Source organism: Mixophyes fleayi, chromosome 7 (assembly GCF_038048845.1).
Source record: "Mixophyes fleayi isolate aMixFle1 chromosome 7, aMixFle1.hap1, whole genome shotgun sequence".
Lineage (NCBI taxonomy): Eukaryota > Metazoa > Chordata > Amphibia > Anura > Limnodynastidae > Mixophyes > Mixophyes fleayi.
The window spans coordinates 122,719,065-122,863,243 of NC_134408.1; the positions used below are offsets into that span (position 1 = coordinate 122,719,065).

The 144,179-nt window shown below is 39.7% G+C and overlaps 2 protein-coding genes and 1 pseudogene across 4 annotated transcripts; 2 read left to right on the forward strand and 1 right to left on the reverse strand.

The window, feature by feature from the left end:
• Positions 1–13,466: 13,466 nt before the first annotated feature.
• ATP5MC3 (ATP synthase membrane subunit c locus 3) lies at positions 13,467–18,658 on the forward strand. The gene is made up of 5 exons (XM_075180582.1): positions 13,467–13,571; positions 13,787–13,887; positions 14,706–14,783; positions 15,249–15,442; positions 18,240–18,658. The coding sequence occupies exons 2-5, from the start codon at positions 13,849–13,851 to the stop codon at positions 18,352–18,354; spliced, it is 426 nt and encodes a 141-aa protein (XP_075036683.1). The 5' UTR covers positions 13,467–13,571; positions 13,787–13,848; the 3' UTR covers positions 18,355–18,658.
• Positions 18,659–44,660: 26,002 nt separating this feature from the next.
• On the forward strand, positions 44,661–112,871 carry ATF2 (activating transcription factor 2). Of its 3 annotated transcripts, none has more exons than XM_075180577.1 (12): positions 44,661–45,092; positions 52,768–52,838; positions 54,651–54,747; positions 54,956–55,074; positions 60,437–60,565; positions 60,769–60,944; positions 62,073–62,187; positions 63,717–63,803; positions 84,598–84,747; positions 89,525–89,731; positions 102,012–102,117; positions 110,901–112,871. In XM_075180577.1, the coding sequence occupies exons 2-12, from the start codon at positions 52,791–52,793 to the stop codon at positions 111,122–111,124; spliced, it is 1,458 nt and encodes a 485-aa protein (XP_075036678.1). In that variant the 5' UTR covers positions 44,661–45,092; positions 52,768–52,790; the 3' UTR covers positions 111,125–112,871. The 3 variants fall into 3 exon arrangements, with proteins under 3 accessions (XP_075036678.1, XP_075036679.1, XP_075036680.1); XM_075180578.1 differs by having other exon boundaries at positions 44,661–44,855; XM_075180579.1 differs by lacking the exon at positions 110,901–112,871 and having other exon boundaries at positions 44,662–45,092; positions 102,012–102,125.
• Positions 112,872–116,659: 3,788 nt separating this feature from the next.
• On the reverse strand, positions 116,660–116,770 carry LOC142098726 (U2 spliceosomal RNA; annotated as a pseudogene).
• Positions 116,771–144,179: the final 27,409 nt, after the last annotated feature.

Here is a 144,179-nt window from a genome sequence, read left to right on the forward strand (position 1 = left end):
CAAATAAAAGTCCACTATCCAAATCCATACCAGTAAACTCCACTATAGACTCCTAACCAACTTCAAGTGTGCATGGACCAGTCTTTTATAGTGGCTTGTAATGAGACAAGTATATGCAAGTGTATGGCCAACTGTGGTATCAGATGACGAGATCTGACGCTGTTTATCTGTTGTTTAATTATACACTGATTAAAATATGTTTGCATTTGTATTGCAATTTATTCTGGGATGCATTTGCATAGACATTATTATTTTAAATTAAAAAAAAAAAAAAACATAATCCTTTATGTCGATTACTAAGGTGTGTGCAATTGTTCATTTAATTATGCTCCTTAACACTTTAGATTGCCTTGCCACTAGTGCCTGTGTTGTGTTGTGTTGTATATTTGTTTCCATTTGAACTATGACTTAGAGTTTACAAAAACCATCTGCCAAAAATAGGGTAATGAGTGCCATTCCTGACCCATTTTGTGGAATATGCCTAAATTGCATGTTGAAATTTGTGTTGAACTACAACAGAGACAAGTCGATAGTAGTCACTTCTGCGACTATAGTAAATCCGACAGCAGTTTGAGCGATATTTTCAGGTGTCCGGTGCCTGCAAATCACATCAGGTTAAAGTGCAACCTAGACATTCTCGCTATTAAGGTGGTCAGTTAAGGAACCGCCGCCTCGACAATGTAGACTAAACATTGTAGAGGCGGCGCTTCCTTAACTGACCACCTTAGTAGAGAGAATGTCTAGGTCGCACTTTAACCTGACGTGATTTGCAGCTGCCGGGATGTTCATTCTGTGGAATTGTTTGTAACAGTCATTTCAAGCAGTTGTTCTCCCCTCCAGGTCAGACACCTGAAAATCGCGTTTCTCCGATCACTCAAACTGCTGTCGGATTTACTACAGCTGATAATTGGTACCCAACCCAGACAAGCAGCTGTTCAAAATAAAGTGAATCCAAATAAATAGAAAATATCCCACTATTATTATATTATACATCAATTAAATTATATTGCAACTTATTAAAACTGTGTACTGTACCATGGATTTAGGGGTAAAATAGTTGATTGTATAATTATTGACATAAAAAAAAAATGTTTTGAGAGAAGTGTATGCAGGTGTATGTTGTGCATATTTCTTTGTGACTATGGATCTTTAAAGGAAACATTGGTATTACAACAGTTTAGTGTTGTAGCTGGTGTGTGCAATTGTTAATTTTTGTCAGTAACACTTTAGCTTGCCATTAGTACTTGACTTTCATGCAATGGTGTATTGTGGAGCTTTTCGTTATAGTCTATATAATGCACATATTGTTTCTATTTGGATGTTGGCTTAGTGGTTAGACAATCCACCTTCCAACAGTAGGGTCATGAGTTAGAATCCTGAGTCACGGCCTTATCTCGGTGGAGTTTAAATATCCTCCCCTTGAATGTGTTGGTTTCCTATGTGTCCCTTATAGAAGAGTACACATGGTTTATGTGTGCACATGTTAGCTACATAGCTTAAATAAATTAAGCTGTTATGCCTTTTATTTATACTAGCGTATTATTAGCTGGTTACAAAAAAATCAAACAAGGTATAGGCTAAATTAGATATAACACATCAACCACTTCACATTGCAATTTATTACAACTGTGCATCCACCATGGTTGTTTTTTTAAAAATAGTACATTGTTTAATGTTTGACATTAATATTAAATTTAAAAAAAAATAATCTGAGTGAAGATGTTAAGATGTATGCTGTGCATATTTAGTTGTGTTTTAAATGAACAATGCTTTTTGAACAGCTTAGTGTTGTTATTCAGCGCTGCTGCTATAACTTTTTCAGACTTAAACATGACCCCGAGCTTCCTTAAAAAAGAAGTTAAGAAAAATGCTAAGCATTTCTTCTTATCTATCCGACGGATTCGGAAGTAAACACCTACTCTTCTTAAATCAGTACGATCTCCACCCGATCTTCGAACATTCCCTGTCCTTTTCCAACCCTTTTTTTTAAGTGGTCGGAGAAATTCTTAAGTGCAGTTAAGAAGGATTTTCAGCTTCTCTGTACATCTAACGGAGTTATCATTGTCTTCTTATCCTAAGGAGTCCTGTATCATCCTCAATATATATTTGGAGACCTAATATTAAGGGAGCTTATTTTCATATTTCTTTCCACAATATCTTTCTAAGAGACGTGCTATTTAAAGGAGAATTACCTATTTTAGGTTATTATGGTTGTTTAGGTATTATCTGAAGTATTGATGTGAAATTTGATATATGTTAGGAACCCCTCCAGCCAGTACATCAACACCCGGAGTCTGCTCTGAAGTCTGGTGTTCGCTGGAGCCCCTAGTGGTGGGGACAGACTTGGCCGCAGACAACAGAGGGTCGTGAGTTGTGCACTGACTGGGGAGAACCCAGCGATAGAGTATAGGAGTAACCAACAGAGTGAAGTCCAAGCAAGGGTCGAGGGCCGGCAGCAGAGTATCCAGTAGACTAGCCGAGGTCAGAGGTCACAGGCGAAATGGCAGCGTCAGAGTCCAGGCAATAAATCAAGGGGCACAGGCAGACAAGCGAAGTCAAATATTCAAGCAAGGGTCAGCAACGGTAAACAGGATCAAGGATAAGCAGGTACAGAGAGGGAGCAGGCTACAGCACTGGAGCAGGAACTATAACCGGCAAGGAGGGCTTGTCCCTTCCTGCCTTATAAACAGGTGAAAACCAATGAAAAACCTGCCCTGCACAGCAGGTACAATTTAGCCCAGCTGGGCTATAACTATGTATAATGTGCGCACACTCCCGGCTGCCCTAGATGCCGGGAAGCGGCGCTAAAGGCAAAGAGCGTCCCGACCATTGCCTAGGCAACGGCCGGGACCAGGAGGAAATGACGTCCCGGTCGTCATGACGACGGCCGGGACGCTGAGCTGGACCCGGAAGCGAGTCGCAGCGGTGCCTAGAGCCGCCGCGGCTCGTAACAATATGACCATGTGATCATTCAAGTTTGGTAATTTTTTATTTTACTACATTAGTCATTATAGCTATTATAGCTTATTATTATTACATTTTTAATGTATTAAAATGTATATGTATTTTTAATATATCTGGTTCAAGAGCTCTTCTTGTTCTTCCAGAAATAAAATAAAAGTTTGTTTTTTACTAATAATTTTGTATTACCTTTTTCAACAATTATACAAATATCAGATATAAAATAAAAAAAACAATATACACAAAACAAAACAATCAAGAAAAAAAGAGAAAGGGGGAGTGTGACGCGATGGGTCTGACAGCCATCATTTTCCCCATCTGTCATTTTAAACACTTAGAATGAAAGTTGCTTGTGCTTAGGTGAACATTGGGTTGCATTAATTTATTAACCTCATTTGTTACATAATCTAAGTGTGTATAAAAACCTATGAGATGGACTTAAGTTGACCATATTATTCTTAAATAAAGCCAGGTGGGTTACATGTATTCATCTGAACATTATATCGGATTACAACATGGTGGATGTACTGTTTCCTGACTAAGGCATCCCCCCCCCTCTTACAGACAGGAAGCTGAGATTAGCTGGAGCCCCTCTGACATCACAAATGACTGGAAGGGGTTAAAACAGGGAGGCTCTCTTACTTAACCAGGAATAAGTCAATCAGCAACTGGTTGGAGCAGCTATTGTTTCCCCTGGATCTGTTTCAGACTCCTAGTCTCCAAAACAGCAGGAGGGAAAGCCATGAGGGAAGGACAGCTCTCCACTCCCATCTCCACCCCCCTAATACCTGCCAGCCAATCCCAGTATCTGTGACCTGTGGATAACCCTGCAGGGAGGGATTCCACACATGGGAAATGTTGTCCCTTTAAGAAGGCCTGCAGGAGAGATTTCTGTGTGTGGGATTTTTGCTTCTAGAAGCTACTGGCGTTGGAGTTTTGACTGCTGCCCGTGTGCTGAGGAGGAATTTACCTGGAAGTATTGTGGCTATTGGATTACAAGCTTTTCCTGGACTTGCAGACTTGTCTGCTCTGCCTGGCTTATTCTATTAATCACGGACATCATCCTTCCCCTATAACTTGGACTGGTAAAGAAAACCTATTTTCGTTATAAACAATTTGGGGTTATTGAACACTGGGGTGTTACTGGGTGATGGTTGAAGTTTGGTGAACACTGGGTGTTGTTTGAATTATGGTTTGATATATATATAAGCTATTGTTTGCAGTTAGCTGTAATAAAGATACCGTTGTATCCACACCTTTTCTTTGCCTGTGTGATCCTGAACCCCTTGATACCAGGACTTTCTTCTGGGTTCCTACCCTAACATCCTGGTATCATCACAAATGGTGGCAAGCAGTGGGATCACACAGTCCTGATGTTCAGGTAGAGTGCAGGGGGTTGTATCGTGATACACCCAAGGCTCTGCAAAGTAAAGGTGCAATAGCTTACCAACACCACCTTCAATTTATAACTCAGTAGTTAACCAGTTGCTATAATGTCCAGATTGCCAAAGACAGTTGCAAGTGCCAAAAGCAAGAGGCAAGGGAAGATGCTGCCTAAGTGCCAATTTGATAAGGGGAGGCAAACCCCGCCAGTGGAGAACGGAAGATGGAACCGTGTCTCAAGGAGGGGAAATCACAGTGAGGTGACCCCTGGAAGTAAAATGGATGTGAGCTCTGGAAAGAGGAGAGCAGATCACAGCCCATTGTTGCAAAAGTTCCCAAAGGAAGGGATGATACAGTCCAGTACAACCAGGAGAAAGGTGTACTGGGATGAAGGACTGTGGGAGTGTCTGCAGGATGGGGATATGGATGTGTTGCACCACCCCACCACAATGCAGCACATTTTTGATTATTGGGATGAGGAGTGCCCAAAGATTATTACATGGAAAGGAGCCAGTCTACAGGAGAAATTGGAGAACCTGTTGGATTTGTTCCTAATGTTGAAAGAGGAAGCAAGTGCTTGGAAATTTCGGGATGAACCAGGATGGGATGATTTTACAAATGAAGTTATTTGTACTATGCAGGATCTGGCCAGGGGAAAACCTAGTTACAACCATAATCAGCAGTACCTGTATGATATGTGCTTGGCAACCAAGATAGATGGAAGCAAGGACCAAAATAGGCTGCTGGAACCTAGAGAGATGTTTGAGGAGCCCCCCACAAATTTAATCCTTGAATCATCCCCATTAGAGGATTACACAGACCCACTGGAAACAATGAGCATGGAGGAATTGATTGTAGAATGTCAGATTAGAGGTGTACCGTACCTGTACTGCACGCATAAGGATATCCTCCAACGTCTTTTAAAGGATCAGGAGAATCCCAGCAATGCCTTTAGTGTCTATAGGAAATGGATACTGACTTTAGGTCCGCACATACCCCTTTGGGAACAAATGCAATGTCTGCAACAGAGTTTTGAAGAAGCAGAGGACCAGGTATTGCTACAAGGACTCACTGACACTGAAATGTGGCAGGATCAGTGTTATCGAATAAATACTGAGAAACGCCAATTACAGTCTCTTTTGTCACATACTAAAAAAGGTGTTTCTCAGTCTGGTAATCAGGGGGAGGCCAACCAAAGAACAGAAACATTGAGGGGTATTAGTCCAAAGCCACACGAGAATTTGTGCTACCTGTTTCCTTTTGCTGATTTAGAGGACAGTGATTTTATGCTGCGTGATCAATGGTACTCCCAAGACAGCACCCTTGGGACAAGCACTTATCGAGAAATGTTTTTGCCCTCCAGTTTAAGGAAGAGTATCATAACCTACAACTGCTCTTCTGCTCCCGCTGACCACCGTAACCAACAGGGGGAGGTCAATCCCACCGGATTATACACAGCTGCCCAAGCTACCATCTTGGGGGAGGCTGGAGAAGAACTGTTTGGTGAGGATGTTGTACCTCTGAGTAATCAGAAAGGACTAGGAGAGATCCTCCTATTTGGTGACTTGGATGGAAAAGAACTACCATGTAAGTACCAGTACCATGTAGCATCTTGTGATAATCTGCCAGAGCTACTGGCACCTGAGACTGTGTATGAGTCAGCCCAGAATTGCAGAAAAGGCCAGTTATTCACCCCTGTTGTGTCTGAAAACGTGTTACCCATTGAAGTAATGCAGGATAGCACATGTGTGCTCTCCAATGCAAATGATGTGCAGCTGTACCCGTGTCTGACAGAAAAGAAAGATAAGCCTGCTCAACAGATGATCTCAGCAGAAATCATTATTACAGATTATATGACAGAATTAAAAGGAGAGGAAAAAGGAATTGTTATGCCAGGGGTCAAAAGGGAGAACACAAAGAGTGACAATCAGTTAGTCCCTACAACAAAGGACAATGGGAAGGAAATAGAAGTGATAATTGGAAGTGGCCCTGTTAAGGATTCTGGAGAGTCACATTCCTCTCCTTTAGAAGACCTCACAGTTCTGAAAATTACCCTGAGTGGAACAGAATGGGGTGTCCTTACAGGAACTGTGCAAAAGGTGTCTGAACATGATCAGGGAACTGGACTCCTGGATTACCACCCAGGAGATTTTCCTTCTCCAGGAAAGCACATTAACAGAACTGTAAGTACTTCTTCAAAGATAATTAACACTGCTGACATACAAGGGAAGGCTGAAGAGGTAAATGGAGAAAACAGTAATATGCTTGGCTTAGTACTTCTGAAACATCAATTGAGCCCTATTAATCTCCAAACTACAGACTCGCAGGAGATCAGAATGTCACAGGCTAAAAATAAAAGTGGCAAAAAGCCACCCAGGAAAAGTTCTGTTAAAACCTGCTTATCCTGTCCTTTGTCCAGTAAACAGAAAGGAAGCAGGAAAAAGAAGTGGGGATCCCAGCTGTTACAAGTCAATTTAGCTGGACACTCCAGGTTATTACCCCTGTGCAACCCAATCATGGAAAATGACTCCAGTGACCCAATACAGGAGTTTGCTGGAAGTACCTGGGATAACAAGGATGCAGTTACAGATCCAACATCTTCATTGGATATCGTGGATCCTCAAACTGAACCTACTCTTTTGCAGCTTTCACTTATGGAAGTGGGGGAGGAGGGAGATACTCACTACCCTGATGCGCCAGAGGCGAAGGTGTTAGTGCCCACTGTGGAGATTGATGTGGGGGAGGGGGGAACTTTGCAAAAAGATGGATACATGCAGCTGGATGGGAATAAAGCGGTAAACTCCAAGTGGTATTATCAAACTTATTTGGATGCTTTAATATTCTGCCTATTCTATGTGGGTGGGAGATTGCATCACCCAGGGAGGAAGACTGAACTAAAATTATGGGAGAGTGCGAGAACTTTGAGAGATTGTGGATTGTTAAATAAACGCCCACCAGATCCAGGGATATGTCCACCCCAGGAGATTGGTCAAAATGGACAATGGACAGAGGCACCCCAAAACCCACCTGGCCGAGGCATCCCTCCTGGTCCCGCTAAAGAGACCAGTCCCTCTGCCCCGATTTAAGAAGGGGGAGGTATATGTGACGCGATGGGTCTGACAGCCATCATTTTCCCCATCTGTCATTTTAAACACTTAGAATGAAAGTTGCTTGTGCTTAGGTGAACATTGGGTTGCATTAATTTATTAACCTCATTTGTTACATAATCTAAGTGTGTATAAAAACCTATGAGATGGACTTAAGTTGACCATATTATTCTTAAATAAAGCCAGGTGGGTTACATGTATTCATCTGAACATTATATCGGATTACAACATGGTGGATGTACTGTTTCCTGACTAAGGCATCCCCCCCCCTCTTACAGACAGGAAGCTGAGATTAGCTGGAGCCCCTCTGACATCACAAATGACTGGAAGGGGTTAAAACAGGGAGGCTCTCTTACTTAACCAGGAATAAGTCAATCAGCAACTGGTTGGAGCAGCTATTGTTTCCCCTGGATCTGTTTCAGACTCCTAGTCTCCAAAACAGCAGGAGGGAAAGCCATGAGGGAAGGACAGCTCTCCACTCCCATCTCCACCCCCCTAATACCTGCCAGCCAATCCCAGTATCTGTGACCTGTGGATAACCCTGCAGGGAGGGATTCCACACATGGGAAATGTTGTCCCTTTAAGAAGGCCTGCAGGAGAGATTTCTGTGTGTGGGATTTTTGCTTCTAGAAGCTACTGGCGTTGGAGTTTTGACTGCTGCCCGTGTGCTGAGGAGGAATTTACCTGGAAGTATTGTGGCTATTGGATTACAAGCTTTTCCTGGACTTGCAGACTTGTCTGCTCTGCCTGGCTTATTCTATTAATCACGGACATCATCCTTCCCCTATAACTTGGACTGGTAAAGAAAACCTATTTTCGTTATAAACAATTTGGGGTTATTGAACACTGGGGTGTTACTGGGTGATGGTTGAAGTTTGGTGAACACTGGGTGTTGTTTGAATTATGGTTTGATATATATATAAGCTATTGTTTGCAGTTAGCTGTAATAAAGATACCGTTGTATCCACACCTTTTCTTTGCCTGTGTGATCCTGAACCCCTTGATACCAGGACTTTCTTCTGGGTTCCTACCCTAACATCCTGGTATCATCACAGGGAGTATTGGTAATTAGAAGAAATATATGAATAGCACGATCACATGTATACATACTATCATTCCTTACAATGCCCATTATATTAAGGAACCCATATCGGGAAAAAACCTAGTGCTACACCAAAACATTAGTAGTTTACCAAAATAAATACGATTCTAGGCAGTTCCGAGATTGCAAAAATCTACTCAAATTAGAGATAAAAACTATCCAGCTACGCCACTGCACGTTCAACACAGTTTAATGCAGATGTTCTTTCAGTCAGGAACAATGGATACTAAGAAGACATAATAAACCTTCCTACCTGGGACCTAAACTAACCATAAATATGTGTCTCGTGTCTCAGAGATATCTTTATTAGAGAGGTCCAAATTACCCTATGCTTTGTTTTTGTATTTTACCCAAAAATATTAATTGGATGAAGTACGGTAACAGAAAGAAACTCTCATACAATCATGTACTATTGTGCTGATTTTTGTTCCTACATTAGTATTTATATTTATTTATATATATTTACATTAATTTTATAATGACGATCTCAGAATTATCAATTTTGTGACACTGACCAACATTGCCACCCTTAATTCATTCTCTCCATTAACTGAAGAAGTCTATGCACTCCTCTCTTCATCTTACCCTACAACCTGTTCCCTCAACCCTATTCCCTACCAACTTCTCCGTTCCCTCTACTCCACTGCATGCCCACCTCTATCTCACCTCTTCAACTTGTCTCTCTGCACTGGCACATTTCCATCCTCCTTTAAACATGTGCCAATCTCACCAATTCTTAAGAAACCATCTCTTGATCCAGCCTCTCTCTCCAACTACCGCCTTATTTCTCTCCTCCCAGTTGCCTCCAAACTTGATTGATTAGTGTACAAACACCTGTCTCACTTTTTCTCCTCTCATTCCATTCTCAACTCTCTGCAGTCAGGCTTCCGCCGCCAACATTCCACTGAAACTGCTCTTACAAAAGTGATCAATGATCTACTTCCAGCAAAGTCTAAGGGTCATTCCTCCATACTCTTTCTCCTGGACCTCTCTGCTGCTTTTCACATTGTTGATCAGTATCTTCTCCTACACACCCTTCACTCCATTGGCCTTCGTGACATATTTCTTTCCTGGTTCACTTCCTACCTATTGAAACGCTCCTTTAGTGTTTCTACCTCTGCAACATCCTCCCCTCCACTCCCACTATCTGTTGGGGTCCTAAAGGCTCTGTTCTTGGTCCTTTACTTATTACATTATACACCTTTTCACTTGGGGCACTAATTCGCTCATTCGGCCTCCAATACCACATCTACGCTGATAACACCCAATTCTATATCTCTTCCCCTGAGCTCTCTTCTTCTGTACTATCTCATGTAACCAACTGTCTTTCTGCTATTGCTATCTCGACATGGATCTCCCAACGCTACCTAAAGCTCAACATGTCCAAAACAGAGCTTATTATCTTCCCTCCTGCCAGAGCTACCACCTGACCTCAAATCTCCCTGTTAATAACACCACAAATTTTTCAGTCTCCCAAGCCTGCTACCTTGGTGTCACACTTGACTCCACCCTATTATTCCTCACATCCAGACTCTACTCCACCTTAGAAACAGAATACGCCCTTTTCTAACTCAACATGCTATCAAAACTCTTATCCATTCTCTTATCATCTCCTGTCTTGACTGTTGCAACCGCCTTAGATCTACCTCTGACCTTCGCCTTGTCTCTTCTCTGGTAACCACCTCTCACTCCCACCTACAAGACTTCTCCCGTGTGCTTCCCACTTATGGAATTCCCTACCACACTCAGACTTTCCCACAGCCTACAAATATTTAGACGCTCTTTGAAAACCCATCTCTTTTTAGAGGTGACCTTATCCCCGATAACACTATTCACACTAATGCCCCCTCACAACTGTCCCAATCTCCACTCTGAGACGCTCCTCTTGTTTCAGCTGTGCCCTCTTCTATTTAGAATGTAAGCTCCTAATGATCAGGGACCTTCATAACCTTTGTTTTCATATTTGCATTTTTTTTATCTAGCTTGTATGTCACTATTTTATCTAAGTACTGTTTTCTCTACTGAACGGCTATGCGGAGCACTGTGGCGTCTGTTATGTTCATATTATCGCTACCGATAAATATTGTGCAATGTGATTATTGTGGTTCCAACGCACAAAGAGATTTAATAGCAAAATACAGCAGAATTACAATAAACCATGATGATGTATAAGAAGGTATAACAAAATACAAGAAGGTATAACCTAATACATTACGCATGGATCCAGGTACAGCTTCAGTCTTGAAGTCTGCAGTCAAAGAGATTTAATACTGGGCCAGGGCTTGCTTACATACAGTTTGAGTTAACAAAAGAGTGATACTGTCACAAATATAAACAGATAACACTAAGAAAGTTCTTCATTGGTCCAGGATTTACAATGTTCCAGTAGACTGCTGGTCATAGGTCAGATAATTTGGTCTCTCTCCAAAGGTGGGGACAACTCACTCCAACTGTTGCATATGTGTCTTCCCGCTGACAAAACAGTTTAAACCGGCCCATAAACAAAGTGCTTTAGAGTATTAATATTATACCACTCATACCTTGCTATGTGCGATCGCTAGTCTGTTGACACCAGATTTCAGCTTGTAAAATATAGATTAATATGAGACCAAACTCCACACATTTCTGAGGACCTGAACCATAATTACCTTTACTGTAGTTTTATCTATATATAAATCATCTCTAATACATTTACTAATAAATGAATGGGGATTGGAACTTTAATAAATGTGTACTATTTACAAATGTAAGTATGAATGTAATTGTGTGTTGCTTACCTGTGCGATTGCATTATTAACCGTAGCGCACTAATCACAATGGCACGGTAAACCAATATTAATCAATTTAGCCGACTTCATCCAATTATTTGACTTCAACACGCCTTAAAAATCTACAATAATAATAAGATACCTGGCCCCACTTAAGTTCAGAAATCACAGAGGTAAGGAGGAGAATGAAAGATACTAAAATTGTGCCCGGCAGACAGGAGGAGAACTTATTGCGGACACATGGGGGAGTAAGAAGTAAGGAACAGGAAGTGAGGGGCAGCTGGAAGCCCTCACATGAAACACAAGCGTAGAAGGTTAATTTCAGGAGGGACTGTTTGCTATCCTAGAGGTAGGGAAAGATATAACCCATTGTCTTCCACAGTACTGGCCCTGATAGTGTGGTAGGGACACAGCAGGGGAGCCACTGTGGAAGCCAGGTCATGTTCACTCCGACTCCAACCCCCTGGCCCAGCTCCCACCAATGTTTAAGCAGGAGAGTCCCAGGGGCTTGCCCGGGGAGGGGAAAACACTTGGTAATTTGTCCTTGGATATAAGAAGCCACCCCAAGGGGGAGGTGGTATTCATTCTGAGGATTGGTTCCTGGAAGGTGTGGGACTGACTAGTGTTCAGTTTCTGTTCTCTACCAGCAGACCCAGGAATCATTGCTGACCTGTACCTGGGGAAGCAGACTGTTGCTCCATCTTGGGACCTGTCATCACCTCATTCCATCGGGAGATACTCGCCAGGTTCTTGGTAAATTGGTGGGCCCACAGGAGTGGGGAAACTGATACCCAGATGCCCCACCACGCTGATGGAGAGTTGGCCAAACGGCCAGATACAGCAAGATACCAAGACTCCATGGACCTTCTGTTGACAGACTCTTTTGTCTGTGGAATTTTTGTGTGGCTAAGGTAGGTGGAGATAGGTGGGGAACCTTGCCAGGATTCCTATTGATACTGGTGATCTGTTGACCTTTTGTTTAAAGTGTGCAGTTTTATATTCTGTTGTTTTTTTATAAGTAAAGATAGCAATGTATCTGTTGTTCTTTTCTTGCCTGTGTGATTTCTGAACCTAAGGAGGCCGGGTAACCTAATGAACTTCGGTTTTAAAAAACTGACATCCTTACATTTGGTGGCAGACAGTGGGATCACACAGACCCGACGTTAGGTAGAGGTATTCTGATACGGTCTGTCTCTGCAAGGAGGAGAGGCAACAGAGGGTCAGAACCCGTATAAATAAGAGAACTAGTAGGGGATCCCGCAGAGATGGCCACAGAGGCAGACATGAGCAAGGCTGCTAAGAGAGTCTGCAGGGATTTTGCATGAGTTACGGGATCACCTATAAGCACTCTAAAATCCAATAGATGCTGGTGACCTGATTAATGGAGAGGGAGAGCGCCCACCCAAAGGAGATGGAAGAGCCGGGAGAGCAGGATAAATCACTGACATCCCACAGGGACAAACCCCAGTCACTACTATATTAAATGGGTAATTTCAGTATCCTGCTTTATTAGATATGGTACTTTATTGAGCGCCATACTTGTGGATGAAAGAATTTGCCAAGAAATATAAAGAAATACAAGCATTAGTTACTTATATACCCATTAGCATCAGATGGTCAACATCAAAGTGATCTGTTGGGCTATACATGGGCTCACTAGGGTATGCATTGTCTAGATTATGTAGATAAAGAAATTATATAAATTTTGCACTATAAATTATATTTACATTTTTGTCAAACCTGGGACTGTTCATTTAAACAAGTGACAGTTGTAAACTATAATGTTCTATACGGGTAGCTTAGATCAGTGTAAAAAAAAAAGTTACTGTTCTTTTAATGCTACTGTATATGTAATATACTGTACTATAATGTACTGTATAAATTACTACTGTTGAATTAAGCTATTTTAAATGAATTTGTTCCACTAAAGGAAAATCCTGCATTAAATCACTGCAAGGATATGATACAAATCACTGACTGAATGACAATAGCCCTGCACAGAGCAGGAAATGGAGATCCCTGTGTTTGACAGGAGTAGCCGAAGCGTATTCATGTGACAGTAAGGTCGTTAATACTTCCCTACACTCCCTCTGACATTAGCCAGGACAAGCTGTTTGTGGTACAAACTGTCTTAATAAAGCTGTTACAAAGTGACCTTGAGTGGGTTCTCCTCCCTCCATCCGGGTTCTCTTTATAAAGAGCGTAGTGCGCTTGCGTATTGCTCTCCGTTCAGTTCGACCTCTGGTGCCGGTAAGAGGAGGGGAACGCTCTGGGCCTGGGGGTGCTGGGTAATCCGTAGTAATCCTTCCCGGTAACGTACAGACGTGCACCCCGCTTGCGGGTTTCTATCCGAGCTGCCTTCTGGATACAATTTGCATGCTGTATTTCTGTCCGTCTCGCCCTATTTCCTTGACACTTCCGTCTGTTCAGCCTGTAACCCTATTCTCCCCGTTCTCTCCCTCCAGAGGGACTGATACAGACGCCTGACCCGATCTCCAACCGAAGAACACCAAAGCTTCATTCAAACATGTATGCCTGCGCGAAATTCGTTTCTACTACATCTCTGGTGAGTGTTCCCGGGCGGGGTGCTGCAGAGGGGCCTAGTTCTCCGGCTCTTGTAGGTCAAAGTCAATGTCTTCCTGCAGGTGTTCCGCCCTGTATCTCTCCTGTGCAGTCCTAGGTCTGTCTTCATTGTGCTTCACTGTCCGCTGGCCTTTCACTTGCAAATAGCATTTTTACAATCACGGGCCTGCTGCATATCCATGACCTTAAGGCACTTCCACTCCAAGGACACAGGCCGCCATTCAGGCTTTTGTAATGCTTATTAGATTGCTTTGGGATTAGCAGCAGTACTAGTAAAGCTTCTCTTCATTCTGTATTTATAACTATATAGTGACCTTTTTCTGCTTTTAAGGAACTACTTGATATGGAAGGGGTGGTGTCTGTCTAATTACATATTTGCAAGTTTGTGGTTTAGTTCTGTTGAATTTGTGTAATACATTGATTCTGATTATTGAGGTTGTATATGATTTGTGTGGCACTGAAGGAATTTAATTTAGGGGCATATTCAATTAGGTTTCTGCGGTAATGCGTCTTACTGCAGAAAGTGTGCTGTATTGATGGTAATATGGTGTTGCAATAATGTGGATATGCGCCTTTGTATTTAGACTTTAAGGGACATATTCAATTGTTAGAATATCCTGCTGCGTAAAAACTACTACCGTTACGGTACAAGCTGAAATCCAGCGAAAAAACTACCATAATAACACTAATAGTGCGCGGAGCGCAAGATTTTCAGCGTTTCTGCCGACAATTGAATATGCCCCTAAGTGTTGTAATTGTCACAAGTGGCAGTTGTAAATGATACTTGTATTTTCCTATCAGGTTCGTGCTGGGTCCAGAGCTTTGTACAGACCAATCTCTGCATCAGTTTTGTCTCGGCCAGAGGTCCGAACTGAAGAGGTAATTATCAATCTTGTGTTTGACATTGGCCTTCATTCTGTAATGTCAAATTATAATGGTTACTTTATAACAATCCAGTCTCACACTTGAATGTGTTTGCTCTTTACCTTAAACTAAAGTGTTGGATTATAAGTGTTTCATGTCCTATCGAGGGAAGTCATTTTTTAAATGATAACTTTAAACAGACTTTAATGTTACATGAAATCTTTGTAACTCATCTTGCACGATCTGTAGCATTTCACTAGTAATGCTGACGAAAACAAATGCCTGCAGTTATATTGTAGGCCAGTACCTTGAAGGACACCCTCATTGCAGGTCATTGGGTTAATTCAAGGGCAATACTTTTGTTTAACAATTTACAACAGTTCTGATCAATACAGATGCTAGGCTCATTAAAGAAATGTATAATTAATAATGCTGAAAGTATATTTGTTTTATTTTGCTTTTTTTTACCTGTTTTCTTAGGGAAATGCACTCCTCAGTGGGACACAAAACCCATGCACCCAGTTGGTACTGAGGGGATTCCAGACCAGTGCTGTTAGCAGGGACATTGACACTGCTGCTAAATTCATTGGTGCTGGTGCTGCCACAGTTGGTGTGGCTGGCTCTGGTGCTGGTATCGGAACAGTTTTCGGCAGTCTCATCATTGGTTATGCCAGGTAACTTCTCTGTATGATTTGTTTCGGGTTGCATGACCCAATCATTCTGGAATCTTGCTAATGCAAAATCTGAATACAAAGCTTATGTTATACTTTGGCATGTATTTAAAGTGTATACCTAAATGACTCAGACATATTCTCTATAAATTATAGACTTTCTTTATAGGGCCAGACACAAGGATAGGACTCAAATATTCATTAACTTTGAATGTACTAATTGATTATATTAAGGAACAAAATGTGAGACGGGCCTTCAGTGTTAAGCTGAGCAGCCAGATCACTCTTGGCATTACACTGGGAGCTGTGAGCATCTTCCACCAAGAAATGAAAAACTGGTTCTGTAGAATATTGGCTAAAGTCCATATTGCACTATAAATTGATGAGATGTTTTATAATCTTGCATTTATGGGATGTTGAAGGATTAAGATGCTGGTACTTAGACAGTGTTTTATGGATACACTGAGGTATTTAGCCTGATTTTTCGACCCTCTTTGGCCTGGATAGAGAAAAACGCTACTAAAACATGACTGCTAGAGGCATCTTTACTTTGTGCTATTACAAATGTTTGAAGATTGATCTCAAACCATTTGCAATATATTGGGTATGTGAGCAAGACAGTACCAGCTTTAAATAAATTACAAGCAATAATGGTTTCCTGTCATAATTTTCACTGGCAGACCAGGTCCAGTAAAGAATTCATAGCAGAGAATATTGACTTGAGGGTAATCACTGAAGTGGTGTAAGGGAGACTGATGCTTTTAGTATTGATGGAAGTAGAATACACCAATCTGCCTACTATAAGAACAGTGATGGTTGGCTTTCATTGTATGTAACTGCATCAGTCCTTAAGTAAATGCATATTTAGTATCCCAATACTAAGAGTGTTGAAGTTTGTAAGTTACTGGAGTTGCTCTTATTGCATGAAACTAACCTTTGAAAGAATATTCCTCAACTGAGAATTTGCTTTTCCTGGTGAAACTGCATGCATGAAGTTTAAACTGTATTGAATAGTTGTGGTTCCAATACATGAAGAGTTAATTCTACTTAATCTAAATTATGAGCAAGAGGGGTTTTTCTTTCAATTGGGTCAGTTTTTTTTAACATTTATGTATAAAATTTCAGATACTGTGACAGAATATGATTAACATTGTAGAGTACAAGCTGTTATGTTAAAAGAAGAAAAAAATTAGACTCCAGTGTCCTTTAGTATTCTTGGATGAGAATTGTCTGCTAGGAAAAAGTTTATATACTAGATGTGAAAACAGGTGCTACAATCTCTATGGTCATTGATATCAATTGTTATGAAGAATTCACCCAACTCTTCACATTTAACTTCCCTCCACCATGGAATCAAAATTAACTTGTGATTCTTGCAATTAACAATATTTGTCAAAACACTATACTTTCTTACAAATAGCAACTAGTTTATTTCCTACATATTTGCACCCTTTGACCTACACCTAACAAATGGTGGAGCAGTTAGTGGTCATATTTGGTCAATGGTCCACTGGGTACAATCAAACCTTTTATAAAGAACTGAAGAGCAGATTATGCAACTGAATTTGTCAAGAATTTACCTGCCATATGTTTGAGATGGGTGCTTATTGGAAGGCCAACAAGAGGCCTATGGCAACTCTTGCATTCCATGTCTGAGATGGGAGCAACTGTCCACGGGACAATTTTCCTGGCACATCAGAAATCTACATGTCCACAGTGGCAGGAAGAACCTTATGAAAAATCACCTAGTTTCCCAGTAATAATTGAGACTCCCCTCAGTGGAGGAAGAGCCTGAATGCTAAGTGTTTGCATGACTAACATTGTACTTCATAGCAAGAACACTATTCCTACTATAAATCATAGAGGTTGGCGCACAATACTATGTAGATGCTTTTGTTCATGGACTAGGCCAGGGTTTCCCAAACCCAGTCCTCAGGGCTCCCCAACAGTGCAGGTTTTCTGGATCACATGTGACATAATTAGGACCACCTGTGGATCTGTTACAATGTGTCAGTCAGTAATGAATACACCTGTGCTCCAGCAAGGAGATATGGAAAACATGCACTGTTAGGGAGCCCTGAGGACTGGGTTTGGGAAACCCTGGACTAGGCTAAAGGCAAATTGAATGGCATAAAATAAGAAAACCTGTCAGTTTGCAGAGACCCATGACTTGGACTTGATTTTCAGCCAGTCAATGGGCCAAATATACAGCAAGTCACATTGGACAGGCTTAAATGCAAAAATATCTCGAACAGCCCTCTAAATATGGCTGTCCCCTTCTAACATGCTTGAGCAGTGTTGCTAGAATAATGGGCAGATTGCAGTGCCCAGATGTACAAAGCTGGTAGACATGCAGCAACTACAGGAAAATGTGCCCCTGCCAAGTATTAAAACAAGGGGTGGATACTTGCCAAATGCCTGAACTTTGCTTCAATGTTGTATGGGGATATGGCAAATATAAGGGAATACTTGCCCACTGTATAACCAATGGATTTAGTGAACATCAGGAAAGATTCTAAAGGAGCATTTAACACCAAATCTAAACTTATAGTGGATGTCTATTCCGATCTGTAACCTGTATGTACTTAGTAATATAAAAGCAGGATGCTTTAGACAACTCTACATTCTAATGTCGGTGAATTAAGCATTGACTGTTAACTCTTGGAATAACTGGGTTGTCACATTTGAATCCCAATCATGGTTATTGCTAGTATGGAATGATAGAGAAACCATAGTCCAATGCATGTTTTGTATAGGATGGTGTGAGCCATGTGCACTTATTTGTATTTTCTCTCCACAGAAACCCATCCTTGAAACAGCAGCTGTTCTCATACGCCATCTTGGGATTTGCCCTGTCTGAAGCTATGGGTCTGTTTTGTTTGATGGTTGCTTTCCTGATCTTATTTGCCATGTAAATGATTCTGGACATGCCGATACTAAACAGAACAGCTGTAAACAATATTTTACTTTGGCTCCCAAGAAATGTCGTGTTGTCATGGAAATGTACTCTATTTCCAAAGTCTGTTTCATTAAAAATGGTAAAACTTGGATTTAAAAAAACTTTGTACTGTATGATTTGCATGTCATACTCTAGTCACTGTACACCTTAATCTATGAAGTCCTAAATATCTGAAGCCTCCAGTAGGGTTTTGAAAGCACTAATTTTTAAAATGTACCTTGCCATTTACAAACAATGCATTAAAAACATACAGATAGTAATGACTTGTGTAATTGCTCTATTGTGAGTAAGCTTGTGTGGGGTTATTTATGCCAGATACCACAAGACAGCTTCAGAGGTCTTGTTGAGCCCATGCCTCGATGGGTCAGCTCAGGGACGGATCTAGAAAACTACTGTACCTGGGGCAATTTAGGTCCCGCCCCCTTCTAACAGTTTAGGCTGCCAACGGCTGCACAGTATGTGCAGGTCCGTCCAGCCGTGACAGGCAGGGACAGTGTGCTGAAAACACAATCAGAGCAGCCGGGCAGGACACTGTCCCTGCCTGTCACAGCTGGACGGACCTGCACATACTGTGCAGCCGTCGGCAGCAAGTGTCTGCTAGGGGGGCGATCGCCCCCCCCCCCCCCCTTGGATCCGCCACTGGGTCAGCTGTTGTGGCAGCATGAGAACTACACAATATTAGGCAGGTGGCTTTAATGTTGCAGCTGATCAGTGTATGTAAACAGTGAGTCAGACCAAAATGCTGGAGAAAATGTGCTTGTGCTGTTGCCCCACATCTTGGTATCTGACTCTGCTTCCTGTGTACCGAACAGACTTGTGGAAGTATCCAAATTGTTAAGTGTGATCAGAAATAGAAGACAAAGTTGCCTGAGACAGCTTGAAATTGATTCCTGTAATTTGTAGATGCTTGGCAGTTTACATGTGACCACTTTATCAATGACTGCTACAATAGTTAACAAATAAGTCATTTTTGTTGCATTTTCAACAATCTCCCAAACTAGTGGATCTGTTTTTTAAATATATGATCGTTAGTCCCTAAAGTTTTCAGAGTTCTTGCACTGTTCCTCCTTACACATCTATACAGCAGCTGGACTATCTCAGATTTGCTCAACCATTGAAAGTCGATCTTAAACACCCTTCTAGATCAGCTAAAATGGAGAACTAATGCAATAAGAAAAGGAGATGTATACATTTGAATAAGTTCATTCAACTATATGCAGTCAATCTAAAACTATTGGATGGGGTGATCCTTGGCAGTTACATTATTACATGATTAAGTTCTAGCTGCACTGCAACATCTGTACAATAAAACTTGTGTGGAGGACTGCCACATCTATCTGATGCTATAATATGTAGCACCTTATAAGACAAACCAGAGGACAAGTGGTGCAGTTGTATTTCCCTTCAACCCTCATAAATGGACCAATGTAACCTGCTGCCTAGTGATCTTTGAATCACATGTCTGTAAACATTTATCGCAGTAAAAATACTTCTGCTCCAGGCTGTCATTAAATGATCACATAGTTGTACTATACAACTGTAAGCCCCCCCCCCCCCCCCCCCCCCCATTCCTTTATACTCCTAGGAGGAAATTCAATTGGCCACATTACTGTCAAAAGTAACACAGTATTGCAGTAATAGTGCACATAATTACTGATAACAGTAATTTCAAGCTCTGTTCTATTTCTTGCGGCTCTGGGAGAAATCTGTTAACATGGTCATTTTAATGGTAATGGGTTTAGCACAGTGGTGATCTGGGGGGGTTTAATCCCTCCTCCCCCTTAAAATCTGAAAATGGTCACACAAGGTGTATATTCATACCCAAAATACAGTAAATTGGGTTATGGGAGTTATTTTATGAACAGGCATTGTACCTGCTGTTGTGGCAGATTTGCAATTTGTAAGCTGTCTTAATACACAAAATTGCGTGTCAACATACTCTACCTAAAAAGTTAATTAATTGCCAAGAAACAGCCTTTGATGAACTGCAACATGTATATGAAAATAGGCATCCAGATGGTCTATGGATGGAAGAATGTCTCCTTTCCCAATGTCCATGAGGATAGAAATCAGACTCCATGTGGAAATGTCAGGTATGGATGAACTTGTGGATTTGAAGAGACTCAACAACTATATTTAAAAAAATAAAAATAAAAGCCCTTGATGATTTTCTGACAAGGAAGTGCCTGGAATAGAAGCCTGTGCATTCATTTGCAGGAACAAGAGAAATTGCATAAGTCTCAATGTTTGCAGACTTTTATAAGGCTACTCATTCTTCCATGGTTAATGGAGCTTTGCACTGAATAATGAAGCTCCATTTGGGATACTGATGAACTATGTAGTACCCATTTCTGACAATGTCCCAACACCCACTGATGTGTGATCGAGTGGGTCGATATGAGCCTTATCTTGGACCTCTGTATAAAGTGTTTCTCCCCATAATCTAAGTGCTCCACTGAAGCCATAGTTGAGCCTTATTTCAAAGTAATTCTAGAAGAAATATGGAGTTTCTTAAAGAAATTGTCCATCTTCATATCTCTGGGATTTCAAAAGCAAACCCCATCTTTAAATAGTTTTGGATGATATATTCACTACATGTGCATCTACTTTAGGGAGCATATTCCATTTGAGTTTCTTCATTATTAAAATCCCCAACATATTTAAGTTAGAGTAACACTTAAACACTTGTGCCCAATTCTTAAAAATCAGTTCCTTCACTACTTGAGGTACAGGAGGGAACACAACCCCCCCCTAACTATTGTCTTATGGTTTTCAAAAGGGGGCTTTGTTTCTGTGGAAGACTGTTCCTGATATAATTCCATAGATTTGTAAATATGCTCAAGTAAGCTTTACACAGGTTAAACATCCTAGGCGACTACTGCTCTGATGGCTGATTTCATGCCTTGAATTTTTAACTGCTTATTGTGCGAAAATCTCCTTCCACTGGTTCCATGAAAGGTTTGTCATGGGCTCCACAAGCTTTATGGATATTTCTTTCATTTATGAGTATTGAATAGACCTAAATGCTTCTAAAATTACTAACCTAGATAATGCAGCACCTCTATCTTAAGGGCTTACCTAGTGCAAGTGCCCCTTGGATGTTTTCAGGGTCTGTTTTGGACTCGGTTTCTATTTCAGGTCCATAAAACTAACTGGAGATCAATGCAAAACATTTCCTAGAGGCAGGGACCTGTAGAGCAGCTGAGTGCCTGCCATCAGCCTGGTTTTCCATCTGCAATGCGACCTATGAAGCTGTGCATGTGCAATGACACGCTGCCTAGTTCCAGAACACCTGAGCAAAATGTAAAAATGACTACACCAGCGGGTAAATGTATCAAGCTGAGAGTTTTCCGGCGGGTTTGAAAAACCAATCAGATTGTAGCTATCATTTATTTAGTACATTCTACAAAATGATAGCTAGAATCTGATTGGTTGCTCTAGGCAACATCTCCACTTTTCAAACCCGCCGGAAAACTCTCAGCTTGATACATTTACCCCCAGATCCGCTCCTGGAGGTAGCAGACAGGTGTTCCCAGATAGCCAGCCCAATGCTTGGTTTGCAGCAGAGACTGGTGTGTCAGGACCTTTAGAGAAGGTAATCACCTACCTACAGGGAAAAAAAAGACTACCTGCAACAGCTATTACTAGATACAGTAATAGATGGGAGGAGGCACTACCTTAAATACCATCTGAGGAATGTTTTTGTAACCTGTCTGTACTTAAACTGGAATAGGAATATCATTTAGTTATGTCTGCCATGGAGGATTAAAGAGGAAAACTAATTTAAATCGAATGATGTAATTTTGACAAATGCAGTAGTGTACAATATTTTTTTCAATTATTTGTGCCACACATAAAAATGCCATACTCCCTAGGTTTCTAGGGTGTTCACCAAAATTCGTGCACAGAGCAGCACAGGATGGAACAGGCACTCTTCAGCAGCCATAAACGGATACATTTTTGCAAATAAAGATACTCTGTGCTGTGCAATTTACATATTAATTAACTTATACCCCAGCATCTGTTTTCATTATATCCCACACACAATCTTTTGCATCAATTCCTGTCTGCTGCACAACTTTTTCACATAACACATATTATGCATTATTTGTTTCTCTCCAAATCTGCTTTGATCTCAGGAGCCTGTGGGTCAAGCTATGGTGATACAGCAGTCACCTCACATACCTCATTTTAGCTGTCAGACATGTCCTGCACTCTTACACTTTCCTACCAGCTCTATGTTCAAGCCAGGACTAGTGTTGCTTATTTTTCCCCTATATACAGCATTTGATAACATTAAAAGTGTACCTGAGCTTATCTGAGCTTGACTCCATTCAGAAATACTTAGTAAAACTCATCTGGAATAACAAGTCTCACAGGATCAAAGAAACCTACAGTAAAGAAACCTACTAAATGTGGGAGAGAAGCTTCCCAGATCTAAAGATTTATATTGGGCTGCCCATCTGAGAAAATTGTAGTCTCTTTGCCCCTACATCCTCTCTGTTCTGGGTTGATATTAAGTCTAAATATCTAATGCTGACATCCCTATCGTGTATCATGAGGTTGCCTCTATTTAAAAACTCTCCAACCCTAAATTTTTCAGCAAAGATCTGAGAGACATACAAACCCCACCTGGATATACAGCCTTCCTCCCGCTGTATCTTGGGTTTGCCCCTCTTTGGGGGCAAACCTGATTTCCCCATGGGTTTCTCTATTACCTTCACTTGATTAAGGTGGGAGCACAGTTTGTTGGTGACCTCTTACATCAGGGTAATGGTTCTATCTTTGGCTGATATATGAACCAAATTTCCTGACCTCTACCCAAAATTTTTCTAATACTTTCATCTATGTCATGTTGTGGGGTCTCCAAATGGGCAGGGCCCCTGCACATCACTCCATTAGAAAACTTGTGCATTTCCTCATCTCTTCAAAGTGGTATGGTCTCTTCTATATATAGTATAGTGCTCAATGCTGTATTATCCCCCGAGCGCAGGCACGAGGAAGTGGGAGAAGGACCATATATGGTCCAATAGTCCTCTCCCGGAGGAATATTGGGAGACTATCAGAGAACAAGTAGCCACCAGTTCGATTTTCACTCTAGTCAAAGAGAACGTATACAAAGTTTATTATAGATGGTACCTCACTCCTAATAAACTTGCCAAAATGTATCCCTCTACCACCTAAGTCTGCTGGCGAGGAACCTGCCACCAAGTCATATTCATACTTATCTGGTGGTCATGCCCGAAAATACCCATCGTTTTACAGTTGCTCCTGATTGCAAATACATGTTACAACATGCATACAAGACTGCCATAACTACTGATCAGAACTAGCCCTGTAGCAAGAGAAACTTTGAGACGCTCAGAGCTTGAATCGGAAGTGACTGCGTGTGCCTGAGTTTGGCACGTCCCTATTGTACAGCAAAACGCCCCTTCCTCACCTCGTTCCCTCCCAGAATTGTAGGTTGAAGTAAATGTACTTTGCGTTCCAAGACAGAGCAAACATTGCTGCATTTATAGACGTATCTTCCCATTTCTGGCCATGCGTAGAGTGATTTTGCATACGATACGCTAAAAATCGGCAAATACGTGCCTTGATGTTGGAGCAGAGTTGTCCAACCCGCGGCCCAGCACGCCTGTAAATGTGGCCCAGAAGGAGTTTTGGTTGTGGAAAGGGGGCAGCACTGTTAATGGAAAAAAAAAATCCTGCATAAAAAAGAAAAGAAAATACTTACCTTGCGGTCACACGGTCATGTCAGTTGGTACTCCGGCTCCCTCCCTTGTCTCCTCCTCCGTGAGGTGCTCGCAGTGAATGTCGGGGGTGATGTCATCACGCCCAACATCCATTGCGGAGCGCAGCACAGAGGAGTCACCCGCGCGAGAAGAACAATCAGCAGCACAGAATTGGAGAGAAGAGGACAGGAGAACAAGCCGATTAAAAGGTAAGTTAAGGGGGATTTTTTTTATTATTTCAAGGGACGCTGACCAGTGAATAAAAGTCACCTGGTCCTGGAGCATCATGGACCTTGTTCCCTGCTACATACTTCTACTTGTATTACTAATGGGGCATTATATATTTTTCTCTTTGGCCCATTATAAGTTGTTATCCCTTAACTAACATAGTGGTGTAATTAGCAAAACAGGTCACAATTTGGGGTCACAGTGATGTATATGTCAGGTACCGCAGGCCTGGTCAGGGCACCCTGATATACAATGCCTGGCTTAAATGCACTTTGTTGATATTGCATCAAAACAATACAAAAAGTGATTATAGTATAATAACTGGAGAGGATTTTTTGAACAGGGCGATTGAATAGGGGGATTTGAAAAAAAAGTGATATATATATATATATATATATATATATATATATATATATATATATATATATAGATATATATCACTTTTTTTCTCATATATATATATATATATATATATATGTTAACTAAGTTTTCTATGGTTTTTTGGATGATCAGCTATCGTTATTGTTAGTGTATCTTATGTGCGGCCCAAACCAACTCGTCGTCCTCCAATGTGGCCCAGGGAAGCTAAAAGGTTGGACACCCCTGTGTTAGAGTATAAAATATTGATTTCTCACTTTCAAATGTATGAAGAGATTTTGCTTTTTACCATTTGGAGTGCAGTCCCACTGTAGATAAGAATTTAATTTCTTCAATATAATACCACATAACATTTTTTCAGAAAATACTAGGATCGTTTAGGATGTTGTGTTTTACAATATTGCTATAACAATGTAAAAACTTTGTAATTAACTTGTGTTAGTACTTTTAAACAGGGTGCAGTGTAAGGTTAAGCAAAAGGTCTGGTTTATAGCATATTTGCTGGGGAAACATGCAAATTCCATTTACGGTCAGAGCAAGCGGAGTGCCCATGATGTGCAGTAAATGATGCAAGTGACCTGGATATCACAGAGCATTTATCTGAATCCAAGAGGAACCCACAGGACTTGTTATCACAGTGACTCTGCTCATTGCTCCAGGGTTACTGTATTAATGGGTGAAATCTTATTGAGGTAAATGAGTAGCCAGCAGGGCATCTCAACAGAGTACTGTGAAAATTAAATTAGAGTCACATGTACTAGTACAAAACAGCAATCAAAACTTTTAGAAAAGTGAAAGCCTATAAAACTTACTATTCTCCAAATGTTTACAGAGGACTACATTTTGTGGACCTATAAGGGAGATGATTTAGAGTTAGAAGCAAATCCAGCTACTGGGTGCAAAAATTGCACCTGGAAAAACATTTTGGAAAATGTAAAATCCACAACCTCATTCAGAGCTTGCACAATTTTAATATGTACTGTAAAAATAGTATATGTGTGCAGCATGCAAGAGCAGAACAACATTTGCATTTGTACCCGTTACAGTGCAAATTCTGCACACGGGTGAAGTTTGCACCTAATTCAAAAGCAGCTCCATGATGAGGTTCAGATAGTATAATGCCCTATCCCGTGTACCATATAACTACCATATTCACAAGTAGCCTTGTGTGCAACAGCTTTATGACCACCATTTAGCGCATGTGCCCAAAACAACAGTCACATAGTCAGCATATTCTCACAATACCCTACCCTTGGTCCAACATATGCTGACTTGTGCAAAGCATAACCGCCTCATGTCAACCAGTCCTGTGCCAAGCACAGCTGCCCAAGGTTCATAACAATTCTCATGCCCACCATAACTTCCCACCACATCCCTATGCTGATTATATAATTTGTGTCAAACAACAACTCATGCCCACGACTTGCTGCTTGTACCTAGCATATAATCATGTCTACCACCATGCTTTACCATGTACCCAACATAACCGCCCTTATGTACATCACAGTCCTTAACTCCGCTCTCTTCATTTGTGGTTAGTGTTAGCTCCAGATTAGCAGAGATTACACCCCTCTACTAGTGTAGCAAGCCATTTAATACTAACGATGACCACTACAAATATTTAGTAATGACAATCGGTTTATTCAGAGCTCCAGCAGTTTTTCAGAACTTTATCTGCAAAATGTTTCTTCTTTATCAATTTTATATTCTTCATTCTTAGTCTACTTGGATGATAGCCTGATTTGCTTACTTGATCTTGTATCTCATCGCCTGCAAGTCAACTCAGTCTCACAGCGCCTACGTGAAAATGGTCCCAGCGGGCCCTGGGTGCCAGGGCATGCTGCCATTTGTGGTTCCCCACTTGCATATGTACTATATACTAATATATACTATATACTAATACTACAAGCACCAGCATACCCTTGCAGCCATGGTTATCCTGGTGCTTCTAGTATTACAAAAGCCAGCATGCCCAGACATTAATGGCACCTAGGCATGCTGGAACCTGTAATGCACCAGGGACAAAATTATTTTTTACTATCAAAACATTATTATTACCCCACATCCATCACCCAAGGGTGTGGGAAGAGCCCTAGTGCTATCAGCATGGGGCTGGGTACACCTAGTGGGGGTGGTCTGCAAATGCGGACCCGTTCTCCCAAGGGAATTTCTCACATATATTTTCCCTTTATTGTACAGCCTGTGTGCTAAATCTTTATATTACATATCAGCCAGTGCAATTAGATTTGTATGTGTCTAGTTGTACTATGTATAAATGTTTATTATGTAAAGCGTTTTTATGCCATGTTTGTTATTTTTATTTTTTTTATAAAAACATTTGTAAACATACAGTGTATGAAATATTAAACTCTATGGGGCATATTCAATTGACGGCGGGATCGCTGAAAATCCCGCGCTCAAAAAATATTACCGTTATTACGGTAATCCTGCGCGGGAAAACCGTTAATACGGTAATTTACTCACTGGATTTCAGCTCGCTCAGGGAGCTGCGAGCTGAAATCCAGCGAGATATTACCGTATTAACGGTAATATATTTTGAGCGCGGGATTTTCGGCGATCCCGCCGTCAATTGAATATGCCCCTATAAGGGGTAACGGTAGTAGTAAATTGATTGCATGTGTATTAGTGGAAGTGGGGTCCCAACCTAGTATTTTACCTAAGGCCCTAGGAGGTCATATTCCAGCTACCCTTTTAACCAGTATTACCATACTTTACAGCACATTTTTAACACCCAAACTGATAGAAAGCATCACAGAAATCATAGCTATTAATAACAGAACAAAATAGCTGGCATTTTCCCTGTGACTATCATGACAAGGACTTTATTACATTTCCTTTTAGTCCAGCTTTGATAGAAAACACCTGAGAGTATCTCAGCCCATCGACGTTTGAGGAAAATAGGACACCTTTTGTTAAAAAGATGGAACACTCATCTATCAAATTAGTTATTGCTGGACCAATATGATACTAAGATCTTTTAGGTCAAGTAAAATGGATATTAAAAAAATATCCAAAATTAGCTGTAATTTAATATCCTTAATGCAAATTTCCCTATAATTAGTAAATTAAGCTAATAACTATTATACAAAGTTAATGATGAAAACTGATTAAGCACAAAAATGCTTGATATTCGGGTCAGTCTCCCGGGCTCCCGCGAGAGTTGGCATTTCTACCACATCCCGGAATTCCCTTGTTAAAATGGCGCGATCCACCGTGAATCGCTCCATTTTGGACCCGCTCCCCCCCGCTCGAAAACGTAATTTCCGTCGCAGGGGGTGGGGCCAAAATGACGCGTTTGGCTGCGACCCGCTCCCTCCCGCCCTCCAGTCACGCCCCTCTCCCGGAAACAAGTTTCCGAGAGTAGGTAAGTATGGTTTTCACACTTCCCACCATGTATATTTCCAGTTGGTCACACAATCCCGACTGATATTTCAGAGACAGTTACTTGTTACAGAACCAGATGTAAAGCACAGGTATACTGTAATGCGAAAATTCCTGTCGGGAGAATCAGGTAGACATTAACTGTGTTAGGGAAAGGGACAACTAATAGTAATGGAAAATACTTAGGATACTTACGGATAAAGCTTGGGTACTTTGTGACACAGCTAAGGACACAAGGACAGGCTATTGCCAAGAAAGGGAAATAGATTCAAGGGTGTATCCGAAGAAGAACGTTGTATAGATTATGTTGCAGGGATTCATTTTGTGACAGAATAAGGAGGAAAACAAGCCGGGAGATGTTTAAAACAAGGGGGAAATGGAGTATGCACTATTAGAGATCATAATGATGGAGCCTGAATAGGAGAGACCATAAAGGAATTACAATGCCACTCCCAGATGTCAAGGGATCTCTTGTTTCAAAGAAGGGAGCTAAATGTTTTAAGTGTTGTTATTTGACCAAGATAATCAATAGATCTCAGGGATGAAATTAAATTAAAATACAATACAATGTAATAAATTACTAACCATAGCCTTAACACACTTTTGAGGACATATATTTTTTAATGACATCTGTTTAGTGCCTAGTCACTGGTTTTTTTCTGGAAAAGTCCCATTACAACCTTTATGTATTTATGTATGTATGTCATACACACCATTTTATGTAAGTATATATTACTGTTATTAATTAGCCAATGTCTGTAGGAGTGGGATTACCCGTAGTGTGACCAAGAGGCTGAGAAATCACCTATCACCATTACATTATTTTACACTACCGCTATGAGATCTATTATCCAAAATAGATGGGACTATGCTGTCTGAAGAAGGGATTTTTTCTATATTTTGAAGCACTTTGCCTTAAAATATACTAAATTATAAATAGATCCCCAGTCTTTCCAGTTTCTACCCCTGGCATTCCTCTCCTCCTGACAGTTGTGAAGCAGAGCTCCTCATAGTAACTGAAGGAGACACTTTCTGATCATGTCTGTGTGCATGACATGATCACCAAATAGCAGCAATTATTTAGTCTTCCTTTATGATTTTATCTATTATCTAGTTAATGGTTTCCAAATAAAATAACCCTTAACTGTACCTATATTCATAATGATTAACTCATAGTCACGTGACCCTTCCTTCCATTCTTATTACCATCTGGTGTTTTTGCAAAATAAACCACTTTCCCAGAATTCCTAACATGAGATAGCACCAAAGAGTATTGCGGCATGGGGACGGCTCATGTCCTGCTGAACCACTGATTGGTTATAAACAAACGTCCTCCGTATATCAGCTGGCAGTCTGTATCCGTGGTACTCAGGGCCTCCAATAGGACTCCAGGGCCCCTGTGCGTGTGCTTCTTATGGGCACCCCCTAGTCTTGGCTAGGGGGATATCAGCTGGCAGTCTGTATCCGTGGTACTCAGGGCCTCCAATAGGACTCCAAGGCCCCAGTGCGTGTGCTTCTTATGGGCACCCCCTAGTCTTGGCTTATGGGGGGTGACCATGCAGACCAGCAGGAAGCTATTTGTTCTCCCAGTCACTCTCCCCAAAATCAGGCTCTGATGGGACCGGAGCCCTATCCGTCCTCTCAGTCATCACCTCCCCATTCTCCCCGAATTCCATTGATAACCAACCAGTTACCTAGTTATACCTAATTTGATAATTGTGTTTGAGTGTATGCAGATTAATTTAAACAAGAATCACAGAGTTTATTTTCAAATTTTTTTTTTTATTTAACAATTTTCAGAAATGCAATTGAAATATTGCTAATGTTTTATTTCAAATTAAAACATACATTTGTTATTCTGCATAAAATAGGAACATATGTTTTAACACTGTCCTATGTCTTTTACACACTTGTTCTATAAGAGAACCATGATAACGGATACCCCTGGACTCACGAAGAGTCATCCTTCAGCGCTCAGGAGAGGAAAAACCCCCCTGTGGAGGAAACCTCTGGGGAACCATGGCTGCGAGGACTGCCCTTCCCTCTGGGCATTAAGGGGCTGCAGAGATAACGTGTAAAGTTGGAATGTTTGTTGATCCATACAGGTGAAATTCACCAGTATTTCTGGTAATAATGTCCATTGTTCCGGTCTCTCCTGTTTCAGCTCTCGGTGATCTGGCTTCAGTTATTCTTCTTATAGATCCAGAGGAAGACAAAAAACCCCTCAGAGACATTTCATTTTTCTCAAAGAGGGAAAAAAAATTCTTCCTGACTCCACGTATGGCAATCAATATTCATCCTGGATCATATATAGCTCTGTAGAGAAATAAAAGGGAGGGTGCCCTGCTCCTAGGAGCTTACAATCTAATGAGATGAATCTCACCCATAGGGCTTACAATTTGATTCATTTACACAGAACAGGGGAGGGAGCCCTGCTCAAAGGAGCTTACAATCTAATGAGATGAATCCTGCCCACTGGGGCTTACAATTTGATTCATTTACACAGAACAGGGGAGGGAGCCCTGCTCAATGGAGCTTACAATCTAATGAGATGAATCCCGCCCATAGGGCTTACAATTTGATTCATTTACACAGAACAAGGGAGGGAGCACTGCTCAAAGGAGCTTACAATCTAATGAGATGAATCCCGCCCATAGGGCTTACAATTTGATTCATTTACACAGAACAGGGGAGGGAGCCCTGCTCAAAGGAGCTTACAATCTAATGAGATGAATCCTGCCCACTGGGGCTTACAATTTGATTCATTTACACAGAACAGGGGAGGGAGCCCTGCTCAAAGGAGCTTACAATCTAATGAGATGAATCCTGCCCACTGGGGCTTACAATTTGATTCATTTACACAGAACAGGGGAGGGAGCCCTGCTCAATGGAGCTTACAATCTAATGAGATAATTCCTGCCCACTAGGGCTTACAATTTGATTAATTTAAACAGAACAGGGGAGGGAGCCCTGCTCAAAGGAGCTTACAATCTAATGAGATGAATCCTGCCCACTAGGGCTTACAATTTGATTCATTTACACAGAACAGGGGAGAGAGCCCTGCTCAATGGAGCTTACAATCTAATGAGATGAATCCCGCCCATAGGGCTTACAATTTGATTCATTTACACAGAACAGGGGAGGGAGCCCTGCTCAAAGGAGCTTGCAATCTAATGAGATGAATCCTGCCCACTGGGGCTTACAGTTTGATTCATTTACACAGAACAGGGGAGGGAGCCCTGCTCAATGGAGCTTACAATCTAATGAGATGAATCCTGCCCACTAGGGCTTACAATTTGATTCATTTACACAGAAGAGGGAAGGGAGCCTATACAAGATACAAAATGCTTCTCACTTACCTCTACAGAATAACATCCATATATTAGAACTGGAATGAGATTGGATCTTGCCTATAGGGCTCACACAATCCTGCAACATTCGAAGAGAGCAGGGGATCCCACGCAGTAACTGTTAAAAGAACAAGTTACTTGAGCAACCCTGAATCTATCTCTTCGCTGGTATCAGTGATCATCAGCGTCACCCTCCCAACTGACATCCTGATTGACTGACTGTAGCAGTTTCTGGTCCTTTATATACTGATCATTTCATCATAATGGTCTCCATGGGAACTATGTCACCTGATCTGATGTCATAATAGGCTCTGACCTCATGTTACTGATAAGTGATAAAAGTATAACCAGAGGTGGTGGAGGGTGTAAGCCTAAAATATAAAAACAGAAATCCCATTCATGTCATGTCTACATCAGTTTGATTCACGATTCACGTCTCCCTTCTGAAACTGGTGGCGAAGGATCCATTTGCCCAATGAAAGATGGTTCTTCCTCCTGCAGTAGAGCTAGAAGGGCCAGAAGGAATATATTATTCAACCAATCACTGCAGATCCAGGAGAGATCTGCAGTATCTGGTCCACTGGAAGGGCTGTGGTCCCGATGATCTTAGTATATTATTCTCCCTGCCTAACTTACAAATAGCTAGGGTCAGTTTTAATACCTCGATTGTAGAAATTCAAGTTCAGCCGTAGGGGATGTTCTTTTGCCAGAGTATTTGTCTGTCAAAATTGCCATTATTCTTTGTAAATATAACTAAAGATTTGTTAATAAAAAAAAAAGTTAAATTGTGTGGAAAATATGCCAAAAGTCGTATTTTGCTCCCACACCCATAACGTATTTTGCTTACGCTTACAGGCGGCCTCCTTTCCACTTCCTCCTTTTCAATCAAAATGAGCCTCGAGGGGTCTTAAGGGCAAGATGCGGTTCAGTCTTCATATTGCCACAACCGTAACACGTGCACATGCGCAGGAGTAAAAAGCGTATTATACACAGGAAACCGCACTTTGTGTCCAAATCTACATGACCCATTAAATCTGGATTAGCAACAATTAAAGATAGAGATCTTTAGAGATAAGAGTTAAGATGACATCTCTGAGCAATTTATTTGTGTACTTAAGAGGCATCAACAAAATATACCCTTATAAGTTACCCCAACCAGCACTCTTTCCGTGTCCCCGACCAAGCGAGGATGGCGGAAGCCACCTTCTGTGGCGTATTTGCTGGACGAGCATCTATTTGCCATATTTCATCCCCTGCCCAGTTTCAGACTCAACAAGTGCAGTTCTCTATATTTTACTATATACTAAGAATCGAGTTTGGTGGCGGTTTGTTTGAAACTGCCACACATCGCCCACGGTTTAGTGGTCCAAACCGCCATCAAAACTGCCATCCAACAGACAGGACAATTTTAATACCTGCTTCAGAATAGCTTGCTTGCTCAAATGTGCTGATTGCACTATTGTGCCATTGAGAATATAATAGGAAGCACCATTGACATTTAGGGGCATATTCTGAAGGAGGGGGACAGAGAGCGACGCTCAAGGAGGGGGACAGAGAGATGCTGAAGGAGGGGAACAGAGAGACGCTCAAGGAGGGGGACAGAGAGACGCTGAAGGAGGGGAACAGAGAGATGCTGAAGGAGGGGGACAGAGAGAGACGGTGAAGGAGGGGGACAGAGAGAGATGCTGAAGAAGGGGGACAGAGAAACGCTGAATGAGGGGGACAAAGAGAGACACTGAAGGAGGGGGGCAGAGAGAGACGCTGAAGGAGGGGGGGGCAGAGAGACGCTGAAGGAGGGGGGAGCAGAGAGACGCTGAAGGGGGGGACAGAGAGATGCTGAAGGAGGGGGACAGAGAGACGGTGAATGAGGGGGACAAAGAGAGACACTGAAGGAGGGGGGCAGAGAGAGACGCTGAAGGAGGGGGTGGCAGAGAGACGCTAAAGGAGGTGGGAGCAGAGAGACGCTGAAGGGGGGGACAGAGAGATGCTGAAGGAGGGGGACAGAGAGACGGTGAAAGAGGGGGACAGAGAGACGCTGAAGGAGGGGGACAGAGAGAGACGGTGAAGGAGGGGGACAGAGAGAGATGCTGAAGGAGGGGGACAGAGAGACGGTGAATGAGGGGGACAAAGAGAGACGCTGAAGGAGGGGGGCAGAGACGCTGAAGGAGGGGGGGGCAGAGAGACGCTGAAGGAGGGGGGGCAGAGGGACGCTGAAGGGGGGGACAGATAGATGCTGAAGGGGGGACAGAGAGAGATGCTGAAGGAGGGACATAGTGAGAGCTGATGAAGAGGGGGACAGAGTGAGAGCTGATGAAGAGGGGGACATAGTGAGAGCTGATGAAGAGGGGGACAGAGTGAGAGCTGATGAAGAGGGGGACATAGTGAGAGCTGATGAAGAGGGTGAGAGCTGATGAAGAGGGGACACAGGGTGAGAGATGGCGAAGAGGGGCAGTGATATGATGAAGGGGCACAATGTAATGGTGAAGGTGTCTAAATACATCTTACATCATTTTGACCCAACTATTTAAAAAACGGGACTACTGGGTAATTATTTTGGCTTAGGGGTGCCTTGGAAAAATTATGGGGATCCTAAGAGTGCCTTGAACTGAGAAAGTTTGGGAACCACTGGCCTAGTGTATTATGTAAGTTAGAGCTGGACAAATACTGGTCACCAATGCGACTTAAAACTATGGGTTGGGTATGAAATTCATAATGTCGACAAAATGTTTACATCATAATGTCAACAGTCATAATGTTGACAGTCATAATGACTAAATGTTCATAATTTATACACAGTTAAAATGTCGACACACTGTCATAATATCTACAGGATTGTAATGTTGACATTCAAAATGTAATGCTTGCCCCTCCCCCACAAACAGCTTAACCAACACTAGTGCTGCGAGCCCCCCCCCCCCCCCCCTTTTTTTACTATTATAAGCACTAGGTTTTGCCAGCATGGGCTGCTGGCACTATAGCAGGGAAACCCGCAGCGTAGGGTCCCCCTGCCATAATAAACACATAGGCATTATGACTGTCGACATTATAACAGTGTCGACATTGTGCTGTAGACATTATGAATGTAGACATTTCTACTACATCCCAAAACTATAGCCTGGCAACCAGAACAGACTATATTCATGCCTTGCTGAAACACAGCTCTATTTGTTTATTACATATACAATTTGCAGGCATTGTTAAGACACTCTGCTATCGTCACCCAGGTCATGATATCAGTTTGGTTTCCAGTAAATACATTAGGGCTTTGACCAGTGTAATGGTAGTGTATTAGAACATTGTGTATGTGAGTTATGATTGACAATTAGTACTAGAGGCAGACTGATTAATGTAGAGGGGCTAGGACAGGAAAGGAATGATGTTACTGTTTTTGTGGGGGGGGGGGGGGAGGGCAGAAGCTACTATACTCTGTGTGTAGGGGATATAGGTTTACATAGTGTATGTGTGGAGGGTCAGAGGATGGCATGCAGTGTGTGTGCTTGTGGAGGCACAGGCTTGGTACTGTCTTTGCAATGGTGCAGGTGGTTCATTGCATGCTGGGCAGTGGACAGTATACATGTTACTTATTGTTTACTAGAATTCTATGTAAGTGTGCTGTATAAGATAAATTATATATTCTTGTAAAAATAATGCAAGCCCCCACTACTGCATAATCTTATACATATATCGGCATAGTGCCCCTCTGTAAAAATGTTTGTGTTATTACACAATTTTAACTTAACCTGATTGTTTTTTCTTTACCATAGTCCTATTTTTTGAGAAATGTGCTCCCTCCACAGAGAGCACACACAACCAGTGTCCTACATGCAAATGCAGTGACTCAGCTTCACAGTTATTATCAGATTTAACTTATAAAGCACAGACATACTACTCATGGCTGTACATTGAGGGAATCCTGATACAAACAACTAGAGATGGGCGGGTCCGGTTCTCCGAGAACCGAACCCACCCGAACTTTGGGTATCCGAGTACCGAGCTGAGCAGCTCGGTACTCTCCCGCCAATTCCGAATCCAAATCGAGGCCGAACGTCATTGTGACGTCGTCGGATCTCGGGACTCGGTTCTCGCGATACTTCAACTTTATAAATACACGCCTCCACAGCAATCCATCGCCATTTGACAGAGGGAGAGAGCAGGGTGTAGTCATAGGCTAATTAGAGCAGGGACAGAGAAAGAATACAATATTGTTCTTGCAATTGCTCTAACCAAAATCGCTAGTGCAGAGAGGAGGATAGAGGTTTATTATTTTTTCTTCATATTTGGCACTCCCCAGCGCTTTTGGGTTGTCCCCCATAATTGTGCATTAATATTTCTGGCTGTCAAAAGTCATATCTGTCAGCAGTATCTACTCAATAAATGTTAGCACTCCTCAGTGTTTTTGGGGTGTCCTCCCTAATTGTGCATTAATATTTCTGGCTGTCAAAAGTCATATCTGTCAGCAGTATCTACTCAATAAATGTTAGCACTCCTCAGTGTTTTTGGGGTGTCCTCTCTAATTGTGCATTAATATTTCTGGCTGTCAAAAGTCATATCTGTCAGCAGTATCTACTCAATAAATGTTAGCACTCCTCAGTGTTTTTGGGGTGTCCTCTCTAATTGTGCATTAATATTTCTGGCTGTCAAAAGTCATATCTGTCAGCAGTATCTACTCAATAAATTTTAGCACTCCTCAGTGTTTTTGGGGTGTCCTCCCTAATTGTGCATTAATATTTCTGGCTGTCAAAAGTCATATCTGTCAGCAGTATCTACTCAATAAATGTTAGCACTCCTCAGTGTTTTTGGGGTGTCCTCTCTAATTGTGCATTAATATTTCTGGCTGTCAAAAGTCATATCTGTCAGCAGTATCTACTCAATAATTTTAAGCACTCCTCAGTGTTTTTGGGGTGTCCTCTCTAATTGTGCATTAATATTTCTGGCTGTCAAAAGTCATATCTGTCAGCAGTATCTACTCAATAATTTTAAGCACTCCTCAGTGTTTTTGGGGTGTCCTCCCTAATTGTGCATTAATATTTCTGGCTGTCAAAAGTCATATCTGTCAGCAGTATCTACTCAATAAATGTTAGCACTCCTCAGTGTTTTTGGGGTGTCCTCTCTAATTGTGCATTAATATTTCTGGCTGTCAAAAGTCATATCTGTCAGCAGTATCTACTCAATAATTTTAAGCACTCCTCAGTGTTTTTGGGGTGTCCTCTCTAATTGTGCATTAATATTTCTGGCTGTCAAAAGTCATATCTGTCAGCAGAATCTACTAAATAATTTTTAGCACTCCCCAGTGGTTTGCGCTCAGAATGGATTCAAAGCAGTCCACATATGATCTGAATGAGCAACCAGGTTCTGTCACCAGTCCTGATGTTAGTGTTCCCAGTACGTCATCTGGCCAAGGCGATGTCAAACAACAGAGTGTTTTCAAATTAGTGCAAAAAACAAAAACCAAAAAAATTTTTACTGTATTGAAGCGAAAAAGAAGTGTAACTGAGCAAAAGTTAAGTGACGATAAAAAAAAAATTGCAAGCATGCCATTCTACACACGCAGTGGCAAAGAGAGAATGAGGCCTTCACCTTTGGCTATTAGTGGCAGATCCCAAAAAGTTACCCAGCCTACAATTGGTGCACAACTACTGTTACGCGTCAAAGCCGAGCTGCAAGATAACAGTGAGGCATTACAGGAGAATATTTGCTCTGATTCACAAATGACAACAATCCCTGTGGAGAGTCCATCCAACAGTGGGATGTCTAATCGTGAGCATTCTGCTGATGTGTGCCTTAATAGCCCGAGTGTAGCCAGTGATACCCAAATTGAGGATGCCACTTTGGAATTAGAAGAGGATGAGGGGGAGATTTGTGTAGGCGACGAGGGCGCTAATGATGATGTTGATGATTATGATGCAGACAGATACCAAATTGCCTTTCTCAATTTCTATTTATATTCTAGATTATATAACGGCTGAATAGTTTTCTATTTTACTCCTAGTGGAGAGAGGATCTGATGCAGACAGATACCAAACTGCCTTTGTCCATTTCAATTTATATTGTACAGTATATAACGGCTGAATTTATTAGTATTTTATACAAGTGGAGGGGGGCCTAGAGAGACAGAAACCAAACTGGCTTTCTCCATGTCAATTAATATTGTACAGTCTATAACGGCTGGATTTTTTGGTATTTTATACAAGTGGAGGGGGGCCTAGAGAGACAGAAACCAAACTGGCTTTCCCCATGTCAATTAATATTGTACAGTCTATAACGGCTGAATTTTTTGTTTTTTTAAAAAAGTGGAGGGGGGCCTAGAGAGACAGAAAGCAAACTGTCTTTTTCCATTTCTTTACATATTTAACTATAAGTGTAGGGTGTAATATAGATTCAAAGACGATGGCTGCATTGCCAATATGCATAGATGGAGAGGAAGACAATCTGTTTTGTGTGTAGAATAAACGAAGGCCTACCAACGAAGAATTAAACAGTTTTTTTGGATGATTTATTACCTCAACAATTAGATTACTTATCTCTAAAACAGTTGGAGCACTAAATTGGGTTATTTTAGGCACAAAAACATGTATTTTCCAACAAAATAGCAAAACAAAACCAAACAAAACCAAAACCAAAACCAAAACACGCAATGGCGGATTTGCAAAACCAAAACCAAAACCAAAACACAACGGTAATCCAGATCCAAAACCGAATCCAAAACCAAAACACGGGGGTCAGTGACCATCTCTACAAACAACATTTATAGTAGCAATGCAGCTTTTAACACTGCGTGAATATTCAATCATGTAACCTGACCCCATAATAATTAGAGATGTTCACTGACCCCCGTGTTCTGGTTTTGGTTTTGGATCTGGATTAACTTCATGTTTTGGTTTTGACAAAAGCGCCCTTGCGTGTTTTGGTTTTGGATCCCTATTTTTTTTTAATTTGCAGTAATTTGCAGTCAATTTTGACCACCACACAGGTCACAATATTATTTTCATACACTTTCAAACAAAGACTGCAGCAGTTCTTGCTAGTGACAAGAAGAAGGCAATTGTCATGCCTGGGCATAAGACCAAAAAATCTACCTCTTATGTGTGGAATTATTTTTACACAAATCCTGACAACAGTTGTCTAACTATTTGTAGCATTGTAAAGCCACAGTCAGTAGAGGTTGGGACCTTAACCATCTAGGAACCTCATTCATGTTACGCCATTTGAGGCGAGTTCATAGAAAGCTTTTGTGGAAATCAGAAACTTATGCTAAAAAATAACAACAAGCAGTCCAGCATCAGCTACCTCCCTTCTCTCAGCTACATCTCGACATCTGCATTCTACACCCACAACACCGTCCTCATCAATATCCTCAGTAGCGGTCGGAGTTAGTCCTGCATCCAAGTTAGATCTTCAACCCAGAAGCAGACCAAGAATAAGACTACTAATAGTTTACAACAATAGACTGTTAAACAATCCTATGCAAGAGGATGCAAGTATGAAAGCTGTCACCCAGTCGCAAAGCGGATGACAGACGCCATGGCGACTATGCTAGTATTAGATCTGCATCCAATATCCATTATTAATGCAGCTGGTTTTAGACAGTTACTTGAGGTCTTCTGTCCCCGTTACCAAAATTCCTTCACAACACCATTTTACTAGAAAAGCTATTTTTCACCTCCACCAGAAGGTTCGTAAAAATGTAATTATTCGGCTACAAAATGCCATTCTACCCACTGTACACTTAACCACAGATATGTGGACAAGCGGAACTGGGCAAACTAGAGATTATGTGATTGTGACAGCCCACTGGGTGGGTGATTCGCCTTCACCAGCAGGAACAGCAGCAGCATGTACCCAAGAACGTCACATTTTTCAGAGGCAGGCTACTCTGTGTATCATCTACTTCCCAAAGAGGCATATTATTATTATTATCGTAGATTTGTAAGGCACCACAGTGCTCCACAGCGTGGTACAGTAGGGAAGACAAGGACATACATAAAACAAGACATACGTAAAACAAGAACAGATAAGGCAGACAAAATGAATGGAGACATGAAAACAAAGGGTATGGAGGACCCTGCTCATTAGAGAGCTTTCATTCTAAAGGGAAGAGGGCACAGCTGAAACAAGAGGAGCGAGTGTGGCTCAGAGTGGAGATTGGGATAGTTGTGAGGTTGCATTAGTGTGAATAGTGTTATCAAGATCACCTCTAAAAAAGAGATGGGTTTTCAAAGAGCATCTAAACAATTGAAGGGTGTGGGAAAGTCTGATTGAGCGTGGTAGGGAATTCAATAGGTGGGGAGCAGCACGGGAGAAGTCTTGAAGGCGGGAGTGAGAGGTGGTTATTAAAGATGAGACAAGGCGCAGGTCAGAGGTAATACCACTGACAACCTGTTTGAAAAACTAAGGGATGTCATTGCAACATGGCTTATCCTGCTTGGACTCTCCTGAGGATATGTGATTTCTGATAACGCCACCAATATTGTTAGCGCATTACAGTGGGGGAAATTCCATCACATTCTCTGTTTTGCTCACACAATCAACTTGGTGGTCCAGAACTTTTTAAAAAATGACAAAGACATGCAGGAGATGCTGTGTCCCGAAATATTTAGGGTCATTTTCGGGATTCTGCAACAGCATGTAGGAGAATGCAGCAGCTGCAAGAAGAATAGAATTTAGAGGGAATATACTTTAGTCCAGCGCAGTAGAGAATACTTTTCGTGTTGTGCAAGGTGCTGAAACCACTCAAAGTAGTCACCTGTGAAGAGTGCAGACACTGTTAGCTTTAATCAAGTAATTCCCCTAATAAGACTTTTTGAAAAGCAGCAAGAGAAATTGAAGAAGGAAATGAAACAAAGCAATTCCACTAATTATGTTGGACTTGTAGAAGTACTTTATTCGCTTCCCCAGTATCCAAGAGTTATCAACATCTTGAAATCTGATCATTAAATTTTGGGAACTGTGCTTGATCCTAGGTTTAAGAGCTATGTCTTCTCTTTCTTTCCAACTGACCCAGATCTCAAAAGATGCAAAGAGCTCCTGGTCAGCAAGCTGACAGCACAAGTGGTACATTACACAATGACGTCTCCTCCTTCCGTTTCTTTGGAGATTGCTGCTAGGAAAAAACTTAGCTTTCCCAAGACACCCAGTGGTGATGCAAATGAGTCTGCACAACATTTTGACATTTGGTCTGGTCTAAAGGAATTGCCCAAAAATCATGACAGCTCTTCCGTAAAATGAACTACAAATTCCATGAGGAAGGCCATTACTGGCAATTACATCAAAGTACACAGACTTCTTTGATGGTGGATTCCTGCAGGGATAAATTAGCATTGTTTGAGGATGACGTACACACTGATGAGGGTGAATATGATGACAGTGTAGATTGCAGATGCTGAGATCTAGATGAGAGAAGGGAGCTAGCTGATGCTGGTATGCTTGGTAATATTTTGGGTAGAATGGCATGGTGGCAATTTCATGTTTTCCTACAGTAAACTTTCACCTTTATTAGAGAGGTGTTTTTTTCTTTAAAAAGGTTCAAGCTTTTTATTTACATTTTTGTTTCCCTGACTTAAAACCACTATGCACTTGAACATAGTCTTTAGCACATGAGGTAGAGGGATTAGTATCATCAAGACTGAGACTGGAGAGTGACAAGAACAATGCCACCCCTCCTGTTTCTGTATGAGCTATGGCACAATAGAATGTCACTGGAGACTTTTAAGAACACTGACAGCCCTATTATTACAATTTCTGTTTCAGCACTGAACCCTGCCACCTCTCCTGTTTCTGAGTGAACTATGGTACAGTAAAATGTAACTGCAGATTAAGACCAAGCCTGCCAGCCCTATTATTTCTATTTCAGCAATGAAAATTAGCAATGGAGCTCTCCTCTCTGTGTTTTACCTATATAACAGAGTACAATTTGACTGCAGATTTAGAAGACCAAGCCTGCCAGCCCTATTATTTCTATTTCAGCAATGCCAATTAGCAATAGAGATCTTCTCTTTGTATGTTACCTATATAACACAGTACAATGTGACTGCAGATTTAGAAGACCAAGCCTGCCAGACCTATTATTTCTAATTCAGGAATGACAATTAGCAATGAAGCTCTCCTGAATGTCACTGGAGACTTTGAAGAACACTGCTACCCCTCCTCTTTCTTTTCTACCTATGACGCTGCCCAACTGCACTAGAGAATGCCAAGAAATGTGTCCCTCTGTGAAATGGCGCTGGATCACCGTGGAGGGCAGTACTTATGGAATCCGACAACGTAACGATGACAGTTTGCCTCGTTTTCAATTCCGAGGGCTCGCGAAAGTACCAAGCCGACTTGGATCGGGTGTTCGGTTCTCGGGGAACCGAGCCTGAGCATCTCTAATAATAATTTACTATACAAATCCGAACTTGTCCCCTCAATATGATTTACAATACATTGTGTCACCTTGCATGCTCCCTCACCTTGTTACTATATATTTTTGGTTAGACTGTAAGCTCTTTTGAGCAAAGTTCTCATTCCTATCAACTGATGTTTGTGTAAATGTTAAAATCATATACGTGTTATTTGCTCTGTTACCTACTTTGTACAGTGCTCATGTTGGCATTTTACCAAGAATAATAAATACTCACTAAATTATATTCTCAATGAGAGATTTTGGATGAGGTTCTGCTGTTACAAAATACATAGGAAAAGCAGAAACACAGTATTATTACTTTGTGAAAACGAGTCAGGTTGCAGATACAAGACGGCCATGGATGGTTGCCTCTGAAATTGTATTGTAATAAAATACCTTTATATTTATACAGTTTTTTTATATATTAATTGATATGTGTAGGTATATTCTATACTATATATAGGATGTTATACATCTTTTATATGTAATTTATGTATGTACTTTGATCTGCTGTTAATTCTTGGTTGGATTGTATACGAATTGATGTTAATGGATATGTGAAGATATATTTTATATTATATATAGGATGTTATACATCTTTTATATGTAATTTATGTATGTAATTTGAACTGTTGTCAATTCTTGGTTGGATTGTATATGAACTGATGTTTATAGATATCAGTATATATTGCTATAATGCCTCATTAATAAGGAGGGGATCTATTTGAAAATGGCTTCTGTATGGTTAAGGGATATAATCCACTAGAAAATGGCGCTCTCCACTGTTCAAAAATGAGGACGAGAATATGATATATGAATGTTTTTGTTGATAAGTATAAGGAGGCTCGTTTTTTCAAGAAAGTTATTTTTTTTTTAGTGTTGCACATCAACAAGTTATGATATAGCTATAATGTGGAAGCAATATATATTTAATAATGGAAAAAAGGTTTTACACTGTTAAGTGATAGATCTTCCGATATCGGAAGTGATGGAGGGTCCGTTACCGGAAGTGATGTCATATCGCTCAGTCCGGCCGGATCTTTGGATAATGACATTTACAGGTGTTTGTGCTTTGTGGGACCATATAAACTGGACATTTGGACTAACATAACATACTACATACCCGGAATCCTCTTGAAAAAGTCGAGTGACGAAACGCGTTGAGGGGGATAAGGCGTTTTCTGTGTTTTTTCCGTGGATCACCATATCTACCCCGGCCAGGTGGTTTTGAGAGATCCGTGATTACCATCAGGAAAGACTGCAGATAAGCCTATATTTGTTATATACTATGTACGGGCGCATTTTATATATATTAATGATTTTATTTTTGTAATAAAACACTTTTATGGATCATATTGATATGAGCTTATGTTGGTACCCAGTTTTGAGGAATTGTTGGTAGCCTTATTTGGCATACTACACCATAATAGTTTTGCTCTGAGTCCATAGTGATCTGAACTTCTGGAACCATAAGCACTGGACATCAAGGAGTCTATATAGGATGTCGGGAATCTAATTACAGATAAGCTGTTTATTATTTGTCTTTTGGTACGAGGCCAATTCACTTGTTTGCCACATTGAGAAGACTAATTGTTGGTCATTTAATACACTATGCGTGGCGCTTCTCTTTTTGTCTTTTAGATTTATTTTTCTATATATATATATATATCTATCCCATGTTAAAGCGCTATGGAATATGTTGGCGCTATATAAATTATTATTATTTTATTATTATTAATTTTTATTTATAGGGCGCCACAAAGTATCCGTAGTGCTGTACAAGGACAAACAATGGCACAGTACAAGGTGAAACAGTACAGTACAAGTAACAGTAAGCACTATTTCTCTGGGGGCTCAGGCATAGCATGAAAGAGAGTGCCGATTTTTGCGGGGGGGGGGGGAGGGGGGGAGGGGTTGGGTGCCAATTTTGACAAAGTGCCTAGGGCGCCATGGACCCTAGCACCGGCCCTGCATCCAGGAGGAGATGGCAGATAGGCATGCGGATACCATGGAGAGAAGGGAGGGAGAGAGATCAGGAGAGGAAAGGTAGAGTTGAGTGTCATCAGCATAAAGGTGGTACTTGAGGCCGAAGGAGCTGATGAGTGCACCCAGAGAAGAGGTGTATAGTGAGAATAGTAAGGGTCCAAGGGCAGAGCCCTGAGGGACCCAGACTGGCAGGGAGGAAGAGGGGGAGAGAGACTCAGAGGTGGAAACAGAGAAGGAACGGTCGACAAGGTAAGAGGTGAACCAGGAGAGGACGGTACCGGAGAGGCCAATGGACTGGAGGGAGTGAAGCAGGAGGGGGTGGTCAACGGTGTCAAAGGCCGCTGAGGGGTCGAGGAGAATCAGGAGGGAGTAGTGGCCCATGGCTTTAGCCGAGAGGAGATCGTTCGTAACTTGAGCCAGGGCAGTTTCAGTGGAATGGAGGGGGCAGAAGCCTGACTGGAGAGGGTCAAGGAGGGAGTGTTCAGAGAGGTAGGTGGAGAGACGGCTGCAGACAAGTCTCTCGAGTATTTTGGAGGCAAAGGGGAGAAGGGAAATGGGGTGGTAATTAAATAAATGATGATAATGATGTTATAACCAGCACCAACAGATACAAACAGTAAACTTCATTTATGTGTACACTACATAAGTAGAACGGTATTAGGGGGTGTCACCTTCACCTACACAGACTGTAACTCCACCTATTAGTTGTAATGACGTTTGACAGTAGGCGTCTCCCGAGCCGGGCGGAAACGAACACTATTGAAGGGCAGCGGTATCCGGCTCAATCTCCTCCCACATAAGGACCATCGCCGCCATTTCTACAACTGGCATTCCAGCAGCCGTTCCAATGACGTCACCCCCTTGCCAGCTGTCACCCACAGCGGGAGCATCGGACATCAACCAGACTCCCCCCGCCCCGCTGTCAAGCAAGGTATCGCGATAACCTGAGAGGAGCTGGTGGGATTTGGCCTTGAGCGAGGTTCAGCCATTTCTAAAGGGGGTAAGTTTGTAAACACGGAGGTTACAGACCCGCTCGCCCCCTCCGCCTGTCGCGATAGAACAGAAGCTGCCATTGGATTAGGTGCTGCCATGCCGAGGTGTCCTCTGCCCGTGGGCGCACGGTAACATGGCGGACCGTGTACAACCGTAACGTGTGTGTCAGTATGGGAGGCCGGAGCTTCTCCTGGGCTGAAGGACCCGCAAGGACAGTAGCCCCCACAGTCCAGATATATGTCAGGTAGGACGGATACATGACAGCTAGTGAGCAGGACCCTCTGCTGCATTATACACCCAGCACTGTCTGCCATGATGTCTGGTTACCAAGGCAGCAGCATCCTTGTTCTCCGAGCCCCCTGGACCAAACACACCATTACCACACATAGCAGAGCCCCTGCCTCTAGAATGTTCCCTCAGTGGCCCCTTATTTAGGTTATATTATGGCTATGGGCATTTCTATCCACTAACCCAACACACAACCATGCATGACCTGCTTATTATGCAGGATAACTTGATTTGGCCATAAATAATTCTACAGCTGTGCCCTCTTCTTAAATTATATGTACTGTAAATTATAAATCATCTTGTTTACTTTGTACATACACTGATTAATGTGCTGTTCTCATAATGAACTAAAATGAATAAACAGATATTTTTTTTTTCTATATTGTCTTGTCTACCGCTGTGCCCTATTGCTTATCATAGCTTGCTTTATGTGCCTTGTAAATATTTAGAATTGTCAGCTGGTGTAATTGTGGCCCAGCAGCTGTCACAATTGCTTCTCCTTCCTGGAAAATCAATAACTTAATAGTATACATAGTTGATTGTGTGAGTTTTGCACAGTGCAAAGTATGAAAAAGTGAGATCTATTCTAACAAAATGCTAATATGCAGTAAGCCACAGCAACAAATCATCATTTAGCTTTGATCTATCTAGTGCAAGTTAGTCATTGAGGGTAAATGTCTGGTTTTTATGGGTTCGGTTTTTGCATTTTATAAGTAAATAGCCTCCGGTTTTTTTCCTTATAGATTTTATATCCCTGCTATAACTCCAACAGGCCAGCTGAACAAACGGAGGCATAAAAAAACACTGTTATCTGCCTCACCTGGCTGATGACTGCTTGTTGAATAGTCTATTTTATTGTATAACAAATATTTATTCTGTACCTAAACTATTATATAGCATTACATTACATGAATGCAATGACTAATTAGAACAACAAACAAGAGCTCAGGAGTATGTCATTTCAATGTCAAACTTTCATACTTACTTTAGGGTGTGTGTTTCTATCTATTGTGTTTATAATATAATTTAGCAAGGTTGCTCTTTAATAGATCACAGACAAGTTCCGCATGATTTTCAACTTTGCAAATAAATAACTAATTTGTTAACAATTACATTATAGTGATATAAGCCTTTAAATAACTTTAATTCAGTCTGCTGTACATGTCCTCCTGTAAAGTAAAGCTGGGTACACGTCTATGCGATTGTCATGCAGATCACAACATTTACGACCATTTGTTCAGATATTGCAAAAGTGTGTGCGCTCCCACAATTCTGTTTTATCGTACTAAACCACATCGCATCTGTTGATTTGGGCAGCACAGTAGCCTAGTGGTTAGCACTTCTGTCTCACAGCACTGGGTGATGAGTTCGATTCCCGACCATGGCCTTATCTGTGTGGAGTTTGTATGTTCTCCCTGTGTTTGCGTGGCTTTCCTCCGGGTGCTCAGGTTTCCTCCAACACTTCAAAAAACATACTGGTAGGTTAATTGGATGGTATCAAAATTAACCCTAGTCTCTCCCTGTCTGTGTGTCTGTGTGAGTGTGTGTCTATATTAGGGAATTTAGACTGTAAGTTTCACTGGGGCAGGGAGTGATGTGAATGAGTTCTCTGTACAGCGCTGCAGAATTAGTGGCGCTATATAAATAAATGATGATGATGATTTTGTTTTGAAGACCAGGCTTCAAAGCACAGAAAGAAATCTAGAAAGAATGGCAATGTATTAAGTAACTGAAGGTGATGTGAAGTTAAACAGTTCCTATTAAATGTTGTTTTGCGGTAAAACATTCTTGATCTGCTGATGGTATGTGGGATCTTCAGTTTTCACAAGAACTGTATCAAATCTGTTACATTACAGTAGGAGCACATGTGCAGTTGACAAGGGGCATCCACTATAACTACAGGAAACATATTTCCATTATCAAGATAGGAGTATTTCACTGTAAGCACTGACATCATGCACAGCTCACTTGAAAATAGAGCAGGGATTAGGATCATTGATCCTGAGGGCAGTGCACATTTCAGTTCATACTATCCACAGCATATGCATGGCCTCGGGATCATTCATCCCAATACCTGTTCTATTTTTGGTGCACTTGTTTACAGCGAGGTCAAATCATTCTGCTTGTACAGTGCACTTTAAACAGTATACATCAGTGATGTATACTCAATATACTTCAAGAGCTGCATGTGCAGCTCTCCAACTCCCAAAAGATCTGTTCACTAGCCTTAATTTCAAACCAACTTCAGCACCCACCACATCAAAATGCCCACCTGCACCAACATTCCACCACATGCTACATAGATATGCCACTTGCTCCAAAATATCACCACATGCCCTCAGACCCTCACTTCCACAAAATGCTCCCACAGCTGGAGCCCGCAGAGGATCGAAGGAAAGGATGTAGTCCAGAATGCTCTGCACTAACTCCTCTGATTGGTGGTGCTGTGTGACCTCTCTGCAGTGTGCAGAGGAGGTCACGTGATGAGGAAACCAGCTGCTGCCGTTGACTCTTAAGCTGGTTACGTACCTTTGCAATCTTACTTCAGATGCAGTTTCTATAACAGTTACACCAACAATTGAATGTCCTGATGAGCATGCCGATAGATGCGTACACACCTACACAATTTACCTTCAGATGTGAGATCTTTAGCTTACATAACCCTATGCTAAAGATTGTAACTCTGTACACACTCTACAGATTTCTGCCTATGTTGCTGGTCTTGAGTGCATAAACAGTTCCACAGGGGATTTCGTTTGGCAAGACACAATTATGTGAGAAAGTGCAGTTAGGCGTTCTCTGTTTTACGGGTGCACAGCCTTTTCCCCTTTCTCACATTGTTAATTTAAAACTCTAAAAGAAACAGTATTTTAAGAGATGTCCGCAGCACGTAAGTGACCCTTTCTGTCTCTGTGCATACTTATCATACTGTGAATACCCATTTGTAAATCCCTCGCTGAAAGGGTAGCCACGTAGATGGCGCTCTCAGCAGTGACCGCTTGTGCAGTGGAGATACACATTTACATATTGAACTTTAATAATGTTCCTAATCTTGTTCACTGTTTCAGTTAGGTAGCCCCCTATCACTTCCACCCTCTTCTTTTTTCCCTTTCCTATATATTTTATCGATAAACATTCTTAATTCTACCAGGGACCATTTACATCTTTAATTTGCACAACTTTGATATCCAAATAACCTTGTCTCACTTTCAGCACTAATCCCTGATATTTACATACTACTCACCTGAAAATTGCCTTTCTGCTTGTTGAAAGTTGTGCATGTTTGTTTGAAAAGTTTTATTTAATATTGTGTCCAATTTCCATTCATGAGGCAGCTGAACAAACTATAGTAATGAACTATTAATCATTACAAATGAACCATTATAGCGTGTAACTGAATTCATGCGCAAATGAGTCTGTGAACATAAAATATATAGATTACATGATTTAAATAGAATAAACATCCAATTTCTTTATACAGAAATTTTACATGTGAAGCCTAACCATTGAGGGCTTTTTAGTCCATGCTTCAATAAAAAAAATAAAATAAAACCCAGCAAACCTTGAGAAGCTAATATAAACTGCTTCAGTCTATGTCTTTATATGCTGTAGATAGAGTGCACCAACTTGGATGACGTACAAAATCTTTGCACATTTATGTTTGATATCTATTATAATACTGCAATTGGCAACTCCAGGCAGTAGTATTACCCATACAATATCTTTTCATATTACCATCAAGTAATATTGTAAAAGTGGATCTCTTCTGTGTAGATTGTGAGCATCTCATTTCCTTTACTGTGAAAAATTCCTCATTGTCATTCTGAAAGGACTCCCCTGACATACTGCTTCCACCTGCACCTTTCCTCTTAGACCCTTCCTGAAACTCTGCTTCCACCTGCACCTTGCCTCTTATACCCCCCCCTGACACTTTACTTCCACCTGCACCTTTTCTCTTCGTTTCCCCCCCTGACACTTTACTTCCACCTGCACCTTGTCTCGAATACAAAGTAACAATGGCAGTGGCTAGTTCCCTGCATGAGATCTGGCTACACACAGTTATGTCACAAACACAGACAACAGGAGGTTTTGTAAGTGATTGACAGTCAGGGGACGGCACAAATATAAAACTGTTGTTTTTTTCCCCCATCAAATATAACTATGCAACATTAATACAAATCTGATGTATTTAAATAGGATATATATGAAATCATAAGCTGGAAATTCATTAGAAATATTTAAATAGTTTCTAAGAATACCTTAAGCTAAACAAATGATTCAACTGGAACAGTTGCTACAAATAAAAATGTCAGTCTTCTAAGTAATTATTTCATGTACAGTATCATACAAGGAAGGTATTTGGTTTTGCGCACTTCACATAACAGCGGTATTGTGTGAGGTTTACATATCTTCATTTCAAACTGATTGCGTCAAATAAAAATGTACATGCAGCTTTTTTTATTATCGGATATGTCTACTTTTGTTTAAAAACAAACCACAGGCCAGGTAGCCCAGCCTTGTTGATTATAAAGCTGTTGTGAGTTTCTTCTGTCACTTCTAGTAAGAAAAATTACAATTGCTGTCAATTATATAGCTGCATATACGGCCAAATGGGACATATAATTAGCAATTTGAATAACTCCATCCATAATTCCTTAATTGGGTCTTATTCCCTCATTCAGATTTTTTTTTGTGAGGGTGTCCTTTTTATAGGAGGCATAACTGGGAATACCTCTGTTTTAGGATGCCTATTATTATATTTTATTTACAGTGGAAGGCTTTCTTGCTTGTTGTAGCCTACCTTAACTTTAATGTGGGCTGTTAGTGGACTGTCATAGCTCATATTTATTCTTCTGCTGATAAAATATATTTGCATGCTTTTAGAATTTTTTTGTGTGATGCAAACAATTTATTCAACACTTTGAAATCTATAAAGCTGAAAATAAGGGCAAGGCAATATATCATAAAGAGAAAACATCTCTACCCATTTTTCTCATCAGTCTAGTATACTGTAGATCAGTGATGGGCAACTTGGCATGGCATTGTGGCCACACATGTATGGCACTCTAGCCTTTAAAAGGGCAACAGAGAGAAAGAAGGGGGAGCACACTACACTACCTCTTCCTTCTCCACCGGCTATGACCTCCCTATGCTGTGCAGGTCACATGATGTGGAAGTTGACTGCATCTGTTCTGTATCATTCTCTACTTATTAAGAAGTTGGCTCTTGGGCTGCAGGCGAAGGCCCGGCAGGGCGACTGTTGACCCCACTGATGTAGATGGATAGTGGAGTATTTAAAGTAACACATATGAATTGGGCATTCCTTAGAATTAGATAAACACAATGAAGGCAATTTTTATTATTTTTCTTCTTGCTCACAGATTCTTGGCTTCTGTTCCAGTAGTCTTGTCTCCATTGGTGGTTTTTCCACTATTATCTTGTTTGGGGTATGTGTTAGGAATGTTATAATGTATGTTATTCTGCCCCAATGATGTTCTCTTATGCTAAATCATAGTTATAACAATAGTTTTTCGCTTGTTGTCTTGCATTTTATTTATAGCTGCAGTTTATCTGTATAAATAATTGGATAGGACTTAGGTTGGCCAAACTGGCTACTCCAAACCACTGAAAGGCCAGTTTTCTCAGATTTGATCATACATGTACATAGTCATTTGTACCAAAATCTCCAAGAGTTGACTGTTCATTGCTCGGAGAGAACAGCTCAATTTGACGGGGCATCTTTAGTGCCATGGATGATAACATGGTCTGATGTGGTCATCATCTAATTAAATTTGCCAGTCGTCCTGAACAACGTCTTAAATCATATTGAGATGTAGATCAGGATTGGCGGTTTTCTTGGGCCCATACATGCTATTTTTGAGGCTCATTGGGGCTAAAGTGTCTTTATTGGCCGTCATACTTGGTGTACATGGGCATCTCATCCCCCAGTGAGATCAAGGCTTATAATGGCCTCTGATGGCTTTAGGTGTTCTAATGAAATCCAAGTAATAATGAAGAAAATTTTAGTTTTTTTGAGTGGGATCAGTGGTCGACTTGGACTGGTATACAATGGTGCGCCATACTGCCACTTTTCCTACTGTCGTCTTTGTAAAACTATCAAATTCCACTATTTAATGACAGCTCCCAGATAGACATTGCTATGAACCCCTGAGTAGGAATCCCACTGATGGGATCAGTAAAAGGATTGGAGCTAAGCAGCAAACTGAGCTTCATTTATTAACCGTGACAAGAACCACTTGAATAGATAACCCAGTCCTCAGGGCTCCCCAACAGTGCAGGTTTTCTGGAGCACATGTGACATAATTAGGACCACCTGTGGATCTGTTACAATGTGTCAGTCAGTAATGAATACACCTGTGCTCCAGCAAGGAGATATGGAAAACCTGCACTGTTAGGGAGCTCTGAGGACTGGGTTTGGGAAACCCTGATATAACCGTTAATACATTTGAATGCCTACCATATACATGCTTCCTAAAGCCCATAAAATAAGTAGAATTCTCCAGACCACACAATTTCTTTGGGCATAGATGGACCATCTACAACAGGCAGGAAACGTGTGGATAAAAGTCAGACATCTTGGTTCTTTTGTGTTGCAGGCCAGTGTTATGTGACCTGGCGGATCTGACTGTATCGGAAGGTTGCCTTTTGGTTGGTTTGGAATAAATCTGTCCTTCTGTTAGTTTGTTTTCTGATTTTAACTGTTGGAAGTGTAAACAGGAGATGCGGTATGTGTAGCCATAGGGATCTATGAGCTAATTAATATTCAATGCACTTTCCCTCTTTGCTGTCCCATTCAGAATACAGTGGAGAGAGAAAGACATTGTAGGAACAAGCCCATTTTCTGTGCTTTTCCAGTTGTATATTTAGTTGTCTGCTCCCAAGAAATAATCTTAGATAACCTCCGATTTATTCATAGCTTTGTAACATCATTACATTGTCAGTAGATTTTAATGACTATCGAAATTCACAGGAAGCTTTGTGCACTTTGTGAATTTATTTTATGTCTTTTCAGTGGAATTTTTGAAAAGCAGTAAGAGCAGCCTCTGCTTTTTTTTCAATAATGGGACTTTTGGAACAAATTAAATTGCAATAGATAAACATAGGAGTAGATTTGTGAAAACTGCAGCACATGTAACTGTTCTAACTCATGGTAATCAATCAATCAATCAATCTGCTTTCATTTTATAATATTGGCTAGAAAATAACACTGGCTGTTATGTTTTACATCCAATTTTTACAGTTATCAATGCTCCAGTTCTCATTAATACCCCTCATTGTTCTATGTGAGTCAAGAGGTCGGGAGATGAGCAAGACAAGAAAAGGCTGTTAGTATTTTTTCACTACCCTTTATGTGAGCACCTTGTTTAATCTTTTTAAACTACTATAATGTGTGACGAATGTCTGTCTTATGTTCTTCCCTTTATTTTACTTATCCGACATCATAATATGCAGTACAGAAGAGAGAAATGTTATACCATATAAAGTGGAGAAGAGGCTCAAAATGAAAGTGCCCTACAATGTATACATACGTTTATGTAGTAATGTCTTCCTAGATTTCCTGCTAATTTATTTTGTTAGGTATGTGACAGTGCACGTCTTTTGTCTGGCAGGTAATCACAAGGACCTGTAGAATATGAGTGATGACAAACCTTTTGTATGCACTGCCCCTGGATGCGGCCAGGTAAGACAGCGGAACTTGGCAATCTCATGCAAGAAAAACAATCTATTCTCTCTTTGCAAAGTTTACAGTGAAACCAGCTCTTACTTCCTAGTAATTGTATAGAAAGTTACAAGTTGTATGAATCAAGTTCACATAGAGAAACAAACAAATATTTTTTTCTGGATGTTAGGATAGCAACAAATTAGCAATGTAGCTGTACTTTATATACTACAAAGCATCTGCATAGTTTATGCACCATTACTACATTTCCTGTAGAAATTTTATATTTTCAAGCAGAATATTGTATTAATGTAGCAGTATAAGATTGTTCGTGAGTGGGGGGTCATCACATCATATAAACAATAAAATGTAGTCCGAACCAAAGGAGACATACAAGGAAACCTTTAAACATTCTAAATCCAAATTTAAAAAAAGTTTGCAACTGGGGCAGTAGTAGTGATCAAGTGAATGACCTAAAATAATATGGGTAAAGACAAAAAATAATTATTCTAGAATTCAAGGCTAGATTAATTCATTCCACTTCTGTTATGGGTGTGTTTACTGTAAATAGACTTGACAGCATAGGTCTGCTACACACACAAGACCAGTGTAGTAATAAATATTTAGTGTAAACAATAATAAATATCACAATAGGTGCTGCTGGCAATGGCTCATAAATCTAATAATTTGAGAGGAACCAAAAGTACAAATCCTAGTGTTAAACGCTATGACTAACTTCCCCTCTTAATTAAGCATGACAGAGGCACAAAACAGTACAAGCACGTCCCCAGTCAAGAATTCCTGAATAGAAAAATAGTATAGCTGAAAAGCCAAATGTTGGTCCCCTTGAAGCTACTGTATGCTATTTTTTTTTATTTGATTAGTTAGGTGGCCCCAGCATTTTCTTAATGTATGTAATTTTAGCTGTGATTGGCTATGTAATAATCTACGCAATAACAGAATGCTTAATTGTGCACTTGCAGCTCACATCAGTCAGTGTGGTTATTTTTTTTTAACCGAACTGGCCAGACGCTGCAATTTGTTAGGCCAAAAATCCGAATTAGATCGGATTTATTATGACATTTTAGACAATTTCATAACCTAACTACAGTTGACTGTATATGTGTAATTATCAAACAACCAGGAACGAGGGAGGAAACCTTGCTGTCTGGTTGTCTCTGACTTGATCAGGTGGAGTTCTTAGTTCCAGCCATCATATAAATGGTCAAATCTGCTACAAGTCCAGGTGAATTGCCATATCACAGTGTGTGTTTATAATTAGTCTGGGGTTTTCTTTAGCAAGATAATGTACTCCCAACTGAAAGAGAGCAAGGACAAGCCAATGGAGACAACATAATCTTCCAATAGGTCTTGAGTTGATATCTCCACTTCACCTGATGCAGTGATTTATTATCATTTATATAGTGGCAACATATTCTAACAAAGGAAAGCTCCTTATTGGTCCGTGGGAACCGCAACAATAACTTATGCAAATAAATGGATGCATGTTTGTTAGCGTTTATTTAAGAAGTTCCACCTAACCTTATTCAGTAAGATTTGGTTAGTTGGTGTAACCTGTTGCCATTAGTGCAGGGGAATGTCTTTATACATTATAATTGTAAATGTTTGTAGAAAATCCCATAAATGTTTGCTATATGTTACAGTTCTTTATTTTCTAAACAGAGCACAAACTATGATACTAAGCAATGATTAAACAATCTCATAAGAAATTAAAGCCTGATAGTAAATCCAGAAATGCTTTTTGGTTGTGCTCTTATTCACAAGGGTGTTCTCTCTCTCTTTTCTTTTTCTTTTTTTTTTCTCTTATACCAGCGTTTTACCAATGAAGATCATTTGGCCGTACACAAGCATAAACATGAGATGACATTGAAGTTTGGACCTGCTCGAAATGACAGTGTAATTGTTGCAGGTTAGTATAGAGTTGACTTGTTCTGAAATGAAAGCACAGATGAAATGTTTTACATTCAAAGCTGGATGTTTTGGTTTGTAAACTCTTATACTTGTATAAGCGTATGAAATTGTCGCAATACATTTTAGCTAGCAGTAAAATGTAAAATCTATTTTCCTTTATTTTCCTACTTTTTTTATTTTTTTTTATTTGTTTGCTGAATTTCCAGATCAAACACCAACACCAACTCGGTTCCTGAAGAACTGTGAAGAAGTAGGCCTGTTTAACGAGCTTGCAAGTCCATTTGAAAATGATTTTAAGAAGTCTTCTGATGATGACGTTAAGAAGGTAGATAAAGTTTTGTCACTTAAAGCTTCTCATGGACAGGAGCTCTGTGACATTCATGAGTTTTGTCTTGGATCAGCTATCCAGCACTAATCAAAAAAAATCTCTCCATTCTACTTCTGGGAAAAAAATAGCGTCCTCTGATTCAACAGAGTTGTCCTGTAATTCTAGGCCGGGATATTTGCAACTGCTAAAAGTGATGCAATTGATTTGTTTGGGTAGTGCAAGCATATCATTTTAACACCAACCCTAACATTCATCCTTGCTGAAATATATTTGCAAATGCCAGTTGTATAAATGTGACTCTATAATATCAACAAGTTCCCTTTTTTATATATGATCACTAAACTATTATTTAACAGATTTTTGGCAAGCTCGTAACTATAGTAAACGGTTGATCAACATCTGTCTTTGCGTGCTGTCATCTGCCAACAGTGATAATTGGCCACCGTGTGTTTCCATCCCTCTACCTAAGCGCTGACAGGTCAACCTTTTTGGCCATCCATGTGTTTGGCCAAACTGAAAATGGATTCTGGCACTCAGGTTAATTTATCCCTAGGGCACACTAGTAGTCCAGGATTCCCACCCAACAGGTGCTGTAAGGAAGCTACTCAGAGTTTTTTCTCTCCACTTATGCTTATTTAGAGCCAATTTAAATAAACCAACAATTCAATTATTAAGCAATTAACAGACATAAAAAGTACACAAACCTCAATCCAACGTTGTGTGGTTTCTCCTTACAATAAACCTGCTCTGAAACACATTCTGAGTGTTTGGTGTATCCTCATTCGCATTAGTTTAAGGCTAATGACACATGGGTACACTGGATACTGGTTAGTCTGTACTCTCAGGCCTAGAAACCAAGTACTTAGACTCTTTTTGCCTCCACACAACTTCCTTTCACACAAGCACTGATATGTCCTGTGAATGTTGACAGTATAGAAGGAATATGACATTTACATTAATCTGTGTAAGAACATTGGGCCTGATTCGTGTTCAGATGCAACTTGCGATGAAATAATGTGCAGGATACACACATACATATATGTAACATAAAACGCCATCAGAATGCAAGAAAAAAAATTCTATCAAATAAATTAGCAACTCCTAATACTTTAATTATTAAGAAAACTGTGTTTTGTTTTTTTTTTTACATTAAGAACATAAATCAGGATGTTCTTAATGTTCAATGTACACACAATGCATTTTATATTCTCTCTTGCTTGCATACAAATGTTCTTTGCTATTTAGTGGCATGCATACATGTAGTTTTTAATACAAAGACGATGCCGTGACAGTCATCACTATCAGTTGGTACTTACACCTGCCCTGGAGCTGGTGCAAATGATATGACTAAAAAAAAAAAAAGAAAAAAAAAGTGCTTTAGGGAAAGCCAGGACTTGAATCAGCCGCATCTGCATTGGAACGCCCTCGACAAGTCCTTTTTGTACGCTGTCTGCCTTCTTACATCTCTTCCCACCCCCGTTCCGCCCTTCCAGACGTAAGTGTCATGTACATTTGGACATGAATTGCGTACAATTACGTCCATTGGTGTAAGGTCAGTTTCTAGCTTTGGCAGAGCTGTTTCACACAAATTACAGCACGGAACGGTACTTACGTCTGGAGGGAATCAGGCCCATAGAGTTCAATACGCAGGTGCATAAAGCACCCTTGTGTGCAACTGGCCTTAAGGTAAAACACTTTTAAATACCTACAAATGACGCTATGCTCTAAAATCACTAGCTCTGCCTCTCCAAAGTCATTAAGGGCCATGGAGAACATACATATATCTAATAGTGTCATTACAAATGTAGACCTGACAGGTTTAAACTGTGTTAAATTTACCCATTGCATCATTTTAAGGTCAAATTAATCTGCTAATCCAGTTCCACAATAGATAATATAATTCCCTGTTTGGTCACATGTTACATTACATAAATATGAGTTAGCATGATTTATACTGCAGATGTAAATAGACTTTTCAGTCATATGAACATTTGGATATCCTTTAAATAATATCCATTTCTATGGGGGGAGGTTCATTTACTTTTTCTTCTATAAATGTTCTGCACCGATTTTACATATATGAATATATTAACATATGTGCACATATGGCTTGCATAGCTCTGGTAATATTAAATATTAATACAGTTGAGTGAATAAATTACTACGAAGTGGCTAAATTATTTGGTGTTACCAATGAATAATTGAGCAAATCATCCGTCATGAAAGTACCCTTTTACTACCATGTAAAATGAGCAAAACACATAATTTCTCACTATAATCCTTCGGATTCTGCTATTTGCAGACCTAATTGCTTGAGTCAGGGCATACAATAAGAAATATTTATAGTTAAGCTTTAGAAAGTCAAGTCAAGTACATCCTTCCTGCATGTGTGTGTATAGCAATTTAGCAGGAACCTAGCCTACTGTTTAATTCCTGTTAAATGACATAACACATAGTTGCCAACCTTTAACGATTGGCCTCCTGGAGTCTCAGTGTAGAGGTAGGCGTGACGGGGCGGGGCTCCGTGAATCGCGTCATTTTGGTTCCGCCCCTGTGACGTAATGACGCAAACGTGTCATTTTAGCACGGGGAACGAGCCAAAATGATGCAATTCTCATTGAGGCTTCAATTCTGCCCACTTAACTAGGAAGTGGGCAGATGCGGGAGAATTGTCAGCTCTTGCGGGAGTCCAGGAGACCCACCCGGAATTTGGGAGTCTTCCGGCCATTCTGGGAGAGTTGGCAAGTATGACAAAACATGTTCTCAGCCGCCTATCACAACATTTTTCTATTTGCATATATAATATACATATTCAAAATGTATGTATAAGTAATGTAATCACACCAATGACTCAAATGGTAAAGTGGAATGTAGTGCCTTCTATCACTTCATAGCGTGCATGATTGAACACTAAGGGGAAAATTCCATTAGCTGCGATGTTCCTGAAAGCATTGTGGCCACGAGATTTTCACAAACATCTCTGCTCATTTTTCCTTGTGCCCCATAGAGGTGCGAGGAAAAAGAGTGGATATTTTACTGTAGTAATGGTAAAAATGCGCAGCCGCGATGTTCCTCAGAACATCACGGCTCATTGAACCCCCCCTGAAGCTTTATTAATCCAATTTTGACCTTATAGTAAAGTTTTAAGCACTGAGTGTCAACCAGATGTTGTCCCCAGTAGGGTAAGAATTTTGGATGGTACCAGTAGACTGATTTTTTTTTTTTTTTTTGTGCCCTCCCATTTTCAACAATACGGTCATTACAGAGCTATGACTTTTCTGTTGCCCACCATGCTCTTGCTCTCCAGGACATGCATGCTAGGTAATAAAACACGCACATAGGTTATGTGAGTTGGTTGCCAAGAGTGATTAGGAAAATGCAGTTTAGGATCTTGACCTGTCTTCCACTAACTGCAAATGTTAAAGTGTACCAGTCTTTTCTATCTACTGTAAATATTAAGTCAATCAAGAAATATTGCTCATTAAAGCCACCTAAAAGAATTTTCTATAATCCTTCTTTCTTTCATACTTCCTTGTTCTCCACAGTGCAGACATGTTATTTCTCTTGGCAAAACCAGTATATGTGCATTGGGATTTACATCTCACACTCTGGAATACAGCAGCACCCGTTTGTTAGTGTTGTTGACTTAACAATAGCAACTAATCTGCTAGCTAACCTTGGATGTGAATGTTAAACTGTTTTTATGTGTGACAAAAACGCATTAAACAAGTACCAGTTCTTAAGGTCCTAACTTTAGAGTAATAAAAATACGCTCTATGCAGCAGCATGTTTTATAGGGCTTTCCTATAGGTCACATTAATTTCCTTATTTAAGACGCTTAGATCTGTAGAAGTCATTATACAGGTAAAATAATGGGATATGTATTATTCTGACAAGAAGATTTCTGTTACTTAGGTATCCTCTGTATATTGATAATAAGTAGAATGTTCTTCATTGCTCCTTACATTTTACATAGTTGGACTAGGTACACACTGGAGATTTTTCTGACTAACCTGTTACCTACAACGATTGTACCTACGACTGAAGATCCGACCGTTCGGGTGATTCATGCTTGCATACTACACCCAATTTACCTTCAGATCTGTGCTCTTCATCTGATCCTATAGTCGTTTAAAGAATGACCACACAATATGCATTTATTCAATACTGTCACCCTGATTAACCGCCTTGTTATAGCTATCCATATGTCATAACGAATTCCGTTAGCTTCTGTGACTCTGAAACGAAATTTTCAGTCTCGGGACGAAAGAACAAATTATTCCATCTACAGCTCTCTCTCTACATTTAAGTCACATGTTCATTGCCGGCATCGGCTGAAAAGACCATGGGCTAGATTTACTAAACTGCAGGTTTGAAGAAGTGGAGATGCTGCCTATAGATTCTAGTTTTTATTTAGTGCATTATACAAAACGTCAGCTAAAATCTGATTGGTTGCTATAGGCAACAGCTCCATTTTTTTTGTTTGTTTTTAAAGCCCACAGTTTAGTAAATCTAGCCCCATGACTGTGTAACCTCTATGGAGATCGTGAACATGAGTGCATACACACTGCAGGATCGGAAGGTGATTGGAACGAGATTATCAAACATGCCGACCAAATAAATGAAGCGACAATCGGTACTTTGGGACAACTGTCGTTCATCGTGTAAGTATACACACTGACACACTGACATGATATCTGACCAAACGGACGTATATCGACTGATTGACCCGATGATTGGCTGAAAAACCTCCAGTGTGTTCCTAGCCTTACACATTTTATGTCTGAAGTTGATGTGTAGGAATACATTACTAAAGCTGGGTACATACTACACAGTTTTCATCCAATAATCGGCTAAATCAGCCGACATACGACTGCTCGTTCAAAAGTCGGGTCAGTGTGTGCAGTGACACGATGGTCGAAAGTCTGCCCAATTGTCACCTCATTTGGTTGGCCGTACCGTTTAATATTTTGGTTCCAATCTCGTTTCCGTTGTGTGGTGTGTATAAACTTCCGTCCGATCCACGACAACGAATACGAAATTACAGTCATTGCTCACGACAACATGCTGTAAAAAGTCGCTAAAGGGACGTCCGCTCTTCCCTTTATTGTCCTAAACAAGGCTAGTGTGTATGCAGTCCATGGACCGAGCGATCGGAACATCGGTCGCTTGTAAAATCGATCGGTATAAAAAATTGGTGGAAAATTCTGTAGTGTGTACCCAGCTTTAGTAAGGTTTCATTAGATGTGGTTTCAATGGTTGATTGTTAGTTTTATTTAATGCTGATAAGAACAAAAAACAAAGTGATCTCACATTTCTGCCTAGCATTTAACGTACAATGTGACCATTTCTGTTTTAGATGCCCTTAGATCTATCTCCTCTTGTGACACCTGTTATAAGAAGCAAAATTGAAGAACCAGCTATAGTTGAAACAACTCATCAAGACAGTCCATTACCTCATCCAGAGTCTACCACAAGCGATGAAAAGGTTAGCAAGTCTGTGACCTATATTAGGATTTTCACCCGAAATATAATTTCACTTTTAATGGTTCCCAAGACTCCAGTGGCATTATGGAACCCAGCTGCTATATTATTAAAAAAAAAAAAAAAGGATACTTTCTGAGAACGTATCGGACGTTTAACCTAGCATTCTCTAAACTCACATTAAATTGTTCCCTTTCTGTTTGGTAGGAAGTGCCATTGCCAACTGCTCGTCCCACATCTACCATTGTTCGTCCTCCATCACTTCAAGTTCCTAACGTGCTGCTTACAAACTCGGAATCAAGTGTTATTATACAACCGGCGGTACCTTCACCAACATCCAGCACTGTAATTACCCAAGCACCACCTTCTAACAGACCTATAGTGTGAGTAACCTGACACAAGACTGTTTCCTTTTCCCTATGTTCTGAACCTGTAGTGCGATAGCTAGGTTAGCTGCTGATGTACTGTCAATTGAAAAGCTTTATGAAACGACTTATTTCAAAAGCATCTTTAATACAATTTTTGTGCTCATTTTCTTTTTTCCTGTATCATATAAAAGAGAAAATTAAATCATAATAAATATAGACAAGAAAAATGTAAAACTGACTCGTTTTGTGTAAAGTGTTCGAATAAAGGTGCCTACACCTAATTTTAATGTCATAGTCTGAATATTTGTTTGGAGATCATTTATAAAGCATGCCCAATGAGCACCGCAAAATGCCTTGGTTTTGCAGCGCCCTTTTGAGGAGGAGAAATGGCTATGGGCCACTCCACATGGCAAGGAACACCACTTAAGAGTCCTCTCTTCACCACTCCTTTAGATAATTTCAATAGTCTTCCACCGTAATAGGAAATCTCTTTTCTGCAGTGCACCTCCTCCATACTTAGCTAGGACACGAATTCACATCACTCAACTCCTCCCCTTTGGCGGTGCAAACTGCTGCTGCTCCTTCCTAAACGCATGCACCTTGGCAAGAATTGAGGCACATTGCAGGTTCAGAGCTGCTTTAGCATATGCAATTGATGTTTTGCACTTTGTAAATTATATATATATATATATATATATATATATATATATATATATATCTTTATATAATCTCTATATATCTCATATATCTGTTTTTACTTTTTCTTAAATTCAGCAAATATTGTCAGCATTATTATGGTGGTCTCCGTTCTTTTGCAAGACCTGTCAATTGATTGTGGAAAATCAATACCGACATTGGTGTTTGAAACAGTTTGAAAAGTGTAGGTGTGCATTCACACTTTCAGACATAGTCTGCTGTCTCAATTATATAATTCAATGAGAAAATGCCACCCTGTTTAGTTTGAAACCAGTCTGCATTTGCAAATTCTTAACTTGATACCAGTTCACTTTTATGTGCTTGCTGTAAAGAGTACTTGTAAAAGAAAGCATGTACAGTTATCTCTTTCCCCAATTTTCTGATGTGCTAAGTCTGTGGTTGGCTTGTTTTTTAAAGGTCAGAACCCTTTTTTATTTCTATCCTCAGACCAGTTCCAGCTCCTTTTCCTCTATTGTTACATCTACCTAATGGACAAACCATGCCTGTTGCTATTCCTGCCTCAATCACAAATTCCAATGTACACATACCTGCTTCAGTCCCAGTAAGTCTGTATGTGTGTGAATTCTCCTTGTAGTGTTAATGTGTAGATAGAGCAAACTTCACTGTATACTCTTTCATTTCCCTTCTGTTCATCACACTGTACAGTTTCATTTCTGAAATGTGTTTTTGTTTTTTGCACACCTCTAAGGTTAGAAACTAATATTGTTATCAGCGATTGTAACTAAAAGCATCACCATGCAAAAAGAAAGTTGCCACATTTGAGTATCTGTATGATGGCGATGGTATAGAAAATCTTACTTTTCAGTCCTCCATGCTTGCTCTAATTACCATTTGGCAGATAGTGGGATAGTACACAGTCAACAGTGATATCACTTATATTTTCCTGCATGCATGAAACTACACCTTCTATCATGCATTGATGCGATGGGTAAGCACTGGTAGTGCTGCCTGCATGCAAATACCAAAGTAAGTCAGGCCATTCTACCTGATTATGTAGATGGATGTAAAATGAGCCAGTTCACACTCCCTCACACTGATATGTTGGTGCCAGAAGTGGGACTGGCCAAATAGGAAAGTTGTAGTGTCACCAGGTCCCTTCCTATACAAGCTAGATGTTTAGTTGCCTACCCGCAGGTAGCTCAGGGTGAGGAATTTGGGCTCTGTTGACCAAATTATCAGAACATTGCTTTATGTGTGGGTGCAGAATCTTTTGTTATGAATAAAATTTAATCAGGATTAATCCAATTTTAATTGTGCTGGCTGAAAAATGTCATACTCTAAAAACAGCATTAGCATATGTGTGCATTCCTCTGCTGATCACACAGTAAGCCTGACCGCCAAGCAACTGGATCTTTGTAACTTGGCCCATCATGTGTTTGGGCAAATTGGGAGCAGAACCTATTGTTTGCATGTACGTCCCAAGAACATTATTTCTGCCTACAGAATTGCTGCTTTGACTCTGTATAGGAAATGGCAGCACTTTAAAGCTTAGTAATAACATAACATTTTGGTAAATCAATGGGTGGCGGCATTATGTATGTACCTAAAAAAATAAGTTTAAAGGAATTTAAAAGAAAGTTTAAAGGATTTATCTTCCATGCAAATTTGTATTGGCTCTGCTAACATTGGAGCTTTTACATCATTGCAGTATTTCTTTCTCATTGTAAATCTCGCCCTCTAGTGGGGAGTTCTTGTTTTTTTTATTAAATGAAACCCGTTTGTACGTTTTTTTAAACAAAGTTTCTTAATTTAACTTTGAAAAGAGTGCTGACCATTCTTTTTTGATTTTTTTGATTTTTTTTTGCTGCTTTTATAATTAAGCATAATAAATGAAAGCATTTTACAATGTTCGATTCCTGCTTCCACTTCAGTTTATATATAATTTTGGAAATTATTTGACTTTTCATGCTAAATCCAAAGCAATCATAACCCGTAAATATGGAAAAGAATGAGGTGTAGACTCCTTTCAGGATATCTAGTAAGCTATATTTGTATATTGTGAATAGATTACACTTTATATAGGTCAGGTGAATTGGTAAAAATGATAGATCCGTTCTATTACCTTCACAGATTGTCAGACCGGTCACCGTGGTGCCTACTGTCCCAGGGATTCCAGGCCCTCCATCTCCACCACCTGTCCAGTCAGAAGCAAAACTGGTAACTAATCTAATGCTATACTGTGTACATGTTTTTGTTTGATTGTTTTTATCAATATTGATTGACTAGTGCAAACACTGTAGGACAATGGAACATGTTAATAATGTTCTAGGTAATATTATTGTGCTACATTTAAATCCATCTCTTCTAATAAATGTGGCGCATTAACCCTTTAAAGTCCATTCTATATTTTATTCTGTATTTGGTTAGCTGGCTACATTTTATATTTCACTCACTGTTGGCTGCACTGTGAACCACCTTTTAATTGTACTACTTACTGTGCTCAAGTCCACATTTTTCTGTGGGAGCTGACTGATGCAGCTTTTTTAAAGGAACATATTTAATAAATATGCTTTCCTTTTTGTTTCTGGACACCAAAAACAAAAAAATGTCGTGGATCCCAAAAATTAAAAAAGGGGAAGGCCTTTAAAATGATTACAGAAACCTAGCTTTGTCTTTTTGGTCATCACTGAAGGTTATTGACATGTCCTCTGTTTGAAAGACGGGGCTGATTGCTGCATTGCCATCTGCATTACTCAATTCCCCAAAATTATATCTCGCACTTCCTGTTATCTACCCAATTCTGTCACTTGTAAGATTTGGTTCCAAAGCTGACACTACGGAAGTCTTCAGTTACTCCCTGACCTCTCTCAATATACACTCACAACTTAAATGAATCAGAGTTACTGTAACCAAATAGTGATCTGCCCTAAATGTAGAGATTATAACAACCAAGCTAACCTGGCACATTATTTAAGAAAACAAAGACAGTACATTATTAATATTGAGTTTAATATGACAAAAAATGTCACAATGATATATAAAAATTTGCTTTTGTGTAACCAAGCCAGGGAGACTTAAACATGTACAGAGCTTCAATAACAGATTAACCCCCAACAAAATATTCTCTTGTGTCTACCAGCCCCACCTCACTGTGAGGTCACTAAAAGAATGTCTGCATGTATGCTAATCAGTTTTTTTTTTACTGCTTTTGTTTCAGCATAAATACTGTTTTATATAAGATATTTGTTCTCTGGGACATGATAGAAATGTAATAATTGCATTCTATAGAATATGAATACACCCGCATACATATGAAACAAGAACATACTATCTGGAGTCCTTGGGTAAATATGTTATCTCTATAGCTTCCTCATAACAATAGTATTCGTGCTTGACACTGGTTGTGTGACTGTTCCACTAGTTACACCAGTATGCAGTGATATCGTCAAATATGAATTCTGAAAATTATTGCTTTGACGTATGTTGGTTCCTATATACAACATACTGCATTTCACAGCAAGTATCCTATTGTGAGTTAAAAAGGACCGTCAATCTTATTACATCTGGTAATAAACCTGGGTAATATGCTGCTCTTATCTGTAGCATCACAGACCTTTCTGAAGTGTAGACATATATGTGATGGGACACAGACCTAAGCAGACTGCTACAATAGTCAACCCCTGTATTACCTGCACGCAGTGAAATCAGAGGTACTCCTCTATTGGGAGTGAATACATATATATATATATATCTCTGGGATGAGGGTTTATATCCATGTCGTGCACCCGAACACTACACCGGCTTTTCTGTACTCCTTTTTCCATAGAATTTATAGAATTTGAACATTAGGTGTAAGGGTTGAACCCCCCCCCCCCTTCCCAATCAAAATATATCTATCTGACTGATAATGAGTGGGAATGTCACTTCCAACTAGGGTACTATCTAGATAACGTCTTCCTGTATCTTCTGCGTGATGGTTTGCATGTTCTTCCTGTTTTTGAGTGGGTTTGATCCAGTTGTTTTTGTTTCCTACAATCCAAAGCCACATTTGGTTTTCAACTGAATTGCCCCTAGTATTTGCGAGTCTGTTGTAGGGAAATTAGTGTGTTGTTCACTGATTGTGCTGTGTTGGTGATCTATATCGAATAATACATAAAAAAAATAAAAAATTTAAAGTCTTCCTATGACTGAAACTAATAACTTCTGTGAGCCAGTAAAGTATCTGGCTCGCATGCACGAAGGGACTAGACATCTTTTAAGCTGTGCAATTCTTTATGAACCTTCTAAGCACAGCAGTCTCGTTAAAATAACATTGCGTTTGAAGCTGTTCTTGGGGCACAGGAACCCCGGTGCCAGTAGATTGTTTTACTTCTCTGCATGGTGCCCCTGTTTGTAGTATATGTGTACATGCTTTATCACTAGTTTACATTACACAGTATCTAAATTAGTGGTATTATTGTATGTAACATTTATTATTAAAAACACTATTCCCTATTCTGGATAAAAAGTAAAAAAAACATACACTCACAAAGACTTTACACAGCATTATGTCAGGAAAGGGTAATAATTTATTGTGGAAAATGTTGTGGTTTTATTTTGTTTGTTCTTTAAATTATTTCTATTTATTTATATAGTGGCAGTCACATTGTACAGTGCTGTACAGAGAATATGTGATCATTCACATCAGTCTCTGCCCCATTGCAGCTTACAGCCTAAATTCCCTATATAACACACACACAGATTAGGGTCCATTGATGATACCGTCTCTGAAATCATGATTCATCTCAAAGCAGGCTGGGGCCAATTACTACAGATATCGAACTCTCATTGACAAATCTTTTGATTCCTGTGAATGGTTGGAATGATACTCTGTAACGGTATGGCTGGGTACACACTACAGGTAATTTTTCCCGAGGCGATATCATTAATGATTTTACCAACGACTGGAAGTCCTGATCAGCATGCCGATTCATGTGTACACACGTTTTACAAGATTCACCTTCAGATCTGTGCTCTTTATCTGTCATAACCATCAGCTGAAAAGATTGTGACTCTGCACACTCCGCAGAGATTTATGGACACTGCTGGTCGTGGCTGCATACACACTGCAGCATTAGCACAACATCGTTTATAGAGATTTTTAGTCTGTTTATAAAATGTAATCAATCGTTAGGATGTGCGTTGGAGCGTATACACTAATGCGATATCGGACCGTGTGGCTGGCACGATAATCGGCTAAAAAACCTGTAGTCTGCACCCAGACTATCCTAGAGCACTCAAATCTGGGAACTCTTCTTTACAGTGGGAAGGGTCCATATACAATCCTTTTAATTTGTTGTCTCTCACCAGTGCATCATTTGCTGATATTGGTTTCTAAAGTCCAAACTGGTTCACGTCAGAGAAATCTTTTTGTTTTGTTTTTATGGTTAAATTATGTACGATATAACCTTTTTATTTATATATATATATATATATATATATATATATATATATATATATATATATATATATATATATATATATTATATATATATAACCAGTGGTAATTGTTTTACCGCTGACAACAATTTCGACAAGCTTCCTACCTACACAAAAAATCTGATCGCATAAAAATACAAATGCAATAAAAACAGACTTGCCTGAAAACCGAAGCTCCAGATGTCTGATGGCATCAGCATGATGACCGCAACTGATTCCGAGGACACAGCTATATCTGAGAGGTCAGCAGTAATAGGGGAATGGTCGGACCAGACCATCAGATGTACGTGAGCTGCTTGGAGCTTCAGGAACAGATCGTGGCTGAGGAAGATCATGTCTATTCATGAATTGGTGCCGTGGACTGGGGAGTAGATGTATGGTTTTGGGAGGAGGGTTCTCTGAGTGAAAGAGAAGTTGGTGAGAGAGGAGGGATGCCAAAGCCTTGGATTTACAGGACTCTGAGCCGCTGGTGGGGGAAGCCAGAGTGGACAACTTATCAAGTGTCATTTACTACAACTTTAAAGTCCCCTGCCATAATTGCTTCTCCCTGGCGGACCTGAGAGAGCAAGGAATCTAAGGTGGCGAAAAATGAACTTTAGTTAACTTGGATGCTCTGAATCAGAGTTCCTATCAGAATTAGAAAGTGGCTGCCCAGGGTCTGAGTGGGATGTTAACAGCTGGAACGTTAAATGGGAGGCAATTAGGGTAGCAACACCTCGTTTCTTCTGTCTAGGGTCGCAAGCATGGAAAGTAGAGGGCTACAGTCTAGACTTCAATTCTAGATGTGAGTGACGAGTAAAGTGTTTCTCCTGGAGAAAAATTATGTCAGCCCTTTGTTGTTTGAGTGTAAGAAATCATGGTGTATGTTTTTGTGGTCTGTTCATACCTTTAACGACAAGGAGAAGATCCTAAGAGCCATCTGAAGGTGGAGAATGGGCCGTCCCAGGTCCTGCAGTAAGGGTCAAATGTGTTGGAGGAAAGCATAATAACAAAACAATGTTAATACTGTGGCAATGATGACAAATAGAATCGGAAAGTGCCTGTAGTAAGGAAGAATGGAAGGGAGAAGAAAAGGAAACAAGGGGGACAGGGAAGTGGACATGATCAGTGTGTGTGGGGTCACACCTGTCATAAAGGGCGTGGGGCAACTACTACTGTGATCCAGAGATCTGGGTGATATAAAAAGAGATGGGGCAGTATTGGTATAGCAATCTTAAACAATAAGAAAGCAACACAGTGTAAACACAGAAAATTAGTGAAGAACAATGTAAAATAACATCCTAGGCCTAAGGCACACATCTTCTAGTCTGCATGAGGAGAACCGAAAACCAGCGGTCCGTCATGCATAGAGGAGGGGGTTGAAGATTTGAAGATTTTTCTTGTAAGTATCCACTCCTCTGAGCAGAAATCAGTATTGTATGCAACTAATTTTTGCAATGTACTATTGTTTCCAGTAAACTTGTGTGTCTGTCAAGTGTCTTAATTTTTTTGTCTATAGTCTACTGTATTGTGGATAACTATGGCCCCGACTTTATCTGCTGGATAAATGATGATATCTCCATACTTGCTAAGCTCTCTTAAAGCTGTTCTTTCTTCCATAGTGAGATTGTAATAGATGGAAAAGCTTGTTGAAATGGTGTGACTGAATCATCAAGTAATCTCCTAAAACTTTGAGATGAGAGAATTGCAGATGAAAGGTTGACTTGGCACGTTTGATAAAAAAAGCTATTCAAAGGAGTCTGTACTGGAACTTTGGTGTGGTGTTGGTAAAGGTCTTGTATAGGGAGTTTAGGGGGGAAATTGTGTAGATCCACATGCCAGTCAAATTAACAGTGTATATTTGTCTTTTTGTGTGGTGGCTTTCTGGTAAAAATGCAACTTTTTGACTGTTAAATGTTGCAGCATGCATTTAACATATACATTAACCCCCTTAATGCTTAAAAAGATAACATGAGACCAAATTCTGCTTATTTTTTTTTATTTCATATTGTACTTCAATGCAATGGGATCATGCAGGCGCATCTAAAAACTTTTTTCTTTTTCTTTTTTTTCACTTTCTTTTATTCCCCTCGTCATCTTTTGTAGCAGCCCGTCTCCTCCCCACTCTTCGCTTGTAGCAGCCCGTCTCCTCCCCACTCTTCGCTTGTAGCAGCCTGTCTCCTCCCCACTCTTCGCTTGTAGCAGCCCGTCTCCTCCCCACTCTTCGCTTGTAGCAGCCCGTCTCCTCCCCACTCTTCGCTTGTAGCAGCCCGTCTCCTCCCCACTCTTCGCTTGTAGCAGCCCGTCTCCTCCCCACTCTTCGCTTGTAGCAGCCCGTCTCCTCCCCACTCTTCGCTTGTAGCAGCCCGTCTCCTCCCCACTCTTCGCTTGTAGCAGCCCGTCTCCTCCCCACTCTTCGCTTGTAGCAGCCTTTTTCTTTCTTTTTTTTTTTCTTTTTCTCTTTTCCGTCAATCTCCTCCTCTGTGGGGGCCTACCCCCCCCTCCTCTTCTCCTCCCCCCTCTTCTATTCCCGAAGCCTATCATTCCCCACCCCCCTTCTTGGCTACACTCCAGGATATTTGTACTTTCTTTATACCCAGCAAGGATCATACCGTGATCATGAGATCATGGTGTTAATGAATTGTGGAGTGCTATGCGATTCTTCATTTAAGATTGCTCCTTTTTCTTCTTTTTCTCTTTCCCGCTGTCCTCCTCCTATGTGGCAGCCTATCTCTCCCCCCTGCCTATTTTTCCCCCTTTTCCCTCCTTCTTCTCTAGCAGACTAGCTCTTCCCCACCGTTCTTCTTTAGCAGCCTATCCTCCTGCCCCCCTCTTTTTCTCTACACTCTGCTACACTCCAGGATGTTTGTACTTACTTTATACCTTTTTCTTTCTTCTCCTTCTTCTCTCTCTGCTTTCTTCTTTCTTCTTCTTTTTTTCTTCTTTCTCTTTACCATCGCCCTTGCTGTGACCCTTTCCAAATACTGGAACATAATCATTAGAGGGGTGTAAAGGAAGTAGGATTTTAAATTAAGGACAAGTTCGTTTTTACCTACAATGTAATAGCCTGGCGTTGACAGCGATAGACTTTACTAGTGTATTAGCCTGGAGCTACCTGAACCCTTAATCAGGCCTTTCCAATGCAGACGTTAACCAGGCTCCAGGGATCTGAAGGTTCCACAACCTGCTAGAAGGGGACATCCATTATAAAGTTTTTGATGTTTTCAAGATAAAAAATAAAAACTTATATAAACGTATAGAAAAGGGACAGAGGGTTGGGGGTACACAATAAAACAGGTAAATGCTGCTGCTGACAGATTCAAAAGCATTTAACTGTAGTATAGTCTGGTGACGCAGATTTAACTGACCTGGCCTCCTAGGAGGGGGGACAAGTAGATCAGTGGAATCACTCTCTCCAAAGGCCTGCTCTTACCTAGCACACCTTTTCAACCTATCACTCTCCTCTGGTGTAGTACCCTCCTCTTTTAAACACGCTCTTATCTCTCCTATCCTCAAAAAAACCAATCTTGACCCCACCTCTCTTGCTAATTATTGCCCTATCTCTCTTCTCCCCTATGCCTCCAAATTACTTGAGCGGATTGTCTGCAGCCGCCTAACCAGGCACCTCACGGACAATTCCCTCCTTGACCCTCTCCAATCTGGCTACCGCCCCCTCCATTCTACCGAAACTGCCCTGGCCAAGGCTACTAATGATCTCCTATTAGCCAAATCCAAGGGTCACTTCTCCGTACTCATCCTCCTTGACCTCTCTGCAGCCTTTGACACCGTGGACCACCCCCTCCTGCTGCAAACTCTTCTCTTTCTCGGCCTCTCTGGTTCTGTCCATGCCTGGTTCGCCTCATACCTCGCTAATCGCTCCTTCTCTGTATCCACGTCTGGTTCTTCCTCCTCCACCTACCTTCTACCCGTAGGAGTCCCGCAGGGCTCTGTTCTTGGCCCTCTACTCTTTTCGCTCTACACTTCCTCCCTTGGTGCTCTCATCTCCTCCTTCGGTCTTCAGTATCACCTTTATGCTGATGACATTCAACTCTATATCTCCTCTCCTGATCTTTCCTCCACCCTCCTCGCTCGGGTATCCGACTGCCTCTCCGCCATCTCCTCCTGGATGTCCGAGCACTTTCTCAAAATCAATATCTCTTAAACTGAACTCATTGTCTTTCCTCCGCCCAGACTCCCATCCCACGATGACCTCTCTATTGTCGTCAACAACACCACCATCTCCTCTGTCACCCAACTTCGCTGCCTGGGTGTCACCCTCGACTCCTCTCTCTCTTTTGCCCCCCACATTCATTCCCTTGCCCAAGCCTGTCTCTTCCAACTACGCAACATCGCCCGCATCCGTCCTTTTCTCTCTCAGGATGCCACCAAAACTATCATCCACGCACTCATCATCTCCCGCCTTGATTATTGTAACCTCCTCCTCACTGGCCTTCCCCACTCCCTTCTCTCCCCCCTCTGCTCTATACTCAATGCCGCCGCAAGACTCATTTTCCTTTCACGCCGCTCCTCCTCTGCCTCCCCTCTCTGACTTGCCTTACACTGGCTCCCCTTCCCCTACAGAATCCTTTTCAAACTCCTCACCACCACTTACAAGGCTCTCTCCAACTCTACTGCCCCTTATATCTCTAACCTCCTCTCCATTCACACTCCTGCCCGCTCCCTGCGCTCGGCCAACGACCGCCGCCTCTCCTCCACCCTTATCACCTCTTCCCACTCCAGAATCCAAGACTTTTCCCGTGCAGCCCCCCTTCTCTGGAACGACCTCCCTCGTTCCATCCGTCTCTCTCCTACTCTGTGCTCCTTCAAACGTGCACTCAAAACTCGCCTCTTCCTCAAAGCCTACCAACCATCTACTTAACCCCCATCTCCTCCCTTTGCTCGTCCTCCCTTCTCTCCTCTTGCCTCAACTGGCTCCTCTTGTGCCTGGTCTGTTTACCCTCCCTTAGGATGTAAGCTTAGATTGTACGCTCCCTTGAGCAGGGCCATATCTCCTCCTGTTTCCTTCACTTCTAACTCTGCTCTCCAGCTACCTTTCCCCCCCACCCCTCGGGGGGTCTCCCCGTCATCCGCGCCCTTCCTTTTGGGCTCCAGCGCTTGCTGGTCTTCCCTCCCCCTCTCTCTAGCTGTGCTTTGAGCTTACTGAGTTACTGTGCTTATTGTTTACTGTACCGTGCTGTCCCACCTTGTATTGTACTTGTTTGTCCCTGTACGGCGCTACGGACACCTAGTGGCGCCCTATAAATAAAAATTAATAATAATAATAATAAAAAGCTCGTATGAGCAGGGCCCCCTCCCCTCCTGTCTCCATACCTGTTCTTCCGCTCCGTCTTTACTGCATATGACTAGCCGGAGTTTCTGAAGTATTGGTACTTTTTGTTCATTGTTCTGTATGGTTTCACCCTGTATAGTCTACTGTTAGTACTGTGTGCGGCGCTGCGGATACCTTCTGGCGCCTAACAAATAAATGATAATAATAATAATCACCTAAGTTCCAGCCATTTAAGCTTCTTCAGAGGCTTGCCTACACTTGCCTCACACAATTTCTTTACTCACACAACATATTGGACTCTCTTCAGTAAAGCTTTCAGCCAACCTTTTCTCTATCTATATGACTTCTCTTGGAAAACTAGCTTGTTTGGATTTCAGTATCACCTCTTTGCAGAGTATACCACATTTATTTATCATCTCTTGCTATCAATGTTGGCCCGTGTTAGTAAATATCTTTATGCCATCTTGGATGTGCTCTCGCCACTTCACACTCAATGTTTTAAATCTTCCCAAAAATCAATAGAAGCTACATAACAGACATCTGTATTTCTTTTGGGACATGAAAGTGATCAATAATCTACTTACTGCAAAGTCTAAGGGTCATTTCTCCATACTCATTCTCCTGGACCTCTCTGCTGCTTTTGACATTGTTGATCACCCTCTTCTCCTACACACCCTTCACTCCATTGGCCTTCATGACACCGTTCTTTCCTGGTTCACTTCCTACCTATCGAACCGCTCCTTTAGTGTTTCTATCTCTGCACATCATCACCTCCACTCCCGTTATCTGTTGTGGTCCCACAAGGCTCTGTTCTTGGCAATTTACTTTTTTCATTGTACACCTCTTCTCTTGGGGCACTAATTCACTCATTCGGCCTCCAATACCACCTCTACGCTGATGACACTCAAATCTATATCTCTTCCCCGACTTCTCTCTTTCTGTACTATGTTGTGTAACCAACTGTCTTTCTGCTATCTTCACATGGATGTCCCAACGGTACCTAAAGCTCAACATGTCTAAAACAGAGCTCATTATCTGCCCTCCTGTCAGTCACCACCTGCTTTTTTTTTTTTTACTATTTATTTTGAAAAATATGCATTGATATATAGACAAAAATCAGCAATTAGTACATTGCAGGAAGAGAAAAAAAATAAAAATAAAACATAGCTAGATGACAATGTAAAGGAAGATATTCGAATAGCAAATATCAAAAACAACAACAGATTGTCGTAGAGCAAACAAGTGAGTAAATATTTGTTGCACTGATTATTCAAGATTCTATAACATTTTCTAAGAATATGAGTTGGGGGGAGGGGGGATACTGGTCTTCGCCAAAGGAGAAATAATAAAGTGCAGAAGTAAATACTAACCCACCACCTGCTTTTAAATACCCCTACCTGTCGATAACACCACAATTTTCTCAGTCTCCCCAGCCCACATTCTTGGTGTCACACTTGACTTTACCCTCTGCTTTATTCCTCACATCCAGACCCACTCCCAGTCCTGTCGACTCCACCTTACAACATTGCAAGAATAAACCCTTTTTTTACTCGCATGTTACTAAAACTCTTATCCATTCTCTCTTCATCTCCCATCTTGACTACTGCATTCTCCTGCTATCTGGCGTATATCCACACTTCAATCCATCCTAAATGATGGTGCAAGACTGATCTTACTCTCTCACTGCTCCACGTCTGCTGCACCGCTTTGCAAATCCCTACACTGGCTCCCTGTGTCCTCCAGAATCCAATTAAATTATTTACCTTTACCTACAAAGCACTCATCATCATCCCTGCATACATCCCAAATCGCATATCAAAATACTCTCCCTCCCTCTACCTCTGACCTGCGTCACTTCTCGTCTCTAGTAACCATCTCTCACTCCTGCCTGAGACTTCTCTCGTGCTTGTCCCCACTCATGGAATGCCCACTCAGAATTGAAATCTTTAGAAGCCCTTTGATAACCCATCTCTTCACACTTATGCACCCTCACAACTTCACGACTGTCCCAATCTCCACTCTGAGCCACACTCGCCCCTTTTGTTTCAGCTGTGCCCTCTTCCACTTAGAATGTAAGCTCTGTAATGAGCATAATCCTCCATCCTCCATACCCTTTGCTTTCATCTCTGCGTTTATTTTGTCTTCCTGTTTTATGTATGTACTGTTCTCCCTACTGCACGGCGCTGCGGAGCACTGTGGCGCCTTATAAATCCACGATGATGATGGTAATAATTTTGTCAGAAGCCAATAAACCTACCAGTATCTTTTTGGAGTGTGGGTGGCATCCCAAGCAAAAACGGGGAGAACTTAAAAAATTCCACACAGATAAGGACCTGGCTGGAATTGAACCCATGATCCTAGCACTGTGATGTAGCAAAAACTATCCACCATGCTGCCATGGCATTATTTTTTTATATTGTTTTTTGTTAGAATGTATGATTTTCTTCCTGCTTATCTCCTTCCCTGGATACTGCTTTCAGTATTTACACATTATGCATGCTGGCACTCCTTCAGTTGGAGCTGTTGGTCATAATTCCCAAAACACTGTGGATGGTGATGACATCATTGTGGTTATTATGGATTCCTCAGCTTAGAACTGAGAACTTCCATCTGCTGAGACGTAACATGCTAGACTCAGCACATCAGTCCAGAAGGCATCAGTTAATTGTCTAATTAGCTGCTATCCGATAGCCTGTCCCAGCCCTGTTCATTGAAACATCTACATACTTGGATGCTTAAAGCAGGGTTGCTCTCGTGTGTGTGTGTGTGTGTGTGTGTGTGTTGTGTATGTATATGTATGTGTAATATATATATATATATATATATATATATATATATATATATATATATATATATATATATATATATATTATTCAATTCAGTCTCTCTGAAGTACCCATTCAGGTATACATACCACATGTTGAGGACCTAGGGTCTAACGAATACACAGAGTTGGTCGGGGGCTTCAGGTAATGAGGACTAGAGTTTTCATTCAAAGCAGAGGGGTTAGCTTTATTTGACTGTAACTATTGAACCCCTACCCCAAACTTTTCCAGTAACATAGCTCAATTAAAATGATCTGATGCATCACTACTGAATCATTCCTCTGTAAATACCATTGAGAGGAAGTCCTGGTCTCTACATACAATAGTTTGATGGCCAAGGGTAATTTGTTAATTTTTGTTGTTGTTATTATTGTTAATAATAATAATAATAATAATATTATCTAGAAGCCTCCCTCAATCCACTTCTTCAGCAATTTTGACACTTCAGCAAGAATACACCTGTGCATGTGAAAAACAATGTGTTTTGAGAAACAAGCTCTTTTAATAAGGTAAAACTTCCTTGGCGGCAATCCCTCATCTCACGAGGATCCTTTTTTTTGGCTCCTGACTTTTATCTGTATTTTTTTGTGAATATATTATTGTGAATAAATTTAAATTTTGTTGGATAATACACTATTGTGATATTCTTTTTGTATTTTTTCTGGGTCACGCTGAGAACCGTCCCACATGTTATGTGACACATAGCTATGGAGAAGTGAATGAAAGTAGATAATCTTAATACACATCACAGAGAGATATCATTGTGGTGTAACTAATGTGACACTCATCTTGTGGGGATTGGGCCTAATTTGGTGTTGATTGGACCTTTTTTTATTAGAACATCAATAAGAATATATTACACTATATTGTTGTTGTATTTTTTAATCTTTTCCTTTATATGATCATTTCAAACAACTAAATGAGACTGGTGGGAACATCAAGGAAGTTGTATTTTATTATATTTCCTCTAGTCTGAAAAAGTTTAGAAGAATTGTTATAAGACTTTTTGCTGTGTTTAACAGATAGTGCCAATTGGTAGTATATTTTGTGTATGTGGTTTTGGGTGACCATCTGTTTACTACCAGGGCCGCAATCTGCATTCGGAGCGCTCCCAACTTTTATGCAAAAATCTTTTTAAAGCTGTTTTAATAAACTAAACCAAAAATAAGTTCCCCCCCCCCCCCCATTAAAACACTGAAAAGAAAGAGGTGGGTGTGAATTATAAAAGTACTTTTGTTATTATTACTATTATTTACTACATTTTCTGTGCTTGTTTCGCAGCTCATATTAGAACGGAAATTAGGCTATGCATTTCTAGTCAAGGCTACATTTTTGTTACCATGTATTAGGATATTTGAGAGTGATGCAAGTAGACTCAATTTGCGGCCTAAATTGGTATGAACACCCCAGGCTTTGGTTTTGCAAATTGGGACAATTGATTTGAGTTAACACAATTCTTTTGCTAAATAAGTCAAACTCCCTGCGCGATGGACTCTCTAGGGTTAGGGTGGTGTCACTTATTTGGGCCACTGATTGTGTCTACCTGCAAGAGATAGGTACAAACTGCGGGCCAAATTCGTATTAAAAGCACTGCGTTTGGAGTACTCGGGTGTAGTTAAAAATTTAGGTTGCCACTGGTGTGTAGGTCCAATTCACTGCTTATATTAGCAACAGCACCACAGCCGCTGAAGGGATGTTAATGCTTATTTAGTCTGCAGATTTGGCCTATTCGCGTGGCTTTTGGGTAGTCCTAGTGTGCAACCTAATAATAATCCATGAGGTGGGAGAGGTGAGAAGATAGGGCATGGGTTTTGAAGTAGGGATTGGAAGAGAGATGTTAGTAGGGGGGTGTGAGGAGGGATTTGGGAGTAGGGGAAGCAGGGATTTGGGAAAGAGGGCTTTTGTGAGGTTGAAGGTCTTGCCTGTCTGGTGAATCGGGGAGCTCTAAATATGCTTGGGGGTATATTTACTAAACTGTGGTTTTGAAAAAGTGGAGATGTTGCCTATAGCAACCAATCAGATTCTAGCTGTCATTTAGTAGAAGGTATTAAATAAATGGTTTCTATAGGCAACATCTCCACTTTTTCAAACCCACAGTTTAGTAAATATACCGTCAGGTCTGTAAGTATGGGGCTATGTGATTAGTAGGGGGGGGGGGGGGGGGGTGTTGGGGATAAGTATGTATCCATGGGTATATGAATAAATGATGATGGGTAAAACTTTACCATGACATGGTAGGTCTTTTTATCCTGCACTTTGCTTTAATGACGTGATGAAACTGCTTCTACAGCTTTTGTATTGTTTTCATTACAACCATCAGTGTCGGCACAAGCGCTAAACATTTAAATAATTATTTGTGTCAAGCGTGTCACTTTCCAGTTAGTTTAGTTAAGTGCACATCTCTACTTTTATATCGGAGTGCTCTACTTAAACTAACTGAAAGAGCTGGAGGGGAGGGAAGAACAATCAAGAGAACATTAACTGAAGTTCCACCCTGTGGGATCCACCATGTAAAGACTTTAGTGACAAACTGTGAATTATCTTTCCGCACAGTATGAGGCCAGTAGGTTTACTGCAGGAGGCTGCGTTTGAGAGCTGACAGAGGGCAGGTTGGCAACAATTCAGAAAGCGATATTAACTTGGTTGAGCCCTGCATGGAACCTTGTGTTCAGCAGAATTCTCCTGACCTGCCTCTGTATGCCAAGCTCATCAGCAAACACCTAATGAGCCCCCCTCTAAACAGACCCTTTCCCAACCTACTTCATTTTCCTCTGTTCTCTGGGGGAGGAGAGACAAGACTTCATGAGGACTGATGATGCTGCAAAGACCAGAATAATGATAATTAACTTGCTGAATTTAGAAGATTATGCTGTTAATTAGTTGCAAAATAAAGATAAGTAATAGAGCAGCAGATGGTAGGATAACACCCAGGAGAAGAAGGGTTATTACTCTGATGAGCTTTTGTGGCAGATATGAAATATGGATCTGACTTTTTCATAAGTTGTTCCTAGAGAATATTACCTGGTGTCTGTAAGCTGATGATGGAGCGACCTATTCCTACCAAATTTTGACAGATGTCTGAGGGGTTTTGTTTTCAAGGGTACATACCACACAACAAACACAATTCTCTGTATACAAACATTAACCAGAAGAGTGTATGTTATTTATTTATATATATATATATATATATATATATATATATATATATATATATATATATATATATATATATATATGTATATGTATGTATGTATATTTACAAAAACAGACATAGATCCTCTGCACTCGCCATGTACAGACTGGGGTGCAAGAGGGGGTTGCCCACATTGTATAGACAAGAAAACAGGGATACTCTGCACTCTCCAAACACATAATTAATGCTGTACCAAGTACTGTTCTATAGTAAAAACAGGGAATGTTAGTTCCACATATTGCAATATATGTTAAGCTGACCAACTTACGCCAAAGTCTTCCCATTCTGGTCAGTCCTAACATGATCAAATGCTATGCTATTTTATCTGGGCTTAAGGCTTACCTGCACACAGCTTTTAAAGGCAAGTCTTTCCCTAGCACTAGCAGCCATGGGAGACCTGGGACTCACTTGACACAAGTTGGAATTAATTAATGTAAAGAATGGGGTGCAAGAGTAATGGAAGACTTTGGCGTAAGTTGGTCAGCTTAACATATATTGCAATATGTGGAACTAACATTCCCTGTTTTTACTATAGAACAGTACTTGGTACAGCATTAATTATGTGTTTGGAGAGTGCAGAGTATCCCTGTTTTTATATATATATATATATATAATGTGTGTGAATATGCTTTTCCCTGGCCTATGTTGTTGTGCTTCCCCCACCCCTCTTCTCCCACTCCCCGTTGTCTCCAATATCCATGGCCACAACTCTTACCACTTCCCTTACACTGGGTGTACAAAAGAAATAAATGTATTATGCTACTAATTAAAGTGAGCAGTGGCTGACAGACCTGCATAAGAGAATGTGATCACATCATCATCCTCTATGTATATAGCAGTACTAACTCTGCAGCGCTGTACGTAATGAAACACGGGTCTTTGCATTACTCCCGACATAAACACATATGCATTGTTGCTTAACATGTTGTCATTTTATTAATTCTGGATATTAATTATTATATTGCAATTCCCATTGCTATCCATACTCTATTACTTGCTCTATTGGTGGTAATCCATGTTTCTCCATAAGATTCCCAGGAACGGGATTTACTAGGTCACTGAGTCGGATGCATCTCTACAGTTATTTTGAAGGTAAATGAGGGGGAATTTCTGAGAAAAAGTACTGTAAACCCAGGTCAACCAATCAGATTTGTTTTAATTTTTTATGCCCTATGAGGAAATGACAGAATATTATTTTTTGCTATCTTATGGACAACACAATCTTTTCTACACAGTTATCTGTGGGACAGTTTTTTCATAAAATTCATCACAATAAGTATATCCCTTTCCATCATTCAGTGGAGGCAGCCATTTTGTGGGCTTCAAACGTCTATGATGTTAATAATTGCTAATGCATTCTCCTCAGCTCACAAAATGGCTGCCTTCACTTTGTGCTAGAAGCAGGTACACTGTATTTTGATTAGCAGGCTACCTCATTTAATAATAATAATAGGATACAAACACCACACAGATAGGAATCTAACCCATGATCCCTCTTAAGATAGTAAAGATGAATTATGTAACATTTTGAGCACTAGGGACTTTTTAAGCTTTTATTGATTTGTGCCAATTTTATTCTTTTTAAAACCTCAAATTTGTTTAGCGCAATAAAATTCTGTGACTAGAGAAACAAAGAAAAACATTATTTTAAATAACAGCCATTGTGCTTTCCTGGCAGCTTTTGTATTTGTATTAAACTGTACACACTGTTTTTTGTAAGCGCCATTAACCCTCAACTGTTCCCAATAGGGCCAACAACATATTGCACTGGGGGGGGTTTAAAGATTAAACAAATCTCATTGTGTACTGTTATTTAATTTAACAAATCTTATGGGAAAGAAATACTATTCTCATATTTTGCCCTACAGTGCTAAATCATACTTAATCAATTCTTTTAAACGGTGTGAGACTGTGACATACAGCTCATGTCTGTAGGGCCATACGGTATATGCTGTGTGTTTTGGGCACATAAGGAGATAAGATATCATGGCTGCTGTTTCCTTGCATGAGCCTACAGTCTCGCTCTGCAGTCATTCTTCAACATAATGATACTTTATGTATTTTGGCCTGCCCTGTGTGTATGCTAACAGAATAGAGCTGCTCTTGAATTAGAGACATTTCATATCGGTGCTACTGAAATAAAATATATAGATAAAGATATAGATAGATAGATAGATAGTAGTCAGTTTTCCGGCCATGGAAAACCCGACAGTGCTTACCCCGGCTGGAGGAAACCAAAGAGCTGCTGCCTGAAATGAATGACGGCTTACAAGGATGACTTTTCTCGATTGCGGCCCCTGAAGAAGCCGGCAGCGGTGGCTGATGTCACATTGAGGAGACTCCATGTGATCCGACTTGTTCAGGTAATAATTTAAGGAGGCAACTCCTTTACAAGGTTCATTACTATACCATGTACTTTGTACAGACGTTGCCTCCTTAAATTATTACCTGAACAAGTCGGATCACATTGAGTCTCTTCAATGTGACGTTAGCCAACGCCGCCGGCTTCTTCAGGGGCCGCTATCGAGAAAAGTTATCCTTGTAAGCTGTAATATATATATATATATATATATATATATATATATATATATATATATATATATATATATATATATATATATATATATATATATATATTATATCTTAATAACTAACTTGTATGTAACTTCTCTAAAGGAACAACTCGCCCAGCTTGCATTGCATAGGTCTGTAGTATGTATTACAGTTCTTGTCCATAACGACTTTGAGTACATACGGTAAATAAGCAAGACCAGCTCTGGTTCTTAATTAACACTGTCATCATAATGTAATGATAATAGTGCATACATACTTTTAGAGCACTGTACAAACAGAATACTTATTCAGGCACATTAGTCCCTGCACCCCTAGAACTTACAATCTAATTTACCTACCACAGATGGACAGCATGAACATTTGAATTGATTCACTATGGGTAAAGCATAATTACTAATAAATGATTACTTGAAAAACATACATACTTTTTTTCTTAAATATGTGGTAATATAGGAAGTCCGATCATCCTAATTGGTGTTGTATGAGGTAGATATGAACTATACCAACATGAGCTTAATGGCCATTTAAAAGATTAATGTGTCTTCCTAACCTGGAAAACCTGCATGTCAGCTAATAGAAATAATGAGGGAAAGGTCACAGATAAATACTTAACCTCATAACTCTAGCGAGTGTCTACTTTTTAATGGTGAACCTAAGGTTTTAGTCAAAGACAAGGGTGGGCGAGATGCTTCTATCCTTTCCCTAAACCTTACAACAAGCACAGTTAGGTTGAAAATTTATATATATATATATATATATATATATATATATATATATATATATATATATATATATATATATATATAATTACACACACTGACTATTCTAAGTCTGTGTTCTCCTGCACTTCAAGTCCACCTTGCTTACTAATTGTTTTATTTAACTTAATTTTTGCAAAATATACAAAACGAAGAAGTATGATTGATAAGTTCTAATTTAGACAATGGAATCTTATAACTTCATAGAATCTGGGCAGAAAAGTTAAAGAACACATGATAATGTAAATGGAGAATTGATTTTGCAGAATAAATAATAAATGTGTATGTGCAGTATAAATTTAGGTAGCATCACTGGGTATACAGTGAATTTATAGTAACCGGTTTACCCAATGGTTCACAGTGTTTAATTGCAGCATTATTTTGTGGTTAACTGTCTTGGTTTTATTTTTAATGGACAACTGCAGGAACTGATAGCAGGTACGATGAGGGGGGAGGTGGTTGGTTGGGCAGCCTCAGCTGGTGTCAATACGTTGCCTCGGTCATCCTGGCTATTGAAGTCTAATTTACAATGCCATTAATCTAAATTGTGCAATGTGATAGTTGCTAAATATTCTTAGACTGTTCAATCTGCCATCCCATTTTATTATGTGTTACCCCATTAAAACATACATTTTTTTTTTTCTCTAAATGGAAACATTTTTGTTTCTGCAGTGGTGCATAGGTTTTTGACAGAATTATTGCTTTTTGTCAGTTAGGACTGATTGCTCAGCAGCTTGCTATACATGCATTTATGTTCCATGTTCAAAAATGATTGTGTCTAGCAATTAATGCCCTTATGTGTTGAACGAATTGAATTACCTGAAACACAAAGTTAATGCTGTTTAAATGGTTGCCTGACAGTGGCTGATTAGTAATATTGTCCTCAGCAGTAATTTCCAGACACACATACACACTCTCACTCTTTAGTATAAAGTAATGCACATGGACCAAGGGAACCACTGCATTACTGCTCTGTTTTTGACAGAGTGAATAAAAAGTGCACACTCGCAGAATGAGATGTGTCAAGGACAGCGCCGGGACGAGGGCATCCGCTGTCCAGTCCGTGCTTTTTGGGGTGGCCTACCTGCATCCACATAGTTAATGGCTGTGGGAGCATATAGGCAGGTAGAGGATGTTCACTGGCTGTTCCAGCTGTGTCTTGTTATAAACACAATCTGAATGACTGGGGAGTATCCTCTGCAATCCTCTTTGCCACCTAGCATACTGATTGGTGGATGTTTGGAACTATTTGACCAATCAGAGTGCAGGAAACTGACACATCCCAGCCAAACCTGCTGTCCAGCACGTCAAGAGGTGCTGGGACCATAGGAGCAGTAAAGTAATAAATTCGATGCGTGTGTGTGTATGGTGGGGGTTGGTTATATATATTGCACTATGAAAAAAAAAAGTGTGGTCTGTATTGTAAAACCGCTAGATAAAGCCATTAGATAAACCAAGCCTGCTAGTTTTTCATCATGCCTGTTTTTTTCATTATGGTACACTGGGAGAAAAAAGTTATAGCCCAATATAGAGTCCCTATTATTATAGTCAATTGTTTATATCATTTACACTGTATCATAGTTTGGATCACAGATTGCTCACTAAGTAGACAAATACTAAACTTTTGTCTTTTGTGGTATATTTATCTCTCAGCGGAGGTAGAATTAGACCATTCCTCCTTTACAAGCATAATTACTGGTAGTATTTACAAATACACTTGTAAGTAGTATTGGCTTTCCACTTTTAAACTTCCAGGGGCTTATTTAAAAATAAAAAATTGTGCAAGCAATAGACGTTATTAACCAATCTGATATCGACTTTCATTAGTCTGAATAAACTGAACTGCTAAAAGGTGATATGATTGTGTTCTATAAGTTACAGCCCATCATTGCTTCTTATAGCACATTGTTAAATAAGCGCCTTAAGTGTAAAGTTTCAATACCATTTTGTTGCAAATCCATAGTGACCATGGTCCTAACTGACAGTGTCACTACATCCTTCAATTAAACCTTAGGAGTGTAGTGACCTCTGCCAAGGAATCCCCTTCAAGTGCACAGCTGGAAACCCCACATCCTGGAGGCTTTCACAACATTGAGCCAAGGGGCAGTGTCGTCTTTCATGCAACTCATGCCCAGACACTAATACCCTTTTCAGTTCAAGCGCCTGCAGAAAGGCTCAGGGGCAACTTGAGGAATCCGTGCTTTTCACATATTTAGTTGTACGTTATTTATTGCAAATAAATTATTAGAAATGACATTGCATTACAGCAATTTGTGTGCCTATCTTGATAGATGAAAACATTGTGACATTAGAATTAAAAAAATATATATAAATAAATAAAATAATTAAATTTCTAATTTATTTATATTTTTAAATAGTAATGTAAATACCAGGTTTCCAAAAGTGTTTTTTCATTTAAAATTATGTTCGTAGAATTTTTGTACAACCTCAGACTATAAAAGGACCCTGCATCATATCTCGTAGTTCCACAGCAGCCTAAAAGTCCATCGCTACATGTAACTTCTACTAAGGCGTGCAAAATAATGGAGTGTAATCTTAAAAGGACTGGTGGTCTTTGGACAGAAAAACCACAGTGAGATTAGCCATCCAGGCTGTGTGTTTGACGACCCAATCTTCCAACAAGCAGCCCCTGTGACTTTTGGAGATACACACACCTTCCAGCAATGCTCTTGCTATCCGTTGAAACGACTTAAAACGTGAATAAAGTAAATATTTGAGGTTTGATATCATAGTGGCATAGCTGTTAATAGCAATAATATAACAAAATATTATTGTAGAAAAGAAAAGGCTATTGGGTTTGACATTATGTTCCATTTTTTTTTTTATTTCTTTTTTGTGATGTCCACTTTATTATATTTTGATAACAACATTTCATGTTTACTTTAATCCTTAGAGACTGAAAGCTGCTCTGACCCAGCAACATCCTCAGGTAACAAATGGTGAAAGCACGAAGGGACATGCAAGTGAAACTGTAAGGACTCAGTCGGAGGAAGCTCACCCACAGTCACTACAGCAGCCTGCCACATCAACTACTGAAACGCCGGTATGAAGCTTGCTTGATGATACAACTGATTACTGTTGTACTATGTGGGTATAGGTTTCTCAATACATGAGGTACATGCAACTCGGACATCATAGACGGGTTGGGTACATTTTTCCGAATACCACAACCCCGACAACCAGCATACCTACAAAGAAACGCTGATTAGAAATGTTGGGACCCCGCAGGTTAAGTGTTAACTTGTGGGGTCCCAACATTGCCGCTTTAAATGAACAGTTATCTAGGTCGCACTGTTCAGTGACGTGGAACTCAAGTGCCGGAGAGGTCTGTGTTCGGAATTAGTTGCGGTCAGCATCATCCAGCCATTGGAAATGTGCGGCGTCCCTTTCTAGGGAAGTCTGTTTATATTGATGTCTGTTTTTTATCTAATCTGTGTTTCTTTGTAGGTATGCTGGTTGTCAGGGTTGTGATAATCGTTATTACGATTACCACCGTTATAGACAAATTCAAGGAGTATGCAAAGCTGTGTAGTTTGAGGCAAAACAACAGTTTTCTGTATAAGTGACTAAAAACTACAGTACATACAATTCCATGAACAAACATGCTACTTGTTGTTGTACTCGCATTAGGGAAGTACTTGGTGTATATTTAAACATAATAAGGGGTATACATGATAAGTAAATGTTTGAGAAACCCAGCTTTCACTCCATTGTTATCTATTATAATATCCCTAGGCTGATATCCTGCCTAGGTTCACTGCTGTAAAATAATTATTATTTAGTGAATAAATAGAACTTTTTTTTTTTTTTTTTAAATAAAGGACCGATTTAATATAAGATAAAAATTGCTTTCTTAGAAAAAGAAATGATTAATAAATCGATACATAAAATTTCCCTTTCCTCAACCGAGCTTGTGATGTTTGCTATGCAGCTTAATGAAACTTAATAATGTTCCGTAATCGGAGATACCGGCTGTATGTGTCCCTCAATTGTCCTAAAGAAGAGCTCTGGTTTGCGCAGAAAAATATCCCCCAACCCCCCCCCCCCTCCCCCACATATCAAAACTCTCAAATATCGTCTGTTTTGATAAGCTCTTGAAAATTTTGTCTGAAAATATATTGACTGCTAGGTTGATTGGCATCTGTTTAAATTTACCCTGGTGTGTATTTATGTGGTAGATAAATTAGACTATAAACTCCATTGGGGCATATATAATATATTTATTAACAGTGATTATTGCAATTTAAACTTCCAATTATTGAAATTTTCACTTGAAGCCTGAGTTACATTGCATTTCTTTAATCCTACCCTGTTTTTCCTCTGTAGCTCCTTTTAATGTAGCAAAGTGTTACAGAATGTGTTTTAACCCTCTACATAACTGTCAAATGCCTCAAGCCAATGATTAAACAGCTGCTGAGTCAAAAAGCTAAAATCCACTTTCAATATCAGATTAAATCAGTACATCATATTACATCATGTTAAGTTTCTGTCAAAAAATGTCATTGCATGTATCCTATGAGTAGGCATAAATAGAGGTTTTATACCATACTTTTACTTTTGTAGAACTTCTGACACCTTGTGGCACTGCCACCCCACAGACATCACACACCAACAGCTTCTTGCTTGTAATCAAATGGTGGTTCATTGTTTACATCACAATAACAGCATACATTCTTGTCAGGATTATACCAGTAAACAAAACCAAGTTGCGTACACCTCCTGGTGACCCTAAAGCTAACGTATCACAATCCAGCTCTCTAACCACTGGCTGACTGGTTCAGCATCAGTTACTAACCCCCTCCCTATATTATCTAATTAACTCATTAGACCATCTCTGTGATTTCAGCCTAGGAGTCTTGCTATGTACTTTTTTAACGCTGTCTGCAACCCTAAGCTGCAAATTCCCCAGGACCTCATCTGTCCCTATGCAGGAGAGGTGTGGTAAACAGGCCTCTTTGCCACACTTTGTAGACTTCCGGACCATGCAAAGGTAAGGCCTACAAAGTAAGGCTTGGGTGACATAATTTGCGTTATACTAATGCTTCATGATATCCCCAGATGATGTAAACGTCACTGCTATGCAGTGATGCTGTTTACATCATCAAGCAGCGGTAGGGTGACCGTGATTTTGCAAATCGTGTTTTTGAGCCTTCTTCTCTTGCCTTGGGAAAAAATTGCAGACTTTCTCCAGATTCCAGGAGACCTTCCGGACATTTCGAGAGTGAAGGCATGTTTATTTTATACAGTTCCTTTGTGCAGGCTATAAGCAAACCTTGAAGGTTGTCTTGAACCTGGCCATGCCCAAAACATAATATATACCCTCTTACCACTAGGTAAATGCCTCCAAGCAGTGGTGGATCAAGACGATCACATCAGTCTTGAATACATATCAAGTGCGTGCCGCCTAATCCACATTTGAGACTCGTGTGGTCATGCACTTTTCTTCTGGTCCTGGGTCACATTATGCCATTAAGCATAGAAAGTAGCAGAGTGGGAGAGTATATATGACAACGAGAGAATCGTGGGGAGCATATATGAATAGGGGGGAATGTTTTGAGGGAGGGTATATATAGGGACAGTTGTCAGACTGTGCTGTTCACTCCTACCTGTTCTTGCAGCTATTGTTGCCATCTTAAACTCTGTTACTGCTTGTCTGGCTGGATCCTTCCTTGAATGTTGGAGTCCTGTTTGGGGGATAAAAAAAGGTACTGTTCATTTCCTGGAAAACCAAGCGACCGCTGAACACTGTAGGCCATCCTTCGTCCAACCAGACCAGATATTGAATCAATAACACCCACATTTAGTAATTGGGCTCCTTCCCCCTTCCAGCTCCTGTATTAAATAAGTGGAACCCACATTGAATAAACAGGTCTATTTCCCCCCCCCCCAGCCAGCCCTGTCATTAATTTATTAGCACCCACACTTAATACAGAGACCCCACATTGCATTATTAGCCCTTACAGACTATTATATTATGAGTAGACGCCATCAACCTAAAAATTGCATTAATAGCCCCACATTTAATATTAAATAGATCTAAATAAATGTGATCAATGATCTACTTATTTCAAAGTCTATGGGTAATTTCTCCATACTTATTCTGCTGGACCTCTCTGCTACACCTCTTCTCTTGAGGCACTAATTCACTCATTCGGCCTCCAATACCACCTCTACGCTGATGACACCAAAATCTATATCTCTTCCCCTGACCTCTCTCCTTTTGTACTATGTTGTGTAACTAACTTTCTGCTATCTTCACATGGATGTTCCAACGGTACCTAAAGCTCAACATGTCCAAAACACAGCCTATTGTCTTCCCTCCTACCAGAGTCACCACCTGCCCTCAAATCTCCCTCACTATCCATAACACCAAAATTTAAGTCTTGCAAGCCTGCTTACTTGGTGTCACACTTGACTCTGCCCTCTGCTTTATTCCTCCCATCCAGACTCTATTCCAGATCTGTCGATTCCACCTTAAAATTATTGTCAGAATATGCCCTTTTCTTACTCAACATGCTACCAAAACTCTTATCCATTCTCTCATTATCTCCAGTCTTGACTGTGGCAACATCCTGCTATCTGGTATTCCTGACACCCATATATATACTTCAATCCATCCTAAGTATTGCTTCAAGACTGATTTTCCTCTCTCATTGCTCCACATCTGCTGCACCACTTTTTCAAATCCCTACACTGGCTCCCTATGTCCTCTAGAACCCAATTCAAATGACTCACCTTTGCCTACAAAGCCCTCAACAATACCATCCCTGTATACATCTCAAATGTCATATCAAAATACTCTGCCTCTTAGATCTACCTCTGACCTGCGCTTTGTCTCGTCTCTGGTACCCCCCTCTCATTCCCGTGTACAAGACTTCTCCCGTGTGCTCCCCACTTATGCAATTCCCTACCACGGTCTTTCAGACTTTCCCACAGCCTTCAAATCTTTAGGTGCCGTTTGAAAACCCATCTCTATTTTAGAGGTGACCTTATACCCAATAATACTATAAACGCTATGTGCGCATATTGCCTAGAAAGTACCGAATCACCCTTCAGGGATGAAGAGGAAAGGTTCCCACATTGTCACACAATAGCTCTTCAACTCTAAAGGCGCTGCATGTTGGAAAAGTGCATTGTTCTCAAGCTGAAATATGACACTATTCTAGCACTGACAGTAGAGCCCTGGCAGGATATAAGGGGTTAATGAGACAGAGATAATAGATAATGTCCCATAATAAGAAAGTTAATATACTTTTTTCTGTACATATTCATTAGACAAATACAAAAGGAATATTTAAAAAAAAAAAAAAGGGCTGGCTTATCTTAAAACACATTTCTGATTATATTTTTTACGCTGGAGACATTCCTGACTTTTATATACAATTTAATTTCAAACATTTTTACATCTCTTGCATGAACTAAATTATTTTGTTTTTTGTTTAAAGTGGTTGGTTACATTAAATGTAAATGTATTAGAACTGATTTTGTGTTATGCTTTATGATGTTTGAATTTTTTCATTCTGTTTTTCTGCAATGAAAGAGTGATTTTTATACACTTTTGCTCTGTGCACTTCCTCAGCGTTTACTGAACAGAAGGCAGTTCTGGGAGGTTGCTTCACCAGCTGTTGTATAAGTTGTTTAAAGTTGACATTTCACTTGCAGCAGCATAAGCTGTTTGCCGTTTGAAGGTTTGATACAGTATAATAAGGTGAATGTATATGTGTATGTATACCTATCTCTCAAATGCTTGGCACTCCGCTTAATATAATCCAACTGACCCCTCTGTGAGACACTAACTACTTTGCCCTTGTTTGTTGTAGTCCTCTCCAGCTCCCCCCGCCCCACAAACTCAAAGCACAGGGGGGCGTCGGAGAAAAGCAGCAAGCGATGACCCAGATGAAAAAAGGAGGAAGTTTTTAGAACGGAACCGTGCAGCCGCTTCCAGGTGTAGGCAGAAAAGGAAAGTGTGGGTGCAGTCCTTGGAAAAGAAGGCGGAGGACCTGGGGTCATTTAATGTGCAGCTACAGGTACTAATGACCTATTAAAACTTTTGTGCCATTAAGTGTTTAAGTGAAAGCATTTCTGATTTCTATTGATTTTTTATTTTTTCCCGACATGTCTACTCCACTGCCCTCATGTGTGCTCCGTAAACTTAGTAGGTAATTTGTGAAATACAGAGAATCTTTTAATTTTGTGTTAAAACTGCATCCCGTCTGTAAAGTGGTATTCAATGTAAAAATCAGTGAAGAAATGGGAGAAGGAAAAAAAAAAAAAGCCTGTGGTACTTTGAAAGTGAAAGCTTTATTGCAAGTGTTGACATGATATAAATGGTTTGCGGTGGAATGAAATGCCTTATATGATGAATCTCACAATTAGACAGCAAAGCTGATGACAGTTGTCATTTCAGCAGTGTGTTTATTTGTAGCCGTCTGTCTTCTCTAGACCATATTTTTGGATAGGGGATCATTATGCTAATTCAACCCATAACCAGCTGCAAAGTATTTTGGGGCATTGCCAGTGAGGGAAGAAGATCTTCACTCACATATCGCAATGAGTGTATTTAATACAGTTTGTTTTTTAAAGGCAATTAAAACTTCCATAGTTTATTCCATTCATTACAAAAACATTACAATACTGAAAGCAAACAGAGAGATGCCTCATAGGGATGATATAAAAGCAGACACTTTAATCATTTGTGGGGAAATTCATTGTATGCTCAATGTTGGTATGTTTACATAAAGCTTTGGGATGCACGCAATAAAAGCAGTCATTGATTTGTCTGAGTTTTATTTGAATGATTCACATTTTTGTTGTGTTTTTCTTATTTTTTTTCTTCATGCAATAAAAAATTTAAGTTGATATTTTACTTTTCATTTTTATTTTTGTTTATTCCAAGAGGTGTCCGTGGCAATATTATTGAGTGGGGACACTTCTCTGTATTGGGTTTCATCTTTTCTATTCATTCTGAAATATTTTGGGAATTGTCCTCAGTATATTGACAAAGCTGGTAATAATGCTAACTATATAATAAGTTTTTAGTTAGTTCAGTAGTTTCCTAACATTAATTTGCATGATGTCTACGCAAATATTTTGTTTTTAAATAATTTACTTTTTTAACTGTTGATTGTGGCTATAATCTCAGGACAGTTCCTCATACCTTAGTCAATATTTGGATGTTTTTTTTTACCTCATCACTGCATGCTCAATCCATGTCCACTCATCCAATGCAATGTTACGTTTATTCTCTGCAAACATGCAGTACTATAAGAAAGGGTCTCAAATTGATATGGTTTTTTTTTGTCTCCTTTATAAGGGTATAGAAAATGTAAAAAAAATAAATTTGCAAATTTTAGCATTTGTGATTATACAAAAACCGTATTTACTCAGGCCAGGCTTGGGATATTTCAATAAAACAAATCATTTTGTTCAGAATGTAACAGGCTATAATATACCACATGACGACTAGGTTTGAGGAAGTTAAAATTTCAAGGTCAGCTCAGAACTCCTTGTTACTTTCTTATTAGTGTCATGAGTATTTCCATACTATTTAATTTGTTATCCTTAATGCACGTTTCTGGGGAAGACAACCTGCTGTGTCATGTGACTGACATATGAGTGATTTTTCTCACTGCTGTATGGTGAGTATTGTGCTGCATCTGAGTAGATGGGACTGTGCATAAGTCATACCTCCCAACCTTGCGTCTTCATCATATCGGGACAGGGCATATGACCAAGTCACAATGGGGACGTGCCCACACCTCTGGATGGTGTGCCTAGTGCTTTAGAAGTGCTAAGCTGCCCTGTACTCTACTCCCCACCAAATGCCATTCATTGCCGTGTGCACCAGAGTGTGTGGCACCCGTTCACCTGTGCTCTGCCATGCAGAACAGCAGTGAAGAAGATATACCTCCCAAATTTCTCACCCGTGGGGCAAAGCTGGAATAGAGAGGGTAGGACAGTTTGGAGATATGAATAGGTACACCTAGTACCCTCATGATGCTTTCTAGAAAGAAGCGAACATGCACAAGTTGTAGAGACAGGAATACCTGAGTGTATCTGAGTGACAGGTGCTATATCCATTCATATTTGTCATATTAATGCCAGCCAGTAAGATGACCTTTGTTTTAACAATTAGGGGGGATTCAAAAATAATCATCATGGGTTGTTTTTTTTTCAATTATTTTTTTTTTTAGAGTAACTTGGACAACAATATGGGTTCTGTGTGACAATTCCACTTTAGACTGCCATATGAGAAGATCTCATTAAAGAGTACCATAGTGGAAGCAGTGATTTTGTGCGTTATGCTAATATTATAAGAATGCAGTTTATCTATATTTCCTCATATTGATGTTATCTATAGTTTATTATATTGTTTACTTGGAACCAGTAACATCACTGAGGCCCAACGGCTGCATTCTTATAATAAAACAGAGAGGAAAGTTGCTTTATCAATTTATAGGTTAACAGCAGTTGCTTGAAAGAGAAAGGTTATCCTGAAAGGAGCAAATACAGTAACAAAGCTGCCATTTGGAGGATCTTGGGTACCTCTTGGTGAGTTAGCACTTAATTTAATAACACATATGTATGACCCAAAAATAAGGACCCTCACTGATTAGAGGTATGACCACCATGTTGCCAGAAGCGCCGTGATGTGGTGGGTAGCTTATCATGTGTTTGCAAATGTGTGTAACTAAGAATTCTGGGCCTGATTCATTATGGATCTTAACTTAAGAAACTTCTTATTTCAGTCTTGTGGACAAAACCATGTTACAATGCAAGGGGTGCAAATTAGTATTCTGCACATAAGTTAAATACTGACTGTTTTTTCATGTATCACACAAATATCAACATTAAATTTCAGTGTACAAATAAGCTATCAAGTATTTGTGTACTACATGAAAAAACAGTCAGTATTTAACTTATGTGCAAAACAGAATACTAATTTGCACCACTTGCATTGTAACATGGTTTTGTCCAGGAGACTGAAATAAGAAGTTTCTTAAGTTAAGATCCTTAATGAATCGGGCCCTCTATTTTTTTTTTTGTGTACAAGTAGAAATAGCAGCTTTGTTAATGGTTAACAGCGGTATGCTGGGGGATTTTTCTCTGGATTCTTATAATGGCTGCGTCCATTGTGTGTAGGCGTCGAGTACCCTCCACTTGAAATCTTTTTGTTTTCCAGGAGCTGTAGTTGTTTCCTGTATCCTTTTATTATATTTCAGCACGGGACAGACTATGGGCCTTATGGGTATGAGCATGGAAGAGAATGACCCAGGAGACAGAGAAATGTGCTCTGATCACACACCATCTTCTTGGGAGGCTAGTAAATTGTTAAAATAACCTAGGACTTTTTAATTTAAACCTTGTGGTTTTGAGGCATAGCAAACCTTAAGCTGAAAAACAGACAAGCTGTTGCCAATAAAAATTCTAGCGCAATGTGGAAATCATGTAAGAGCCATATGGTTACTTAAGACGCCATCTAGCATTAACCCTTTCACTCCCAATAAGCCATTCAATCCTCCTTTCACATGTTTCCACTTTTCAGCAGAACCATTTCTAAATCTTGTTGCAGTCAATCAAAAATTTCAGATGAATTGGAGTATTTAACGCAGCAAGCTGAGAGCTGCACTTGCTTGTGATCACCGCTGACAGAGCTTATTCTGACACAGTAATGATGTCATGGTGTATGCATGCCAGACTTTTCTTTATTATAAAACACTTATGGAAAGTATACGTTGCTCTACTCCATTGTATAGTGTATATTTCTACTGGTGTCCTTTTCCAAAGTCAACTCGCCTTAAGTGTGTCTAGTTATTCACTCAGTTATTGGAACTAAACCTAAACTATTTTTTGCATGCTGTGAAAGAGATTTTTCATTTCTCAGTGAATGTTAGGCCAGCTGTTTCTACCCCACAACCCTTGCACTCTGAATGATTTCTGTGAAAATCCAACCTGTCTACCAAATTGTTGGCTTGGATCAGGAAATAAGCATGCAGTATAAGCTGCAGCAGAGTGATGCAAGATAGAGAAGCGCCACCCTCCTGCTCTGCATTGAGCAATGTGCTTTCACAAAGGGGATAGAGGAATAGACATGTTTAGTGGGCGCTGGGGCCTGTAATGAAGCATGCTAAAGAGTCTGTGCCAGGCAGAAATTTGTAGAGATTATATTTTGAAAAAAAAAATCATATTAATACAGAACAAAATTGCAGTATTTTTCTGTCATAATAGAGTACATAAAAAACAATATATTGGCTGAGGGGAGCAATAGTTAGGTTGGCATCTCAGGAATCAGAATGGTTAGGTTCTTTCCTGGGCTTTGGTAAAGTACAAGTATTGTAACTTTCAAGTACTATTTAGCAAAACAATACACAAGTTTTTATATTTTTTAGTGGACAAATATTCTCTGCCTCAAACGTAATGGGTGTCTGAATTGGAAAGTGGTACTTTAAGTAAATTAATCCTTGTCAAGTTTTAGTGTCTTTTATATAAGGTTATAGAACTCTACTTTGAGGTAAACTACAATCTGGGGATACCATTTCACCATGGCAATTTATAATGTAGAAAAAAGGGTGACTATAATGATATCTGGCGACCTCACAGCGTTTACTTATTCAGAAGGTGTAAGAATCCAAGATACAAATCTTCCTCGCACATTCTGTTCTTCAGGTATCACAATGTTATAACTTAATCTGGGCGCACACTGATGCAATTATCGTGCAGATATCGCATTAATGTGTGCACTCCAGCAATCATGTTTATCGTACAAAGCACATTGCATCTGTTGATTTGGGTTTTCTAAACTTCCTAAAAATCGCGATCAGCGATGTCAGACAAAATGTGGAAGTGTGTAAGCTCTCACGACCACAAATATAGGCAGATATCTATAGAGAGTACAAGTCACGATCTTTTCAGCAGATGGTTATGAGAGATGAAGAGCACAGATCTGAAAGTAAATCGTGGTGTGTACACATGAATCGGCAAGCTCAGGAATTTCAGTAGTTGGTAAAGTCATTACAGAAATCGTATCCGAAGTAATTTTCTATAGTATGTACCCAGCTTTAGCCTCTACTTCTGCCTCCGAATAGCCATCTGTAACATAGTTACACATAAAAATGTGTTCCTTTCTATACAGATTATTAGCTTGTATTAGTTTTTCTGCTAAGCAGCAAATAGTTAAGATGCCCACATTGGTGGTGATTTCAAGAGAGCGGAATCTCTCTGTCTGCCAAAAGCAAAGCCGTCAGCTGTGAAGAACAGAATGACTTGTAAAGAAAATTGAATGTCACAGAAATAATTAAAGCGTTCTTTATGTGAGCACATTAATCAATCCTGCGTTTTCCTTAATAACTCTTCACTTGACATGCTGGCAAAGCTGATCAGCATAGTGGGCAGTAATGACCCATGATTACTTTTACGTTGCATTTAATAGTAAAAGTAATATGTTGGGAGGTCTGCTTTTCGCATGGCAATTTAGACCACAAACAGTTTTCGGACTAGCTCACAGCGGTTTAATGTCAGAATTGTGTTTGGTGTGGTTGAAAAGCATTTGAATCTGTGCCACACATTACCAGGTAGGCAGGAAGGAAGCAGGAAAATATGAGCATCACATTATTAGATTTGTCTCTTGGGCCTTTATGCTTACTAGTGTTACATTTTTCATGGTAATGTCTGCCGTTGTATTTTTGTGAAATATATGCAGTTAAAATAGTGTAAAAAGGAGCTATTCTAATTCTTTAAAAAATAAATAAATATATAACTCCTATATGAAGCATAACTTGGTATTTCTGAATTTCCTTTTATCCTAGGTACCCCCCTGGTTTAATGTCATGTAACAGGGTGATGAGAAGATAAATCAGCACTCCAGCTTTATATAATGTAACAAAACTTTTATTACATCCAAAACGATAAGAAATACTAGTAGAAAACGGCTTTAAAAGCAATTTACATGTAGAATCATAGGGCCGCGGTGGCCCTATGGGCTGACTGACTCAGAAGCTAAAATGCAGAAAAGTCCATGACAGCTGTTGCATAATGTAGAAGTCACTGTGTCAGGGTGAGCAAACGTGGGTTTGACCTCCACAAAACTCTTATATGAATCAAACAAATATATATTGCATATGGTACGCCACAGGATCAATGTTGAAAGACTCACACTCCTTTTTACATAAGGATATTAGTTGAATAAAAAAAAACACTTGCATCTTATTGTGGCTGTTGAAACCACACAATGTGTAGCCCAATGTAAAATGGACTTTCTTGGTAAACTTGTCTGTCTCCTTAGTGAGACGTGGCTGAAATTGTGTCTCCATAAGCCTCAAAAAGTCTGTCTTGGTAATGCATTTATTTGTGCTGTCTGTACTGCCTTCTAACCAGCACCTTACTCTCTGTACAGCACTGCGAAATTAGTGGCGCTATATAAATAAATGGTGATGATGATTATGAATTGCCATTTATTTATATAGCGCCACTAATTTCGCAGTGCTGTACGGAGAATTCGCTCACATAAGTCCCTGCCCCATTGGGTCTTACAATCTAAATTCGTTAACACACACACACACCCACAGACACACAGACTAGGGGCAATTTGTTAGCAGCCAATTAACCTACCAGTATGTTTTTGGAGTGTGGGAGGAAACCAGAGCACCCGGAGGAAACCCACGCAAACACGGGGAGAACATACAACCTCTGATAAACTCATACAAACAGATAAGGCCTTGGTCGGGAATTGAACTCATGACCCCAGTGCTGTAAGGCAGAAATGCTAGCCACTAAGCCACAGTGCTGCCCATGATGGCTAAGTAGTGAGAGTGTTTGTGACTGTTTCAGGTCTATAAATATGTATTTATTTAACCTAATAATAGATAGAATTTGACTAAACAAATAATATACAAAAGGTTATTAATTGGCCTTATTGATACAAAATTCATTGTATTTATTGGAGAAACTATGGGATCCTCTAGGATACGGAAATCATTGGAGTTCGATCCAGTCCTTTTGAAATGCCAATTAGATGTGAATTTGAGCCCTTCCCTGCACCCTCAGCTTCCTGGTCACAATACATGATTGAACATGACCTGAAAGAGAGATGTCAATGTGCAGGAAGCTGATGGGGACTGCATTATATGCTGGACAGAACCTGTTGGTCATATCAGACTTATAATAAGCTAGTGGGTTTTTATTAATTGTTTATTTAATGGCGTGGGGTAGTCAGGATGATCATAGCCCATGCTCATGTTGAGGCTGTTTGGCTTCACCGCTAGTTATTTTGCTTTTCCCAGGTGTTGTGATTTGTGTTATGACCCTTACAAGACCATGGTATATAATAATTAGTCTGACCATGAAGGTAACGCCTGAGGGTGCGCAGGCCTCTCGTACATTTTATCAGTATTCATGAGTCCTCGTTAAGGACAGCACTGAACAAAGATTGCATAGGAGTATGCCAAGCGGGAAAATGATCAAGAAGCTATTGGAAACCATCGTCTGTTAGTTGATACAGTGCTGGCACTCCCTTACATACATGAGAAACAACAAATAAATATATATATATATATATATATATATATATATATATATATATATATATATATATATATATATATTACAGCATAATTAATTTCTTGACCATAATCAAACATGACCAGAAGCACAATTTACACAATACAACCCAAAAGTATGAATGAGTTTAGCAAAGAGTTTCCAGTATCCAGTTTAATCGTTAACTACTTGTAAGGCCAATTCTATTGAGTTGATCCTAATTGAGTCCTTACTTATATCCCTTTCAGTGAAGGCACTCTAGTTCTTTCACAAATAACCTTCCCATTTAACTTATGACAAGCGTGTTTTTCTTCTATTCTCTGCAGATGTCCTTTGTTAAACCTTGTTAATGAAATTGTCTGGAAAGATATTTTTGTATATGGTACCATTTTCCTTGCTTTGGTGTACAGTGGTTGGCATTGCTTTGTTTTGGACAATCTGTTACCCACTATTCATAGGTTCCTCTTTTCCAATGATTTAACAAATAGATAGATAGTATAGGTCAGACTTGGCTAACCTGTGGCACTCCAGGTGTTGTGAAACTACAAGTCCCAGCATACCCTTCCAGCAATAAGCTGCTATATATTGGCAAAGCATGCTGGGGCTTGTAGTTTCACAACCCTGGAGTGTCACAGGTTAGCCAAGCCTGGTGTAGGTTCTTATAGATCGACTCACATTCCGGTGTTTTATGTAGCTCTCATGTTGACAGATTTACTGACAAATGTAGTTCATATCACTTTATGCAGTTTTATAAAAGGAGACCAATCAAACAAATAAATAATAGTTGTACTTTCTTATGGGTTTTTATGTAATCTACTTTCAAAAATAAGGTTATTAAAAATTGTATTTATTAATAATAATGCTAAGCTTTCTTTGTACTACATATGTTTGCCCAGGGAGTTATATGTAACATTTTGCAGTGTTACTTGCAGTGTGCAGTTAACTGAAGGTTAAAGCAATACTAAAGTAAAATACCATTTACCTTTTATATAAAAGAGCTGCTAATAACATTCACAGAGGAATATGTAAAACATTCAGGTTCCCATAACTTGACAACGCAGGAAAGTTTGAGTTATTTTTCTCTGTAATCAGCTGTTTCAGAAACAGAAAAGATCATGACCTTCAGTAGGATAACTGGCAGGAAGTCTGGTATAGGAATAATATCTTTTACAAGCCCAACTTTATCTCAAACACTCCTGAAATTGTTACATGTATATTTATGAATGTTTATAATTTAGTGCACCCATTGTCTGCACACAGTGGAGATGACTATTTTATTTGCTGAGGCACTTTTGATGAGAGTGCAACCTATTAATACAAACTAGTGACATCACTTGGTATCATTTTATGCACAGCTGAAAAACCTGGTAAAATGCACCTATTGGTCCATTCCTTGTGTTGAAGAACATTCACACAGATGATATGAGCTTTCATTTGTAGACTTGTGATCTATTATTTATTACTTACATCATAGTTGCCTACTCTCTCGGAATGTCCGGGAGACTCCCGAATTTTTGTGAGTTCTCCCGGGCTCCTGAGAGAGTAGGCAAAAATCCCGGATCCAGCTGCCTCCGTTGTTGAAGATGGGTGGGGGCGGGGCTAAACACGGCATCGTGTCCTCACTCCCTGTTGCAATTGGCCGAAATTGCATAGGATTGACAGGGGGCGGAGCCTAATGGCACACCACGCGTGGTCACGCCCCTTCGACGGACCCCATCCCGGACAAAAGTAGGTAAGTATGACTTACATGGGTGGTCAAAGTGTGGTGTATACGGTAGTATGCCATACTGCCACTTCTCCTACGGCTTTCATTGTAAAACTATCAGACTCCATTCACTTGCATTCCCATTACATTTTTCATACTGTCCCTTTTAAATTTCCATACCGCCACTTCTAAATGTCCACTTCAATCGCTGAAATGAGTTATATATCAGGATTGTATCTCATGTCACATTTGTACATTTTAATGTTTTTGTTTACATGCAAATGTGCTTTCATTCATCATTTGCCTAGATAGTGCAAAAAGCTTCCCATGAAAGTAATGGCCTGAGCCATTAGAAGACTTCTAAAAATCACTTTATAAAAAAAGTTCTGCAAACACCTACTAAACTATAAATGCCGCAACTGCTCCATCAGAATATCTTGTCCTATGATATGATTTTCCACCTTGCTGCGGCCACTCCACTTCCAGCAAGCAACTTAGTTTCCTCTGTCAGGAGGAGCAACATTTTACTCCCTCAGGTTTACTGCAATCTCTCCAAGCATGCACCCGTACAAACAGGTACAAATGCATCTGAATAAGCTCCTGATGTCAACTGCACGGTGCACTGTGTGCCTCTTTCCTACAGCATTGATATGCTCTACTGTCAGGAGTGTTAGTTAATTTGCAGAAGTAGTTGGTTCAACTTGCGTGTAAATGTTAAAAGCATTTTAGTTAGGGCATGTGTATAGGGTTACCTTGATCTTCAAGGCCATAACTACAATCCAGGTCAGTGCTATTCAGACCAGCAGCACACGGGCCCTGTCCAATGTGCAGATTTATCTAGACAGTTATATAATATGGAAAATGAGGATACAATGTATATATAATTCAGTCTCTGTTCTATTGGATTTTGAATGGGGATGGGTTTGAGTTTGTGATGTTGCGCAGAGGGCCCCATAACTTGCTATGGGGCCCATACACTTCAAGTTACACCCCTGCCTAATTTCCCTGTGAAATCAGATGACTAAGGTTTATTTATATGTTCATTTATTTTTATCTTCTAGTTTTGATGGAAATGTCCACAGTGTGTGCAAACACAAAGTTTAGGCTGCAAAGTTATGCATTTATGTCCCTGAATAAATGTAATTATTGAATGCATCAGTTTTACTGCCCATCTTATACAGTTTATTCTACTTTAAATGTATTTGCCATCTTCTGTAATGATTTACCTTCAGTTTGCAGCCAGTTCTCAACAGCTCATAAACCTTTTATGTGAAAATTAACCCATTTGAGCTAAGCCATATTTGCCCTATTAAAAATACCTATTCTTTGAAAACCTCCTTATAAATCGCATTGCAATGTGTGCTGTTCAGCCTCATAAGGTGTTAACCAACATGGAATTTATGGGTGATCTTTAGTTCAGGATTCTTAGTTAGAATTACTAATTATTAAAACCCAACCTATGCATTTAAAGCCCTTACTATGACTTTAGTACAACTTCACTTCAACTATCTAATATATGTTTAAAAAATATAGTAAACTGTTTTTTTGGTTTTTTTACAGTTCTTTGCTAAAGACTTAAGACAATGCATTCTTGACTGCAATTACTCTATCTTTCTGTGTGCATTTACTTGCAAAGAAACTGTTAGAGCCAATACTGTACCATCATTTTGTGAATAGCTACATTTATGAATGTTTTCGTGCTTGATAAGAATTGCAAATTGGGTAAAGATTGATAAACCACAAGAAGAAACTATATATATATATATATTATTCTCATCATCAACATTTATAATAGTGCCAGCAAATTCTGTGGCGCTTTACAATTGGGCACATCTCATAGATAGATATAATATAAGATATATAGGGTGAGGCTGTGGCCCTTAATGAGAGTGTGCAGTTGAGAGTAAGTAGCACGGTGGCATAGTGGTTAGCACTTCTGCCTCACAGCGCTGGGGTCATGAGTTCAATTCCCGACCATGGCCTTATCTGTGTGGAGTTTGTATGTTCTCCCTGTGTTTGCGTGGGTTTCCTCCAGGTGCTCCGGTTTCCTCCCACACTCCAAAAACATACTGGTAGGTTAATTGGCTGCTATCAGAATTGACCCTAGTCTCTCTCTCTGTCTGTGTGCGTGTGTTAGGGAATTTAGACTGTAAGCTTCTATGGGGCAGGGACTGATGTGAATGAGTTCTCTGTACAGCGCTGCGGAATCAGTGGTGCTATATAAATAAATGGTGATGATGATGAAGTATCGTCCTTTCCTCAAACTAGAAAAATGTTCCCCCGCCACGGTATCGCAAAGCTACGCCTTCCGTCCCAATCATAGAGTACTTATTATCATCATCATCATCATCAGTTATTTATATAGCGCCAACATATTCCGTAGCGCTTTACAATTGGAGACAAACAAATAAACAAACTGGGTAAAACAGACAAGGTGAGAAGGCCCTGCTCGCAAGCTTACAACTTATTATACATTTACATATGATAAAAACTGTTAAATGTTTAGCATTCGTAATTATTCATCTGACCATAAGCTCTCCAGTGCACAGACCTAATTCCTACTGTAGTCAACAGCTTTTCCCTATTGGAAGACGCCAACACTTTGTTCAATACAGTGGACCTTGAAATGGGACTGCCAGGTAAATGCAGATTTCAGTGTGGCTGTACTGTGGACCTGCAGTATAACCAACGCCATACTGCTCATCGGCGGCCGTGGGTTTACAACCCCCCCCCCCCAAATTGCTGCAGAGAGGCGTGGAAAGCTTTACATAAACATTTTTAAATGTCACTTTAGTAGTATTTAGTAATCTTGTATGTGCAAAGGGCGTGGGGGAATATGTGGCTGTGTGTGTTTTTATTTAATACTTGTGCTGTTGTATTTTTTGTTGTATTTTATGTTCCTTTTGTGAACTGTTATTTTGTATTTTCTCTAACCAGTTCTTTCTCGAATGCTACAAAGCTCCTCTCATGAACTGTCAGCACATTGCACGGATGTTAGCACTTTGCTGTGAACTTTTGAGAACTTATTCCGTTTGGTTCTAAAGAGAAAGTTTCCCTTTTACCTCTAGAATGAAGTCACCCTGCTGAGAAATGAAGTGGCACAGCTGAAACAGCTTCTTCTGGCTCATAAAGATTGCCCTGTAACCGCCATGCAGAAGAAATCTGGCTATCATAGTGAGTAATGTTCCATTACCCATGGCCTTGGGCTACATCAGTGAAATACTGCCAAAATGAACCGCGCTTCTATTAATATAGGGAGGTGTGCATACGCTTCTAGTGTTTAACATTAAATATTGAAAATGGGGGAAGGTTATTGCTCAGTACATTTAGATGTTGTTTAAACAGAATTAATTTCCACACTCCTCCATGAAATATTTTGTTGCTGCACATGATTAACTTCATTGTAAGTCTCTCTGGTACTTAAAGCTTTAAAACATTTTCCTTTTTTTTTTTTTTTTTTTTTTTTTTTTTTTAATACCAAGCGTTGTTTAATTAGTACTATATGTTAAAAATCCCTAAAGCTATTGTATTCCAATTATAGCACATATAGTATGATTAACATATGCAAAAGACTCTGGTAAGTCTCTCCAGTGTGTCTGAAATAAATGTGTAATTTTATTGTAATGGGATTTATTCTGACCAATCTTAGCATTTATTTCTACATCTTCAATTCAGTGCCTAATATTTCTGTTGAATGTGTTTATGGAATCTTAATGTTTGACAGCTGTAAGCAACGTATAGTTTTCCAGCTGTTGTTGAACAATAAGTCCCAGCATTCTCTGAAAGCTACTGTTGTGTCTGTAAGACATGCTGTAACTTGTAGATCAACACCAGTGTTTACAGGACATGCTGAGACTTGTAGTTCCACAACAGTTAGAGAGCCACGGATTGCCACGGTGTCTGACCTGTTTAATTGATTCATTTTAGTCTCTTAAATATGTGTGGATAGTCTGTGTTAAGGTTACTGTGTATTTTCATGGTTCATTGTTTTCCATACAGTTTTTTTGAGTACCTACTATAAATCACAATAAACACATTGAAATTAATTGGGGGGCGAGGGGGGGGGGAGGGTGATTTCCTTTTCCTTGCCAAACCTATTGACATGAACATTTTATGATCTAGACATTGACTATACTATTTAAGTTTATAATTGGATAGATTATCTCTGTCAATTAATATATTAATGATGATCATTGTCGATCCGGAAATGCTTGAGTCATTTCAAGTAGACCAGAGTACCACAGAGGAGCTTGGCACCAATTGGTACAGCGTGCCTTTATGATTAGAGCTATTAGAGCAATGTTAGGCTACATCGTTAGCTTTTTATGTCGAATGCTAGAAATTTCTAATTTTACTACTGTTACGTAGATTTCCAAGCTACACTGTCTATGGACGATATGAAAATTAGTAAAAAAAGAGAATACACTTCTGGATAATGCTATTTACAGGATTATCCAGAACTATTTGCCCTTTTTTAATTGGCTTATAAAAAGCCATTTGTGGAACAGGGCTAAATAAGGTAATACTGACCAAACCAACTGTGATAGGCTATTTATTATTGTTTATTTATATAGCACCACCATATTATGTAGAGCTGTACAAAGAATACTTTGTAAGCTCCAATGGGGCAGGGACTGTTGTAAACAGAGTAAATTTTGTACCTCACACTGGGAGTGACATTCAAACAAGAAAATGCTCTTAAACATCTATGAGCATTATTTTAGAACCCGCCAGATATAGGCGTGGAAAATTAGGACTACGTATGGTGCTTTTAAAAATAAAAATAAAAATAATCTCCACTTTACCTGGAATAAAAATTGTCCTCAATGTTTGAGAATGTTCACTGCTGCTAATAAATAGACCATATCTGGATAAAGTTGACATTAACCAGTCTTTGACAGTACCCATAAGATGTAGCATTTGAAATTGGAAAAAGTGCTATCAATTGCTTGTATTTTTAATACTATAGACTGTCTGTCCGTCAGGCTGTGACTAGTCACCTCATTGGCATTCGGAAGGTTAATTGAGACTTCCCCCGCTCTTTCTCTCTTTTTTTTTTTTTTTTTGGCTGTGATATACAATGTTCCAACCAGCTGCTGCCGCTGAATAAGTGGCCAATTTTGTCCCCGGTATACAAATTTGTAACAAATAACAAAGCTGGGAATGCATTAGGCAACATTCATAATATATAACCCACAGCTTTCTCCTTTATGATTTAATGATATTCCAGGATATTTGTAAATGTGAAGATTGTCCCTGCCATATGCAGCCACTTCATTTTAATTTGCCAGTGTCAGTAATTCAGGAGGATAAAGAAACATTTTGAATTGCATGCAAACAGTTCCTCAGGTGCTCGCGATAAAACTTAATAGCTTCCATCTTTACTTGTAGTCATTTTAAACTGTTTTATCAGAGCAGGCAATATTTTTTAATTTAAAAGAATTGAGCGGTAAAGGCAACTTTCCATTGCCATATATATTTAGAGAGCTGATTTTTGTCATTTCTGAGCTGATAAATCTTACTACACGGATGCGCAGTCATTTGACAGGGCTGGAGAATAACATTTTGCAGTAAATTGGATCGGCATAGGCATATGTTGGAGACTGGTATTAACAATGATTGCAGGGAGGATGAGGCTATTATCCTTTACATCTGATAAACCCACATAATGTCAGAAAGATGCGCCCAATATCTGCCGTTGTATGCGCTGCTTGTCTTTGATGCGCTCCCGATATCCATTACAAACATGCCAGATGTATATTAATCTGCACGGTAAATGAATTTCTGGTGTTACACAATTATTATAGCTAAATGCACTGTCACATTGTGACATTATGTTGCGTACAATAATTATGCTGATATTTGCCATATCAACAGTGTGTATCCGCCATTCTGTAAAGCACATAAAATCACATAATATATGGAACGTATAGAATACATACAGAGAAGGTTTACAAGGTAATAGTAAATATATACAAGTATCACTTTGTGTTTCCAAGTTGTACGGTCTGCTAAATCACACCTTCCTTGTGGCTCTGCAGTAATTGTTTTTGCTAGTTCCCAGTGCCTGCTTAGACTTGTAGTTCACCAAAGTTTCCCAGGTGTAGCAGTTCAGCATTTGGAGAGCCGCAGGTTGCTTCCCTTAGCTGAGTGTGAGAATGTTGCTGAATTTATATTCTGCAAAGTCAACCTGAAATGGTCAAATCATCTATGGTGTTTTAGGAAATCCAAACATTGGGTATTCATGCTGGGGATCTGGTTTGAAAATACTCGTGAAAGTTAGGGTATAAACATTATTTGTACAATCAAACTGTTTACACTTCAAATATATGCTACATTAAAGCACAGTATATGAAAACGTTTCAGTTTGGAATGTGTTAGTACTTTCAAATCAGCAGAATTTAATCCTAACAATAATTTTGAACAAACGCTTAATTCCCTAATAACTATATTTGAAATACAGATATACACTTCATTTGCAGACCATATAAAGTCATTAGCAGGAAGTATATAACCATAGGTTGTGAGTGCACAATGGTTTACTTAGTTTGGGTCATGGTTGAAAAATAAAAAAAACACATTTGTACTGAATGTATTATCCGGTGTAGTTGAATTAATGTTATTCTGTAGTGGCAGAAACGTGAGGTTCCAATGCAGGGTCTTTTGCTAGTGCCCCCCTTTAACCTCCCATTGATTTCACCCCCCCTCCTTCTCTCCTCTTCTACCTTTTTAGTTACTGTAGTGTAAATGTTTTTTGCACAAGCTACAATGCTGGTTTCTCTCCCTCACATTGAACTCCACGGGGTTAAATTTATTAAGCTGCGGGTTTGAAAACTGGAAATATTGCCTATAGCAACCAATCAGATTCTAGTTATTTATTTAGTACATTCTACAAAATGACAACTAGAATCTGATTGGTTGCTATAGGTAACATCTCCACTTTTTCAAACCCGCAGTTTGATAAATTTACCCCGTAGGCTGACACTGAAGTCTCTGGAATCCAGTGATGGCAGCTTATGCTATAGAGTGCAACATATATGATCTCATGTCCTATACCAGTCACATTCATCACCTCTATAACCGCCATAGCTAGTCCACTCTTGTCCTGGAATGCTGATCTTGGTTGAGATTGGAAAATATTTTTCCTCAATTGAAGCATAGCTGAAAATAGGTTCTTCTAGGTCAACAGAACTTCCCAATTTCATAGAATTCATATATTTTTTTTAACCATAAGTCTGTCCCTTTTTTACTAAGCAACGATTTGCAATAACAATTAAGTCAAAACACGTGTTTGCAAAGTTACTTTGGGACGCCCTTGTAGCTGCTTCTCTATAAAACATTAGTAGAAACCCGCTCACAAATAACCGAGCGCTTTCTGCTACGATCATGATTACCAGTCTCTTTACAACATAGCAGTGCTCGCCTTAACTCGTTTATGAGTTAAAACATCATCATCATTACCTTACAATTTAAAAATGTTTGTTGGTTAGCAGAGCAATTTGCACGTTTGCCATGTACAATTTACAGTGATGTATTTTCATTGGCTTCTTAATTATCTTTTTAGGTGCTGCTCAGAATTACTAAATTATTAGATTCAGTGTGCGGAATAGTGGATGTTTTTTTTGTGCCCTGAGCCCAATTAATTTGTGCATCTCTGGAACAGCTGGTGGCATTTAGACTCTAAATACTGCTTATTCCTCTGAGTGCACACCATTACAGTCAGGTGCTGGAATAATCACTTCCTACACTTAACGTTAAGGCTTCCCATCAATGTGAAAAATAATCTTTATTTGCCATGGAATCATTGCAAGGTGTGTTTACATCACATCTATAATTATATTGCATTAGTTGAATATTTCTAGTGTAAACACTTTTTAATTTAAGTACAACGTTTTGCCCATTCATCTGTTTAAAAAAAAAATCTGTTCGTTTGACGGGTTTAATTTTTCTTGCGTCTTGGATCTAGATTTGAAAGCAGAACATGTCAGATTCTGGGGGACGTTAATTAATCTGTTTAATAAACGATGTCATTTGGTGTTGTGCCAATCCGTAGCGCAGCCTGTTTATAGTTCAGGAGTCCGGTGACATCCATGCTTCTTGTGACTTGTGCTTGAAAGGTAACTGGTTTATGATCTCTTAGAGGCCTGGCAACATATATTGCAGTTAGCATATTTTGGGGGTGTTGATAAAACAAATATTGCCACAATCTTTATAAATGTGGATCCTTTTCTTATTTTTTTTTTTAAACAGCCACTTTTTTGATTTGTTTTTGTGCAACATGCAACCTTGTTTTATAATTGCTTCCCGCTGCAATGTTTTGCTTTTTATAGTGTTTTATTATTTGTTTGTTTTTTTTAGATGAATTTGTGCACATATTAGAGCATGCTTACATTTGTCTATGGTATTAAAAGCAAATATAATATATTTAAGACTTTAATTAGCTGGAAATGATGTATTGTTTCATTTGTTGATGATCTTTAGTTTTCGGATATGCTGAAGGTGTTACTATTGCTGCTGTATTTAATGAAGAAGTGTTGTCTTGTCATCAGCTCCAATAGTTCCCTGCCCTAGTACACTATTGCAGTATGCCCAACAGTGGTCCGCCCACAAGCTCTTCACTTTTCTCAGACGGCTCACCCTTTTTGTGGCTTTGATGCATCAAGGAGTTACTTATTTATCCTGATTTTTCTTTGTGTAGTGTTAGGAGTCATACCATCACATGCAACCTACTGTACCATCTGGGACTCATAATACCCCCTGGAAGGGATAACATCAGTGTAGCCCTAGCCTTAAACTAGCGACTGACCACAACATACATGAATCATCGACAGCAATTTAAAACAATTGCATTGCTCAGTCATGTTTACATTTTACGTATTTTTATTTTAAAAAAATTGAATCTCTTACACAGTATCTGACATATTGTTCACCTAAGCGTCCGCCATTGTAGAATCCACTCATGACCTTCATAAGAGTTGATGTTAGTGCTGATACTTTTCAGATTCATTTTAGAGTTTTGAATTAATTATAGATTGATGCAGTGCTGGCTGACAGTGTCAGTCTATTGCTTCTTCACCATCATCAATATCAGAATAATTTCTGTAAGAATGTGTTCAATATATTATGATGACATGTCTTATGCACAGTGCAGTCACAGCACTCTGACAGTGTTAATACTGCATGACTGTCATTCACAATGGGCATGTCTCTGAAATGCTGCCATCAGTATTCCTGGTGAGCTGTACTTAAACATGCTGGGCCTGAGTCATTAAGGAGAGCAAAGCATAAAAAAGGAGTAACATTTGCACCTGGGCAAAACCATGTTGCATTGGAGGGGGAGGTAGATTTAAAATGTGGGGACAGATTTATAGTTGGGGTAGGACATGTCCTAGATCAACTTTAAATTTCAGTGTAATAGTAAAGCTATGAAGTATTTGTGTGCTAGATGAAAAAACAGCCAGTATTTAACTTATGTGCAAAATAATAAACTCATTTGCAACCCTTGCATTGTAACATGGTTTGTCCCAGAGAAGATTTACTCCTTTTTTGCCTTAATGACTCAGGCCCGCTATATCTATACTGTTTATACAGAGAAGATAAGTGGCCAAAGTGTTCCGTGGTCTCCATGGCATTGGACTGTTCCCACGGGATAGTCACGCTTGTGTAACCAAGCACTAACCCATAAACAGCAGTGGCATTGGTAGGAGTTCTGGAAGTTGTTCGACTATGGCAGGCTAATAATTTACATATTGAAGTGGGCAGCTTGGTATATTCGTTGCATATAGACTGATTGTTAAAAACTGCAGCATTCTGCCCATGGCAGACTACAGTGCACAGGAAGCCTACATGCAATGATGTGTACTACCCTATATAAAACAGTCTCTCCATTTCTCATCTTATGTAAGGTGTATGGAAATCGGATGAAGCTTGCAAAAATGTGAATCCCAAAGATATATATCTTAAAATACATATAAACAAATAATATAGGGATCAGTGATCCTATAGTGACCATGGTAAAATGCACTTTAGTTACTTTTGGCTCCACAAATAATTACAATTTTCTCGACCTAATGACGAGGCTGTTTAAGTGTCTTTGTATCCATACCTTCCTTTCAAGCAGTTATGTTCCAGCTTTACCCATTCTGTTTCTCTTCTTTTCAAATGTTTGCAAGTGAACCATAAAAAGGTAAAGTGTCACGCTATTTGAGGATTGAGTAGCCCAAAACTGCTCTAGCTATAAAATAAATTTTAAATGGAGTATTTTATGGGGAACATATACTTTCCCGCAGTACACTGTCCATTTTAGAACCACACTGGACATTAATTATGTGCATATGAGAAGAGATTTTTGACGATTATGTTTCTCTGATCATTTTGCTTTTCAAAAGGTAATTTACTGCCTAATATTAAGAGGGCTGGAAACATGACGATAGAGTGTGCAAGTAGAAGCATATTTGTTCATTTTGTTTTTAAAAGAAAAAGTGATGTGGTGAAGTAATTATGTCCTTTTTGGTTTCTAAGTAATTCAGCAACCAACAGGGGGGGTAACACTGTTTTTTCATTTATTTTAAACATGTGACTGTGACAAAATAGGAAGCGGTTATTTTGTTCAGGCAAAGTATATAACCGCAGCTCAAGGCATTTACAAAGCGCTGTCATTGAGATGAATGTACATCTTCAGCTGCACTGACGCTCATCAAACTAAAATAGAACAAGAAGCATTCAGAATATGCAAGATAAGAGCATGTAAAACCCCCGATATGTAGCGTCTCTTTAGGTTCTGTGATTACTTTCACAGCTGTTTACATGCACTTAGTGTAGATATCCTCACATGCAAACAACTTGACAAGGCAATAAAAAGCATTTTGATCTTTTTCTGCAGTGCACTTGCCTTTTTTTTTTTTTTTTTACAAGCTCACGTGTAGGTTTATTTTGCGCTGAAAAGATTTTGTTTTATTCCTAGAATTGATTTCTGCCTGTAGAAGATTTTATAAACCCAGGTCCTTTTATCAGCTTCTAACATTTTTCTCCATAACCAAAAATATGCATCATAAGAAAAAGACTTGCAACAGAGTGTTGTCTGATTTACAGTTGTAATGTGTCTCCTGTTCTTATTACCCTTATTGTTCTCAATGGTTTGGAAATTTTAAGATCCAACGGACATACATTGAGTAAGTCATAGGGAACCGTAGGGAAAGTAATAGTTGCGTTTATAAAATACAGTGAATGCAAAAGCGAAGATATTTTAACAAAACACATGCAATTGGATGTATATCTATTATCAAAATACAGTGGTTCCCTTATAATGGACTTAATGCAAATAAATATATATATATACACACCCACTTATCACTTTGTTGTTCCAGTAGTTCCATTTTCACAGAGACTAATATAAATTCAACATAGAAAGGGTACTCACCTCATTTTGAGGTCCAATAACAGGACCTTTGTCAGGACAGCGTTTGCATAGAACAATAAGAAGAAAGAAGTAGTATAGATATAGAGGGGTATGTGTAGAGAGGAAGGTATAGATATACTACTCATTTATCTTTAAACTTGGGGTGCTTTGTTTACTGTGCAGATAGGATAACCAGTGGCTAAAATTTGTCAGGTCACTTCGGAACCTATTGGTGTGGTTGGATGATGACCAGGCACCCAGGCCGATAACCACTTTTATGGGCATGTCCGATAACTGCAGTCGGTTTCTCAGTCATTGTGATCATTTTGAAGCCACACACACAGAGATAGTTACCCAGTTTGCTGGTCTCCGATATTGTAGTGTTTGTGACCAGCCCCACACTCCTTTCAAAGCCATGCATGAATTGACTGCTGTAGTACTTGTCTTATTTGCACATGTATATATGATATAAACATTTAATACATTGTGATGGTTTTGCTGTATATGTATACAACACTTGACAGGTCTGATAATATATATATTTTTATTGTTGTGCTAGATGCTGAAAAAGAGGAGAGCTCAGAAGACATTTCCATGCCTGGGAGCCCGCAGGCAGAAGCTATCCAACACAGTTCAATCAGCACGTCCAACGGTGTGAGCTCCACCTCCGTGGCAGAAGCAATAGCGACATCTGTTCTCACCCAAATGGCAGACCAGAGTACAGAACCAGCCGCCTCACATGTTGCTCTGGCCCCACCTCCTGCTCCGCCTTCAGGAAGTTGATTAAAATCCTATGTATTGCACCAAGTCTTCGCGAAGGATTGGTGGCTTTAGAGGGGGGGGGACAATGAAAGGCCACTCTTTATTTTAGGAGGGGAAGAATAGCCTAAAATCCAATTTTATTTTTTAACATTGTAGCCACTCTGAACAAGTTCTGCCCTTGTTCAGAACCTTAGGTTTTTGTTTTTTCTAATCTCCTTTAACAATATATTTTTTGTCTTCAAACAAATATTTTGTTCCTTTCTCCTCTGAACAGACACACACACATATACGTGTGTAAATGTGTGTGTGCACGTGTTCAAAAATGTGCAACCTGTTATTCGTTTAAGCGATGTGAGGGTTCACTACGGAGACCCCAGGCAGGAGATATGGTAATAATAATTGCTGTATCACCCTTTTATACCAAAGTTCTGCATAGTCCCTTTTGATCTTGATTATTTCCAAGGTCACAATGCACTAGGCATGAGAAAGAAAGACAAGATTGCTTTTCTTTTAATCTTTTTGCCTTTTTATTTTATTTTTATCGTGTACAGCTGGTATGGGAGAACAACGGGACACATTTTAGTTTTTGTTTTTGTGTAGGTTATTTGGGCTTTTATTTTTTTAATTGCACATGTTGTGTGACTTATGAACTTAGTGGCCAGGACAGTCACCTCACTTTATAATTTAATTGTATTAATGGGGAAAAAACACAACTTTTGCTCCTTATTTGCAGAAGCTGTAGTCTAAGTGCAATTCTTTAGTTATTATGTTTTGAGGGGTGGGGGAGTTTTGTTTGTTTTTTTGCAAACCTACTGAAAATTGTGAAAAGAAAATCATACTGTGGAGTGCTAGTTATTTAGTAAGAAGTAGTATAGTTTCTGGAATTTCACAGTAATGTGCTTCACTGGCTACCTGATCTTATGTTTACTATGAGTGTGACTGCCAGAAAAAGCCTAAAAACCTTCCAACACACACCTCAGAACATATTTTTGGCATTGTGTTTGCAAGCTAAATTGTACTTAATTCTTGTGTAAGCACTATCATCTTTCTGTAGCAAACTTTTGATACATACCTTGTAGAGAAACAAATCTGTATCTTATCTTGGAAATGTTGTTAATATAATGTTGTGAATGTGGGTCAGGGGGGCAAGGGAATGGAAAGGGGTAATTGGGGGTGAGAATGGAACCCGTAGATTATGCCAGCAGACTATGCTTGAATGTTTTCAGATGCCTTCAGTGTGATGCTGGCCTATAGGAGACTGCAGGTATAAAGACAAATTGATGTGTGCTGTATGAAAACTAACATTCCATGACGTAAGGTAGTTTGTGTTGGAGGAGATGATTGTAAGGTACACATTCTCATAATCGAGGTTGCCTGCAGGATGTTGAGTCCTCTTAATGTGCCATTATCTATTTTGATTCACAATGCAATATTTCAAGAATCACTAGTAGAGTAAGTGTTTTACGTGAATTTAAATCACTTAATTATCATGTATATAATCAAAACCTTAGGAACATACATGCAACAGTGATTAGTTTTTCCCTTCCTTCTCAACCCAAGAATTGCAATCTACTACCCCAACTGAATGAAATATTTTATTCTAAATTAAAGGACTTGGGGGTGTTTTTTTAAGACTTTAAAGTGTAAAACAGACTTTAAAAAAATCAATTTGCAATGTTTTAGAGAACTAATCACTGGATGAAGTTACAGTGATCTAAGCTGAGGACAATGCACTACTTTTTTTTTTTTTTTTTCTTTTTTTTTTTTACGATTTAATTTATAATTCTTGAGCTGAAGGGACATACAATGCATTATTCTGTCTAATGCCAATTAACCTCCGCTACATAAAATGTGAATTTTGCAGGAAAGCTTTATATTATTTGTTATTATGGTTCATTTGTGAAATATTTGTTTCTTAAACTTTAATGCAGACACTTCTCACTTTATTTGTACATTTCGTTTTTTTGTTTTGTATTATAAAATTTTCACAGCTGTAAATTGAAATGACATCATGTAAGTATGAAGAGTAAATGTTTTGGTGAATGGTGTTTAGTTCCAATATTAGAAAAATGATGTGTATCTGTGTTACGCAAATAAGCGAGTAAATCATTTTGTTTTTACGTTCATTTCACCACATGTCTATACGTAGCAGTTTCTAATCTTTGGACTTAAAACATTTCACAAACTGTACAGCTTAACCTTTAGTACAGTTTGCATGAGTTAATTATGTACAAAAATAAAATGTTATTTAAAATTTGTTTTTATTTTTTAATAATCTTATTCAGTTACTGTATTTCCATTGTTTACAAAATGTCTTTATGATCTGTCTAGGAGGCAAGCACATAAATGTACATTGAAATAAACATTTCAAAAATTTAAACAAAGGCTGTTGTCTTTAATTAATTTCATTTAGTTTATTTAAATACATTTCCTATCACTTATCTTACATGAGAAATATATGGCGTTGTACAAAATCGGCAACGTTTCTACTATCGTTTTCTCTAGGTGTAACTGAAACAAAAATCTGCCGAGATGCTTTAATGAAAAGATTATTGTAACCCTGAAATTTCATTAATTTATTTAGTTATCATAGTGGATTCCTCAGAATTTATTATAAATTTAACAAAAATTTTTTTTTTTTTTTAATACTGATGCTCCTTCTCTTTTGATTTGTTACTATTAGAATTGTGTTTAGGCCGTTATTAAAATAATCTAAATAATACAAAGCAGTAGATTAGCTTATAAAATCTGCTTTAGTTTTAATGGAAATTGTGACTTTCAATTGTACAATTTACATAGCAAACAACTAAAATATTATGATGTGGGTTTTCCATTTAGCGCACAGATAAACGGAAGGTGTCCGTTAATTACCGTTAAACAATAAAATTAAGCATCCATGTATTGGCATTATTCTGTTCTTTTTTTTTGGGGAATTGCCATTTTGATATTTCCAAGATGCTACATGTATTACTAGACGAAACAAGACACTCAAAGAATTACTCTTCCTACTACTTGCAGAATTAAACATATGCCTAAAATGACAAATATGTGTTTCTTGTGGCCAGCCACACAGTAAATATTGATTCGCAGGTGCACCGAAATCTCATAGGTCTGGTGGGGTCAGGCTGTGGAAACATTCATTTGGTCTGTTTGTTGTGTGGTGCATCGGTTGGATGCAGGCCAATTATTATCCATCCTGCACGTCACAAGTACCGTATTTCCCCTTGTATAAGACGCACCTTTTTCCCAAAAATTTGGGATCTAAAAACTGGGTGCGTCTTATACAGTGCCAGCGGTATTTACCTATTACCTCCGAGTCCGGAATGATCACCCAGGGATGCAGCATGACATTGCTGACAGAGCCAGCCTCCCGTACCCTCACTCTAGTCTCTTCTCCTCTCTCAGAGCTGTCAATCACATGACTGAGAGTTCCGATGAGCCCCGATGACTCTTCCAGTTCCTCTTCCTCTAGTTCATCAGAATCTGGCTCCGAGGTGAGTTTTATGAATGGATTCTACTCCGATAAATCTCTGCCAGAGTAAGCTCTGGCCATCCATGTTTGGGGTAGTTTTACATAATAGGCGTTACTAGACTTGTCATTTTTGGGCAGTATGCTGTTTGCTTTTGACAGACCTCTGGTAAAGTTAAAGCCTCCGAAAGTAAATGAGTTTGGGCCCCAAAATTAAGGTGCGTCTTATACATGGGTCCGTCTTATACATGGGGAAATACGGTACATATTTATATAATACAGAGGGCTCTACAGCTGTTGTCTCACTGCTAATCTTAGCATGTCTTGCCAGCTGCAAGGCACACTCAAGACTTGTTGCCTACCTCGTGTATAGTTACTAATGTATTCCCATTTTATCATGAATTTTTAAAATAATTATTTACACATTTTTACTTTGAAAATATACAGATCTGAGAAACGCAAATATTTGAGATGTGAGGTCATCTGGATGGCAGCAATCTTTGATGAAAAATCGCTTGCATTGTTGTTATACTGTGGGAATAGGTGCTTTTGACATAGTATGAAACTTATTTATTCTTCATTAATGAACATTAACCCTTTTGCAGCTGGAACCTTGACAACGTCAGATATAGAGATATTGTTTGTTTTTCTTCCTGCATCTCTACTAACTTGTCATACATGACAATTTAATGATACTCCTGATTCTTGTTGCACAGTTGACACCAACATATAAATTAAGTCCCGACTTTTTATGGCTTTACTTGGGACTTAAAAGTAGGTATTTGGTTCATACACCCAAATTCTTCAAATATATGGAAAAGTGAAAAAAAAAGTGGAAAAGTGACTGATTACAGATAATCCAAACAAAAATGCAGGAGCACACTTTAAGCACTAAACACATACTAATCAAAATAGGAAATGTGTAAACTGCTACATTACTATATAATATCTGGATTAAACATGAGCTTCTTACTGCACTTTTAGATTAAAATGTGTCTTCTTTCAGAAGTGTACCTATACTAACAAGCTCTATAACAGGGTACTTGCCTCTTTTTGTGACATTTGTCTACAAACTATAAGCCTTGATTTGGACTAGTCTTTCTTGGAGTAATTACAACAATGTTTCAACATTACCCATGTTCAGACATGTTGAAAAGTGATCAATAGTTCTGCTTTTATGCAGCTTACCCCTAGTGGGGGTAGTGTAAGTGGTCAGAGAAGCTGAAAAGCCCCCTTCAAAGGGCCAATCCAAGCAATCATAAATTATATACATGTGTGTGGCCACTTCTGAAACATCCGAATGTTCAGTACTCTGGTCACCTGGCAGGATCACTTGGGGAACAATTAGCGATGTCTAATGATAAATACATGGTCAGCTTCGGTCATTGTGTGACCGGATTTACCATCATTTCTACCAACATCTGATCGATCCCAAGCTTATTGCTTGAAACTAATGGAATTTCGAGATTTCTTGTCTGTAGTAAAGTTATGTAAAATAACCTATTATCCTATAATGCAAATGGATATATTAACTTCACATTATTTTTCTTTATTTTACTTTTATTGAAAGCTAAGGATCAGAGCTTTTATGCCCAAGTGCAAAAAAATGCAAAAACCAAAGTGCACAAGGGTGCAGTGCTTCAAGCCCTCTATCCTCGAACTAATGTAATCAAAAGGCCTTACAAGGGGCAAGGGTCTACAGACTCCCTTTTCCGCAAGGCAATGAGGGTCCCTTTGCCCTGACATCTGCCAGAACTTCACCCAGGGCTCGAAAACTCACCCATTCCCCAAAAGGTGTGGCTTCGGAGGGTTTCAAGGTGGTGTGAACCTGAGGGTCACAATGCCCCCCCCCCCCCCTAAAAAAAAAGCCAGGAATTTAAAAAGCACAAAAGTGACAGTGACAAACAGGGAGTGAAAATAAATGATTGCCCTGTGGATATGGCCCCAGCCTAATGGCTGGGCAAATAGAAAAAAAATTCTCCCGCCCAGCCAAGAAAGTGGTATAAGTATGCGAAGGTGCTTAAAATCATGTGCCAGGTGCAGCGACTGTGATTTATGACACCCTGGGTTGTCACTTCGGAGGCAAAATTAGTTCCGGGCTTACGCCATCTCCCTGTCCCTGGCTAGAGGATCAAATGCAACATGTCCTTACAAGAACAGATACTACACTTGATCTTAGCAAATGGCCGAGAAGCGATATATAAACTAAAGATATCTGAGATGAAGTTTAATGGGACGACATTTCCCCCAATGCACATCCTATTTCCTATTCACAAAAAAGGGGGGTTTAGGTCCGCTCAAGGTATTGGACTATCCTCACTACCATATACACATAATTATTGAGCTGTATTCTGTGAGGGGGCTTCCACAACTAAGCAAATAGAGATCCGTTTACAATGTGGACTTGGCCACAGGATTAGAATTTGATATTGGAACACTCCGGTCCACCATCAATCATAAAAACATGTTTATTCAAGGCTTGATTGTTAGCCAGGTCATTAAAGAGGCGAAAATATTAAAAGCAGATCAGTGAAAAAGAATTTATTGAACCACATATTGGTCAGAGAACAAGTATTGTTTATATTAAACCCTTGTATGATATCACTCAGTTACTTGTGATTAAGAAATGAGTATATTCCTACAAATGTCCGGAATATTTATTCAGAATAATAACTCTGATTGACAACACATATTCTGCATAATAACACATATCCTCTCAATTATAATGGGCATAATTATACTGTAGTGGTGTTAATACACTATAGACTGGTAGAGAAATCTTTCCATCAAAAAGATCTCTTTTTATAACTGATAGTCACTGGGTTTATTTATCCCTTGAGGGAAAGTAGTCAGAAATATATATCAAGTGGCTGAGATATTCTTATGCTTTGTAAGCCAATATAAGAAGTGGTGTTTATCAGATAATCATGGCAGGGGTAGAACAGAATAGGGAAAAGGAGAATTGATTTCCTTGTGTGGTAATTCCCCTACTGTTTCACTTGGCTGGGGTTTCCTAAATAATAAGATAGGTAAAATAATCCACTTATTACCCTATATCTGCTCATGCAGCCCCTTTGCATGATAAGACTTCTATGTTGGCAAACAATATTAGGAATTAGTATCCTGATCATATATATATATATATATATATATATATATATATATATATATATATATATAATCAAATTCCCACAAGGTGACGTCTCTGTGTATGTCTTCAGATGTAATGGCGTGGACATGGGCAGCACCCCCTGCTGGTTGGTCCAGAGTACTTGTACAGTGCTTCAAACACACTGCAGGTCGGTTTCCTACTTCCAGGTCTGTGATGTCATGACCCAGGAGTAGGAACTGACCCGCGCCAAACAGAATAGGGTGTACTCTATCTGACCTGATATGGTGCCTCGGATACACCGCTCCCATAATGGGCCACTTGCATTTTTTTTCCTTTAAAATAGGCTGCTGAGTCGAGTCTTGCCCGCTTCCCTTCCCCGGGCTAATATTTGCCAACCTCCCCTTGGACATAGATGTGAGGGAAATGGAGTAGTCAGTGCAGGGTGAAGATTATGCAAGGCTATAGTACAGCCTTGACAGTATAGTCAATATATGGAGGATTATTGGAGCGTGATTGAAGCAACGTACAAGTACTGTGTGCTCCGTCCTGGACTGTCCAGTATTCAGGATGAGTAACACTCATGCACTGTGGGCTCATTCTTAAATTCAGGCTTGACGAATTGTATCTGTTGCATTTTTCTCAAAACTCCCCAGTGGACCCCCTCTCTTCATCCAGCTAAACAGTGAATGACATCAATAATGAAAAAAAGAACGCAAATAACCTATGAAGGTGGATGATGAGGAAGGTTGTAAAAATTAATTTTTAATAAAAGGTGTGACAGTTACTGGCAGTGAGCATCATTTCACTGCTCTGCTCCTGACAAAGTGACAATATAGTGTTTTAAAGGCACTTTTTTCTTTTCTTTCCTTTAAATGTCAATTGGGATATATACTATATATTATAAGTGTATTGACAGATTATAATTGGTTAGCACTTGAGCCTTAAAAAATCTGTGTCATCAAGCCCTTCAAGTCTCTTATACCAGCATTGATGTAGTTCACATTGTTCCATGTAGCTGCAAGTATCACCATAGTTTACATGTAAGGCCTTACTATTATCAATGACTTTCCTTTGCTCTGTGCTGCCAACTTTGAGAAAGATTATTATTTACAGACCCCAATCGGCATATATTACTGATTTACCACTTTCACATGTATGAAGAGATCTCTGACCATTTCTCGTTGTTAGTTTCATTTTAGAGGGGATGTCAACTGTTGGCCAATGCCCCCACCTTAATACAATCTGCCCCCTGTGTAGCAAATAGGTCACTCACTCCCTGCGAAACCTCTAGGTACCTGGAGCCAGATTTCGGTACAACCTCACTCCTCAAGGACTCCATCTGTCCAAATAGAACTCCATAGTACCCTATAAAAGTGAGTGGAATTATTGCAATATCCTGCTTTGAGTGGCATCATTGCTGCAGTGAAAATGAGCAAGTTGTAGAGCAGTTGGGCTCCAGCTTCATGGGACCGGGAGCACCCCTCTTTGTGACATAAGGGGAGCAGCTTAAATTAATTTGAATAGTCTAAACTACTTAGTAAAACATGTAGCTATGTGCTGCCTCTGATGTGAAAGCAAGTTAAGCAGGTTGCTAGGCTGGCTTTTGCACAGCAACCATACAGTTGTAGGGGCATATTCAATTAGCTTTGCGGTACGCGTTTATGCGCGGCTGCACGAGTCCCGATACTGCAACATTGCGGATTTCCGTGCACATCCCATAGGGTTGCGAAGGGAAATCAGCGATATTGCGGTACCATATTGTCACTTTACACGTGCAGCTACGTGTAACTGAGGACCTCAAAGCTAATTGAATATGCCCCTTAGAGCCACTCAAAGCACAGGATTTTCACCCAATCATGGGGGTGCAGATGGCATAAGTACATTAATTTTATTTTTAGTTTGAGAACCACTTTACAAAGATGATGCTTATTTTCAATATTTGGTACCTGGATAAAATGTTACATTATATATACATATTACTTTCGCTTCATGTAATTATCTCCTGTCCTATAATAAGGGAAGGCAAGGCTCACATTTCCAATTTCCTGTTCATTCCAAATTTTTAGAGGAAATCAATAGACCACTTCATACTTGGGTCAAACTTAATATAATAGTTTAGTGTTATAAGATGGCTCGTGTATTATTTTTCACTGTCGCGTTGCATGAGGTCATAGACTTACTCTACTAAATTTTTTCAACGCAATCTCAGCGGTAGAAAATTAATTATTTCCAGCGATGGTTAAGTATGTCCTGCCAAGAATATGCCTGTTGCTTGGTCATTTAATTGATGTGTGACAAGTTTATTAGTGACTATGTGGAATATAACGACATGCTATCATTATGTCTAGATATACTTCAAGAAAACTGAAGCATAACATGCTTTCAGCTGTCCCATTTGTAAGGCAAAGGGCTGCTTTTTTTTATATGTCAACAGCTATACATAGCAGATCATCATGCTTTTTTTAGTTAGGAAAGTCATGAAAAGGCCAAAGTTCAGTTTTCTATAGCTTCCCACATGTGCTGACAGAAAAGAAAGTACCTATTTAAAATGATCTCTCTTAGGTGAGGGCTAAAACTACAATGCTCTAAGTGTGGCTGTTGGACAACCGTCTGGCAGTCCGCAGTACGTATAACAGGCCCCGTACGGACTCTATTTAGAAGGATCAACTGATCACTCACTGACAATTAAATGGAAAATTGCTATTGTGTACTTCCTATGTTGACCTGTTTCACTGTCATTAGTAAGCACTGGAGATTATACAGATAATCTATACAGATTATCCCTCCATCAGAACATCCCCTACTCTGTCCAGTTTCAAACGGGCTCTGAAAACCCACCTCTTTCTCAAAGCCTTCCAGTCTCCCACTTAACTTCCTACCTTTTCCGCCTCTCTTCCCCCTCCCCCTCCCCTTCTCCCCTCCCCTGAATCTGCCTCCGTTCCCCCTTCTCTCCCTCTCACCCTGTGTCTCTCTGTCTGTCTACCCCTCCCCTTAGATTGTATGCTCCCTTGAGCAGGGCCATCTCTCCTCCTGTTTCCTGCACCTTTAACTCTGCTCTCCAGCTACCATTCCCCCCACCCCTCTGGGGGTCTCCCCTTCATCTGCGCCCTTCCTCTTGGGCTCCGGCGCCTGCCGGTCTTCCCTCCCCCCTCTCTCTTGCTGTGCTTTGAGCTTATTGAGTTACTGTGCTTATTGTTTACTGTACCGTGCCGTCCCTCCTTGTATTGTACTTGTTTGTCCCTGTACGGCGCTACGGACATTGAGTGGCGCCTTATAAATAAAAATGAATAATAATAAAAGAATGGGTTAACAACAGCTCTGTCTAATCAAAGCAGGTGAGCATGTGACGTATACAGGAAAGCATAGGGCCATTGGGGGGCTTTAAGGTGGCTTCAAGTCAAGTATGTGGAACTTCCCAGGTAAGTAGAACACCAAATGTAATCTTAACACATCCCCCAAATGTCCCAAATTAGGGGGGAAAGTCCAGATTTGAGGGGACATTCTCACCAGTCAACACCTTTCTCCCAACTGCTGGGAATGATGGGAGGTATGTCCTTCTCACTAACAAATGGTGTAGGAGTTATTTTACCACAGTGAATGTTTTGGGGCTCTGTTACATGGGCGCCTCTTATTCTTTCTGGATCACATTTGCATGAGCTCACTAGAAAAAAAAAGAGTCACTAACTTTTGCCATAACTGAAGCCGCTTTCTCAAAAGGGGAACATGTTGAAGAATGGACAGTATATATATATATATATATCATGGTGGAAAAATGCACAGGTGTCATGGTTCTAGAGTAAGTCACAAAGTACCTAATTCTAACAATATCCCCTTGATAATCCAGATATTACTCATCTTTAAATAAATTCATCCAACCATGCTCATTATTAATATCTTGATCAGTGCTTGAAGTGAAAATTTAGAAGTGGCCCTATGGAAAATGTAATTGAATGGACTTTGATAGTCTTACAAGGATACCAACCCACTTCCACCACTGATCCTGATCATAGATCCAAGGTCATATCATCATCAGCTATTTATATAGCACTACTAATTCTGCAGCACTGTACAGAGAACTCACTCAAATCAGTCCCTGCTCCATTGGAGCGTACAGTCTAAATTCTCTAACATACATACACAGTGAGAGAGAGAGAGAGACTAGGATCAATTTGAAAGCAGCCAATTAGTATGCTTTTGTAATGTGGGAGGAAACTGGAGCACCCAGAGGAAACCCACGCAAACTCCACACAGATAACGCCATGGTTGGGAATTGAACTCATGACCCCAGTGCTGTGAGTCAGACGTGCTAACCACTAAACTACCATACTATTCCCTGTTCTGGTAGCTTTTACAGCCACAAATTGACATTGTGCATGGTTTAAAATCTGACTTTTTCACAATTTCTTTAGCATAAACCATTTCAAGTGATGGGGCCTATAAGTTGGAAAATACTCTAATTTTGTTTCTTTTCCAAACATCTATTCAAGTAAATTAGCTTAATTATGGGTATTGTGTCTGTGTCTTGATTTGGGAGTTTATGGGGCGCTAGTATGTTCCTTGCAAAAGCACTGCACCACTATATATATATATATATATATATATAACATTGCATAATACCACATATTACGGTAAAGTACAAATACTGTCTCCAGTTCAGAGCAGGGAATAAAACAATGTTGCTACCAGCTATGACTGGACACAGGTTGTGTACTAAGGCAAATACAATGCATAAAAGGTGGATTTTTCATTTCTATACATTAGTCTTTTTAGAATGTAATTTCACATTTTTCCATATAAACTGTCTTTATGACGTTTACTCTGATAATGTGCGTTACCTTAGAAGAGAAACTGAAGAAAAATTGCATATGTTTGAGTAATATGCCATCTAGTGTCCATAAAGACAATTACTGGATTAAATAAATAACCACTGAAAATAACACACAACTAATAAAATGGAACATTTGCAAACATATATTCTTTACACATTAATACATACTCTAAAAGACCTTGCACATTCCTAAACGATACCCTTTTATTTGAATACTCTTGTTAAATAAATCTATTATATTATGATCACGTTGAGTTGTTATATCACACTGAGGTTAGTGCCCACATCTCACACCTAATTATATATTTGTTTAGAGTCACCAGGACCATAGAAAAGTGACCCTGTAAATTATGTTCAGATGGTAATTTGCATTAATACACAATACTGGACACATCCAAATATAGCTATTGTATTTCTATAATTACACTTTTGCAAAATTGCCGGGATTTTTAATGTATAAAATGTCTGATATATAACATTTCATCATAAGCTCAACACCATGATCAAAGTTGCATTCTTAGTGAATTCCTATCCACTAACCCTGAGCTGACATTTTCCTACATCACAATAGAGAATATCTATCTGGCTTTTATAATCTACAGAAAAGGCCAGATGTTTGAGTAATATGTTGTCTTACTTATGCGCAATGCATTACTAAAAACAATACAAGATAATAGTTAAAAAAATAGCATGGTTATATAAGGAGCTCTGTCGTCATAGGAAAGTTGGTTTGCTAAATACCAGTAAATCATACCGCATTTTGCGAGAGTCTCCCGGACTCCCGGGCGAGTGTGGCAATCTCCCTGATCGGCAAAATTCGGTTTAAACGCCGCGATTCAAATCGCGCCAAAATGACGCAATCTCGGCGCCCCGCCCCCTGTACGCTCACGTCCCAGCCGGCATCTCCCGGAAGCCAGAAAACAAATGTTGGCAAGTATGCAGTAAATTAACGGATGGTCAGTGAAGTGATCACATTTTCACCTAATATTCAGAAAGAAAATAACAATGTTACCACAAAATTAGGATAGAATCTTTAGATAAAAATATGTTCCATGAATTTGGCCATTATTTGATACTAATGTGAACTGAAAAGATCTTCTGTTTTTTTCACTAAGTTGGGAAAAAAAATGAATGTTATCAAAACTTTATCATATTTACAAAGAATGAGGGGCAATTTTATAGGTGATTTGGCTAAGAAATTTTGCGAAGCTTGCAATTCTGCGATTGCAGCATTAAAACTGGTAATATTTGTGAATTAGAGGATAAAAACAATTCTGAAAAAAAAGCAAAATCTTTTGGAACAGGAAACCTTATTTTTCGCTCTGTGAATATGGCTCTTATGCTTCCCGTCACATGACTATATTACACAGAGCAGGCATAGCCAATGGTTGTAGGATAATGTATTGCTGGGAATCTATTACTTAAAGCCCCTTTCCTCTAAGTACTAAGCATTATTAACTTTCAAATAAATAATGTGTTACTATTATGCTGAAGATCATTATCCCTGTTTTTTTTAAAATAATCTGACAGAAAGAGCATTATTAGTTTTGGAAATAGTCTAAAATGCACTGGCGTATACATCTTCATTTACGAAAAATGCAATCTTGGTATTTTACTGGTAAACATAATGGTGCTCTTTAGCTATTACATTATGTCAGTGAATGTATAATCCTGCCCTCTAGTGTTCACAGTTGTAAATACAATACTCGAACCCAAATACTATAATTGTTAGTGAACAATTTGCATTGTGACATAAGCAACATACAACAAAAATCACAAATAAACTGAATGCAACCAATTATTGAAGCATACCCTGTGGTAAAATGCAAAGTATAAATAAACAGTCCTTGTGCTGGAGAATATATATATATATATATATATATATATATATATATACACTCCCCAAAATCCTGTAACGGTTGGTTTCTGCCTTGAGCTAGCTGGTGGAAGGGTACCAGTCACCTCTCCACCTCAGGAGCCTCCCATAAGAATGTTTTCCATCAGGTGTTGTGCAGGCTGCAGCTCCTCCATTTCAGTGACAGCGAACGCAGCTTCCATGTAATTAAACTCCTCACCCTCACCCAGGACCGTAACTAGGGCTGTGCGACAGGGGCAACCACCCAGGGTGCAACGCTGAAGGGGGGCACAATTTAGGAATATTTTAGGTTAATTTCGTTAAAATTGAGGGCTAGGGGGGCGGCATTTGTCTTTCTCACCCTGCGCGCTAGAATTCTAAGTTACGGCTCTGCCCTCACCTTTAAAGCTCTTAATCAATCCTCCCCTCCCTACATCTCCAATCTCATCTCTACCTACACTCCTACCCGCCCCCTCCGCTCTGCCTGTGACCGCCGCCTCACTGCTTCACTGATCATCTCCTCTCACTCCCATCTCCAGGACTTTACCCGAGCTGCTCCCCAGCTGTGGAACGATCTTCCACGTTCCATCAGGTTAGCATCTACTCTCAAAGGCTTCAAGCGTGTTTAAAAAGAGCATGCAACTTGTGCGAAGTTCTGCCCATATTCAAATGCAGGTGTATCTCAAGATATGTTTCGATTTTAATCTGGGTGAAAATATACTCTGCCTAAACAGTATTTGCTGTACGTAGCGACACATAACAGACTGCAGTATACGCACATGCGTATGTACAACACATAAAACTTTTAGTTGACCAAAAAATAAAAAAACTGGTAACAGTATAATAATCTAAATATCCAACTTTTTTTAATTTTTGAAAAATATTACATAAATATAATTTCAATGTGTACTCTAATTAAAGATCAAATACCTGGTAAAATAAGCACACTTCCATCTGAAATCATATCTAAATTCCAAGTATTCTCTGAAAATGTACTGTTTCTAACCGTAAGGGGAGTGCTAGGCTTCCCCTGTGATGAAAGCCTGGCATCTGCTCGACTGGGAGGAGCTGAGCCAGTAGAGCGATCCATTTCCATCCATATTTCGAAGTCTCCATAGCAGAAAGAGATGGAACTGTTGCCCCTTACATTACGCCTAATACGTTCATCGTATTCCCACCATATGCCGCAACCATCGTTTTCATACATGCTTGTTATCAAATGTATATATCACCAGACGTCAATATTTGCCTCTGGGCTAGACTCTAGATATATTGCCACCAACACGCAAAAGCCTGTGAGCCATTTAGTGAATGACTTATAAGCCTCTTCTCCTACTCCACCTTTTCCCCTTGGCTTTTTCCAATTTATTCTGACGGCAAACATGTCCACTTAAAAGCCTTTTTTATTTTATCCCTCACATACCAATGCAAACCGCTCACTAAAAGCCGTGTTAAACATCTGACAATGTCTTTTCCCTCTGGCACTACTCTTGTTTCTGCCTGCGCTACACTTCTACTATGTTTACTACTGCTAAAATGTTTGTGCAGTATCTTTAATAATTTCCGTGGGCCTGATTCTGTATCACAAGAATTATTGCTAGAAGATGAAATTGGTAGACTGTGTGTACAATGTGCAGACATTTCAATGCTTTCATACTCACCATCCACTGAAACCATGGGGACCTCTGGGGTATTTGCTTGAATCATCTGTCGCTCTTCTGAAGTGTGCTGTCTATTATCAATCTGAAAGCCAGACCCGACTTCTGAATGTGCAGACCTTGTCATTCCTTCTCTTGATACACTTGCTCCCTGTGAAACTGGATAGATATCAACGTTAGACAGATTTCTCAAACCACCTGAAAACACTTGATTGTTCGGTTAAGGTTGCAGTTGTGGATTTGTATCAAGAAGAAAAAAAGGATGACGGACAAACATACTTGTGTTGTGTAAAGGAGGGAAACATGAAGGAAGGCCTAAGCCTAAGTCCTAAGCTCTGGGATGGGGAAATTAATTTGAAAATCAGGTGGGTGGTACGGGGCAGACCAACCTGGGTAGGAGGCTGAGTTAAAAGGGGAAGGGGCGGATTGCGGTGTCTGGGGAAAAGTGGATTGCATTGTGAGCCCTTGGACTAGTTGCTAAATCCGTCTGGCTCCTCTGTAAAATGGGACATTGAATATGTGTAAAAAAATGGTGAAATGGTGAATATTAAGAACAATTAAAGAGGACGTAGTTGTGTTGCTGGCATGATCCCTATGTGGATTGATTTGATTTAAAACTCCCTCACCGCCTCCCTCATAGTGCTTGCTTTTGCATGGAATTCTACGGGAGATGAAAGGGATAACATCCTTTGCTGGCTGGAGTTAGATATGCGGGACCGAGAAGGGGATGGTGATCCCCTTCTCACTGACCGTACTGTGCTATTAGGCTCCCCATAAGTGCATGCGCATGCTGTCAGTGCGCACTGGCCAGCGGGTACGCATCACCCATCATGACCAGCATGCAACAGTGTCGACTGGAATTCTGAACCGACAATTGACCCAGCGTCTGACGGGGAGGGGACGGCTTCAATTATTCTGGAGGCTGTCAGGCCAGGGACTGTCACTGGTGCCGGAGGCACTCCGTATATCAGAAGCCATCAATGGGTGTATGTCTGCCAACCGTCCGGCGGCATTAATAGCGAGATCATCGAAAAAACCCGAAGGAGGGGGGCATTCCTTTTTGGGCGGTACATATTTAATTTGGGATTTAAGGTCAGGAAAAAAACGTTTGGAGAAAAAAAAGGACATATAAAGAGTGATAGCAAGAAAAAATTACAGAAAAAGAAGACAAGAAATTGAAAAAAGGTTTAAGTAAATAAGTAATAAGCTCAAATAAAGAGTATATTTATAGTCAGATAAAGAAATTAAGTTATCCAGAAACAGTTATAAGACAAAGCTGCTTATTGATACTGAGCCTGGTGTTCTTCTCCACAGGATTCGTGCAGTAGAAGAGAACCCACCCACTCTGCATGGAGAATATATACCTTTGGATTGCTCCTCCTCCAAGATTCTAATTGGCTAATTTGAATCTTAACCCTTAACCAGTAAGTGCCCTAGATTTATTACAAACATGTGTTTAATTTTGTTTGGCCTGTGTGGCCTCACTCTTACTTGTCAATGGTATAAGTGGCTCTCCAGTCATAAGGTTGCCCCCTTTCTCCTTTACTTTTTAGTTTAGCATTAGATTAGAATACTATAATTATGTAAAAGTGTTATAGGCATACCCTTAGGCAATGCGGAAATTAACCTAACTGCTTTTGCCGATGATTTATTACATTTCATATCTAATCTTCACCAAACCTTACAATTAATATTTGATCAAATTAAAGATTTAGAGAGATATCAGGTTTTACAGTTAATCAAGAAAAAATGATAGTATATCCTTGGGACCAACTACTCAACATAATTGGAATAAGAATTTAAAACTATCTTGGGCAAAAAAAAAATCTCTTACGTACTTGGGAAATCAATTACCTAAAAATATTCACAGCTTTTAATCCCTGAGTATGAGGAGACTGAGATCAATGAATTTAATAGTTGGAAACATATTTTACCATCATACCTGGGCCAAGCCAACTTATTAAAATTATTATATTTCCAAAGCTATAATACTCTTTACAAATAATAACTATAATATCTCTACAGATGAAAAATTAATAAACTGAGAATTTAGAAAATGTATTTGGCAAAATGAACATCTCATAATAGGTTTATTTAAAATTCAGTATCTTTCATCAGAAGGAGGGATTCATTTTCCCAATCTAAAGATACATAATTATGCAGGAATTCTCTGATTCATTAGAAATTAGTTACATATGAAAGACATGTCAATGTCTTCTGGACAATCTTTCTTCCAAGATATGAGTCTGGCATCCTTCCTCTATATTCATAAGCAAGACATTCCTGGAGTTACTGATAACTCCCTTTTAATGTCTTCTTGGAACATTTGGCATTTAATAAATATAACCTTAATGGCTACCATTCACTGTTTCTACCATTTATAGAGAATCCTGAATTCCAAAATGGACAAATAATGCATCAATCTAACACATGGAGCCAGTAAATGAATGTATGTGTGTGTGATAGAAGGGACCAGTATATGAATGTGTGTATGTGTGTGTGAGAGGAGGCCAGTATATGAATATAGTGTGTGTGTGTGTGTGTGTGTGTGTGTGTGTGTGTGTGTGTGTGTGTATGAGAAAGAGGGGTTTTAATATAATGTGGGAGGTAGGCTATTAATTTAATTGAGAAGTGCAGGTGGGGGCTAATTATTGGGTGATATTTTATTTGTGGGGTGATGGTGGGGCAATTAAATTTAATAGTGGGGCCTATGAATTGAGGTCTATTTTTTAATTGTGATTATGAATTATTTAATGCCTGGGATTGTTGTGGGAATGGTTATATTTGTTAAATGTAAATGCTATTTAAATTATTGCTATTTGGAGGGAGGGAAATAGGTCTATTTATTAAATGTGTATGCTATTAATTTAATGTCGGGGCTAGTTGGAGGGAAATAAATCTATTTATCAAATGTGAATACTATAATTTTAATGTTATTTTAATGTGGCTGGAGGGAGGCGTAATTATAAAATGTGGGAGCTATTTTGATTTAACATCAGGGCAGGTTGGAGTTTTCTAAATTTCATGTACTCATTTTTTCCCATTAGGGCCCCCAGCATTCCAGGATCCAGACAAGTAGCAACTAATCTAAAGACACCAGCAGCCACAAGTGGTGAAAGTGACAAGAACAGGTAGGAGAGAGCAAGACAGTCTGCCAACTGTCCTGAATCTGGTGGGGCAATCCCAAATTTGGGTGACTCTCTCAATTAGTCAGGATTTGGTCTGACAGGAAGGACAGTTGGGAGGTATGTCTTGATTCACACTGTACTAACCGTGAAGACAGAGCTGCGTGCACCTAACAGTAGTGCACAAAGTATTGCCTGTGTATTTTTCTAAAATGATAACCATGTTACATCATAAAGGGCCCCACTGGCTACAGTAGTCCAGGCCCCCCCAGAGCCTTAATCTAGCTATGGGCCAGGGTGTCAGATTGACACCTAGTGCTCTGCTCCTCCTCCCAGTAGCACCCCCCTCATATTATTTGTTTTAGGTTAACCCTAAAACAAATAATAACCCTATTAGTATATAGTGCTAAGCAAAAAAAAACAAGCCCTTTTGCTGACAAAAACATCAGTGGGTGTATTTACTAAACTGCGGGTTTGAAAAAGTGGAGATGTCACTTATAGCAACCAATCAGATACTAGTTATCATTTATTTAGTACATTGTACAAAATGACAGCTAGAATCTGATTGGTTGCTAAAGGCAACATCTCCACTTTTTCAAACCTGCAGTTTAGTAAATATACCCCCAGTTTTTAAAGCAAAAGGGCTTCTTGCATTTTGATAAATCAGCCCCTATGTCCAGTACTGTAATAGAACATTATTATATAATCTATTGGTATATGATTTATACCCATTATAATCAGCCAGGTATGTGTAAAAAAATAAATAAATAAATAAAGTGCCGTAGCAAGAAGGAACATATAAAATAAAATTCAATATAAAGTGAGCTTTGTATTTTGATGCATTATTTGTTTTAATTATTTAAGATTTATCATTTATAATAAAAAAAAGTATTGCAGGGTTAGGCAACACTAAAATAGCATCTTTTTATATTGATAAATATATATTGTACCAAAAACCACCCTTTAAGGATGGGCCGCGCTTATGGGCCAGTGCTGTGTGCTTGCCCCCCCAGCTAAAGTCTGCCCGCCAGTCCCTGAAGATGGTACACACAAAATACAGCAACATGTGCCCTTTATATAGTGACCAAACCAGTCTCTACCCCTACCATAAATTCAAATAACCACTTCTAATACTGCACCAATCCGAATGGATGTTTGAGCTGGGTGTTCAGTCTAGGGGAGGAGGTAGACTAGAGCCTACCAATCAGGACTAAATTTGACTGGGCCAATCAACAGGGATTTTATGTTCATGCTCAGTTTATTTCTCCCCTGGCTTTGAAATAGGGAAGCAGGAGAGATTACTACACAGGGATATTATATAGTAATGTTTATTATCAGGGGGTAGCTCTAACCATAAGAAGCAATGCAATATCTAAAGTTGGGATTTTAAACACAATTTATGGTAATCTGTGTTTCCCAAACAACTGTATTGATTCATCATTTTGATAGTTTCCCTATTATCTCTAACACTCACACAGCAATATCCCCCCGCTAGCAAAGGAATGTGGTTCTCAAGGTGACACCTTCCACCTGAACCTAGGCCAGGCCAAAGGCTAATTTTCATGTGATTTCCTGTTTCAGATTGTTCAACAAACAAGTTGCTTCCATAATGGCAGTACCTTCATACATATTTTGCATTACAATACAATAATATAGACCAGACATGCTGTGCGATAATAGAATAAAGTCATACAATAAGGTCTCTCTTCCCATTTTCATTGGGGGAAGGTGGATCCACCCTCTGTTGTTAACACTATAAAGTTCAATAAAGGTGGATTTGAAAGCACAATGGTGAAAGACATGTAATAACTTTCTCTGACGCTTCATTGAGTAGAGTGAGTGGTTAACATTAACGGTATCCAGAACAAGACTCCTAAAGAACAGGACTAAAACTGGAGGTATCCAAACCTAGGGAGATGCAGCTTCTCGACTTGAGCTCAGAGTGACCCAACTTATGTTGATTTATGCAGTCATTGTGCAACTGGATTTTCTAGCCTTCCTGATTGACATCTAGAAATCCAAACCAGATGTTAATCAAAATCAATGCAGCTCGTTAAATCTGGACAGATAACGAAGGGATGTGTGTCCATATCACAATGTGTTGTGACTATACTTCCTGGGGCATGCCTATTGCTTCTGAAGAGCATTCTGCCTCATCATCTCTGTAATAACACAACCCCCTCACCTCTGTAGTATCACATTCTCCCGTCTTCCCCCTTTACCAACGCTTTCTTCCATCTCCCCCCTGTAGCTACACATTGTTCACTCTCACCGCTGTAGCAGCACCACCTCCCCCTGCCCCAGGGCCATCTTAACAACATTATGGTCCCCCGGGCAAAGCAGTGCACCGGGGCCCCTAGATATAGATATAGATATATATAGATGTATACAGATACAGATATAGATATATAAAGATAGAGATAGATAGATGTACTTGCTCAGTGACCCTTGAAGGTATTTTTTGCAGGTTTTTTTCTTTTGCAGGATTATTTATTCTCATTAAGAGCCGTGCCTATGGGGCCCCCTTGCCCGTGGGGCCCCTGGGCAGCTGCCCATCGTGCCCAATGGAAAAGATGGTCCTGCCATGCTCCCTGTAGAAGCACATTATCCCTTCTCCCACTGTAGCAACACATATCCCATAGCAGGGGGTAGGTCCTCCCAGGCAGGGAAACTAAGCTCCGCAGTTCTAACAGACAGTTTGTCAGTGAATCAGAATGAAGCTTGTTCATTCTGATTTGCTGACAGACTGACCTCACTGGTAAATGCTAGGTCTCATTGTCCCCAGTTGCCCCATACACAGTGAGACTCCAAACAATGCGGAAAATATAATGGGTGACCTGGGGACTCCTTTTATCTGTTCTGCTTCCTGTGGGCTGCAAAGAAATTAGCTAGCGGGCCTCATATGCCCCAATGGCTGACTGCTTTATAAGGTGTAAGAATGGAAAGGAGACTCAGACCTGAAATGTCTATGGTTGCCTTTTGATCTCCAGCCGCTTGGATTTACAGCAATAAAACACCATCTCTAGAAATACTGTTTTGACATGGTGTCATATGCTATGTTTCCTGCTTGTGCCCAGGATCCTCTAAATGTTCTTCTGGAGTTTATCAGTGAAATCTGCGCCTCTGATATTTCCTTCTCAATACAACTGTATCATATTTTCTCAGACATTATGAGGTCTTATTCTATTCTGTACCATTACTAGTCCCTGCTGTTCCGTGCCACTACATGTCTGTATAATTTCATAAGTTGCATTGCGATGTTCTGTGGCAATCTGTACTTCTCTCTGAAAGTAGATATACCGATCAAGGGTGAAAAAATGTAAACATACAGTGTAATATTTATAATTTTATTTATATCTTGGTGGCTTATTTGAGGTATTGTCCTCCAAATATTGGTTTTGTGCTTTATTTTCCAAACATCGAATTTTGCTCCAGCAAAGGAGATAGACTAAGTGATTGTTCATTTATTCGAGAACAAGTAAAATGCACTTACTTGATGAAGACCATGTAAAACGTGTCAGAACACTACGCTGCTCTCTACCATCAGTAGCAGATCCAGGCTAGCCAATATTGTGTGCCAGTTAAGAACATCTCTTCAGCAGGTCACAATAGCACTATGACCACGCGTTTCGAAAATAACACTCCTTGAAAAAAACTCAGATAGGCAATGAAACGCGTTGGTCAATGGAGAGGAAGGTGTGCATTTTATTAGTGGTATAACAGACAGTCCCGTGGTGCCTACACGACTGGCAGCCTGAGTCCGGACGACAGCTGTCTTGTTTTTGAAGGCTCAGAACTTTTGACTATCTGGTATGGATTAGAGATGGTCACTGACCCCCGTGTTTTGGTTTTGGTTTTAGATCTGGATTAACTTTGTGTTTTGGTTTTGGCAAAACCGCCCTTGCATGTTTTGGTTTTGGTTTTGTTTGGTTTTGTTTTGCAATTTTGTTTAAAAAACTAATTTATTTGGGCTAAAGTAACCTAATTTAGTGCTCCACCAGTTGCTTGGATAATTGAGGTAATTCTAAAGCTAATAAATTATGAAAAAAACAGTTTAATCCCTGGTAGGCCGTCCTTAAGTCCTTGCTTGCAAATTATACAGACAAACCTGGTTGTCTTCCCCCTCTATCTTTGACTATTGGCAATGTAGCCATTGTCTTTGGGTGTATATTACACCCTCCACTTGTAGTTAAATAGGAAAAAATCAGCCTGCATTGACTGTACGTTAAATAGAAATGGACAAAGGCAGTTTGGTTTCTGTCTGCATCAGACCCCCTCTCCACTAGTAGTAAAATAGAAAACTATTCAGCCGTTATAGACTGCAGTATATAAATAGAAATGGACAAAGGCAGTTTGGTGTGAGTCTGCATCAGCCCCCCCCCCCTCCACTTGTACTTAAATAGAAAAGAAGACGACCTGAATAGACTGAACAATCTAAAACGAAATGGACAAAGGTGGTTTGGTGGCTGTCTATGACCCCCCCCCCCTCCACTTGTAGTTAAATAGAAAAAAAGCAGCCTGCATAGACTGAACAATATAAAACGAAATGGACAAAGGTAGTTTGGTGGCTGTCTATGCCCCCCCCCCTCCACTTGTAGTTCATTGGAAAAAAAGCTTCCTGCATAGACTGTAGAATATAAAAAGAAATGGACAAAGGCAGTTTGGTATCTGTCTGCATCAGACCTCCTCTCCACTAGGAGTAAAATAGAAAACTATTCAGCTGTTATAGACTGTAGAATATATATAGAAATTGAGAAAGGCAATTTGGTATCTTCCTGCATCATCCTCATCAACATCATCATTAGCACCCTCGTCGCCTACACAAATCTCCCTGTCATCCTCTTCTAATTCCAAAGTGGCATCCTCAATTGGTGTATCACCGGCTACACTCGGGCTATTCAGGCACACATCAGCAGAACTGCTGAAAGGGCCATTCTTTATGGGTACACTAACAGAATGCTCACGATTACAAATACCACTGGTGGATGGACTCTCCACAGGGATTGGTGTCATTTCTGATTCTGAGCATACATTTTCCTCTAATGCCTTACTGTTTTCTTGCAGATCGGCTTTCACGCGTAACAGTAGTTGTGCACCACTTTTAGACTCCAAATTACTTGGTCTTGCTTGGTCACGAGTGACCATGCAAGAAGAAGGCTCAGCAACATTTCTTGATCTGCCACTAATAGAGAACGGCGAAGGCCTCATTCTTTCTTTGCCACTGCGTGTGTAGAATGGCATGTTGGGAATTTTTTTTTTCATCGACAGTTAACTTTTCCTCAGTTATACTTCTTTTTTGCTTCAACACGGTAAAAAAAAAATTGTGTGTGTTTTTTTCCCTGATTTGAAAAGACTATGTACTTTTACATAGGCTTTACCAGATGACGTACTGGGAACACTACCATCAGGACTGGTGCCAGCACCTGCATGCTGATCCTGCTTATATGTGGACTGCTTTGAATCCATTTTAATGAGGCCAAAGCACTTGTAGTGCAAAATATTGTATAGATACTACTGCTGCTAAATATGACATTTTGCAGCCAGAAAAATTATTGTTTCACACTGGGGAATATGGGACACCCCAAAGCACTTGTAGTGCAAAATATTGTATAGATACTGCTGCTAAATATGACTTTTTGCAGCCAGAAAAATTATTGTTTGACACTGGGGAATATGGGACACCCCAAAGCACTTGTAGTGCAAAATATTGTATAGATACTGCTGCTAAATATGACTTTTTGCAGCCCGAAAAATTATTGTTTCACATTGGGGAATATGGGACACCCCAAAGCACTTGTAGTGCAAAATATTGAAAAAAATGCCTCCTCTATCCTCCTCTCTTACTGCTTTAACAATTGCTAATAGAATTGGTATCAGAATTGCAATAATAATTGAAAGAACAAGGTATACAATGATTGCTCTGTCCCTGTGTCCCTAATACAGCCTGTGACCTAACCCTGCTCTCTCCCTGTGTCAAATGGCGATTGATTGCTGTGTAGGCGGGTATTTATGCATTTCAAATATCGCGAGAACTGAGCCCCGAGATCACACTACGTCACAATGACGTTTTGCCTCGATTTCGATTCCGATAGGCAAAGTTCGGGTGGGTTTGGATCTCGGGGAACCGAGCCCGCCCATCTCTAGTAGAAACACTCGAAATTTGTTCATCAGACGTGTTCTAGAGTTCAAAAATTCTACAGCTTTAAATTGCAGCTAAATTTGAGAAAAGGAGAACAAGATCAAGCTTGTTTAAAGTTGCATAATCCATAGAGCATCTCTATCTGTGAGTATGGATTAATACAGACAGGAAATCTTCCCTTTCCCACCAATTGTGTCAGTTAACACAATTGATCTACAAGGAATATAAAGCGTCTTCAGAGGCGGAGTATTATTTTTCTTTATAAAATGTATCCTATCTTTACCATCTATTCTTAATTTAGGAACGTGAAATGTTAGTATTTAAAAAAAGAGTATTTAATAAAGAAGAGTATTTAGCAGACTTGTCATGATTGGGATTGTAGTGCAGCGAGGTGAGCTTATACTGCATTCTGTGTAACCGGTATAAGTGAAACTACTCAGCAGCAATGTATCCTGGGAAATTATCTTAAAACATTATCAACTATGGGGCTCATTGTGAGTGGGGTGTACGCCCTTTTGCTTAGCATAAAATACACAAACCTGCACATGCTCACAATAAAGTGCTCTCCGACGTCCGTATACAAATGTGGGACTTGCTCCTCCTTACATCTGGAGAGGCAGAATGCAGACCGAGGACAGTAAGGGCGTGTTCACATTATTACGAACTAAGGACCCACACGGAGACGCAGATATGCTTGTCAGTAACTACATACATTGTGGATGCCTGAGGGCTGGTGCAAATACATACTGATGATGGTGATGACAGTCGCCAGCAGGGGCAGGCTGGGCTGGGGGTCATCTGCACCTTGGGCCGATCCCATAGTGGGCTACTTTGGCCTGGCTCACTGGGCCACCTTCATTGTTTTCCCTTTAAAATGTTCCTAATAGGCTGCTGAGTCAAGTCTTACCCCCAGGCTAATATATCCCAGCCTTGCCCTGGTCGCAAGCACTCGCCGCTTCTGATTGGCCGATTGCCATTCACCTCTGCAGCTTTCTTCATGGCGCGTCCCTATATTATATGTGTGGCCGTATTGAATTTGTTTCTACTTTCATTTGTACACAAGAAAATTATTCCTGGTGTATTCTAGTTCTTTTTTTTAATTTAAATCACACCTAATAGCGAATGCATTTTTCAATATCAAAACAAATGTAAACAAACTTTTCTCGTGCTTATGACCTGGTTGGGTGTAAGTGCGTCTAACATATACCTGACACATATGTAACTGGTGCAGCACTGGATGTATCTTCAGATGCCTCTGACTCAGTATATGAGTGTAAATGCGCTATTATTACATGCAGCTTGTTAGAGCTTACTATTTTGATGTTTATTTGTCCAACTCACCATGATCCCCTATGTCTACAGGTTACATGGGCAAAATTACTCAAACACGGACCACTGACACAACCAAAATGTCATTTAAAAAATTGTAAAACAAATATAAAGAAAAACAAGCAAGATATAAAAACAACAAAAGTAAAATATGTGCTCCCTAAATAGACTGTTGTTGTCTTTATTTTTTTTGCCAGATATTATATTTCTGTGTAAAGGCTGCAACATGTATCAGGATCCTCTGTCTCCTCCTACGACCAATGTGACGCTTGGTGCCTAAATACGCTCTCTGTGCTCCTCCACTTCCCAATCATATATCTAATAATAATCGTTATATCAGGCAACACACATCATATATGGCATATGTTTCAAATGCTGATCAGAGCTGGTTTATTGTGATACAGGTGGGTGTCATGACACACAATGTTTTGGAGGTCGGGGGTTCCACCCCCCCTTCTTCTTCAGGTGAAGTCACTCCAAGCAGATAGGAAACAGGTGGATAAAAGCAGCAGCTGTATATGACATTGATGTATCTTTCATTTACACACAGATCTGTTTACCTCTTTTTGACCACATATCTCTTAGATGTATCATTATTTCTTATGAATAAATGTAATTTAAATCATTTGATAACCTCTATCTTCTCTATACCTGTGGTTTACCTCTAATAAGCTGAGTTTTCATTATTTCAGCATCACCTGCACTACCCTCTATTACCATCTCTGGCCCCAGTCATTATCTCACACACCACTTCTCTGCCCATTTCAGGAGCATTTATTAAGAAAACAAAGGAAAAACAAGCACGATATATTTTAAAATATATTTATTAAGGTTTCTTTCAAATTAAAATATACATTTGTTATTCTGCATAATAAACTAGTAAAATATGGTTAAGATTTGTCTATAGCTCTTACAAACTTGTTCTATAAGAGAACCAAGATAGCGGATACCCCTGGACTCACGAGGAGTCATCCTTCAGCGCTCAGGAGAGGAAAAACCCCCTGTGGAGGAAACCTCTGGGGAACCATGGCTGCAAGGACTGCCCTTCCCTCTGGGCATTAAGGGGCTATGCAGAGATAAAGTACTGAGCCTTAATCAAATATTCCTATGCAAAGTTATAACGATGAAATGTTTGTTGCCCAATTCGAATTTCTCACTTAGCTGCGCAATTTGCTGGAGAGCACGGCCATCCCCTTTTTAGAGTCGCAATAGTGATAGCACCCTGCTAGAACCGCAAATCTTAGAATTTCCAAACAAGCTCAAGGTCATTTTTAGGGTAGTCAAGCTCCAAGTCTGCAGGCACATCCAAGTGAGGTTTAGGTTTTTGGACAATATACTTACCTAATACAGGCACATCCACAGGTTTATGATGATATACTTACCTAATGCTGGCCTCTTTTGGCGAGATGGCTACAAGTTTCTGTAGTAAATGTTAGAGGATGGTGAGGTGCAGAGGATGTAGTCAGTATGTGCAGGAGAGCTGGTGATGTTTGCTGGTGCTGGGTCAGTGTCCTGGCTGTGTGTGACAGAGGGTGGAGTCTTCAAGCAGTTATATCAGCAGTTACCATTATGATGTCACATCATGACCTCACTCAGCTCAACATTCCATAAAGAGGCAAAGTCCACAGGCTATTTATCACACATCTGTCCATATAGTCCTCTGTATCCAAGGATTTATTTTCTTCTCATTTACTTTCACTCAACACCTATCACATACTGTCATTTAATATATATTATATATATTAGGGATGTGCACCGGCGACTTTTGAGGTCTCGTGTTTTGTGTTTTGGATCCGGATTTTCGTTATTTTTGAGGTTCGGATTTGTCTCGCAAAACACTTGACGAAAGGTCTCGGTTCGGATTTAAGGTATTGGATTCGGATTTTTTTTGAAAAAAACATAAAAAGTTTAAAAATCAAGTTTTTGGGCTTATTTTCACTCCTAGGCTATTATTAACCTCAATAACATTCAATAACAAGCATTTCCACTAATTTACAGTGTATTCTGAACACCTCACAATATAGTTATTAGTCCAAAACGTTGCAACAAGGTATCTTTCTGGACTGCGTAGAGGAGTGGGTCACCACAATATATATTAAAAACCCTGAACTTTTATGAATCGCACCAATAAATGTACCTGGACTGCGTAGAGGAGTGGGTCACCACAATATATATAATAAGAAAACCATCAACTGGTTTGATTCGCACCAATAAATGTACCTGGACTGCGTAGAGGAGTGGGTCACCACAATATATTAAAAACCCTGAACTTTTATGAATCGCACCAATAAATGTACCTGGACTGCGTAGAGGAGTGGGTCACCACAATATATATAATAAGAAAACCATCAACTTGTTTGATTCGCACCAATAAATGTACCTGGACTGCGTAGAGGAGTGGGTCACCACAATATATTAAAAACCCTGAACTTTTATGAATCGCACCAATAAATGTACCTGGACTGCGTAGAGGAGTGGGTCACCACAATATATATAATAAGAAAACCATCAACTTGTTTGATTCGCACCAATAAATGTACCTGGACTGCGTAGAGGAGTGGGTCACCACAATATATTAAAAACCCTGAACTTTTATGAATCGCACCAATAAATGTACCTGGACTGCGTAGAGGAGTGGGTCACCACAATATATTAAAAACCCTGAACTTTTATGAATCGCACCAATAAATGTACCTGGACTGCGTAGAGGAGTGGGTCACCACAAGATATATTAAAAACCCTGAACTTTTATGATTCGCACCAATAAATGTACCTGGACTGCGTAGAGGAGTGGGCACTGGGCACCACAATAAAATATATAAAAAACCTTCAACAGGTCTGCATTACACTACACATACGGCTGCTCCGCCATCCTCTCCATCATATACATGTTGGAGTTTTAGCGTGTGACAACCTCTTGTTTTTGATAATGTCAGTGCATTTGGAATATTTTTCAATTTGCCCCACACCACTGAATGTACTTTATCTATGATACGCATCTATCTATCTTGACTGCGTAGTGTGGTGGCCCCGGTACACAATTTGGTACCGAGGCCACAATATAATTTAAAAACCCTCCACGTGTCGGAATTCCACCAAACAAGTATCTGGACTGCATAGTGGGGTGGCCCCGGTACCCAATTTGATACCGGGGCCACAATAAAATAAATACACCCTCCACGTGTCAGAATTCCACCAAACAAGTATCTGGACTGCGTAGTGGGGTGGCCCCGGTACCCAATTTGATACCGGGGCCACAATACCTCCTCCAAACATGCTACAGACAATTCGTCATTGACAGACCCCAGACAGACAGGGTCGTAGTGTTATTGTTTGACTTTGTAAACCCAAAAAAATGTCCCTGTTGCACTTGCACATAGTCGTGCAATGAAGACTGACTTTTTCATTTAAAGGCACGATCTTTCAAGTGTAGTGTTTGTAAGTCTAAGTCATATTATACTTTTGGTAAAATTGGTTTTTTTTGTTCCTCTTTATGGTAATTAATTAGTAATAGAATTAAAGTAGGAAATAGAATTAAATAGAATTAAAGTAGGAAATAGAGTGGTATAGAGTTGTAGTGTGGTATAGATAGAGTGGTCCACACAATATAATAATAAAACCCTCAACTGGTCTGAATTCCACCAAACAAGTATCTTGACTGCGTAGTGTGGTGGCCCCGGTACACAATTTGGTACCGAGGCCACAATATAATTTAAAAACCCTCCACGTGTCGGAATTCCACCAAACAAGTATCTGGACTGCATAGTGGGGTGGCCCCGGTACCCAATTTGATACCGGGGCCACATTACCTCCTCCAATTTCCAAGTGTAGTGTTTATAACATCTTAACACTACACTAATTCTAGCACGTCAAAACCTCTTGTTTTAAATAATGACAGGGCATTTAACTTTTGATTTAATTTATTGAATTTGTTGACATTTTCTTTTACTTTTTGAACATGGCAAACGACTGTTGAATGGTCACATAATGCCAAAAAAAAAGTTGCAAGATGGAATTGTCCTTGGGCCCTCCCACCCACCCTTATGTTGTTGAAATAGGACATGCACACTTTAACAAACCAATCATTTCAGCGACAGGGCCTACCAAACAACTGTGGCTGAAATGATTGGTTTGTTTGGGCCCCCACACCAATAAAACAATTCATCTCTCCCTGTACAAACTAAACAGGCTCTACTGAGGAAAGATGTCGTCCTTATCCTCAACCTCTGATTCCTCTCCCCCTACAGTGTGTACTTCCTCCTCCTCACACATTATCAATTCGTCCCCGCTGGACTCCACAACCACAGTCCCTCTGTACTGTCTGGAGGGCAGTGCTGTACTTCATTGAGGAATTGATTATTCATTTTTATAAACATCATTTTTTCAACGTTGTGAGGAAGCAACCTCCTTCGCCGCTCACTGACCAGGTTCCCCGCTGCACTAAAAACTCTTTCCGAGTACACACTGGAGGGGGGACAACTCAGTTAAAAAATAGAGCCAGTTTGTACAGGGGCTTCCAAACTGCCTTTTGGAGTTCTACCACGTCACTACCTCTAGTTAATTTAGATTGCAAGGCTTGTAAATATAAATACTTTGAAGATAAAAAAAAGCAGGCTGCACAGACTGTGGAGCTAGAAAGTGAAATTAAATGGACCACGTTACTTTGGTGGCTATCTATGCCCCCCCCCCGCCCTACACTTGTAGTTGAATATAAATAAAGCAGCCTGCATAGACTGTAGAACTAGCAATTCAAATATACAAAGAAATGGACAAAGGCAGTTTGGTATCTGTCTGCATCAGATCCCCTCTCCACTAGGAGTAAAACAGAAAACTTTTCAGCCGTTATATAATCTAGAATATAAATAGAAATTGAGAAATGCAATTTGGTATCTGTCTGCATCATAATCATCAACATCCTCCTCAGCGCCAGCTACATCAATATCCTCCTCCCAGTGCACAACATTCACACCTTCATTAGCCAAATCTGTAACTGGACTGTGGGTGATCCTTCCAGCATATGCAGAGGGCATGCTGCAAATGCTGGATGGAGTCACCTCTTCCCGTACAGTGATGGGAAGGTCAGGGTTCACAACCAACAACACCCTTGGACTCGCCTTGGGGATTTGTGATGTCATCTGTTTAGAAGGCAGAGTTCTTTGCTGTTTTGTTGTTGTTGCTGACAGCATAACTCTCTTAAATTTTTTGTAGGGGGGGGGAGGAGGGCTTTGATCCTTGGGTGAAGTTGGACCACTAGTCATGAACACGGGACAGGGCCTAAGCCGTTCCTTGCCACTACTTGTCGTAATTGGCATATTGCCAACTTTACGTTTCTCCTCAGATGATTTTAAGTTTCTTTTTTTGCTGTTTTTTGAGAACTTGGGCTTTTTGGATTTTACATGCCCTGTACTAGGAGATTGGGCATCGTGCTTGCCAGACGACGTTGATGGCATTTCATCGTCTATGTCATGACTAGTGGCAGCAGCTTCAGCATTAGGAGGAAGTGGGTCTTGATCTTTCCCTACTTTATCCTCCAAATTTTTGCTCTCCATTATATGTAGCACAAGATACTGCAGAATGTGTGAACTTGGTAATATTGCAGTACCAATGGGCTTATACTGCAGAATTGGTTTTGCAAATTTTTGTTGTAATTAAAAAAAATTTAAATTATTTTTTTGTATTTTTTTTTATAACTTTTTTTTAATTTTTTAAACACTTGGGAATAGTGGGGAAATAACTATGCCCTTAGAAGCACAGAGCACAGGACACAGCACCACTGGACTGAACAGGACACGGCACAGGACCCAGCAGCACTACGGAACTCAGCAGGACAGAGCACAGGACACAGCACCACTGGACTGATACTGCAGAATGTGTGAACTTGGTAATATTGCAGTACCAATGGACTTATACTGCTGGATTGGTTTTGCAAATTTGGTTATAATTATTATATATTTTTTTTTTTTTAAATTTTTTATTATTTTTTACTTTTTTTTTATTTTTTAAAAACTTGGGAATAATGGGGAAATAACTATGCCCTTAGAAGCACAGAGCACAGGACACAGCACCACTGGACTGAACAGGACACGGCACAGGACCCAGCAGCACTACGGAACTCAGCAGGACAGAGCACAGGACACAGCACCACTGGACTGATACTGCAGAATGTGTGAACTTGGTAATATTGCAGTACCAATGGACTTATAATGCTGGATTGGTTTTGCAAATTTGGTTATAATTATTATATATTTTTTTTTTTTAAAATTTTTTATTATTTTTTACTTTTTTTTTATTTTTTAAAAACTTGGGAATAATGGGGAAATAACTATGCCCTTAGAAGCACAGAGCACAGGACACAGCACCACTGGATTGAACAGGACACGGCACAGGACCCAGCAGCACTACGGAACTCAGCAGGACAGAGCACAGGACACAGCACCACTGGACTGATACTGCAGAATGTGTAAACTTTGTAATATTGCAGTACCACTGGACTTTTACTGCTGAATGTGTGAACTTGGTAATATTGCAGTACCAATGGGCTTATACTGCAGGATTGGTTGTGAAAATTTTGTGGTAATTAAAAAATATTAAAGTAGTTTTTGGTATTTTTTAAAAAAACTTTTTTTTATTTTTTTAAACACAGGGGAATATTGGGGAAATAACTATGCCCTTAGAAGCACAGAGCACAGGACACAGCACCACTGGACTGAACAGGACACAGCACAGGACCCAGCAGCACCACTGACCTCAGAAGGACAGAGCACAGCACACAGCACCACTGGACTGATACTGCAGAACACAGCACAGCACAGCACAGCACAGCACAGCACAGCACAGCACAGCACTAAACAGCACAGCACAGCACAGCACTAAACAGCACAGAACTAAACAGCACAGAACTAAACAGCACAGAACTAAACAGCACAGAGGACCTCCTAACACACCCTCCCTCTACCCTGATCAATGCCCGAGTGAAGATGGCGGCGACTAGCGGGGAATTTATAGGATCCGAGTATCGCGAGATCCGACAACGGGATTATGAGTCAGAGCCTCAGTTTCACTTTTGAATTTGGCGCCAATACCCGGATCTGTCTCGGATCCGACTCGGATCCGCAACGTTCGGGTGGGCTCGGATTTCAGAAATCCGAGCGCGCTCATCCCTAATATATATTATTAATTTTTATCTGACTTTTAAATTTATTTCTAGACATCTAAATATTCTGCAAATTAGGTCCATAACTATCAGAAAATGGCAGTAATTAAAAGAAAAATGTTTCATGGTTTTCTATCTTACAAAGACACAATGGCCAGGCCTATAGTTTTTATCCCTATAATTGACATTAATAAAATATAACAAAAATGGTTTCCAAATAATCGACATTGATACATTTACCCTCTACTCTGCTCCCTACTCTAGGAATATATGAATACTTAGGCAAAGCGTGAGCAGGACCCAGAGCCAGATTAAACCCACATGGCTGGCCTCCCCCTGTATATATATATGTATGTGTGTGTATAGGTGTATGTGGGATGAGATGGGGGAGTCAGGTCATTAAAACTA

Bases quoted from the DNA above. Each gene is read 5' to 3' on its own strand.
- ATP5MC3 (XM_075180582.1), top strand. From the start codon at position 13,849: ATGTATGCCTGCGCGAAATTCGTTTCTACTACATCTCTG. The intron at 13,888-14,705 runs GTGAGTGTTCCC...TTTTCCTATCAG, and splicing joins TCGTTTCTACTACATCTCTG to GTTCGTGCTGGGTCCAGAGC. The intron at 15,443-18,239 runs GTAACTTCTCTG...TTCTCTCCACAG, and splicing joins CTCATCATTGGTTATGCCAG to AAACCCATCCTTGAAACAGC.
- ATF2 (XM_075180577.1), top strand. From the start codon at position 52,791: ATGAGTGATGACAAACCTTTTGTATGCACTGCCCCTGGATGCGGCCAG. The intron at 60,945-62,072 runs GTGAGTAACCTG...TTCTATCCTCAG, and splicing joins CCTTCTAACAGACCTATAGT to ACCAGTTCCAGCTCCTTTTC. The intron at 102,118-110,900 runs GTGAGTAATGTT...TTGTTGTGCTAG, and splicing joins GAAGAAATCTGGCTATCATA to ATGCTGAAAAAGAGGAGAGC.